A 144,179-nucleotide genomic window follows, 5' to 3' on the forward strand; every position below is an offset into this window, starting at 1 on the left:
ACACTTTTAGTTAGATATTGGCCTAAAAAATGATGCATGCAGACTAATACAATTATAGCTACTGTCTGGAATCACGTCTGCCCAAGACATGACAGCTTCTAAAGGAAAACAATCTTGAATAGGGCCTATGCAGAAAATCAATTGGGAACTTCTGTGCAGTAGGCCTACAGGAAAATATGGAAGTAGCTATAAAAAGACCAGGCCTTCATAGAATGAGTTAGTTAGTAGGCAATTGCTATGAGAAACTTTCTCAAAACGAAGAATCTCAAAATAATTAGAATCCTCAAAATAATGAGTTTATCTCAAAAATAAAATAGTGAGTCATCTCATTATTTTGAGATAGGCCTACTATCTCATTATTTTGAGAAGTCATTATTAGATATACTAGTGCACCGGAAAGAGCAGAGAATAATAAACAGTTGTTAGGTGGTAGTAAATGTACGTGTGGTTAATTTTGTCAATTTTTAAATTTGTTTGATATATGCTGAAACAGCTCGTGAAGACCAACATTTGAGGCTGTGGTTCATAATTGCCATATGGGCTGAAACCTAGCTAAGTCTCATTAATTACATAACACTTTAGATGAGTAATAAACAATAACTTGTTGAAAATAGCATACATTAAAAGGTCCTCGGTTATTTCTGTCAAATTAAATGTATCTTTACCATGTCATGTGATTATGCTACTTCAGTACACAACAAACAAATATAACTGTGACCATATGGATGAACATTTAATATCTATATCACAGACGCCACCGCTGACTATCCCTGTAAAAATGTGGCCACAAATAAGCACATTGACCATGCACGATCCAGCCATATGGTTCTAGTTTTTCTTCCCATTGGAAATGGGCTTCTTTAGAAAAAATATGTTACAGAATGTAGGAAAGAATTATATGTATTGCTCACTCTTTAACAAAACAGAGGTGCGGGCAGTTTGTAATGCTGGGCAGTGATTTAAATAGGCACACAAGTTTTCTCTTTTTCTTAACTGTAAACTGCGACTGTAAAAGTGCCTTACGTGCGTGTTTGTGCGCGCGTGCGAGAGAGAGAGAGAGAGAGAGAGAGAGAGAGAGAAGGGGGGTTAAGGATTGCATACAGTGAAGAACAGAGAAGTAAAAACTCCTTTGTTTGGACAGTGGAAGTAAACGTAACGTAGACCACGTGACTAAAACCAGGAAGGGAATAGAGTGTCAACAATAAAACGGTGAGGTGAGTTTGCGCTTCTTTCACAAACACTACAGTTGTCGTGGCGTTTCTGTTGGACATTTATATTGATGTTATCAAAGGGGTTGTTCTAAACAAGGCATACTGATAGCCAACCTTTCATTTAGCGAATCGGCATGTTTTGTTTTTAGCAACGGCTAAGCAGCTAACCGAGGTTTGCTAACGTAGCTAGCTAGCTAGCCAACTTGTCATGTCAACCTCCCCAAAAAAGATAAAGATGAAGGTGATAATTGTTATTGTAATGTTATTCGTCTAACGTTTATTTTCTATAGTGTGTGGTAACGCTACTGAACAGAAAATAGAAGTGCCATTCTTTTCTCTAATCTTATCTTGAAATGAAAGCATAGTGACATTATAATATAACATCGTAGCTACTTCTAGGCTAGCCTGTGGCCGTCTAGGCAACACCAATAGCTACTGATCAAGTCTGTAGTTACTGTCCACGCCACCATGTTAAGGTTGTGTTCTGTTTGTGTAAAAGGTAGAGATGGCTTCTTCAGACTGGCACCTGTCTTTGAAGCTGGCGAATCGTCCCAAATCCACCTTCCACTTCCCAGACATGATGCCAGGGGATGTTCCACCTGGAGGATACAGAATCGCTACTTTAAAACAACTTGTTGCAGCACAGACCCCAGATTCCATCCCAGATCCTGAACTAATAGGTGTGTTACACCTGCTGTGGCGGTTGACCACAATGTTAGCTGTGAATGAAATGTTTCTGTTTGTGTGCTGTCAGCTTTTGTTGAATACCTCTTGTTATTTGCCCTAAAATTTTTCTATCTCTGTTCCTGTATCAGAACTGGTCCACTGTGGGCGGAAACTTAAGGACGACCTAACTCTGGATGCCTGTGGGATTCAACCGGGATCCACCTTACACATCCTCAAAAAGACTTGGCCAGAGCCAGGGAGCAGCGCAGGTCTGTCTGTTTGTCATTTTCAGTACGGAAATAAATTATATTTTAGCTGTAGGATACTGTAAGTGAAACTGAAAGTCTTAATCTGTGTGTGTGTGTGTATTTCTTTTCTAGAGCCTGTGAACAGAGCAACTGCAGCCAGGGAGTTCAGGGTGTTTCATGCTGCTCTTCACTCTCTCAACTCTGCCTACAGAGACTCGGTGAGTAGAAAAGGCACGCACGCACGCACGCACGCACGCACGCACGCAGCAGCAGCAAGCACAACACTGCCCATGGTGACACCCCTCTCTGCTCCAAAGAGTTTAAATTTTGTTCCATTTGATCTACTTAGGTTTTTAGTTTTAGAACTGTACTTTGAGAGAATGGATCAAATGTGAATTAATAACCTTTTTTGGACAGTCTTTGATACGATATATCAATATTCTGTTACAACTGGAGGGCATAGGTTTAGGTCTTGTGTAGTTTTGTTTTCTTCTATTCAAATACATTCAGACCTGACTTCACAGTATATCTGAAATGCGCCCTGATTGACCTCTTGTGGTCAGATTTAACTTCTCTTCTAATTTAATTATATATGTAGGGAAAATGGGACTGTTGCCTAATACATATTTGAACATTTAGGCTACATTTACATTGCTGCGTTTTGGTTTTTAAGTGGAGTTTTGAGCCAAAAGCGATTTCTGTGCACACGTTTTTAGCTCCAGTAGAAAAGCTAATCTCTGTTTAAACTAACACACCCAAACCCCATATCTCATCAACATTCTCGTATACTGGGCATAAACAGGAGGCAGCGTATACTCCGCCGGTTGCTGGTAGTAGCTTAGTCTCAGAGAACGAGACATCATGACCGATAAGACCCAGTCAGGTAGTGAAACTTTGGCATCCGTGTCAGTGTTGCCAAAGGTCTCCGTTTGCGGCCGTTGAGAATGCAACACAACCCCTCAGATTCCAAACCAAAACGGGTCAGAAGTGATCTCAAAGGTCTCTGGTTTAGAGGCTCTGAAATGCCAGAGCAGTGGGAATGCTAGTTGTAAATGTAGCAAAAGATATTTGTTTTTAAACCAAAACATAGCAATGTACTTGTAGCCTTACACTTGGTCATAAAGCTGGAGAAGAGGGTAGGTGGGATATTGAGTTCATCCTCTCTGCAATCTAGTCTCTAGTGTGTGAATTTGCAATAGGGTTTGGAAGCTTTCTTATGCCTTACACACAGTAAAAAGTTAATTAGGTTGTCTTTCACTGCCGAATGTAGGAATTTATTGGAGTGTTTGCACTATACTCATTTTTGGACACACGCATCCTTGACCTGGAGACTATTTGGCTTGGGTGTTTGGATTTTTCTCTACAGTCACTTGGGTGCCGTCACACCTGTGTTCACAGCTGTTTATCTCTGATTGAATCACCCTAGATCCATTTCAGTGTACGTGTGTGTGCAGGACCCTGGGCCGCTACGAGCTGGTCAAAGATTATCCTCAACAGGAACAGGTTTAGCTATTAAAGGCTGGCAGCTTTCCATGGTGTAAACCTAGTAGATACAAACAGATGAGAAAGGGATAGTTCAGATGGGAATTGGCATATTTTTCTGACATAAACTGGTACGCACTTATCTTGATATTGATCCATGGATGTTGGTACAGATGTGGAAGGCGATACGTGTCAGCACCAGTTTGGGTCGGTTGAAAAAAAAAACCTTTTTAAATCACAACACAGTAGTCAAACAACATGTTAACCATCCTCAGTGCATCTATAGTGTATTCTGATCTGTAATAGAACGATTTTATTTGCTGAGTGATACAGAAATGATTCTGAAACAAACAATAGAATCAAACATGGGTATACACCATCGATGTAATATGTTGTTGACGGTTAAAACGAGCACTGGCATATCTTTATCCAAAGGATCTGCAGATTAACGCCTATACGTTAGATCAGTATCGCCACCAGTGAATATCTCACGCAACCTAATGTCAAATCTGGAATGCACACTAATCATGTATATGGTTAAATAAGTATTGCTTTAGTGATGTAAATAGTAATCAATTACTGGCCGCTACTATTTCTGCAACTATGTCTACCACCACTAGGTTACTATTAATGCTTTCTACTGATGCTGCTGTATTTAAAAATGGGACCTACTGCCTTTTCCCCTCACATAGGTATATAAAATGCTGACAAATAAAGAGTCCCTGGATCAGATCATCGTGGCTACACCAGGGCTCAGGTCAGACCCAGTCGCCCTAGGTAAGACCTGCTGAGTTTTTTTAAAGGTGCTGTAGGTAGGATTGTGAAGATCCAGGACTTAGGACCCTTTCTGCTAAAGCCCAAAACGGTCTCCTAAGCTCCTCCACCCACAAGGGGTAATGAATGCGTGTGCATGAGCAGTGATTGACACGCAGTCAGACACCCACCCTGGCCCTGATTGGTGAATCTGAACTGGGAGCGGTGGATTTTTGCAAATCGCACTACAGGCTGTAGGTGGAGCCAGAGGAGCCGGATTTTTTTTTTTTTTTTTTTTTTAAATACCAGTTTCATATAGTTCTACTGGAACATAGGGTCAGTTTCAGCAAATATGACAGAAAGTTAGTTAGTTTTATAAGTCTTTCCTACTGCATCTTTAATGCTGTTATGCCATCTCATTGTACCGGGCAAATATGTTAATGGTAACATTTCCCCTCACGTCCTTTTTATCTGTTCAGGGGTGCTCCAAGACAAAGATCTCTTCGTGCAGTTCACAGACCCTAACATGCTGGACGTGTGAGTGTGGCTTTTCTTTTGTTATTGGCTCTGATGTGACACATTAATAATAAGTCCAGCACAGACACACGAGTGGAAGGTCATTTAAATCTGCATCTATACTTTTCTGTCGGTTTCGTAGATTGATCAGTTCACACCCAGCCCTCGTTAACGCCATCATCCTGGTCCTGCACTCTGTGGCAGGCAGCATGCCTGCTCAGTCCAGTGCCAGCTCTTCTCGCAACGTCTCTGCCAGTTCTTACAGTGATATGCCAGGTAGGCAAGGACGATGGCGCAGTAAAAATGAAATCTATGACAAGCAAGAGAGGAACACTTATAGTAATAAAGAATTGTTGTTGACAAACTCCAGATATTAACACAACTGATCTGAGGCAGACAATAGTTCAAAGTGATGGTTAGGAGTAATTTCACCCTAGGGTCCTTTGCACCACGACCTTGTTAAAATTATTATACCTTATTTAAATAACACTTGCCTGCTGGCTTCTGCTCTCTGCTGCCGGTAGTTAGACGAGTGCTTCGACGTCTACAAATTACAACACCGAAAAGAGATGCAACAAAAAATATTTATTAATTTAATGATTAAATAAGGTAGTGTCTCCAAACTTACCTCAATTATTAATTGTCTCCTGCTAGTTGTACTACAGCACTTACTTTTAAATATAAGTTAAATTAATAAATATTTTTGTTGTATCTCTTTTCGGTGTTGTAGTTTGTAGATGTCCCTAAGCACTCGTCTTACTGCCGGTAGCAGCAGAGAGCAGAAGCCAGCAGGCAAGTGTTATTTAAATAAACTCCTGGTGTACTTACAAACTTTCCAATCCATCGTTTTATGAGTGCATAACCTATTTGTACTAGTGTAGACGTTTGGTATCATTTTGGGAATTATTAGTGGGGTAATGTACAAGATACACTCTTGGATCCATTAGCGCCTGTACTAAGCTATTCAGCTGATAACGCTAACTCTCCCAATGTTCGATCCAGGTGAAAAAAGCTTCTGGGGGGGGGGGTGTTTGGCTCGAGGTCGTGGTACAAAGGACCCTAGGGTGAAATTACTCCGAACCATCACTTTAATATTTTGATACAATGCAACAGATAACTACTGGCAGTATAGTAAAGTGTACCTTTTTTTTCTGTATCAGTTTTTGTTGCGTTTTCACTACATATGTACAAATCCTTTTTATCCGGCAGGGGGCTTCATGTTTGAGGGCATGTCTGACGATGAGGAAGATTTCCAGTCCGTGAGTCACTCTGCTTGATACTCAACATCAGATATCATATACAGGAAAACTGATGATGCAAGGCTATCTTTCTGTGTCTGATTGTGTGTAACAGGGGAGCCCAGCAGGTCCCTCCAACCGAGCGGGAGGCTCATCGGGATTGCGACCAGTTTCTCTGAGCCACAGTGGAGCGACGGGCCCTCGGCCGATAACGCAGAGCGAGCTGGCGACAGCTTTGGCCCTCGCCAGCACTCCTGACAGCAGTGCGGTCACTCCAACAACTTCAAGCCAGGTGAGATGTATTTCCATTTAGAAAAAGATACACAGACGCATGTATATTCTTTCCTACTTACTTAATAGATACTGTAGAATTGACGCAAGATTAAAATATGACACGTTAAAGACATTTCTTATGTATTGAAAACATGATCTCTGACACATTAATGCAGGTGAATACATTGATGTTTGGATTTTCTTGTCTGCCTTTGATATAGGCGGACCCCTCCAGTGGCGTAGCCCCTATGCCAGCAGGGACCCCAGTCAGTAACGATCTCTTCAGCCAGGCTCTACAGCAAGCTCTGCAAGCCTCCAACATGTCTGCTCTACAGGTGGGGATGTAAACTCGTAGACTAAATCCCACATATACAATTCATGAAGGAGATGTACTTTGAAATATCAAATAATGTTTAAAGTGCTCATATTGTGCTTTTTGGCTTTTCCCCTTTCCTTTATTGTGTTACATATCTTTTTTTGTGCATGTTATAGGTTTATAAAGTGAAAATGCCCAAAGTCCACCCCAAAGGGACTTACCACCTCCAACAGAAAACACTGTTCACAAACTGCTCCAAACAGCTCTAATGTAGTCCAGCCTTTACTTCCGTGACGAACGTGCGTCACTTTGTGACACGTTATAATGCTCGCCTAGCTGCTAGCGTGGCACGCCCTCATGCTCTGCAACGGACTAGCTAGCAGTACTTGCTGCGCGTGTGCGACTCCCAACAAAGATGGTACAGAAGTGAGATGCCTCACTCTGTAGCTAAAACTGAGAGCTCAACACACAGGGTGAAAAGAGGAGCTGCAGCAATGTGCAGTACAACAAATATATGGTGTTTTCTGAAAATTAAATCATGTAAACTTATTCTGGTACAACCTCTAAATACAATTATGAACCTGAAAATGAGCATAATATGAGCACTTTAAATGGTAACTGGCCTGTATTTTTTGGTGGTATTAGTGTAAGGTATACACTGCAGCTGTAAAGTTGTTTATGCAGAGCTTAAACGAGGCAGGAGTAAAAATGATTGGTGCTTATTCAGTGAATGTGTTTTTGTTTTGCTAGGGCCGCTGGCAGTCCCAGATGCAGCAGCTCAGGGACATGGGGATCCAGGATGAGGAGCTAATGCTGAGGGCGCTGCAGGCCACAGATGGTGACATCCAGGCTGCCCTGGAGCTCATATTTGCTGGAGGCCCAGGACTCTGAGCCCGTACCCCACGGACAAAGCCTTTTCTAGAGGAGAGAAAGCAGAACAAAGCTTGTATTTGTGCTGCCCAGACATAATAAATTATGGCTTTACAGACATAAAATATATAGACTCTTTGAATTATTACACTGTTTACGCCATTTAAATACTGTACAGTATCACATCTGAGTTCCACAAATTTCTTTTTCTTTTTCTTATTGATGTGACTAGACTTGTAATAAATGTAATAATGCTTACCTCATCATCTCCTGAGCCTGTCTTCCTGTTATTTAATAGGTGACATTGACCGTAACATACTGCGTTGGTCTAGTCCGTCTAATTTAAATATTTGTTTGCTTCTTGATTGTATAAACATATAATTATAAAAGTTTTGGGTTGCAGTATTAAAATATGGGCCTCATATAGTGCTCTAAAAGCCATTCTGTATTTACCAAACCTGTGTAGTTCATATATTAGTACACTAGATGGCAATGCAGTAGTTTATTTCTATCCAGACGGGATAGTCATCACAAGTCACCCTAGCAGACTTACTGCTTGTTTATTTGCTCTTTCTTCCTCTCCTAAATTTCAAATCCTGCTTTTGATTTGCCCTCTGTTGAACAGTGTTTCATAAATGGTTGTTTTATTTGAAGTTGTGGGTTTTCATATATTTCTTTGTAAAGGCAATATGCTTATACAGCCAGTAACATAAAAAGGAAGTTGCACAGATAAGGTGATAGCTGTATTAACATCCACTGAGATGTTGCTGTGCTTGTTGGAGCATTGTTAACCATTAGCTGAGCACCCCCTTTCTCCCCCCCCTCCCCCCCCAGCCTTATTACAGAAGGCTACATTTGCTTTGTCTCGCTGTCTCCCATCAGGGTATTTTAAGGGAGGACATATTGCGTGCCCCCCTCTGCTACCTACAGTTTTCCATCTACAGTAATTGCCCTGCTTAGTTTTATTACTGCATCTGTGACTGTGACAGCTCAATCAGTGGATTGCCCTTTCATGAGCACAGCACCCAAACAGCGCTTTGTGTCCGTCTGTCCCCATTACCGTTTTATATGCATGCACACCTGCGGGCAATTTTCCCCTCCAACTGGCTCCAAGGGTATTTTAAAAAACAAAGCATTTCCACTGTGCTGAAGGAACCAGTGTCATAGTTCCAACAAAACAATAGTGAATGAAAGTGTCATTGTCTTTCTAGCAAATAAAAAAAAAGAGACTGCCTGTCTAGATAAACAAGTGGAATTTTAAACCCAGCCGGAGTAATGTGGAATAGTTTTGCATTGATTTCCATTAAGACATGTTTTTCTGTACTTCTGATGCTAGTAAGCTGTGAAGTCAGTCCGTGGAATGTGTTGCACGCACTTTACAGTAGTGTATTGTTTCTGTTTACTGTTATTATGCCAAGCCTTTCATCACAAGCATCATAACTGCAGCTTTCAGGACATTCTAAACGATTTACTGTGGAAAATCATGTGAAATTGTCATGGAGACACTCCATGGTGTGCGAAATGCCGCCACATATGATATAAAAAGCAATTATTGCCCACCATATTTAGGTCCCTTTTGTTAGTCAGCTGTGAGAGTAGTATTGACAATATGTAATCTCTTGTCTGATATTAAATCCTATATATCCACCCTTATGTCAAAAAAGAACAGAAATTGCAATACACTTGAACTGAAAAGTATTGTTTGCACCTGTCGACTCTTTCAAAACCTCTTCATCATTGTAAGAACTGGCTAAAAATCTATGTATTCTGCTAAAATTATAGGAATAAAGATGACAGGGTAGCAAAATATTTTTGGAAAATCCAACACTTCTTTTTTTTTTATGGCAGCTGTATTGCACCTGCTGGTGGCACACTCCGTCACAAGTGAACCACCAACTTTGAAGATCTCAGAGGGAGCAGAATTAATTAAAAAACACACTGTTATTTCTCAGCCCCTGGCTGAGCGCCGCTACTTTGGAGTTTACCCCGGTGGACGAGAGGGTCGCCTCACTACGCTTGCGGGTTGTAGGGGCATGGGGCTCCAGTGGGGGACTCCATTGTTCTGCTGAGGGACTTCAACGTGCACGTGGGCAATGATGGAGACACATGGAGAGGCGTGATTGGGAGGAGCGGCCTCCCTGATCTAAACCAGAGTGGCTATTTGTTGTTGGACTTCTGTGCTAGTCATGGATTGTCTATAACAAATACCATGTTCGAACATAGGAATGCTCTTAAGTGTATTTGGTACCAGAGCACCCTAGGCCAAAGGTCAATGATTGATTTTATAATCGTTTCATCTGATCTGAGGCCGCATGTTTTGGACATTCGGGTGAAGAGAGGGGAGGAGCTGTCAACCGATCACCATCTGGTGGTGAGTTGGGTCAGGGGGTGGGGGAAGACTCTGGACAGACCTGGTAAGCCCAAACGGGTAGTGCGGGTAAATTGGGAACGTCTGGAGGAGGCCCCTGTCCGACAGACTTTCAACTCAGGCTGGGGCATTGAACCCGAGTGGACAATGTTCAAAGTTTCCATTGCTGAAGCTGCGGCGAGGAGCTGTGGTCTTAGGGTCTTAGGTGCCTCAAGGGGCGGTAACCCATGAACACCGTGGTGGACACCGGTGGTCAGGGAAGCCGTCCGACTGAAGAAGGAGTCTTTCAGGGATATGTTATCCCAGAGGACTCTGGAGGCAGTTGCAGGGTACCGAAGGGCCCGAAGGGCTGCAGCCTCTGCCGTGAAAGAGGCAAAGCAGCGGGTGTGGGAGAAGTTTGAAGAAGACATGGAGAAAGACTTTCGGTCGGCACCAAGGTGCTTCTGGAAAACTGTTCGTCACCTCAGGAGGGGGAAGCGGGGAACCATCCAAGCTGTGTACAGTAAGGATGGGACACTGTTGACCTCAACTGAGGAGGTAATAGGGTGGTGGAAGGAGCACTTTGACAAACTCCTGAATCCGACTAATATGCCCTCTATGTTAGAGGCAGAGCTGGATGATGATGGGGGATCGTTGTCAATTTCCCTGGTGGAAGTCACTGATGTAGTCAAACAACTCCACAGTGGCAAAGCCCTTGGGATTGATGAGATCCGTCCAGAAATGCTCAAGGCTCTTGGTGTGGAGGGGCTGTCCTGGTTGACACGCCTCTTCAACATTGCATGGAAGTCTGGGACAGTGCCAAAGGAGTGGCAGACCGGGGTGGTGGTTCCCCTTTTTAAAAAGGGGGACCAGAGGGTGTGTGCCAATTACAGGGGTATCACACTTCTCAACCTCCCTGGTAAAGTCTACTCCAAGGGTTCGGCCGATAGTCGAACCTCAGATTGAAGAGGAAACGTCACAGGATTCCGTCCTGATTGTGGAACAACGGACCAGATCTTTACTCTCAAAGGATCCTGGAGGGAGCCTGGGAGTATGCCCATCCGGTCTACGTGTGTTTCGTGGATTTGGAAAAGGCGTATGACCGGGTTCCCCGGGAGATACTGTGGGAGGTGCTGTGGGAGTATGGGGTGAGGGGGTCTCTTCTCAGGGCCATCCAATCTCTGTATGACCAAAGTGAGAGCTGTGTCCGGGTTCTCGGCAGTAAGTCGGACTCGTTTCAGGTGAGGGTTGGCCTCCTCCGTCACCAATCCTGTTTGTAATATTTATGGACAGGATATCAAGACGTAGTCGGGGTGGGGAGGGGTTTCAGTTCGGTGGGCTGGGGATCTCATCGCTGCTCTTTGCAGATGATGTGGTCCTGATGGCATCATTGGCCTGTGACCTTCAGCATTCAATGGATCGGTTCGCAGCCGAGTGTTGGGATGAGGATCAGCACCTCTAAATCTGAGGCCATGGTTCTCAGCAGGAAACCGATGGAGTGCTTACTCCAGGTAGGGAATGAGTCCTTACCCCAAGTGAAGGAGTTCAAGTACCTTGGGGTTTTGTTCGTGAGTGAGGGGACAATGGAGCCGGAGATTGGTCGGAGAATCGGCGCAGCGGGTGCGGTATTACATTCAATTTATCGCAAGGCAAAAGCTCTCAATCTACCGGTCAGTTTTCGTTCCTACCCTCACCTATGGTCATGAAGGCTGGGTCATGACCGAAAGAACTAGATCCAGGGTACAAGCGGCCGAAATGGGTTTCCTCAGGAGGGTGGCTGGCGTCTCCCTTAGAGATAGGGTGAGAAGCTCAGTCATCCGTGAGGAGCTCGGAGTAGAGCCGCTGCTCCGCCGTCGAAAGGAGCCAGTTGAGGTGGTTCGGGCATCTGGTAAGGATGCCCCCTAGGCGCCTCCCTAGGGAGGTGTTCCAGGCACGTCCAGCTGGGAGGAGGCCTCGGGGAAGACCCAGGACTAGGTGGAGGGATTATATCTCCAATCTGGCCTGGGAACGCCTCAGGATCCCCCAGTCGGAGCTGGTTAATGTGGCTCGGGAAAGGGAAGTTTGGGGTCCCCTGCTGGAGCTGCTCCCCACGTGACCCGACACCGGATAAGCGGAAGAAGATGGATGGATGGACTGTTATTTCTCTTTTTCTTTCTATTTCCACCTATAATTTTTTAGATCAATATAGTCCGTCTTCGTTGAGCCTTGCCACAGTTATCACAGAGTGCCTAAGCCACACTTGCCAAGCCAAAAAGGTTTTGAATAGCTGTGCGACTGTGTTATTTCCATTTTCAAGTGTTACCAAATGACACTGCGGTGGATGCATATCTGTGAGAAAATAAAAGCCCTCTTCTGAGCAGGAAAATGGCTTAAACAACTGGAAATATGACTTCCTAATGAATCAAGCCTGGAGCTTTGAAGCTGGCACAAATCTGCCCAATTACTCCCACGGTGACCTGGGATTCAGGTAATGAGCAAGGTTCTGCAGCGTGCCATTATAGGCAATATGTTAAACCAGTAGAAATCATCAATGCCAGAGCTTTGGAAATGATGTAAAAGCTCCTCTAATCAAGCCTTCACAGACAAGCAGAACAATACGCTCACTATTCTCTCCAGATGAAATCCTCTGACCTGGCAGAGGAGGTGGGAAGGAAAGAGTTGGTATAATGCCCTCCGTCCGCTTTTGTCTTTCTGAAAGGAGGCAACTCATGTGTTATTAACATAAGGTCTGTTACCTGAGATTGCTTTCTGTCTGGCGTGACTGAGCGGAATATGAAATGAGCTTCTGATGGACACAAGGCCATTATATCCCCTTGTGGGCCATTCATTGCTTTCAAGCCATGCTTTTATTCTTCCCCTTCTTCTTCAGCACTCTTTTTGTCCACAAAAGCGTCTTTGATGCAATTTATCCCAGGTGCTTTAACCCTTGATGGAGCTTCTATAGAGGAAAATAGAGCTGCTACAGAGGAAGAGGCAAAGATCAGCATAAACCACTGGGAGAAACTTTAAATAGCAACTGTTTTGTCTGAAGGCGTGGATTTGAAAAAAAACAACTACTGAACCTGAAATGACATTTGAAATTGAAATTTGCTGATTCATTTGGTGCATAAGCATGTGTGTAGACAGTGCTGGGTATTGAAAAATGTCTTATCATTTTTTTTTTATAGATTATTTTTTGGGCTTCTCTGCCTTTAATGGATAGGACAGCTAGACAAGAAAGGGGAGAGAGAGGGGGAAGACATGCAGGAAATTGTCACAGGTCGGACTCGAACCCTGGACCTCTGCGTCGAGGTACAAACCCCTATGTCCATGTGCTCCTGCTCTACCCACTGAGCAAACCCCGGCCACTATCTTATAATTTTTAATGTAGAAATGTGCATGGCCATTTCACAAGAACAGTGGCCAAATAGCTAATAAAATGCAATAATGTGTATTGTATTATAAAAATGTCCACTATTACAAACAGACGAATGTTGCTGCAAACTGTTTCACAGTCAGAGCCACATAGAGAAGTCCTTGACTTGAGGTGGCTGTGAATGTTCAGTTTCCTTTCATCAACTCCCTGCCTTTGCTCTGCCAGATGTTTTGTTGCCAAAATGTGCTGTGTAAAAAAGTTTTTTGCTGTCACAATGCAACTGTTCTGAAAGGGATTTTAGGGTAAGGGATTAGAAATTACCTTCAACAGAAATGACTGCTGGACTCTGAGCAATTTGATTTACATGTAGCAGTATCACCTCAGTGGGTGTGATAGCTTCTAAGTGTCGTAGTCATGTGTCTAGCTGAAAAGTATCCACAATCACAGAAAAGAATGCAGTGCAAAAAGTACAATTTATGCATGGATAATATGATAGAAGCAAATAAAAAAATCACACCATTGTTGTTGTTGTAGTAGTAGCAAAGCATCCATAAAACATGGATTTGCTGGTATTTATAGAGTTATGTAATTCGGAACTAATCATAGGGAAAATAGAGACATTGTTCAGTTGATAGTTAAAATATTTGCTAACATAGCCTAGGCAGTCTTTTTGTCAGTGCTCAGAAGGTCATCTGAATACGCAACCATATAACCATATCTATAGGCAAGCATACAATTCAACAAATATAGAGAATTAAGTTTTCAACAATTAATTAAAATGAAATTAATATTACTTGGCTTTAAATTGGACCTTTTTTAAAATTATTTATTTTACACCTTTTCTATAATTAATGCCCAACCAGAGGGTTCTTCCAGGAAATTCTTAGAAAATGATGGTCCTCTAAATCTGTTACTAACTTGAGGCAAAGACTTTCTTCAAATGCCAAGAATCATATAGGATTTACACTTCATTAAATTGACAATATGCAAAGGTGTGATTGCTGGAAGCAGGAAAATATGGATAGGAAATATGGACTAGCAAGCTTTGGACCGATACACATCAAGCAAATGCTTCTGGAATGAACAACGGAGTGAAAAAATAATATTACAGGACTGTGCTACAAAGTGGATCAATAGAGGACAACAAGTGCTGGATTACTGGCTTGATAATCGCTCCAGCTTTCTGTCCTTGACTCAAACAATGGTAGCTCTCTTATTTGTCATAGGACTTCACCATGGTAACTGGTGCTGTCGAAGATACAGGAAGGGGCTAGATTTCCTTTGCTAAATAATTATGTGTTTGAAAAAAAAAAAAAAAAAAAAGATCACTGAAACATTATATCACACTTTAACTCATAAACCCAATTTTATTTATTTTTGAACCTTGATGCCTCTATGTCCCCATACAATACATTCAGTATATACATTTGGCCATGAGGGACTGTACAGAGATAGGTTATAGTAGTGCATACATACGTGGCACGAAAATGTACACAAAGGAAACTCATACATGCCACTTTACCTCAGTAAAGTGATCCACACGAGGCAAGTCAATGGCTGATGGTTGCTTACACACACACACACACACACACATACACACACACACACACATTAAGACACTTCTGAGGGAAGAGAAGGGCTCTTTCAGGTTCTCATAATAGAAATATACGAATGTGTGTCTGCTGATTGCAGCAAATCCCTCCCCGTCAGAACACCTTCTCCTCTGTCTCCCCCTTATTCTCATTTTCCCTTTTTTTTTCTTCCAAAGCTAAGGCCTCTCTCTAGGCAGTGTGGCCGTCGTATGCAGGCTCTTTCCTATAGTGGACTAATACTCATCAGCAGCAGTAACTAAATAAAGAGCCTCACTGTCAACATTTCATCACTTAGACAGGGAACATTTAGAACATAAAGGATACATCACACATATAGTTTATTTCATTTGCATTTCTTCTTAGGATATATTCTCTCAAGGAAATACATAGGTCCAAATCGACAACATGCTATTTCTTAATAAAGCTGCAGAGGTTGTCTTATCACACGAACAGACACCCTCATATGGCATACTTAATCTGAGGACAGCAACATCTGTCTGCTAACTTACTGCACCAACAAAATAAACATCTGTTATACATCCCACTTTCTGCAATCTATTATCTTTAACTAATCAGGTCATTTTGCTGATTACATCTCTTCCTGGTGGACATTTTGTACCATCATATTGGTCATAAACATTTGGTGGAGGCACACACTCCAATCATTTTTCCTTCAATGACTGCAGTTCAGAGTTGCATAGCACACAGAGCGTAGATATAGCCAAAGCCAAAATGTATTTGACTTAGTATATAAAGTGGTCATGCTCGCTTAAGTCAGTTTATAATTCCTTAGTGTCAGTCATTTTCAGCTTGGACCAAAGCCCCCCTCCCCAAATTTCCATTTTTACTTGGATTTGCTCATTTAACCACAACATTTTGCAACTCATAAGACTGACAAAGGTTTCCTCTGAAGAGGCAGTTTGTCACAAATCATTAGACTCCGCTTCTTGTAACTGGTCAGCGATATTTAATGCTGCTGTGGGCTGAAATATTATTGGTTCTGTTACAATAAACTACAGAGAGCAGACCACAAGACAGACATGACATTTCTAGGAGTTGCTGAAATAAAATGTGGTTAATGAGAAAATACAAGAAGAAATTTAAATGTCATGGGGCTGAATTCTAGTTTCTTGAGTTCAGGGGAGAAAAAAAAAAAAAGGTACTGACAACCAAAGAGGTTCAAGCAAGGGCTGCCAGTTTGTACCAGCAGGGTCAAAAACACACCGGAACTCAGAAAGTCTGTGCACAAATTCTCGTGTGCATACATATACCGTACACATGTTGGACACAAGCATGCTCACTCACATTTGCACATGAATAAACATCTGGTAGTGAAGGGTAGATGATAGAGAGATTTTAATGCCAAGTGGAAGCATGACAGAATGAAGGTAAGTGTTTTTTCTGGTTCGGACAGGCTGCGCTGCGATTGGTCCGAGGGAGAATATGTGATCGTCTCTCACGCGATGCTTGACAACCCCGTTGGTCAGGAGACGCCATGACTCACGTCTCAGAGTCAGGACACCGAGGCAAACGTGCATTTAGCGGAACTTGAAACAACAAAAATGCAAAGCACCACAGTAAAAGAGGCTGGAGTAGTCCCAAAAAACACGATCACATCGGCACAGAACAATGAGGGCGAGGGGGCCGACGGGCCATCACAAAGGAGTAACACATCAGTAATAATTACCCCAGAATAAATTACAGTCACAGAACAATCGTTAAAAGCAGAACTGGAAATCAGCTGATCTAGCGGACTGATTTGACCCATGCATTATAAGGCATTAACCAAACATTTGTTACTGACATCACACAGTATCATATTAGTGACTATACATACAATTGCTGATCTGGAAAATCTGCTTGTGTTTTCATAAAAAAAAAAAACTTGGATTAACTTTATTCAAAAAATCATATTACTAAAACCGATGAAGCAATTTTAAGGGAATTGGGAATGTTGAAGGGAGAGCAGATCGATGTCTGCAATCCCATTGTACCTATTGATCTGCAGATGGGCGAATGAAATTGATTTTCTGAGGTAGACAATGCAGACATATTTCATTCTCCCGATGCAAAGCCATTTTAAGGAGGGGTAGCGGGGCTAATTTGGTCCATTTGGACAGTCTCTGGTCTCTAGCCTCAGCCAATTGTACTGTGTCAGATGGGTTGACCCATCCATCATGATCTCCTGCCTGTCTCACCACTATGGTACTTACACTGTCATTGGTGTGAGACACCCACTCAGTGATGGATAGCAGACAGCATGCACTATGACAAGATAGAGAGATCAGTCTGCACTGCTCACAGGCCTGCTATTCCCATGCAGCTGGGGACACACCATTCATACAAGGCCAGTTTATTCAATATCCCGACCACTGTATGGGGCCCATGAGGACAATTTACCTCAACATGCCTCATAAATGTCTCTTCCCTTACACAGCTCCTACAATCTTCAAGTCCCCTTACGAACAATTACAGTATCAACAGAGCCTAACCAAATGAGCAAAGTCAAACAAACTTGTCCATACCTAATTTTTCATGATGTGCACTCTTTTCAGAAAAAGGTACAACATATTATAATTAAAGGTACACCCCAGTGACAAATGTTTAATTGTTGTACCTTTCTTTTTCTTTGAGTGTTAAGTGCTAAGGGAAATCAGCTCAAGAATCAATGAAATGATGTTCAACAGATAGTCAGTCTGTGATGTAATGAAGTTGGTGTTTGTCATAAATACAATAAAATAAAATAATAAAGACTTCTGCAACACTGAGTCTGTATGTGTAAGATAGTATGCAGTAGGCCTTCAAAAACAGGTCTGGAATCTGTTGGCCAGTGAGGTGAGTCAGGATCAGCAGTTTTGGGATGCCACTGTTCATCTTCCCATGAGCTTAATGGGCTCTGTCCAGAGGGACAGGAAGCTTGGAGCCATAGGGTGGCCCAGTGGGTGCTGCAGGGGCCGACGCCTGCAGGGGACCCAGAGCACTATAGTGTCCTGATGGCTACAGGGTAGAGCAGGGACATGTGTTCGGCACCCTTGATGGGCAGCTTGCGGCTGGAGTAGAAATGGATTATCTCAGGCACGCTGTCAAAAGGGCAGCTGTTCTGGCCCAGGATGTACTTGTTCTCCTTCGTCCGTGACAGCTTCATGTGCATGAAGCCCTGGCTGCTTCTGGGGACAGAAGAAGACAAAAGAGAGAGAGGCCGAAAAGATTTTGTTAGTTAACATAAAAACAAGACCAGGAGTCTGCATTTGACATCATATATTCTGAAGTGTCAATTTCCATCTTGAATAGCATGGAAATAAATTGTTTGTGTAAAACAAGGTGAAACAAGAGGCAATAGCGACACTAACGGTTCTGACCTAATGCTAATGTCAGCATCATGGATATATTAAAGCTATAGTGCGTAGTTTCTGTCGCCCCCATGAGGAATTCTAAGTAATGACAACAAAACTGTCGGCGCGTCCACATGATACAGGCCTTCCGTGATCGCGCACAGCCCCCACCCCTTCTTCACGCAGTTGCTAGTAGCCAAGGAGGACACGGAGGATTAAAAAAAACATTATCTTCACTTGAATTCTGCGCGGGAAAGTCACCAGACGACACAATCTTCTGAACACAGCCATACTGAGAAATACACAGAGAGTTGTGTGGCGCTGATAGTCTTAATTAGCTTTGTAGCAACTCATTTGGTAATGGCTTGAAAGTAATGGACGTTCATTAATATCAAAAAGTTACGCAGTAAAGCTTTAAGAGAGCTGGATACGGCACTGCCACTAAACCTCACTGCCAACTTGTCCCAGTGGCCATGAAAAAAAGTCCCCGGTGACCCACATACAGCTTAATAAAAGACAGTTCTGTAAAACTTTTGACAGGACACCCTGACTGGCAACGAAGATCAAGTATTAGTCTTTGCATTAGTAACTTTTAAAACATGCATGTTTTAAATTTGTAAAACTTTCCCAGAACTTTAAAAAGTTACTTTCATGTGTGTGATTTCATACCAGTGTAAAGTCTAAGCGCCATGCAGGGCCGCACAGGTGGTGCCAGTGGAAGAAACACTAATGCACATGTGCAGTGGGCCACACAATGTGGAACCAAACCCAGAAAACTTGCTTCTTTTTTGTCAATGTCACCATCTTATTTCCTATAGTGCTAAACACAAAGTAGAGCTGAGGCTGATGGGAATGTAATTTGTTTTGCAGATTTTCATAAACTAAAGTATTGGGAACATTTCATTTTTTACCTGATGGTGGCACTAGAGGAAAGGACCCATCATATGGGAACCATGACTGCCTCAACCAACTTTTGTGCTAATCCATCATGTAGATGTTGAGATATTTCACTGGATAAGTAAAAACTTTGACCTGCTGGTGGCGAAAATGACAAGTACTGTAAGAGTATCACAAAAGTCAATGGGATTCATCCTGGGGGAACCATGGACATGTGTACTGAATTTCATCGCAATCCATCGAATAGTTGTTGAGCTATTTCAGTCTTGACTAAAGTGGTGGACCAACCGACCGTCACTGCTGTGCCTGGAGCCATGTTGATTGCATGGCTAAAAACCAATTTAAAGAGAAAAGTATGTCAGAAGCCTGAATATATGGGGAACTCAAGAGATCAGCCCTCCTTGACAGCTCCTTTCTCATTTACTCCTGCAGTACTTGCTCCCTACAGTACGTGACAATGTTCTGAAAGCCGGATTACCCTTTGATAACTTTGACGCTGTCTGGGGAGGAGACTAAAAGGCAGGTTGCTTAAGGTGGGTTTCACATGCAGAGCATAATGATGAGGCTAATGAACCCCCAGGATAAATCACTTAAGCTACAGCAATAAAAGCACAGCAAATTAAAAGCTCCCTGTGTGTTTCTTGGGGCTTTCGATCAATACATTTTACAGCTTGCCAGTAATCTTCCGCTTTAAAATAGAAAATTACTTTTTTGGAGTTAAGTGATGCAAACAATAAGCTTTAGTAAGGGACTGATACAAAACTAATGACCCCTATATCCTGCTGTAAATATACCGTTTTGATCATTTGTCTTTACAAAAATGCATTAGCATAATAGTTTTTTCAATCAGCAGCTAATGCTTCTTGCAAGTTATGATTGCTGTAGGCTCAAATAAGATGCACTCATATTGCTGCAAGTGGGCATTATGACCTGTCATCCACATAATGTGCAGCAGTTCATTCCAGCTCACTAAACTCCCACATACTCTACTTTATATCGGTTACTTCCCTAATCTGAAATGTAACCCCTGTTGCTGAAATGCAAATAATGAAAAACATGGCAAAAAGAAGCATAATAACAGAAGTTTTCCATTACACTGGAGGAAAAAGAGGGGAAACCCCCCAGGGATTACCATTTCTCACTAACCCTGGCTGTGGCAAGCAGTCAAACACACCAGGTAAGCTTGAGAGCTCCGGCCCAATTGACTCATGGAGCCAGTAAGTGTTATCTGCAATATGCATTCTGTTTGTGTCACAGATGGTGTAGAATAGGACTCTCGTGAGGACTGTACACAAGCAGGATAAGTCTGTGCAAGGTGTTAAGTAGAAGATATATTATTTATTCTCATTACCAACAAAACTAGGATGTGGCAACATCATTGTGACAGACAGACATAAGCATGAATCTCTGTTTTGATAAGATACAGTGAAAACAGGGTGGTCAAGAGTGTTGATGACTGAGCCATGCTCCTCTTTTCCATGTACATTTGGTTTTTTTACTGACTATTATATGGGTTTGTGAAAAGTCAGGCAGACAAATGAAGCAACTAAAATCAACAAAAGCCATATTTTTGAGGTCACTGAATATATGCCCACTATAAATGAATGCCCACTGTAAATGTACGCCCATTATGTGTGATGAACAGAAGCAAGAAGTTGGCTTTAGGCACCTTATATGTAAGGCAAGTCCATTCTTTACTTATCTCGTAATTGCATATGTAAAGCCTGCAGATGTGTTCTCTCCCTGATGCGCAGAGAGAAACCGGCACAGAGATAGTGGAACAGCTTAGAATGTACAGGCTTCAATATAGGGGCATCCATCAAGAATAAGAATAAACTGATATAGTGATTCCTTCCTGTGAGGTTATGTTTTATGTCAACAGATGAGACCAATCCTTTTCTTTATATTAGTGTGATTATTATTGTTATTACAGAAAATGAGAATCCTTTGCAGCGTATATGGCAGATGATGGAGAATATTTCAAACATTAAACATACTTTTTTATAGGTGAGCTGAGGTAGAAAGCTGCAGGCTTGCTGGTCTATAAAACTGAAGTAAACACAATTATCAGACCATCACCTCTATTGCCTCTAGATTTATCAGTGTCATTAACAAGTTCATCATGATTTGAGGAGAGCTGGACAAATGTCTCTCACCAGTCACCACAGGTCTACAGTTCTACCATTCTGCAAGTGGTGCCAGGAGAGCTCATTTTAAAATAAATCTTCCCTGCAAAGTGCATTTGATAAGTCTTCATGTGGAGACTGGCGTTAGGTTACACAGAGCCACACTTAAAAGGCAAACACATCAATAGCATCATTTTTAGATTCCCAACTGATTTTCCAGTCAGTGTTCATGGCTGCTTATCACGTTACAGTCCTGCAGAGACAGAAACCAGGACAACAGAGCTATATGGCAGGGATGTTGATAAAATTAATATGGGGCTATTTTTGAGAAGACAGGCCTTTGTGGTGTTATCATATGCATGCGTTTGAAGGTTTCTATTGTCTAATCTGGATGAATCTCACAAGGGAGGTCTGCCATTCTTGTTAATTGAGGTTTATGACTTTGATTTGAACCCTGTAGTCATCAGAGCAGGAACAGCCTGACAGCAATCACAGCTTATCTCCACCTTCAGCATATTGGATTGCTCCATGAATGATGCTGTCAGTGTTATGAATCTGTGGCACCAGAAAAGGAAAATCCATCCGCCAAAAGCTAATAATCCTTGGCAGAAGTGATGACCTTTTTAAGCATTACTGGGCATCAGATATCCTGTTTATATCATATGAGCACAAATTGAATGAGTCTACCTGGGATGAGCCAAACCATTCGGCAATACACAATTGATGAAAAAAAGGATGTAGTTAGTGGTGTGAAGCAGGCCAAGAAGTTTAAGAAACAATATTTGCCATCTATATCCAATGTGGTTAATGGACCAAAGATCACTGAAAAACGTGGCTTTGATTGGTTAAAATAAGCAGCAAAGTCAGATTAATATTGCTTTTGTGTTCTACACAGGTCATTTGTCTCGTCTGCGCCACATAAAGGATATCTGATTCTTTTTCTGTCTAAACAAAATAAATAAAAAAGACACCATAAAACCACGATGTGTCTTTGGAAGAGGAGTTAAATTGCAGATGCAAAGACATTTTGGTTGCTTTTTCAATTGGCTATTTAGTTTCCCCTCGTCTGTGTTGTGGCATCAAACAGGTTCTGTTAGATAATATTTTCTCCTTTCACTAACAATGTCTCTTCTCAGCCAGTGGAAACACGCTGTGCAGAGCTCTCTCTCTCTCTCTCGAGGTGAGAAACAGGATGATACTGTGCTCTGACAGACTTGTGAAGGGTTTAATATGTTTCAAACACCTTGAAGGGTTTCTCGTCACAGAGAGAAAAAAAGAAGGGTGGAGGGGTAGCGGGAGAGGGGCAGGTGAACAGAAGAAAGAGGTTAGGAGGGCAAAACAGAGTGAAAATGCTTTCTGTCAGGCCAGAGGACTCTTGAGGCTGGAGGTCTTAGCGACGTCTGTCTTTATCAATAATGCATTACACATACGTGCCACCTCATGCCCTTATACATTTTTCAGCAACCTCAGACATGGAGGATCCTCACCTTGGGTTTCTACTCATTTTCAGTGGCAGCAGGGGAGACGGGCTCGTGTGAGCAGGCTAAACTCAGAGAAACCTCTACCTGCAGTGTGGTGGCACCTGTCATTCCCACCAATCAGCCTGCTGGCTGTTTTCTAGGCTTAATCTGATTGATGCCAAAGGCAAAACATATAACATTCTGTGACAGCCAGGAGCTGATTTACACAAGCAAAAAGCTGCAAGAAACATTCTCTATGTGAATGTTGTTACCATCTTTCTCCTGCTGCAGGAGCTTTCCTGCCAGCTATTTAGCTAGCAAATGCTACAGTTGGCTACATTATTACAACAATACATCTTACCACTCCAAGACAAAGAACACAAATTCTTTCTAATCTTTTCACGTATGACACAGACCAAGAACAGACTGAGGTCCAACATGACAGTCACCTCTGTGATGTACATTGAATCTCCACTACAAGACCGGGCAGCAATTATTCAGTCCACATCCCAGCATCACTGTTCCCATTAGAAATAATACTTACTGGTGAGTGCAATTTAATAGTGATACAATCATCTTGCTACAGATTCAATTGTACAACACAAAGTGCTTAAAACTCATTACGATCTCTTAAACTAAAAAGCTCATGGCCGAGGACTATATGCATTTTTCCCCATGTGGCCACTGGCATGAAAGGTTTGAGTTTACTGAACGAGAAGTTTTCACCACACACTAAATCAAACAAAACTTTTACTTTAGAAACACTATCTTATTACTGCCTGTTTGACTTTAATATGTTAACAAAATATTCAGCCATACAGGTTTCAGCACTTTGCCAGTGCCTTCTGGTCTTCCTCGCCAAAAACTTTCATTCAATATAAAGCCCCCAGCATTAAGTAAGCACATTTCCACCATAATACAGATATGGATGGATTAATTCTCTCTAGCCTTAAAAAAAAATATATAATAATAGGTTCATGCTCCAAAATTGAACTGGTTTATTAGAAGTTTACTAATCAAATTCACTCCCTGAATTATCACTCCTTATATCATCATCCGCCAATAGCAAAAAACGTTTTGTTCTATCTACATTGGAGATATGGATCTCTGTGGTGAATATAAGGTGTGTGTGTGTGTGTGTGTGTGTGTGTGTGTGTGTGTGTGTGTGTGTGTGGTTCTGAACAATATATTCTGGTTTGCACTTTACAGCTATTGATTATGTATCCTCTGTTGGCTGCCTTGGATGTCCCTTTTGGCCATAGCTTTTTTGAGTACTAAATAATGTATTCCTACTCAGTGCCATCTAAAGTGATATTATTACATTTTTGTCCCTTTTATCTCCAAGGAAAATTCAATTGGCCTGAAAATCTTTCTCAGTAAATTTACATTCCGGATAATTAAAAGACTAAGGCTTCTTAAAAAATAATAATACAGTGTATAGAACTCAACCAGTCATACATGCATTTGGTCTTTTTAAATTGTCTGTCAGAATGTCAGTGTAGCAGGTCTGTAACTCTGCAGTTAGTAAGTTTTTTTTTTAAATGAGTAAGGCAGAAAAAGACATGCAGTCACACAAGCATAAGCAGATGATCAGTAACTGAGACAGGACATTAGACAGATAGTCACCTATACTAACATGAAGATAATTATAGCAGGGAAATGCATTATGTTTCCCTGCCAAGACATATAAGCCTCCAGCAAAATGACCAATAACAAAGGCTAAACGTTTCTTAGCATATTATAGTTTTATCTAACCTGAGGTCGCCTTGGAGCTATGGAGATTTCTCTAAATGTCATATGGTTGAGCCTGCCTTGAAATGTAAAATGGACTGTATATAGGGTAAATGTGAATAGACCATTTGTCAGCAAAGATACTAGGTTTTTAAAGCTGATGGCTCAAGCTAAATTACCAAAGTTGACTTTGGCAAGTTTTCAAAGGGCTACACATTTCTGTTTATGATTCTGACACCTGGTACTTGCACCTGGCAGTGAAAATCATTCACTGCCAAAACCCATCGAAGGCGCACATTACCGTCAAAAGAATGTGATGTGACTTCACCGCAGGCCTTCAAGCAGAAGTAACCTCTACCAAATGTCAGACTAGCCTAAACCAATCAGATTGGCTCGTTTGAACCCTGTGTTGGATGCGGCAGGGATCAGGGGGCGCTGATGAAGGGCAACATTAACTGTGTTGTGGGCACATCAGCAAATGAAGGAGCCGACCTGTCAGAGGGGTTACAGGGGGGAGGTGGAGGACAAGGGACGGGCAGGATGCAGGTGGAAGATAGAGGTCTGAAAGGTGAAAATTATTACCATATTGAAAAGGCCAAGTCAGCAGACTATTGGGGCACAGGTATACAAGGACCTTTGTAAGCAAGACGTTAGATTGGTCCACAATGTGTACTCCACCGGAAAGCATGTGTAGCTGCTACACTTCTGTGGCTCCACGAGTCTCTGGTGTGTGTTTTGACACAGGCAGTCGGAATGTGTGTATCTGATAACACTGTTTGTGGCTTGTTATTTAGGAAAAGAAAGCGTTGTCCTTACTTAAGGGAGAGGGAGTAGTCGTTCTTGCAGGTCTCGCTGTTTCTCACCAGGTAGCTGGCCTCCTTACACAGCCGGAGCAGAGACTCTGCATCTGTTCGGCTGATTGCTCCATGGTACCAGCTACAGTGAACAATAGGAAAATAGTGATGAGAGAGAAGAGGAACAAAGGAAGGGTTATAATGAGCAGAAAACTGAACAAAGGAAAAGAAACCGCTAATGTCAAATCTGCTCATGAAGGGCCAAAGTGGTGTATTTTAAATAAATTGCAGTCATAACAAAGCAACCCCGAGATCTGACTCACAACTGGCTTTCCAGGGGCATGGTGGGGTCAATTCGCTCCCCGAGAGAGGAACTGCAGTGGTCTAGTGAAGTCATTTTGGTGTTGACCAGACAGCCACTGGAGTGTCGCTGCAGCGGGCGGGTTTTCCCCTCCTTGGTAGGCGACATTCGAGACTTCTCCACGCCATCAAACTGGACTGTAATAAAGGAAAATGCAACAGCTGAAACATTTTATTCGGGAAGACTACAATGGGTATTTTTTAAAAAGTGAGACCCTTCACAGCTATGATAATAATACAACATAGTCCTGTCCGTATACTTCAGTTAGACTTCAGGTTAAGGTCACTTGGAAAAGCTAGTGTGCTTAACAGGAAGTAGACATTTTGAAATATATCTACTAAACTAGAACAGAGCAATGAGGTGTGTGTGGGAACAGAAATTCTCTCTCACATCGCACGCACGCACGCCCGCTACAGCATAACACACACACACACACACACACACACACGCACACGCACACACACACGCAGTGTCACTTTGTGTAACTCATCCAACTGAAGGACATGTACATACAGTGGAAGAGGCATAGATCAATCCTTCCACACTGTGCACACATCCCAGTAACACAAAGTACACACACATGCCTACATCCTCCAAACAACTCAAACAACCACAAATCTGTAAATACATCCACATATATTACAGTATGTGTGAACATGTATATTCTTTAACTACACACAAACATATGTGCAGAGTCATGCAAACAAGCCCACTTGGAAAAGTCATATGCAAAAATACGCACCCCCGCACACAAACCCACTCACAGGTTCTGCAAGTTAAACATTAAACTGGCTTTTCAAAACTCTCACGGTCAACATGGACATGATAAGCTGTCTTGGCAACTTCACAGGGAAGTGTTTGATGGTATGTGTGGGCTGGAGGTGACCTGTACTCATGACGTGACTGGTGGAGGTCACTGAGCAGCTTCACAGCCAATCAGGACACGGGAAAATATTTACCTTTATCCACAAAAGCTAACATGAGAACAGAAGAGAACTAATTTCCACAAGGCCGAATGAAAGTGAATTCTGAGTAATGGAGGCCAAAATAATGAAACATTGGACGGTGGAGGTTGGAGTCACACTGTGGTTATCTCTCTGTGTGTGTACATGTGTGTTTTAGCCATTTTCCCTCTGTCATCCATCGCTATAATTGATGTCATAGCACCCTTGGCTCTGGAAAGACCCATTTAGAGCCACTGATACGCCTCTCAAGCAATAACAGCAACAAGTATATGACATGCTTTAGCTGGAGATGGCTGCTTAGAGGGCTTAGGATCAACACATCAAAGCTGAGACTTTCAAGGAAGGAGTTAATGTAGTATGAAGCTCACAGCCAGTGCCTCTGATCGTTGCATCTGTCTTTGCAGCTCTCGGTAATGGCCATTCTCGCATCTAGTGTTTAATTACCTGGGCTGAACATGGTAGGCACTTTACAGACAGACAGGCACTGTGATCTTGACGTGTCGATGGAGATGGGTCTGTCTAGACTTTGTATTCCAGTCAGACGATTCCATTACACTTACAGTTTGTGAGCTCGCCAAGTGTTCCTGTTCCAGACTGAGCGGGAGGGCTGACAGTATCAATCAATCAATTTAGGCGAAACGAGACAACATCATGTCAACAAATTTCATTAAGCTTGTGGTCACCTCAAAGTGGGGCAAAACAGGTAATATAGGACCTTCTGTAGATACTGTAAACGTAACAATACACATCGTAAAGCTTACAAAATGTAATACATAGTTATAGATTAACCCAGTGGTTCTAAGTTTGTTTGGCTTGTGACCGCTTACTAAAAAAAGTGTCTGGTTACAAATTTGTGTAACAGAACTTTCCTACCCCATCAATCATCTCACGGCCCCTCAGATTTATCTTATGACCCTCTGGCAGGGGTGCCACCCCTAGGTTGGGAACTACAAGATTCAACAACCGAATTGTACATTAAGTAGTTAAAACTAGCTCCATGTCACATGCTACAACAGTAAAATGCTGCTTACACATTGATGGATTTTTTTTTTTTGCAAATCAAATATTTTTTTAATTGTTTTTGTATTTTTCCTTAAGTAACGGATCTGACTACTTCTTCCACCACTGACTGTGATGGAATATGATCCAACAGGTAAGGGTAGTGAGACAGAGTGCTGCTGTTTCAGCTCTGACCACCAGGGGTTCCCCCTCATCTCCACTCAGCTGCAGGTTGAACTTGCTGGCCTTGAGCTCACTGATGCATTTCCCTAAACATAAACTCATGGAAATGATTATTCCAAATGACTCCGCCTACTGTTGTTATCTTGGCCTCTGCACTTTTGTTCGTTATAGGGCTATGGCCGAGTCTTAAAATGACAGCCAAATTGTAATGCTGCATGACGGCTGGGTAAACTGTGGCTCTAACCTCAGACCTGTGGAAGACTATGAGCTGTAGCTGAACTTCCACAGGGTATGATGCTTGGACCGCTGGCAGTCAAATGATGTGCCTGTGTTGCATGTAAGTCCATATAACAGACATCATTAGTTCTCTACTTTTTCAGTCCATTCGAACCACATGCTGACTGGGAATACAGTGCGAGTAGGATGAACATACAGTATATGTGTAAGGGTGAGAAATAGCGTTTCCATGGAAACTGACCAAGGGAATGAGGGAGATGCATGTTTGCCCGGGCTCATCCCTGTCAACGCTGACAGATGACAAGATGAAGACGCGGCCAATTGCTCTCTCTCCCTCCTTCGCTTTCAATTTCTCTCTTCCTGTTTGCACATGTCCGCTTTTTCTCCCCCTCACCTTTTCTTTTGATCTTTCTATCTCAAACACTTCAGTCCTGTCTCTCTATGTCTCTGGGTCTTTTCCTCTGTGTTTTTGTTTGTCAAGGACAGAAAAAGATAGTGGGAAATGGACTGTGGAGGAATGTCTGCTTGTCTAATAGGAAAAAAAGAGAGAAAGAGCAGTAGAAGCTTTGATCTGTTATCTCCACTGTTTCTGATGGTCCTAATGCAGGGCTATCAGTCACTGATTATGTCTGATCCTGCATCAAAATTGTTTAACTTTATCTCTGTACAGTATATGTCCATATACAAGTTGGATGACATATGCACTTTGAACATAACATGGCTGCAAAAGCTATCTGCTAGTGTTGCATAAGGATGAATGTTGCGGTCTTGGTTTTCCCACACAGTCCATCTCTCAGTCTATCTACAGCCCACTCAGCCATCCGCCTGACCTTAGCTTTTCACATTTTCTCCATTCTTCTAGCGCACCCACTAATTCCTATACTTCCCCAGATTCAACACAATCAGTGCTTTATTTGACCTTGATTAAACCCTTTTTTCACTCCACCTCCTAGCAAAGGTTGAGTGGCTATTCTCAGAGGAGCTCACCCCATCAACCTTCCCCGTCAGAGCTGAGTCTTTTCTACGGGCAGAGTGCATCGTTCTACAAAAAGAGTATTACCCTAAAGGGAGAGCCTCCAAACTAAACAAAAGCCATCATTTTATTTGCTCAAAAGCAAATGAACCCATGTCTGCTTTGATTGCGAGCCATCTCACTAACACTACAGCTTCAAATTGTTGTGGAATTATGTTTTAAGGCTGAATATCAATGGAAGAGAGCTAAACCCATTCCCCTTTCATTCTCTGGTGAACACCGACGAGAGGGTGAACACACACACACACACACACACACACACACACACACACACACACACACACACACACACACACACACACACACACACACACACACACACACACACACACACACGCCTTCCCATACACGCACAAAGACACATAAGTAAATGTGCAGGGGCATCTGTGTGTGTTATCAGTATTGTTGCTTGTAAAGCACAGCAAATGGAATCTGTGTATCAGATTGAACTGTCAGTCAGATGGTGACTGATGGCTGAATGGCCTGCCCCCCTCAAACACACAGCTTCCTTTAGAGAGCTCTCTAAAACCCAGAGGAGGGAGTGTGTGAGAGGGTACTGATTGGCACAGACACAGATAAACAGAGGTCAAAATGACATTTCCATGATTACACTGCAATGTAATTCAGAACAGCACAGCACAATACACTAGACAAAATAATACCATGAGATCATGAAAAGAGAGACTTAATAGTGGCCATCAAATGCCACAGAACTAAACTTGTCAATGACCACAATATTCCAAACAAATAAAGTAAGAGAAACACCAAAGATGTAGTTACAATAACGTCCATGAGGCTTCTGAACAACCTGACTACACCCCCCTCTCCTCTGCACACATTCCTGAGCAAATTTCTCTAATTAAGCTGGCTAATAAATTCTCATTTACTAACAGTACTCCTATCAAAAAGGATGACTAGTCTGAGGGGTGAAGTGTGCCATCAACTGCCGTATTGTGAGGTGAAAATTAAGTCTTCCAGCCAGGATGTATGAAATGATTAACAGGTCTGCATCTCATTAGAATGCACTGCACACTGAAAATAGTGTTTAGCGTGGTATGGCACCCCAGTAACTGGCAGCTTTAAAAATCACTCACTTTTATGTTGATATCAATTATGTGCATCAGGAACTCAAATAATGCTTTTTTGGACAGCTTTTAATAATATATTTTTAGTGCATTGCTGCTACAATCTAGAAGTTAATCTCTGATGATTCCACCATCTAGAAATATGCTTTCTTCTTTTACATTTCAAGAAAAGGAGTGACCCTTCAAAGCTAAATATGGAAATATTTAAATTACTTTGTTGTTTTTTTTAAAGTCTTTTAAGATTAGATGAAGGAGAAGGTAAAAGAAATGCTTTAGTGTGTATACTTAATGCATGTCAAAAAACAAAAGCGAAAAGCTCTTCATTATAGAAAAGTATACAGAGAAAAGTGCCCTCAATTTATATGTAGATGTAATATCTGCCGTGTCAAGCCACACCGAAATTTTGATAATGAGGGCTGGACGGTTAAGGCAGATATCCTTGAACTGTAATGGATATTGTTTATTCTTGATCCATATTAGAGCAAGCCACAATGGCCTTCACATACATATACATACATAGACTCTTAGCTATTTACCCTAGGCGAGCCAATCTGGAGCATGTAAACAGTCCTGTGTATAATGGATGACTATTGTGTTACTGTGGGTCTGCCTGTACGCCGAGGTCAAGAAGAGAGTATTGTAACTGTATTCACAGGGGTCCCGGAGGCCACCCCCCCTCTGTCTGCCACAGTGGCCTTTGACCCCAACGATGTAGAGTGGGGCCATACTGGCTCAGACAGAGAGAGGATCACTTTACAGCTGGATGCCAATCTTAAACCCACTGACATCACAGAGGGAACCAGAACCTTTCCCATGGATTTATGGATATAAATCAACTCCTTGCCCTGTCCTCGCCTATAGCACACAGCGGTGTCCTCTTACATGGTCTCACTCTAAGTCTTCCCACTCTGCCAGGGGAAATCCCATTCCTGGCATTAGTTCTGCTACATGTCCTTCTTCCCCTCGGGTAATTACAGCAGTCAGGAGTTTGAGTATGTAGAAGGGCTTCAAAAATCACCTAATGGCTTGATCGGTTGAAAATATGCGATTACTCGTCCATTGTGTTTTGATAAAATGGTAAATATGGCTAAACCTGAGGTGAAGACACTCAAGTCAAGAAGTGAAACTGCCTCAAATTAGTTTGATTTCTCAATTCATGTAGAACTGTGGAGAACAGTGGGCCAAAGGGACATCTGGGACAGTTATGAGTATGTTGACAAGAGGAAATGGGGGTCACAGCAAATGGCAATTACACATGCAGAAAACAGTTTAGCACAATTAAAACTAATGAGCCTTCAGCCCTAAAACCTGCACAAGAATTAGTGATTTTCCGCCACATGTAATCCAGATGGAAAAGTGCAGTGCAGTCATTACTGGGCTCCTACCTAAATACACACACACACACACACACACACACACACACACACACACACACACACACACACACACACACACACACACACACACACACACACACACACACACACACACACACACACACACACACACACACACACACACACACACACACAGTACAGGCCAAAAGTGTATATATACAGTACAGGCCAAAAGTTTGGACACACCTTCTCATTCAATGCGTTTCCTTTTTATTTTCATGACTATTGACATTGTAGATTCTCACTGAAGGCATCAAAACTATGAATGAACACATATGGAATTATGTACTTAACAAAAAAGTGTGAAATAACTGAAAACATGTCTTATATTTTAGATTCTTCAAAGTAGCCACCCTTTGCTTTTTTATGAATAAGGGAAATAATTCCACTAATTAACCCTGACAAGGCACACCTGTGAAGTGAAAACCATTTCAGGTGACTACCTCATGAAGCTCATTGAGAGAACACCAAGGGTTTACAGAGTTATCAAAAAAAGCAAAGGGTGGCTACTTTGAGGAATCTAAAATATAAGGCATGTTTTCAGTTATTACACACTTTTTTGTTAAGTACATAATTCCATATGTGTTCATTCATAGTTTTGATGCCTTCAGTGAGAATCTACAATGTAAATAGTCATGAAAATAAAGAAACAGATTGAATGAGAAGGTGTGTCCAAACTTTTGGCCTGTACTATATATATATATATTACAGTGCCTTGCGAAAGTATTCGCCCCCTTGAACTTTTTGACCTTTTGCCACATTTAAGGCCTCAAACATAAAGATATAAAACTGTAATTTTTTGTGAAGAATCAACAACAAGTGGGACACAATCATGAAGTGGAACGAAATATATTGGATATTTCAAACCTTTTAAACAAATAAAAACTGAAATATTGGGCGTGCAAAATTATTCAGCCCCCTTAAGTTAATACTTTGTAGCGCCACCTTTTGCTGCGATTACAGCTGTAAGTCGCTTGGGGTATGTCTCTATCAGTTTTGCAACACGAGACTGACATTTTTGCCCATTCCTCCTTGCAAAACAGCTCGAGCTCAGTGAGGTTGGATGGAGAGAGTTTGTGAACAGCAGTTTTCAGTTCTTTCCACAGATTCTCGATTGGATTCAGGTCTGGACTTTGACTTGGCCATTCTAAAACCTGGATATGTTTATTTGTGAACCATTCCATTGTAGATTTTGCTTTAGGTTTTTGGATCATTGTCTTGTTGGAAGACAAATCTCCGTCCCAGTCTCAGGTCTTTTGCAGACTCCATCAGGTTTTCTTCCAGAATGGTCCTGTATTTGGCTCCATCCATCTTCCCATCAATTTTAACCATCTTCCCTGTCCCTGCTGAAGAAAAGCAGGCCCAAACCATGATGCTGCCACCACCATGTTTGACAGTGGGGATGGTGTGTTCAGGGTGATGAGCTGTGTTGCTTTTACGCCAAACATAACGTTTTGCATTGTTGCCAAAAGTTCGATTTTGGTTTCATCTGACCACAGCACCTTCTTCCACATGTTTGGTGTGTCTCCCAGGTGGCTTTTGGCAAACTTTAAACAACACTTTTTATGGATATCTTTAAGAAATGGCTTTCTTCTTGCCACTCTTCCATAAAGGCCAGATTTGTGCAGTATACGACTGATTGTTGTCCTATGGACAGAGTCTCCCACCTCAGCTGTAGATCTCTGCAGTTCATCCAGAGTGATCATGGGCCTCTTGGCTGCATCTCTGATCAGTCTTCTCATTGTATGAGCTGAAAGTTTAGAGGGACGGCCGGGTCTTCGTAGATTTGTAGTGGTCTGATACTCCTTCCATTTCAATATTATCGCTTGCCCCAGTGCTCCTTGGGATGTTTAAAGCTTGGGAAATCTTTTGTATCCCAATCCGGCTTTAAACTTCTCCACAACAGTATCTCGGACCTGCCTGGTGTGTTCCTTGTTCTATGATGCTCTCTTTTTAGCTTACGGACCTCTGAGACTATCACAGAGCAGGTGCATTTATACGGAGACTTGATTACACACAGCTGGATTCTATTTATCATCATTAGTCATTTAGGTCAACATTGGATCATTCAGAGATCCTCACTGAACTTCTGGAGAGAGTTTGCTGCACTGAAAGTAAAGGGGCTGAATAATTTTGCACGCCCACTTTTTCAGTTTTTTATTTGTTAAAAAAGTTTGAAATAGCCAATGAATTTCGTTCCACTTCATAATTGGGACCCACTTGTTGTTGATTCTTCACAAAAAATTACAGTTTTATATCTTTATGTTTGAGGCCTGAAATGTGGCAAAAGGTCGAAACGTTCAAAAGGGCCGAATACTTGCCAAGGCACTGTATATATATATATAAAACACATTATAGGGAGTGGATGGATGGAAGGATGATGGATTAATGGACTGACAGATGGAAAGGGGGGATGATGGGGGGAACTGATGGGAAAGATGCTGGACAATGTGAACACCAACACCCACCATGGTGGTGCTGGTCACAGCTTGTCTGTCCTGGTGAGGGCTGAGCTGTCTGGGAGGGAGACTCCAGCTCCTCCACCAGGGGAGGGCTGGTGTTGAGCTGCCCGACAGGAGGGGGCCAGGGTAGGTCCTTGATCACTTTAATCTCTACTGCAAGTGTCGCCCAAGTCACCAGAGGAGAGATGGAGGGAAGGAGAGGACAGCAACGAGAAGCATAAATGGACAACGACAAAGGGAGTGAGGAAAGGGAAGTAATGACAGGAAACGGGAAGGAAAACAGAGAAAAGGAAGAAGGGGTAAGTGAAAAATAGATAAGAGAAGAAGCCAGCTTTGTGATTCAGGAATCAGCAGTAGCTAACAGGACTGAAAAAGAAGCAGAGTTAGTTCACCAGTAAGTAGGGTTGGGTTCTGATAGCAGGTGCCATATTGGATTTGGTTCCAGGTTGGTTAAAATACCTGGATTTCTAACTATGGGCTAATGGTCAAAGGTTACTTACAAATTTTAAATCTCAACTTCAATAAGGGATTTGGGAGGACTCAATAACTAAATTGCATAGCAGATATGAATTCTATAAAATGCTATTAAACCCCAACCCTACCTGAAAAGTTGGGCCCTTTGGCCTCTCTTCCCCTCTTCATTGGCTCTCACTCAACAATCCTCACACTCCAGACTGAAAAATAGAGTGACTAATTTAAGTCTCAGCAGATATAGTGTCAATGCAAAGTTCTCAATCCTTACTTTTACAAGAAGTATGACATGATGTGTGACGTTATTTAAGAGACAGGCCCAAAAAATACACCTTGTAATGTTGCACCTTGAAGGTTGTAGACTATAAAATATAAAGCTGCCTTGAGATCAGGTACAGATAGTCACTGATTCAGTAGATCAGCATACACTCTGCTGTTACTCACAGTGCTGAGTTTGAAAAAAAGACTTTAGGCCTCTATATTAAGATAAACAACAATGTAGACTATATCCTTCCCTGGGATGTACAGTCAGAGCAATCCATTCTGGCAGTGGACACTCCCCAGGCTTTGCCCCTTAAATAATGTATGCCTTATATCCAGCCGGGGTATTACCAGGGTAAATTGAGTGCCCTTGCAAAAGCATATATGTCACTGGGCAAGGGCCACTTCTTAAATTGCTGACTATAATTAATAAATGGGAGGGAGAGAGGACTTTTTTCATAATCTTTGAAAAAGCTAGCATTAGAAACCAAGGCTATTAAAGAAGCATAGTCCAGCAATAGTCGAAAAGCTGGAAGTCAAAAGTGTTATGTGTAATTCGATAACTCTTTTTTACATAAATCTTCAAACAGATCTTCCAGTGAGGAAACCGACATTGCTATTAAGAACATTTTAATGTCACTGTCCATGGTGCTGGAGATGTTACTGCTTTATATGAAAGTAAATAAAAGTGGAAAAAAAGGAAATAAAATGAGTGACTGTGATTTTAATAATCCGGGTTGCTACTTATAGTAGACAATGCCCTTAAACACGAATTAAGAAGCTTCAACAACAGCGGAAGTTCTTATAAGCTTCTTAAAGGTGCAGAAAAAAACAAATAATTGCTCCTCTAATTAGCCCAGGAATAAATGAAGCAAAAACAAACAGAAACAAAAGTACATACAAATACAAGAACAAAATAGAAAAAGATGTTAAAACTCACAATACAATTCCAATTAAAGTGTCGAGGTGGGCTTCAGCCCGATTTAACTTTAAAAAAAGTGAAGGCCAAAAACTCACATTCTTTATTAAATGACATTGCCTGCTGATGATAAAGATTGAAATGAAAACATGGGATAACATTGGCAAACCTTCAGTGGTATAGCCTAAACTTCTATTCATGACAGTGCTCTGATTTCATCAATGTGACAGCTATACTGCACATCAGTCACATTAGTCATGTAAGGGCGATGGCGGCCTTGTTTGACTTAGGAGGATGTGGGGTTAAATTGAGGAGAGAAGCAACAGATTGGCAGTAAAGTAAATCAGCCAGCAGATATTGAATACAAGATCACTTTGGGACACATCAATAAGTTGTCTCCACAACCTGGGTTATATTTCTGTAGTTTTGGTCATCACTGCATTGCTTATAGTAACATTTGCTCTACAATAATTACCTACAGTAGAACATGTTAATAACTTTTAATTAAAGGCTCAAGATTGCTAGTAAGTCAGTATTTACCACTTTGTTTTACTTAAATGACGGCAATTATTTCGTCAGAGAGAATTAGAGGCACATTCTGATTCAGAGTAACACCTCTTTAAAGAGAGTTGACTTAGTGCTATTTCAGCTAAGAGGAAAAGAATGCAGCTGTCTTCAAAATCATTAGCGCGTCACTGTGTTGTATTGGCCGGTATACAGCCTTGTTTTCAGTGGGAGGATGAGCATAATCTTATGGATTTGTTTGTCTTCCATCCTGCAAGGAATTGCAGTGGTGGTGGTACAGGACATGCTAATGAGAAGCAATATCTGCAGGCCAGATGAAGGGGGAAACTGGAGAATATTCAATCCGACAAGCAATTAAATAGCTGGGCCTGCGGTGTCAGGGGGCTAATCTAGAGAAAGGTGGCTGGAAGGAGGAGCTGCTTGCTGTCTACCCTGATGGGAGAGATGTGGGGTGGTGGACTGGCGGGGCTGGAGGGTGGGGAATGGAGACAGAAGGTCAGAAACTCTGGAAGATAATATAACTTCCACTACTTTGGGGTGAAGTAGGGGACTCTCTTCCTATGAGATTTAAAGCCTAATACTCATTTCACATTGCAGATTAGTGTGTAATTGTTTGGGGAGCAGAAGGCTGCCTACACACTGCAGCCTCACTGTGAGACGATTTGGGCGAGTGTGGCTCAGATTTGCTTGGATGCACAGCTGAATAATAGCATTTAGAACTGTTAAAATTAAGGCAGGCTGATTCACGAGCCAGGTGTTTTTTATACTCTCGGTGAGTGGAATCTCCCTCTTGTTGTAACATATTTAAATTTACTGCAAGCCCCAAGGCCTTGAATAATCATTGACTCTATTTGCCATCACCACGCATGGATGAGTGAATCTTTACACCTGAGGACTAATGCCAGGGACACAGTCCACAAAACGCTGCTTCACTTTGCGGCATTTCATGGCGCCTCCACGGCCAGTGTGTTGCTGGCGTAAGATAACAACAGCAGCACACTAGAGCTGATTTACACATCAACCCTAAAGGCTCACCAAATTACAGCTATATTAGCTGATGTAGATTTCGATTGATTATCAATTCTGTGGATGGTACATGTGTGACAGGATAAGTGTTAGAGACTGGAGGTGAATATCAGGTTGAACATGTAAATTACATTCAATATGATGTCTAAGTCATGTGGCTTTCCTTTGGTTATTATTTAAGTTGGTAAGTTTGTTCATTGTAAAGCACTTCAAGCTTAGCCTGTGTAGCAGAACACAGAAGGTCGCTGTCCAAATATTAAATACAATTAGGCTTTGATTATTGTAATTATTGGCAGCAGTGTTTGTTTTTCATTTTCTTGAATGAAAAGACACAGACACCACATAGAGCCAAATGTATGAGGACTAATTCTGAGGGAATATGTAAATACATCCAAAGATTACTAAATCTTTGTCATCGCATCTGACTGCATTTGGATCAATATGTCATCTCTCATTTGCATAATCATTAATCCATATACATACACAACACCTACTGTTGACAGAAGAATACAAGCTTTTATCGATTCAAAATCGACAAAGGACATGCCAATCAAGTTAACTGCACATAGTGGCCATGTTGGGACTTTGAATTGGGACCTTTTAAAACAGTGGGGGTCGTCCATCGCATGTCCTGCTTGCTTTGGAAATGTGTGATGGATGTCACGTGGACTGAACACTGCCAGGTTGAGCACCAGTCTGTAAACTTAAGTGCTGTAAACGCTGCAGCTGATTATTTCTTTCAAAACCTGTATGTTGATTACAGTTCATCAAAATAACAGAGCATACTTGAACAATGGACAAAGGTTCCTTTTTATCTGTTTACCTTCCCTTTGTTCTTCCAGGAGCAGGTATTTGTTTACCCAGGCTTTTCATTAGCCCATGGCACTTCATCAAATCACCAGCTATGCTTGTTTCCACCAATGCCATTTAATTTAGTTCTGCTTAATTTGGTTGGCTAATTGCATGCATATTCAAAACAAGCTGGAAGATTGCGATGTTTATGCTGCACATTATGAGCACAAGAGCTTGGAAAACAAAACCAGCCTCTTCTGAAGACGTGTTTGTTCCATCGGCACCCAAATCATTACAGATAACAACTGTGTAATGCTCCGGGGGAACTAAAATGCCACCTTGTAATTCTCCGCATACTGTATCCGTCACATTATACGGTTCGGCTCTCTTTCAAAGCACAGATCTGTTTTGAAAGACTGCGTGTTTGCATTAAAAATGAAAGTGGCGAGGCCTTTTCCCTGCTCTTCTATCAGGAAAGAGAAGGAAGAGATGCGTTAGTGACGGCCGGCCAGCAGGAGCTTCCAGGGAGGCTTGCTGGAGGAGCGTTGGGTTTACAGTGCTGTTGTGTGTGGCCAATGTGTGTGAGTGAAGATAAGACCTGTGGCAGCGCTCAGTGAAAAGAGGGAAGGACGCATTTGAGGCTCATGGAAGAGGGCTGTCAGTAAGGTTATCAGCAGGGTGTTGCTGCAGAGGCCAGGGGTACGAGACAGAGCTGAGGAGTGACGGACAGCGTGGGGGAAACCTGATCAGCCAAGCAGAGAGAAACCGAGCCATGGCACCCACAAAACAGCTGGCTTTAACCCAGGTGCAAATAACCAGCGCAGGACTGTAACTGAATCAATTATTTATTTTAGGACATTAGACTTAAGCCTCAGGTTTCTGGGTCGTTAAGCCCATGAAGATTCATTAAAAAACCATAAAGCTCCCCAAGACCTGAGGGAGCAAGCGACAGTGCTTTCTCTTATCTCCCGTGCTAAATGCATGGTACCCCGCTGGCCGGGAGCCAAGTGAAAGGAGTTAGTAGCAGGTAACAGAGGGCAAGGAGATTAAGTGACAATGGCTCTTGATCCCACTCTTGCTGTGACGAGGCTCAGATTTCCAATGACGACGTGTCCATGTCTGGGTGTGAATGAGCGCGCCATATGACGGCCACGCAAGCACACTTTCTCTTGCCCTCACATGCAGGCTTCTTTATATGGTCAAATTCTAATGTGTCTTCCTCACTCTTCACCTCAAGGCTCATCCATCACCTACTCAGCAGCCAGGAGGGAGGTAGGAAAGAGGCTGTGGTGAGTGTGGGTTCAGTATAGAGAGTGTGGGTGAGGGTGTGGGGTGGTGGTGGGGGGGGGGGAGCGAGGATGAGTGATTAACCAAACCGCAAGTACACAGCCCCCCCAACACTCTAACAAGGCAGGGAATTTACATTCCATTGCATACCTGTCAGGAGATAGCCCAACAGTGAATAATAACACCAGACCAAGTGTTGTGAAGAGGCGAGCGAGAGAGCATGCAGGCAGCGATAGGGACAGCCGAGGAAAAAGGGCTGTAGCAGGGAGCATTAACTCTCCCTGCCCTATCATTAATGAAGACAAATAGTCTTTTATGCAGATAGTATTACCATGTTCTACCATGGTGCAGGGCATAGGCAGCACTTGGTACTTATTTAATCCCTCCCCACCCTCTTTTTTTTAATGTGCAAACACTCCATGGCTTAGTAAGGCTGTGCATCTTTTTTCATTATCTGTTAATACTTTGTTTGCAGACACTTTCATTTCCCACATAATTGTTGGAATATAAACTGTGAAGGTTTTGATTAGCGCAGAAAAGTGCCCCTGAAATCCTAACGGTAAGCAGTATCATTAGTCATTGATATTGCACTGCCACAAAGTGCTTTAGAAACCAAACTGAGGAAAACTGCTTTCTTGCTTGAATCAGGCCTGAAATAGTGACCTGAAAACATTGTTATAAACGTAATTGCTGACATCTGGGGACATGGCAGCATCACCACAATGTAGCTCAGAAGGGCAGTCAGACAATACTGTGTTAATATCCATCATAAATAGATGGTTGATGTCATATGTCTACATCTTTTTTGATCATCTGAGTATGAAAATTAAACCCAGGTTGTTTTTTTTTATTCATTCTGTTGTTACATATTCGTACATTGTGTTGATTTGTTTTCAATTTGCGCCCTTGGTGTGTAGCTTAAAAATTACCCTCACATCAAGCTTTTTTCCAAATACTGTACTAATATAATGACTACTTTTCCGAAAGAAGGCTCCAACAACAACAAAAAGTTCAGGAAATGCACCTCTGATAATGCTGTTACCACCAAACCCACACGGCCCTGGTTTGAGAGCAAAAATATCTAGTTACAGGTTCGACTAAAGAAAGTAAAGTGTAAAACTCTTAATCAACCATGAAATCCAATCCAACCTGGATTACACAACTAAACGTAAGCAACCAGACCAGATGTCTCAAGCTCTAACTTACAGTAAAGCCCATGACCTCATGACTCCAGTCTAAAGTTTCATAAACCCCAAGTAACCCTGCCTTGAGTATGGATAAGACAATTCAGTACTAAGACGGTGAAAAATGTGATACCAAAGATTTAAAGTTTGTATGGCATTCAATCAATTAAATTAAAAATTCATCAACATGAGGTTTGTGAAACAGCTGTTCCACTTGCCCGATTGCACCCAATTGTCAATATAGATGTTTGATATGGGGAACTCCAGGATAAGACAAGGGTAACCTGGCAAAATCTAAGACAGTAGTGCCAGGATGGATGAGACAGAGATGACTGGTAAAGTGGCATTGTCACAGTCCTAAAGCACTGGCTCACAAGTTAACTTAAATACTGAAGCGGTGTATAATTTGACATTGGAGGTAAGCTGGTTGCAAAGATCAGAGCCTTGTGTGCAGGCACAAACGCTCAAGCCTTGAAAGGTGGGAAACTTTCTCTAAGCCCCTTGATGTCTACACTGACACCTGCAAGAGAAACAAGCCTGTGTTGACAAGGCTTGTCCCAAAGCCGTCTTTCTCATCATTCTTCACTTTTCGGTCTTCAAAATAGTGGGGAATTACTTCTGCCTGAACAAAACACAATTCAGAATGAAGACATGCAATAAATCAAAGGACTTTTTAGACTGCAGCTTTCATCTTTGAAAGACAACTTAAAGACTTGTCTCTCCAATTCCCTGCTAAGACTTTGACATCCAATGGAAATTAAATTAATCATCTTCAAAAGAGGGACGCTGTCTGTAAAAGGGGGAGTTGAAAGAATGTGTTAGTAAATAGCGCCCTACACAAACTCTTCTGGGTGCTGCTTGACAGAAAAATAATGAGGGAGAGGAGGAAAGTGATTAAGAATGCAGCATCCCTTATTTAACTAATCACAGGCAGAGGCAGAACGGTGTGACTCTTATGAAGACCTCAGTGCCTAGAATACACAGAAGTAGACAGGAAACAGAAATGAAGCGACATACAGTAAACACAGACAGATGATGAAGGAATAGACAGACCTATGATATGCATTTACATAAGAGAGTTTGAGCCTGCTCTGCCAGAACTGTGTCCATCTGAACATGTGATTGATTATATTACTGAGTTTCAAAGGCTTCAAAACAAGGCAAAGATGAGTTTTGAGTAGTGATACTATCTTTAAGTACGGAGTTACATTAGAATAGTACGGAGTGCGCGCTCATCACCTGCAGGTATGCACTAAATACTCTCTCAAGCCTCTTTTTCTTCTTCCTCAAATGAGATTAATGAGCTTCCTACCATGTAATACCACATAAAAGACTTTACACACACTTAAACATATTATATACTACATTGAAATCCAGTTCAGCACCATATCTGTATCTGTCTCCACTCTACTACTCCTGCTGTCACTATGGCTCACCTGACCTGTAAGCTGCCTTTTATTATTTTAGGCTTTAGGCGTTTTCTTCTAACTTTGTGAATGTCACTTCATTGTCAATCATTCTGTCACAGAAAAAGAACAGTTGTAGAAATCATTAAAATCCTCAAACCGCCTCGAAATAAATGATCTCTCACCGAGTCCAGAGTGAGTCCATCTTTAACTACCCATCAACAGCAAAACCCCATTGGGGATTAATCTCTCTCGCATCCTCTACTTCTAATAAATTTTGCTTTATTGAAATGCCATAAATGCAATTCACTGTTCCCAAAGCAAACAGAAGGGAAATTAAAAGAGAAATACAATAGAGGAATACATGGAAATAAAAAAGAAAAGTATGAAAAAGAGAGTAGAATATGATTAAATTATAATGAAGAAAATGCCCATTATTTTTATATTGCGTGTTGCTCTGTGAGATTACATTTACACTTCTACAAAACTCAATCATTCTTCCAAGTGTAGAAAACTAATCACAAACTTGGCAAATTATTTTCCCAACTGTATTCCACAATGAGCCTGCATATTATTAATGGCATCTTTCATTCAGCTAAAGAAGAAAAGGTTCATTTACCCTATCGTGTGGAATACCTAGCACTGACTTAGGCATGAGTCAGGTTTGTGTGCAGAACATCCCCACAGAAGTAAATACAGTATTTTAGTGTTTTTTAAACTGCAGTGTTAATTTTCACAGCACCCTTAGAGGTGGAGGAGTCAACATAGATTTACTCATGCCCCCATCACCCCATCCCTCCTACCTCTGAGCACCAAGAAGTGTTACTGCACTTGATACACTGATGTGTGCACTGAAAGGCTGATTTTCTTTAGTCCACTTCAAGCACTAGGCAATCACACTAGTAGCATCCTGATGATGTCATTCTAATCAAGATGATTTGCATTTAAAGTGGGTGACCTTTTCTCAACATACTGCTAGATTTGATTTTTAGGGCTCACATGACAATTTTGGAAGTGTAAAATACGCTTATGACACCAATTCTTGAGAACATTTTAACCTGTGTGCTGAGGATTTAAGTAAGAAATGAATCTCAAACAGCAATATTCAATGCAACCTAAAAAGGTTCAGGCATCAAAGTCTAAGATGAATATACAGACAGAAAAGAGACACTCCCCAGCCCCGTCTCCAATGGTACCTGTGAGGGATTTAGAGGTGCAGTCCTTTCCGCCGTGGGGACCTGATCCAGTGCCACTTACAGAACCCTCGTAGCTAATGCAGTCATAACAAAGCAGAGCTGTTCAAGGATAAAAAAGAAAAATATAAAGCGAAAAGGGGCGATGAAAAATAGAGTCATGGGTTGCTGATTTCCTTTATTATATCAGTTAAAAGGCTTGGCATAAATTTGGGGTGCACTTTTTATATCCCAAAGCCGTATTCTTTCCAGGAACAGCCCTGTTTGATGTTATGGCTGTGTTAGCCGTGCTGAAGCTCTCAAACCACAGCGACTACCTGCACCTACATGCACCTGCACAACCAATCATGCCCCCTGAGCAGCATAGGTATCATCTTAGCTTAAACAGGCAGCAGTGGGATCAAAACAGCAAACAGTAGACTGGACACCTGCAAGTCAACTTAGCGGGTGCTTTAACAGAGGAGGAAAGAAAGAAGCGTTAGCAGAGAGTTTAAAGCAGCAGCAGCAGCAGAACCCTCACAACCTGACAGAAGCCAAAATCTGATTTGTTAGAGCTTGAAAAGCAGATACCTGGGTTAGTAAAGCAGAAGAGAAACAGTTTTAGAGTTCATTGTGTTAAAAGCTTGAAATTTACATAAATCAGACAACCCTTACAGAAATGCAGTCATCACTAAATTGGAGAAGTTTACATAATGAGATTCACTGTCTGAGCTTTTGACATCAGAACTAACAGTATGTAACAGAAAGAGCTGAAGGACTTTGCAAGCAATTTTCTTTAAGTTAAAATGTTGTTGGATTAGGATGAACTGATCTTGTTTTTCTGCCTATTTCAAGAACAAATGTACTCCTAAAATGATTCTGCAAGAAACAGCAAAGTTTTGGAGGTTCCATTTCTCCACAAAATTCTGTTTATTCTATGCAGTAGAAGGATACTGATTTGTTTTGTTTTTTTGTAGCTACTTCTCCTTGTGTCATATATAATGTTGGTGGTTATTTGTGCATCGTACCTGCAAAGGCTTTGGAAATCCTTTCTTTCTTCCACTCCCATGGCTGGTCATACTCCTCAGGGGGTCGCTCATCATCCTGGGGCAGGCGGCTCTCTCTGGGGCATCGCGAGCGCTCAGGGTCAGAGTCTCCGCCGTTCTCAGCTGGCTCATACGGCGTGTCGTACAGAGGCAGCTGTCTCCCCGGTCCTTCCTTAGGTCCTCGCCCACCAGATCGTATTTCTACAAACAAGGAGAAAGACTGGTCGTTAATGCTGGGTTTCAGTAATAAAACTTTATAGTTGAAAACGCCTCTGCGGGGCAAAACACCGTCAGCATATGAGAAATGAGGATTTATGACAGTAGATGCACTTACAAAACACTAAAGCAACACATTTTTGTAAAGCCTGACTTGCACATTTCTTGTATAGCATATGACGAATGTGTGGTGATATTTCAAATGATTTGACTGGGAGACAAAATAGCATTCTTGCTGTTATATGGCTGAATTCACAGCCAATGACAGTTTAAAAGGCTAAAGTGCACTAATAGAATTGCCTATCAGGTTAAAGAGTTTATTTACTTTGCTCTATCTTAAAATGAGGAAGCAGCTGAAAGCCCAGCAACCCTGTCAGTTGTTATGGCTGGTAATGAACAATTCCTGGGCATGGTGGAGTAATCTGACAATGGGTAAAAAGGAGACACAAGGTTAAAAAACTTAAATTGCTAAATTACAGTACGTTGGTAAGTTCTTGTGCTGAGGAAACCAACGGTACACTGACGGCCAAAAGTTGCCTCAACGAAAAAGTGAACGTGACTTGGGACCTCATGTTTGCTTCTTATAAGGAAGCTGGATGTATCACAGTCAAACTGTAGCCTAAACGCATACTAACAAAAGTTAGCAAGGCATTGCAAGACTTATATCAAAATATGGCTACAGATGCTACAGGTACTGAGTGCACAGGTTCACAGGCCTCTCAGTAACATGCATGGGTGCTGGTCATCTCTCATCCTCAATTTATATCTCAAGTGTAAATCCCTTACCGGCAATGGTCAGGATAAAAAGAAATCTGCATGTTGATAGGATGCGCGAGTGGTATATAAGGGGCTTCCTACATGTAGTGAATGATGGTGACAGTTTACTGTTGCTGAACTGATGACAGAATGGGGAAGCAGAAGAGAGTGTTGAAATGAGGGGTGAAGAAGGGGGCCTGGGGGGCTGAGCACCTGCAAAAGCACACAGTGTAACCTCTCTGAGTACAGCAAAATCACACAACAGTTATGAACAGCCTTGCCCCGGGCTGCACATGCCTGCTCTGTCAGAACAGAGGTGAAGAGAAAGCATCAATTTCCTTTCTCACCTCATTCCCTTTATGTCCCCCCCCCAAAAAAAGAACCATGAACATCGCACTCAATATTTATTGTCTCTTCAACCAATAGCTGTCATGTTAGTAATATTATTATTTTCTTAAAATCAAGATACACTCCCTTATTTTGTTATAGCACTAAATCCCCAGATTTCCTCTTAACTCAGTGTTAAAATTCTGGCTAGTGAACTATGATACATTGCGAAACATTAAAAGTGAACACTGAGTATCATTAGGCTTGATGATATTTATTAAAATCAATGTTTTTTTTTCTCCCAAACAATAAAAAACTGCTAGCAGTCCCTAATGGCTACAATGTTCATTACAACCCAAATTCCTAAAGTGTTAGGAAAACCAGACAATATACTGGTGACTTTGCCTTTCTTAGAGCCTTAGCTAAAAATGTTTGCCCTGAGGGTGCTGTTAGAAAAAGGCCCTTCCTCCTGGCAATCTGTGAAATTGTTGCCAACACATGCTCTGGACTAAATTGTTGTGTGAGCTGACAGATAGACCAACTGACTGACTACCAACAAGCATCAGCATACTGAAGCCCTGTCAAATTCCTCAAGATGGACAATTTTCATATAACTTTTCAAACCTGTGATGGAGGTAGGAGAGACAATCTACTCAACAGCTTGAAGTACAATCTCTCGAAAGCAGCTTCTTTGTAGCGTGTGCCACTCAACCAAAGATGGACTGCGAGGAAGGACTCACAGTGCCAGAAAAGAAATCGTTGGACCAAAAAGCTACTCGTCTGTCAACGTAGCGGGGATTTTATCTACCATAGTTGTTCAGGCAAAAACAAATGAGGGCATAATGGCATTACACTGTGGACACTTCACACAATGCAGAAAGGCTCCTCAGTACATGCACCAGTAAACACTTCTTGGAACATCTCTGGCTTGTCTGTAGTTGGATTTTTGAAGTGCCCACACTTTCTACTGCATACATACCGTATATTCATGAATAAGACAGACACTGCCTCAAAGGATGCCTGGTCGTAGTAGGAGATATTTAATCTCATACTGCGGCCAAGCTTATCTCAAATATTTCAAAAGGCTGGGAAAATCCCATTTTAACATATCAAACTGTTGACTGAATAGGACTTCTCCATATACATTTTGCACATACGTTGTGTGAATATATTAATGTTTTTGTTTTTCCATTTATGCTATAAATCTATTTAACATCACCTGACCTAAACTAGGATGCATGCAAACCCTTTTTAATCATCCATGTAAGGAGGTAACACAGACCTAACTCCTAATGAAGCATTGTGTCCTTGAGAACTCTGCTCTCCTCTCTTTACCTCCGCCTCTTCCTCCTCCGCCTCCCCTCTCCAATCTCCCTCTACTCATATGAAGTTGTTAGCAGCCTGCACCCTTCCTCCTGGGCCACATGAAGCTGTTAGTGGCCAGCACCTCCATAGAGTAATGCAATGTGAAGAGAATGAAATATTATGCCATACTACTGCATAATTGCCTCTTAGCCCAAGGGAGCTCTTGCGGAAAAATGAGCAATGCGTTGAGCCTAATGGAGCTACACGCTGGTGGTGGTGGGAGCGGAGGGGTGGAGTGGGTTGAGGCTGCCAGGTCCCGTATCTCAGCGTAATCCTGCATTAGGCAAACTCACACTCTTTGATCTAGCAGTTAAAAGACTTGGTATTACGAGATCCTGGCATGATTATGTCCTACCTCCCCTGCAGAAGAACAAATAGCTCTGGAAGAGGGTGAAATAAGCAAAGGGAGGCTGCCAGAGGAGGTAACATGAGAGTGTGATGAGAGGAGGGTATTAATGGTGGGGTGGTGAGTAAATCTTGTGGGAAGAACCCTTTAATTGGAGGCACGTTGCATTCAATAAACTGCTGCAGTGGATTGAGACTCTCTGCTCGCTCCTAGGAATGAGGCCTGGTGTGTCCAGTTAGGAGGCCTGCTGACCTTCCCACTGTCTTTTTTTAATTTCTTTCTTTCTTCCTTCCAACCTCCCGTCCTTTCTTCCTTGTTTCCTTGCACCATTTACTCTTTTCTTTCTCTTTGTCAGCTCCTGTTAAGGCATGCTTGGTAAGCTGGGTGGGGACACATCTGTCTAGGCAAATTACAGTGATTGGCATGACAGTGGGGTTGCATGTTGCAACACAGCTGCACTCTATCTTCTGTCCTGACCTCTACCCTCTGTTTAGGGTCACAGGTCAGCCACCACACCCTCCCTTGATAATGTACGTCCCCCTCCCCGGATGTCAGAGTTCCTGTCCAGATGCTGCACTTCCTCTCTAATGCTTTTTGCCCCTTGCCTACTTGGCCTTTACAACCCCTACATTCATCCCCCCAAAAAGCTTGCAGTATTTTATAAGGTGAAGAACAGGAGATATTTCAAGACCATTTCTGCAGCTTGAAAGAATGCGCTCCAAATTGTTAATGCTACAAGTATTTTAACAATTATACATCTAGAAAGTGTGCCACACTCCACAGGGTTTCAACAGTCATGTAGCAGCAGCAGCAGCACTGACTGCAACCATCTGTTTAGTGCCACTAAAAAAGATTTGAAACAAGTGACAGATCCAGTCTTTGTTATCATCCTTTTCTTTAGTTCATGAACTATAGAGAATAATCCTTTGGGAGAGAGAGGAACATGTTCCTTGCAATAGATCTAGGGGGGCTCCTGTTCCACTTACAAAAGGAGCCATCTGGGCATATTATAAAGGCAGTGCACGGACAGGCAGAGAGCACTGGATTAAATCAAAAAACATTAACAGCAATCAACTTAGCAGCCGCATCCTGCTGCACATAAAGGACTGACCAAGCCATCTAGCCCTCATCGTCCAGACCACTCCTGTCTTACTCATCCTCCCTTTCTATTATTGCAAACCAGTAAAATTGATTGCATTTGCAAAAAAAGCAGCAAACAACTGCATAAATGTGCTTTTATTGCAAGGCTAAAGCTTCAAATATGTAAAGGGAAAACACATTTATCTGCCTCTCTGGTTGACTGCCACCCGCCCACTCCTACTGAGCTAGAGAGAAGTGCTGTTGTGAAGCTCTTGCAGAGGCACAGTGAATATCTGGATTTGATTGAGGGGATCTCTTGTGCACTAGTGAAGGATTACATTTGATTGACTTTACACCCCAGGAAAACAATGGCCAGAAAATACCCAGGCTTCAAGGATTTTCTCTGCCTGCTCCCCGAGCTAAGTCACTCTTAAAGAAAACCTGAACCTGTGCAGCTATTGTCACTTCAGAGAGCCTGCGGAGAGCCTCCAGTTGAAGAGTATGACAAAACATCCATGAGGGAAATGGGTAAATGAGTACATATTATAACAAAATACTCTGCACTGTTCAATGTTTTAACAGATAAATGTGGTAGCAGGCGCTTTCTGATTCACACACTTTAATTACTAAACGTAGGCCTTCGTGCTGACCTGCTCATTAATGCTAATGCTAAGATGTATTTTTAGTAAACTTGGCCCAGCCAGGCTTGTTACATGACAAAGACACTTTTAAAAAGGCTAGGAGATGACTAACAAAGCCGCTGCCGCAGGGCTCATATGTAGCAGTGAGACTTTTCTGTAGCTTTGATTTCATTCTGTTTGATTGCCAAGGTCTGTGAAGAGCGAACAGGGTTGATCTCACGGTGGCAGTCAGAGATTTAAGCTATATCGGGGGCCACCCACAGGTATTGTGTGTCAGTCGGAGAGCTGGCTGACAAGTGAAGGTGTTTGCTCCTTGACCCGTGGCAGCCTGCTGTTGAGTGTCATTCCGCTTATTGAGTGGAGCTGAGAGGAGGCTCTCGCCGCACACTGATCCCCAAAGACCTCTGGGAGAATAGTTACGATAAGCAAAGACAAAACAACCTGTCTTCTTTGTGCTCACATCTCGCCCTAATTTTGATTTCTATGTCATGTCTCATAGTGTTTCAAGGAACAAAAGCAGCAAAGACAAAAGGAATAAATTAGCACGCGTGCTTTTGTCATACAAGTTGTTTTACAGCCTGCACAATTTCAACATTTTATTTGATATTTAGAGACAATTTGTAAAGTCTCTGCATTTAATAACCTTTGATTTTTAGTCATGCTGCTGTCTTTCTGTAAACCAGACAGGTTTTTCCATCTGCAAGGGTGTGTGTGTCTGTGCTTGTCTGTCTATGTACTGCTGCGTCTCCATCAGCCTCCTGCAGACGGAACAAAAGCAGCCATGCCGTTTGTTCTCTGAGTCTCCATCTTCCTCCTTGTTCACACTGTGCCAAGCTTGTGGTGGTTACTCTCCGAGGCCTCTGCCCGCCTGCTACATACATACATATACTTTTGGAAAGCCTGGAAGCCAAAGCTCAGACAATCTATCCATGCTTGGGCCCAGAGAGGAAAGTATTTTGGGTATCTCAGTAATACTTTTGGGTTTGTTCTTTCGTATAAATGTTTCAGCTGGAAGCCTATATTTTGACTGACAAATGACACATGGTGAAAGGCACTTGTAGGCAGACCCACAGAGCTGGGTCACCTCTGTGAATTAATGTTAGGAACTCTATCTAAACAATATTTCAAACAAGCCAAACATTTGTATTTATTTGTTAATGGACAGAATATAAAAACAGAAACATTAAAAAGAGTTAAAGATTGTGCAGCCAGTCGCATGTAATATCCGAGTGAAGGCATGCCTGTGTGGGTGTGTGCACTCGTGTATGAGTAAATGTGCTGTTCCCCCAGATGGCCGGAGGGAATAGAAGCTGAAGAGTGTCTTCCACAACACGCTGACATGTATATGGATTCATTCCCTTACTGCAGCAAGAGTAAGCCTAAAGAGACAAAATAAACAAAGCAGAAAACAAGAGGGAGGCGGGAGGTGACGGAAGTAAGTCAGACAAAGTAACAGAGACAGAGAGAGGGAGAGAGAGAGAGAGAGAGAGGGGAAGAGAGGAGAGCGTCGGAAGGAGACTGTGGGGATGTATGAAAAAAGGAGACAAAGAGCGACAGCGAGTGAATAGAAAAAGGGAGGGGAAAAATTGAAAATTAGAGACAGGCAGGTGATGCAAGTTTGTCACAGAGGGAGAAATAAACAAAGAGACTGCGACAGGAAGTAGGGTAGAGTGATGGGAAGAGAGAGTGGGAGACACAGAAACAAGAAGAGAGTGGCAAGACTAATATATACGCACAGCAGTGATGGGCTCTCCATATGCAGCAGATAATGAACACGCCTGACTTGAAAGCTCACTACTGATGAAAATAACTGTTAGGTGACTTATGTGGAGCAGTACTAACAGACCACTGCTTCTATGTGCTGTAAACTTTATAACATTAGAAGGATGCTTTCCAAATCATTTTCATGTGGCAACACTTCAATGTAGCTTTCTTGGTTCTCGGTGTAATCAATGTTGCTCGTGTCTCTGACTTTCAGCAAGAGGAAAGCCATACTAAACATATATACACATTACATTAAGGCTGGTATAAGCAGGTATAATGTTTAACACCTTAGTTTAGCATGTTGGCATGCTGTCAATAGCAAATGGGAATATCATTAGTTGCGCAGGTATTTGGGAAGAAACCAAAGTTTTGGACAAACATACATTCAACATACATTCAGGGAAATTTCAATAAAAAACAAAAATCTCAACCTGTCAAAACAAAACTTTTAGCCAATATATTAAGTAGATGTGTCACAGGACAAGTGAAATCCTTGACCTGCTTTAAAAGATTTTGGAGGATCACCAAAATCTTTTAAATTCATCCTCTAAGGAAGTTGAATATCCTCGAGCAAATTTGATGGTGATCCATCTCACCGGCAATTTCCACTGGATGCGGAACGTCTGCGGAACGTCTCCGGAACGTCGACGGAGTCATTAGGTTTCCATTAAAGTCAATCTGTGTATTTCCACAGACTGCGGAACGTCTGCGTCCCGACTCCCTCCCAGTTCCGTCAGTCCGCAGCCCTCTGCAGCAGATACGCAGAGCTTCTATTTTTGACGGACGACGGAGAGCTCCGCAGCAATTCAGCACACGGCAGATAGTGCGGGACAGGAAGTCGAGCACAGAAACAAAATAAATATCCGGTTAATTTTCAAAATAAAATACGTGCTCACGGCGGATCATATTTCCCTGAACTACACCTTGAAAACACAGCTCAGAGTCGTTTCCCCTCTACTCCTCTGGATGGAAACAAACTGTTTTGTGGTTCTATTCTACCTGAATTCGCGAGAACTTGTGGGTCCTCGTGACTACAGCTGTCAGTTATGGCCGCAGCCGTTCCGCAACAAATCCGGACCCGGTGGGTATTGACGGACGGCGGAGCACGCAGCAGACACGCTGCGGAGCCGGTCCGCAGCTGTTACGCATCCAGTGGAAATCCCCGGTCATAGTTCATATTTCACACGTCGACCAGGAGATCAACCCTACCGACAGACCGACATTTCCATCCCCTAAAAACAAGTTGAATTCCGCCTTTAAAGTGCTCATATTATACTAATTTTCAGGTTCATAATTGTATTTAGAGGTTGTACAAGAATAGGTTTACATGGTTTAATAAAAAACAAAACAAACACCTTATTTTTGTTGTACTACACATTGCTGCAGCTCCTCTTTTCACACTGTGTGTTGAGCTCTCTGTTTTAGCTACAGAGTGAGACATCACACTTCTGTTCCTATCTTTGTTGGGAGTCGCACATGCACAGTAGCTAGGTAAGGACTGCTAGCTTGTCAGTTGCAGAGTATGAGGTCGTGCCACTAGCAGCTAGGCGAGCATTAGAATGTGTGTTACAAAGTGACGCACGTTTGTCACTGAAGTAAAGGCTGGACTACAATTAAGTTTGTAAACAGTATTTTCTCTGGAAGATGGTAAGTGCCTTTGGGGTGGACTTTAAAGTGCTCATATTATGCTCATTTTCAGGTTTATAATTGTATTTAGAGGTTGTACCAGAATAGGTTTACATGGTTTAATTTTCAAAAAACACCATATTTTTGTTGTACTGCACATTGCTGCAGCTCCTCTTTTCACCCTGTGTGTTGAGCTCTCTTTTTTAGCTACAGAGTGAGACATCACACTTCTGTTCCTTCTTTGTTTGGAGTCGCACATGCACAGTAGCTAGGTAAGGATCACATGCATGGAATACCTGCAGAACAGGGACATGTTAAGTAGTTCTTTTGTAGATTATGGTGATCTTGTGTGTGTCATAGCAGTGTTTTGCCATCGAGAACGAGGGGGCTAACTACTAGCATGCTAGTGTTTCGTCTAGAAAAAGAAAAAGTGATTTTTTCATGATATGGGCTTTTTCACTTTGTAAACCTATAACATGCACAAAAAGATATATTACACAATAACGGAAAGGGAAAAAGCCAAAAAGCATAATATGAGCACTTTAAGAAACAGCATGAGGTCAACTCCTTAGGACAGACGAGGTCAAGATAAAATTGAGAAACATTGAAAGGATGGCTAATTAACAAAGGCAGGCATCCAGCAATGAGTAATTAACTGGCTTGGGGCATGGGGATGATGTAACTGTTGCGGGGGCATCTCTATGATTTGATAATGCCTTGTTGTGTAAGAATGGCAATGCCTTACCTATGTAACTGCCTTTCCACTGCAGGGCCACTGCACGGACGCTGGCATTGATCCTATGCGGGGCACAATCGCATTACAGCTCGTTAGGACTGAGGTGAACGCTCATTAATAGGAGATAAATAGGGACAGCGGCTTGGAAAGGTGCCCGTCTACCTACATGAATCACAGAATAGCCCTCACAGCTAACTCACGCAGCTCCGCAGTGAACAAACAAAAAGACAAGCAGTAGATCAGCATAATGACAAGGCGACACAAGTACAGATGCAATTAGTCATTCGCTGCCGTTGATTGCACTGCAGTAATGGAAATTCCATTTGGACTACAGTCAAACACACAGACGCAGGAATCTTTTTCTTGACAAGCAGCGAGTAGGACTTATTGTGAAGCAGTGACATGCTGCTTGGCTGATGCTGTTTGATGCAGAGGGTCCCAGAGCCTTGTGGGAGTGGAGCTATTTTTCTGCAGGCTGTGGTTCTGAGCTCTGCTTGCTCTGTGGCTATTGTTCCTGAGCTGAGATAAGACTGTTGGTGGATTAGCAAAGAGTGCACCCAGAGTTCAGGTTGTGTATAGCTGCTGGAGGGAGAATACAGCATGGGAATGGGATTGGTTCTGGGAAGGGAACTGGGAAGAGGAGAGGAGAAAAACAGAGGCGCTGAGAAAGGAAAGGAAAGGCGAGCCAGCAGAGAGTGCCTCTTGTCATGATGCCTAAATCTGCCTGTGTGGTCACAGAGGAGGGGGACAGGGGAGTCTGATGACACGTGGATGTGGCTATGATGAATAGTCACTTCATGCCCCCACCCCATAGGGGGCATTTGCCCATTAATGGTGATAGGCCTCCGGCAAAGACCCACTTGAACCCCCACCACTTTGCTGCTTCAACCTTCAACTGGCTCACATTCCCCCCGGGGATGTCAAGACTGCTCATCTACTCTTCTCTGTGGGACAGAGAATAGAATTGAGAAAGAGATGACATTGTGCCAATTTGTGACACAGGGGGAGCACTGTAGCAAAAGCTTTAGTATTATACAGACATGGGTCGGACAGAGGTCATGTATGTAAGAACAGCGACCACAGACATTTGCGTTTTAGCAAGTGCTGTCAGTTATACGCACTATTAACAGCGTTAACGCAAACCCTTTTTAACAGCGTCAATTTTTTTAACTCGAGTTAACGTTCTTTTTGGCCTAGCAAACTTTGTAGTTTTTTTTCACATGCTGTTGCAACAACTAGTAACGTTAGAAAAACTACAACACTTTAATGAATTGAATTTGGGATCTTTCAGCACAACATCATCCTGGTGCTTTGATTTCCAACGATTTTTCCTAAACAGCCATCTGCAAAGCTCAGATAAACAAAGCCACCACACAGCTGTACACTTAAATAGGCGCCTTGCTGCTAGAAGGTAGAATCTCATACTTTTACTTGATCCCCCCTTTTTTGGGTGTTTTTCCTTATTGTGTGATAATCTGATAATCTCTCCCTGCAGCACAACGATGCAGACAGAAGCCGCAGCCGAGAAATCTGTGTTCTATCCACGCTGAGTGGAGCAGACAGTCACTGTGCTCTCCTTGGGCTGTCTCTCATTAGCGGAGATGGATGCGTGCTGAAACGCTGACATATTTTACGTACAAACTGGGTTACAAACAGAGGACAGTGGCAAATCTTTTATGGTGGCAACATTACACAACCTGAACTACGTATGACCTCAGTTTTACTATTTGTAATACGCCAGCAAGCCTAAACTCTAGAGCCTCTTATAAATACACCCCACAAGCACTTAAAAAATAAAGAATAATGCCACTCATACTATTCCTGAACTTCAAAGTCAAGGCTCATTATCAAGCATAAAATGAGGATGAAACTGCAGCAAATAAAAAATAAATTGTGTAACTAGTTCAATACAGAAGCATAAATATTCATTATGTCAAAAAAAGAAAAGAAAAAACAGTTGCATCTTCGGGCTAAAAGGGAAGCAGATAGGGAGACGCTGGAATGCTTGGTATTGATTTGTTCCCTTTATCCAAGAAGGCTACTTTTGCTGTAGCAGCATTGTGACCTGTTTACCAATCCTTCCAGTCCACAGGACGTGCATGTCCTCATGCATTAGTGGGGCTCAGGCAATGTAAATATTTACACAGCAGTGACCTCGCTCTCGTTCTACATGTGTGCTGTTTTGACCTTCCGATGAGTTCAGCCTCTTGGTAGGCGCTCCCTACATGACTATAGGCGGAGAGGGTAAATACAGTACGGGTGGATTACCACGTTAAGCTGTTAACAGTGTTTACACGACTGTGTGTGACCTAAACCTCGTCACCTGGCGTAGAAAACACAACATGACCGCAAACAGATTAAACAATGGGAAACACGGGCTGCCACACATCTGAATTAAAATGCAAACATCAGCCTTCCATCATTTTATTAAAGTCCACTTTTGCTAAATATGGTATTCAACTTTTGAAATGTTAAAAAGGCAATGTGTGTTCTTGGCTCACAAAAAGGTTTAACTTCTATAGACTGGATCCTCTTTATGTGAATATAAATATAATGAACACAGCGTTTTGAGAATCAGGCATTTCACTGCCGTTGAATGACATCTGCCATGACACACCATGTACCTTAATTCAGACTTTTATTCAGCTTGTGCCTCTATAAAAAAAATATAGAATACCGTATGCAGCCAGACAAGTGGCTCCAACTCCATATTGTAAAACTGGGTAATGTTCCTTTGTGTTTCATGTTTTATGTCCCTAACATAATGCATGCAAGGCAGTTCTACATTGCTCAAGGTCTGACATCCACTGTGCCCAGTCCGGATATGAACACTGCAATTAGCCACAGTCTAATTAAAACCTATTGTACAAGTGTTTGGCTACAGCCTGAGGCTGTATTGTTGTTTACTCCAGTTTAGCTTCATGTGCACAACATGCAAGCTTACTTAGGCATAATGATGAATATGATACACGTCACCCAACTTCTGCTCTGTCTAAACAGTGCCTGTCCACTCTGGTTCCTGTCTCTGTGTATCTGTACTGCACCCAGTGAGCTGCACAGGACTAAAAGTCTGAAGTGCTGGGGTGTGTGTGTGTGTGTGTGTGTGTGTGTGTGTGTGTGTGTGTGTGCGTGCGTGCGTGCGTGCGTGCGTGCGTGTTAGTGTATATGCTATCTGTCCTCTTCAGCCTCCATTAGATCAGACATCCGACAGCCCAGAGAGAAACTTCTGGAGTCCAGTCAGACCTCTCAGCTCTGTCCAACCTGATTCCCTCTGACAGGGCAGACGGAGCAGTGCAGGCACGTGACATATCATCTACAGTAAATGTAACGTCGCGACAACCTTAGATAATATGAAGGCCATTACATACTCAGATAGGTGCAAGCAATTTTTGCTTTTGTCTTCGCAACCAAACCACATTAATCTAAACAAAAACAAGGCATCAGGCAGAGATGCTACTTTCATGTGTCTGTGTCTGCCAGTGAAACAGAGAAAATAAAAGGTCGTCATACTCATTTCCATGTGTCTCACCCACATGCCAACCAGTTGGCACAAATATGCTAACCAAGCTCCATGCAGATGCAGTTGAGTGCAGACCTGTCGTTATACAGTACACACTGGAAGAACGAACACAGAATAGCAGATGGTCATTTGCATTATCTTCTTCTGCACCACTGTGGCTTTGAGGACATGAGAGATATGCAGGGTATTGAGTTGTTGCGCAACTTTACCCACTTCCAAGGTGCATGGAGAGGGGAAATAGTCTGAAGGGATCATCCTGATGACAATGATGAAAGGGCACAAGCCAAAACATGTTGGTCTCACAATAGAATCTTTATACTACAAGTGTTGCTGCAGTATGGCAGCTATGATAATCTGGATGAGCGGGATTTTGGAAGCTTGTTTTTATATAGTTTTTTGTCCAAAAAAAATCAACATGTAACGAAAAATCGTTACAAAAGCTTAGCAAAAAACAAGATTCAGCATATTGGTTTTCTAGAAAAAGCCTTCCCATGCTGGTAATTATCTCTCATTTGTTCACTATAAACCTGACCATAAATATTGCAGAAGGCATATGACAGGCATGTATTGATTTTTTGTTTTTATTAAACCCTTCCTGTTGTCATTCATATTATTTTATTACATTGTCCTACACTGACATTTTGTGGCTCTTTTAAACTACGGTACTTGATTGATTTGTCATACAGCATACAATCTCAAAATCTAAATTCTAGATCCCTTGTTGGCATTTAAGTCAATATTTGACAACACTGCATGGGATGATGCATAATTTATTTTTTTTACAAGGGATGCGTTTCGGAAATTTCATTAGCTAGTCACATGGATCTCTGTTAATCAAAGGTCTTTCAAATAAATGGGGAGGGTTTAAATATCAATACTACTGAGCACCTGTCCCTGAGGAGTAAACAAGACACAAGAGCAAGCAAGAAGAAAAGATGTAATTTTGATTGAAATGACAGGAACACTCTTACAGTGATGTGTACTTACGGTGACATAAAACTGAAAAGAAACTAAAACAAAACGCAAATCCTGCTGGGAATGTTGGTGACAGTTTGTAACAAAAATCAAACATCAGTTCAGTCTCACTCCAAATGAACTTCCTAATTCAAATCTTCTTCAAATTTGCTTTATTCACAGTGTACAAAAAGCTGTCCCAGGCAAGCTTATTTTCCTTAATGAGTCAACCACACAACTAAATCTCCAGAAGACTGAACAACGAATGCAAATCACCCCTAACGGCGCACTGTAAAAAATGAGCTCTTGTAAACAAAACTGATTACTGAGGAAAAAACAAGCTAGAATGTAAACCTTGACTAAGCTAGTTCTATTACTGGCTAATGAGCAAATCCTTTAACACCTCCTGCTGTACTGACATTCTTACACAGGATATTACATACAGTAGTTTATACACTGCAGGAGTGGGGCTGGTTTAGAGGCGGCTGATTGATGGTGTGTGGGAATTAGTGTTAAAGATTTTTGGCTTATTCCATAGTGACCTCAGGTTAAAAGCAATGCTATGCCAATATAAGCTCGTAATGGGAAAGTCATTGTCACATTTGCATATTTAATTTTGAAGGCCGGATCTCTGTGATTGCTTCTGGAAATGTGATGTGTCTACAGCAGAAGTCGGATTTCTGTCTTCTCTTTTCTTCAATGCTGCTTATTTGCAAAATCGTAATCATAAAAAGGTACATTTTAAAAATAAACATTTTAAAAAGTTGTAAAAAAAAAGAAAAAGGTATCGGATAAGATCAAGTAAAGACAAACACAGCTGCCTTCATTAGTGCCCATAGCTGAACAAGGATTACATAGTAATAATAATACTATGTCAGTGTCTGCTGTGCAAGGCCGCATACCTGACTTTTATGACGCCTCTCTGTTGGCTGGGCCCCAGACATGTGGCTGCAGCGTGCCACGTGGGCTTCTCCGCTAACCTCGCCAGCAGCAACAGCAGCACCGCTAGTCGCTCTGGAACCTCTGCCAAAACATCCGACAGCGTGCCACTGACTTTTATAGCCTAAGTCCAAAAAAAAACACTGCTAATGAAACTACGGCTTAAAGAGGGATCTCTGGCAGTGTCACTGTTGGAGAATAGTCATTAACATCTGACTGCAATTGGGCTTGGGAGTTGCATGGCAATGTCCCATAGAGTATCTTTGTTCCCTGCATTTAAAAGTCACTGCCAATAAAAACGGATGATGCTGAGTGAGTAATCTTTGCCTCATCCCCTTCCCGGATCCAATAACTTGCTACTGCTATTGTGGGGAAGAAAAAAAAATAAAAAATCGCAGCAGAAGGTTGATAAGAATGCCAAGCTATGGATCACACCACTGACATATTAGCAGAAGTGGAGGTGACACTAAGTCAAGAGAGTCAAGAGAACTGCTTGCTTGACTGTGTCATTAACTTATGGCCATGAAGTTGCAATGTGGAGAAAATGCATGTATTTGTTAGAAAATCAGTTCTTTGATGACTTTTAAAAACTAATTTAGAAAGGAAAGATGAGTAAGGTGATCGAAACAATTCTAGCAGACACAATTAACATTTTTTTTATTATGATTAAAAGTAGGTGAGGGTGAGGGAACTAGTGTAGGCGGTAAACATGCAGTACTGATGTGCCCAACTCGTTCTCCCACAGCATCCGCGGTTTCCTTCAGGAGTGTAATCAGCCTCCATGCGGTCTGGCTGCCTCCTTCAACCCCAGCAGGAATGCGTTCTTCATTGCCAAAATCCCTTTGACAAAATGTGGATGCAAGCAAAACACAAAGCGCCTGACCGTTGAGCAGGATGAATCTCATTCTGTCACTAGGGCAGGGAGCGTGTTATCACAGGGTTATGAGCAGCTGTCGAGCATGTTTCCTAAAGGAATGCTAATGTTGATTTAAGCCATCTCCCTCTATACGTCATGCTATTTGAAACAAACACCACACCGCCCATTTTCTACCATAATTATTCACACACACACACACACACACACACACACACGAAACTCCACCTTGTAGAGTAAAACCATCCATTACGGAGGTCTAAAATACCACGTCAGGGCCTCGCAAGGCTGCATATCTGCTGTTACCCTGGTATTCAGCGGGTGAGAGAACCAGCAAATGGAAGGTTTCTGGATTCGTCTTCCAGCTGTGTGGGCGACTACACTCATACAAATCTATGTTTAAAAAAAGGTCAACTGGCTCAAACACGATTATGAGGCCTGTAGTTACATGTACACATTTGAGGGCACACGTGACTGGCACAAATGTCAGTGCAATACACAGGTTGCATACCAGGGACAGACAACCGTTCACACACCCATGGACGTACGTCACACCACCACAGTAATACCCCCCCTAGTGTGCCAAGGGTGGCTGACAAGACCCATCCCGCTCAGAGCTGCGAACACATTCTTGCACCTGCTGCCTCCCTCCCGACTGCTGCTCCTCCGCTCTCTTCAAGGAGCTCGCACACACACACACACACACACACACACACACACACACACACACACACACACACACACACACACACACACACACACACACACACACACACACACACACACACACACACACACACACACACACACACACACACACACACACACACACACACACACACACAGGATTCCACACTGGTGAGGTGGCTGAATGTCAAACAGTCATAATCTCTCTGCTACGTGCAGTTATGCTGTTAACCTCTGACAAGTGTAATTCTAACTTGGGTTCTCAGTTTTCTCCAATGAATAAAACATATTTTAGCTGTGAAGGAATCTCTAAGGGACTGGCAGGAAATTAGGCAGATGAAGAAATGTTAGCCAAGTGTGTCTCTTACACTTTGCCAAGTGTAATAGAGTTTTGATTTATGCTGAGGGGGGGTTGGGAGTCTATACTGTGTGTCTGTTTGTCTGTCTGTGTGTCTGTGTGTGTGTGTGTGTGTGTGTGTGTGTGTGTGTGTGCGCGTGCGTGCGTGCGTGTGTGTGTGTGTGTGAACTGTGAGCCAGACACAGGCAGAGAGACAAACTGACAAGCATGAAGGCGGAATATTCGAGCAGTGTATGAGACGGCCTACTAAACATATGGAGGAGACGGAGTCTCCAGTCCTGTGGGTGTGGAGATGAAAGACTGAGAAGTCTGACTTCTTGCACTTCCTGCTGAGACAAGGTGGAAGCTACCAGAATCCTGTCAGGAACAGGAGGGGCCAATTTATTCTGGCTCAGATTCTCCAGAACTTGTGAGTCTCTCCTTCACACACTAGAGCTTAAAAAAAATAAATAAAAGGTTTCTAGAGTGACATTATTGCCTGTTTCTGTGCATACACAGTGTGATCATTCCAGAAGAGAACAGCATGATTCATCACTCGCTACGCTTGTTTGCTGCCTAATTCCTCTAAATCAGAGGTAGACAAGAATAATGTCGTAAGCGTCTTATCACCATGCTCTCTATGTACTGACATTTTCTACTGCTGTTGTGTAAATTCTTGTGGACACGCTGTGGAGGATGTGGCACCGGCAAACTCATTCTCCGCTGGCTAAATGATGGCTGACCTTTCCACTGGCAGTCTGGGAAACAGGGAGCCCAGCTCACGAGTGAGTCCTGATAGGACACAAGGAGTGGAGTGGCAGATGCAGCTGAAGAATATTGACGACTCCAAGAACTCATGAATAAAAACATAACGGATGTAAAAGATGGTGTGGTTGTTGTGGATGAGGGGGGTTATTCCAGCTGTCTGTCTGCTTGCATTAGCAGGCTTCATTAATAACATTCATTGGCCATTCAGGGTATATTTAAACAGAGCACTGAGAATATTTAGCCTCCCCTGGCTCCTGTCCTGATACACTTACATGGGCTGTGTAATGCCTGCAGGACAATTCAATTAGGAAAGGGGCATTGGATCACTATTAAGACTTAAGACTCACATCCTAAAAGCATAATTTATCACCATCAAGGTCTATTGTATGACAATGGTAGATTAGGTGTCCTGGACATTTTCTGGTAGGTGACATATGGCTTCCAAGAACGGTTAGGGGTAAATGAGATTAGCTTTGTATGTGTCTCTCCTAAAATGGAGCCCAGCAGAATTAATGGCACAGACTAGCTCCTTCTTATTGTTTTTCCTACAATAGATTCTGGTTGAACACAGGCCATTTGTTGGCTCTCTCATCATAATTGCACTGCTTCCTGTAGGGAGCAACAGAGGGAGATGAAATCAATCAAAATAAGCCCGTCTGCAAACTTCATTTTAAATCATCCTCAAATCAGGTCCATGAACAATCTCCACATAACAAAATAGTAGAATTGTGTTGAAAGTAAACCTCTCCAAGATCTGTTTGTGCTGACTGAGTCTTTGCCAAGCAGAAGGGGACCGAGTAAGAGTTGACAGTGAAAAACGGAAAAAAGAAAAACTTAGGGAAGATAAAGATGCCAGAAAGTGAGACAGGGCAGTGTGTGAGTGGCCCCCGGTGCCAGCTGACCCACTGTTGGCAGGTCTGGCTGCTGGGCCCACTGCTGCTATCAACAGTGTCCAGGCACAGAGGGGAATCCTAGGTAATTTGTCCGCTTGTTTGGATAATCCACCATCTGCCATGCTGCAAAGGCCTCAGGCCCATCCACAAGCCTCCACGTTGGACCCAAATGCTAAACATATGGGGGCAAGTAAAAATGGAGTCCAAGTTCCTCTGAGGGCACACAGACTGCGGAACAAGACTCAATCAGAAAGCTATAGTTAGAAGGAATATGAATCACCAAAAATGTCTTTACTGTACAAACAGAGATGCCTTAGGCTTAGGGTGTGCATTTTTGATTATTCCTGTAACATTTTAGATCTTATACATGGTCGGTATAGGATTCTAATTAATAGTGCAAAATATAGCGGCCATTTTAGCAGCACTGGTATATTTTGTAATGACTGAAAAGAGCAGATTTTTCTTTTTATATTTACAAAAAAATACTTTTTACTTGAGGCAAGTGCGATAGGATCCGCCTGCTGTCTGAAAATTGGTGTTTGAAAACATTATGCCTACACAAATGTTGATTGGCATGCAATAAACCAAGCATTAGCAGAGTGTATTAGATGTCTCCATCTGTACCAAAGATCACCGTTGAAGTGTAAAAGGTAAACTCCACTGGTAAAAAAAAAAATACAGACACAATTCAGTTGTCTGCAAAAAATATCAATACTGTGCATCAAAAACTTGTGCTGTCTTGCGTTGCCTTGATTGAGCACAATTTTCAACATAAATTGCAGTTTCTCCAACATTGGACAAAAAGTCTATCCTGATCCTCTGATGTTGTAAAACAGCCCCATGCTTTGCTTTCTCTGATGAGCAATAGAGTGCACCCGAGATTGAATGAATCATATTCAAATACAGATTGTAAAACAAGTCTGCACCACCCACATAAGCATATTATAAATGATATTTGCAGAAGTGAAAAGAAGCGACAGCAAAGGATACTCAAATGTCGTGGAAAACCCATCTCAGACAGGTTTGCCATCCTGTCAGGAACTATTACTTTCAATTTCCTGGTTGTTTACGGGGACAGGAAACCGAGACAATTGTGAAGCTTTATCTTATACATGACTGGGTTCTCAAATGACCTTTAAGAAATAGGAAAATGACTTTTCAGATCCTTTCAGGGTGATAGCACTGCATGGTCGGTATGGTGATACTCCAAGCAATTGTTGGATGCCAGGACGGGCAACACATATATAACATGGTTTAAAAAAACAGAAATATGCCAATCTGCCTATTGTGGTTGAGTCGATATGTGTTATCAATACTAAAGGAGCTCCTTCAGAATAGGAAGGATAAAGGAAGGAAACTAGACAAGACCTTTTGAACAATAAGTTAGACTTTCAGGCTTTAACCATCTTCATCTTAATACCGCTCAGTTATTGTACCTCAGAAAAGCAAAATAAATTGACCAGGTGAAATGATAGGGGAGGAATGGAGCAATGAGTGAGACTTGGCAGAGAAAAATTCAGAGAATGACTCACTTTCTTGTACGACTAACATTGCACTTCAAACTATTCTTCTATTGTATTCCCTTTGACAACAGTGTATTGTGGCACAATGCTTTGAAGTGCCATGAAATGATGTATTGAGTCACCGACCAGTGGTGTGACAGTGGGCCTAAAGATGATTACTGAGGCTGTGAGGTGAAGGGCTGCTGCTTTTTGGTCCTTAGCCTGGCAGCAAGGCTGAACACTACAAAGGTGTGCCACTATTTTAATCTAACCGACTGTGATTCATGGTCACTTGAAACAAATGACTATCATGGTAATCAGCATTACCTGGAGGACAGATTACTGTGTATCTGTTTAATCATTTGGTAATCAATTAAAGTCTACCATTAGTTAGACGATCAAATAAATACTGCATGGTGCGCTCAGAAAATCAAGTCAAGTAGAACGACTTTCTCAGGAGGAACAACTGCGGTGTGTGCTCTGGAGATTTTCTGCTCCACAATATTTGTGAACTGAAGGTCAAATGACTACCCATAGAGTATTTTATGCAGAGATGAGAAACACTTCAGAAACGCATGTATTTCAAAAGGAAGGGCAGTAGTCTGAGCACTAAAACACTGTGATTTGGCTGCGAGAATATAAGTTTAAAAATGCTGAAAACAGTTCAACTTTTGAGGAGACGTATTGCAAATGACCGGTCTAGTCTATCTATCTGATGGATAGATGGACTTTTTTGATCCCAAACTGTGACATGTCTTTGTTACCGCAGCAGGTATTAGACACCGAGCATCCATACAGAATTACAAGAAATTAATAATAATAAATAAAAAATAATAAAAAAAATAAAAATACCAGAACTCCTACTCAAAAGATATACTCAGGAGGAATGAAAAGAATGTACCACATACAGTATATACAAGAAAGTGACAAGGGCCAGGAAAAAAAAAAACAATCTGCAGCTAATTTTCTTTGCAGCTTTTTGCACATCATTGCTCTGTGGCCCTCTTGTGACATACCGAACACATTCAGTGCTTGTTTCAGGGCAGAAAAGACACGTGTGTATATCGGAGTATGTGTCAGAGACGATGATTCACACCGGTTGCCTAAATATGTAATCTGACAAACACATTACGTAAAGTTCCCAGTGTCGTCTGAATTACTGTTGTGTTGTGAAGAGTGGGACTAGTTCATTTCCTCAGCGCTTACCGGTGCAACTTGAGCATCTGCATGCTCTCCCAGAATGCTGAATGTGTGCAAATTGCTGTAATGAAGCTATTTCATTAAGAGGATGAGCAGTGCTGAATAAACAGGAACAACAAGGCAGAGTGCTTCATTGAGCCATCTGTGAAAGTACTTTGGCAAGGAGTGTTGCTGTGTTTACAACACTGATGGCTGGCAGGAGGACAGAGATGACTTCTAGCTAAGTGGAACAACAGTAATCTCCAACTTCCAGTGATCTACAAACAAAACTAATGAACAGCAGGGGAGTCTGATGAAAGCTGGAAAGAGGGACTCCATACCATAGGTCATTAAGATTAAACTAAAGCATTGTTGGGGTCATCTTGTTCATCACTGATTTTGTAAAGCATCAGCATCAATATGCGCTTGCTCAGCTTAATCAGGTAATCAAACCGTATCCACCAACTCTCCATAGGACTCAAATTATGGAATTATGAATTATTACAGAGAGAGAAGGAAATACAGAGTGGAAAATACAGCAACTGCAGTTTGAATGTGCATTATCCACTTTATACGCATTTATAAAAAGGCACCTTTACTGTTCTGCAGTCATGTGCAAGCATACAGAAAAAAAAAAAGAGTTCATGTTCGCAGCAGTCAAACCTGTGGCCTTCTGCTTAAAAACTGACCTATCTATTAATTACCATCCTACTCTGCTACAACAAAGACTGTGTAAATCAGCTAATTGTCATCCACAAGACGTGCTCCACAGATGGGTACATGCTAAAGACGAATACCTCCCCATCACATAAATCGCTATTCTCACTAATGCGCCAGTCTGGATCGGCTCATTTTAATGCCAGAGTCACATTCTCCAGACATGTCATAATTACTTGTCTCCTGACATTTATTAAGTAACATGCTGATTTCCCTCCTTCCTTCAATTGAGCTTAATTGACCGCTTTTAAAAGCCAAGCCGGTTCTTCTATTAGAACAAAGACCAGACAGCTAAATGTGTCAGAGACTGAAAGGTGCGTGTGTGAGGACATCCCTGCACCGTCCCAGCACTGTTGATTGCTGTAATGGGCTGGGGCAGCTGGTCTCAGTTTTCCTGTCATCCTCATCACAGTGGCGGAGCCTTGATAGTCAGCCAAAGAGCAGCGTGTTGCTCGCCAATCAGCCCTGTGTCTTATCCTCTGGCTGCACTACTAATGAACATCATCGTTAAACGAGCTGCACGTCATAGGGAGGTTCAACGATAATCCAGAATTACCCAGTAGTAGGAAGTTAGATTAATATCTTTACAACCTTCAATGAAGCTGCACACAAAACTCCAGCAATTAGTATACGTGCATCTCATTTCATACCCTCCGATATGTGAATGACTCTCATGACATAAACATAGTCACTTAATAGCACTATGTTTTTCTAAGAAAATGTACAAAATGCATCAGCTCTAATGGTTGGAAATATCCAAGCGGCTCAGAGGAAAGCAGAGCCCCTGCAGTAGGCAGTTTCTACGAGAGTTTGTTAGTCTACTTTGCACCTGACGTGCTTTTTGCCATGCTATGACGAGCAAAATGAAGCAAACATTAAATATTCCTCTTAATAGCCCTTTTAATGGAGGGAACCAGATGGGTTTAATCCACAACGCATCCATCTCAGGTCTGAACAGTTATCAGATTAACACAATCAGCAGTAACCGAGCTTGCCCAATCTCTCATTTTCCTGCCATTTAAACACAGTTTACCGTCAGATTGCTGACCATGTGCCATGTCTCAATTACACCTGCTCTCACCCAGATGATGTTAATGCGCTTAATTCTTCATAATGCTATTAGATGTCACGCCCAATCCTACCATCACACATGAATTGAAGTTCAAGAAAGCAGAACAATCTCATTGCAGCTTCTTCCATTTGTTTAGCATTGTATTAGTAGTAGTGCCATCACATTAAAATATCTGTTCACTGGGGACATTTTAATTAAATGTGCCTTGACTGAAAATGTTTGTGCTGTTCGAATCTAAAGTGACAATCAGCGCTTCAGTGTCTGTCAGTTGGCATAATTGCAGCATAACTGAACCGGGGATGGTGCCGGCAGGAGGTGGACAAAGGAGGTGGAGAGAACGGCCGGTAATTGACAGGTGGCTGGTTGGATTATTAGCAGCAACAGGATGGTGGGTTCCTGCTGTAAGCTGGTAAGTGGAGGGTGCCACTAAACCTCAAACTGCACCTGGGATGCTGCACTGTAGGTGGGTCATGTGGGAAAAGAAACAAGTGCAATAAGGAGAGATACTGTACAGTACGTGGGCTCTTTCTCCACATGTGGAAGTGTTTAGCAGTGATGCTAATGTAGTGTAATTTCCAAAGTCAAGGAGCAATCAGTTTTTTTTTGTGATCCAATTTTTATTTATTTTTTATAACAAACAAGAGACAGTTTGTGCAGTCCAGATGGAGTATAGAAGACAAAAAAAGTGGCCGGTTAGCTCAGTTGGTAGAGCGGGCGCACATGTGCAGAGGTTTATTCCTCGATGTAGAAGGTCCAGGGTTCGAATCTGACCTGGGACGGTTTTCCTGCATGTCTTCCCCCCTCTCTCTCCCCTTTCAAATCTCAGCTTTCCTATCCAATAAAGGCAGAAATGCCCCAAAAAAAACTAAAAAGATAAATAAATAGAAAGGATATGCTAATATACTGTAAGAAAAGATGCAGACAACATACAACAATATCAAAAAAATATATATATATATACATTTACGCATAAGGACGAAACAATACACGTGCCCTTCCCACACTCACACAATGACACTGAATGGTATCACCGACAGCATGGGACTGTATGTATACAATGTTTTCTGCATGTTAAAATAAGATTCATCAGGCAACAAACTACTCTTTCCTAGTCCAAACAAAGATGGTATCTCCAGGAAATGACAAATCTCTGTGCAATAATTTGTGAAATGTGAACCCAAATAATGCAGTGCTCGTCATTGGATTTGAGGAAGTTGACACAAAAGGGCATAGGACTTATGCTGCGTTCATGCCACCTGGGAATAACCGGGAACGCCCCCGTGGTTACGTTGTTTTTCTGACTGGCAGCGTTCACATGGTCGGGATGCGTGTTCTTCTTCTTCTGTTATATTGCCGTTTGGCATAACAACTTGTTGCATGACTGCCATCAACGGTTGGCCATAGACTAGAGCATCAGGTGTGTGAAAACATGGAGGCCACAATAACAAAAGATTTGCTGCTGTTTTCTTATACAAGCATCCAAACAGCACATCGCCAGGTGTTTGTTTGTATTATCTGCAGGACAACCAACGGGAAAGGACATGGATAAGGTGTTTTTTTTATACATAGGCCTATTTATGAATAATTTGAAACATGTTATGTCTGTGTATGTTTCTTGGCAGAGGCATTTGTCCACAACAAACTGTTTATTGTCATTGAAATATGTTCAGTGAACCAAAGTCGCCTACATCAAACGTGCCGTGAATGGTGATGTTTTCACTCGGAAAAATGTTTTTCCGATGTCTATGAACAGTCAATTGAAATTCTTTTTTGTAGATTGGCAATAAAGCTATCCACAAGTTCACAAATATTTATCTCTACTGATTTAAATGTGTCAACTCTGGCTTATAGTGTATGTGTATGTTTAATTTTGGGTTAACAGGTAAAAAAATCAGTAGGTCTGGAGGCTGATTTTCACCCCGCCTGACTTCAGGAATGTTTCCTTATCATATGACCTAGTCAGGCAGAACCGCTAGTGTCCTGTGGTCTATCTTGTTTATTTTACAAGCACTTGCAGAATGCAAGAGCAATGCAGAACTAGTATAGACAAACTTTGCAAGAAACGGAAACACTGCTCCTAGTTCCCCTGAGTATGACATTTCATATTAGGAAGGAGAGGCGCTCTCATTCCTGCATTTTCACAGACTAATTCTCATGTAGTGTCTTCAATGTAGCTGAAACAGTATCTCAATCTCTAAACCCCCTGACAGAGTCCAGTCAGATGTCAAATCCAAAATGTTTGCATGGCTCCTAAATGCGAAGTCTGATTCATGGGATACAGAGATCTTTTACTCAGGAAATGGCAGGTTTCACTTCATCATGAATGATATTAAAGTGGCCGTGCACCAGCGGGATTGCCTAGTTGTTTGCCTTGACCTGGGAGGTCACAGTCTTTATCCTTACAACTGATGTGTTTCCACAGTCTTGTCTGTGTCCGTCAGCAACACACTGAACTGCACCTGATAACAGCACACATGATCTCAACCTGCCTGTACTGGGCTGGTTGCATTACATCATTTGGTTGAAACGGAACGTTAATTTTTTGTAAATAAACGGTGATGCTATAGCAAGTGTGCAGGATTTTTTTTCCTTTGTTCAAAGTTGATATTTTTCAACGCACCTGCACTACATTTTTTTGGGATGTGCGAGTTGTTTCTTCAAAAAAGTTTAAATGAGTAAGAAAATTACATTCTCACCAGTTTACTTTTAACTGGGCGGAGCTCAGATAAGGTTTGGGCTCAGTATTTACTGGCTGCTGTGTTTCTATTAAATTAATTTTCTTGAGTAATAGGAATTAAGTAGGTCTGTCATTATTAAGCTGCATATAAACACAGTGCAGTACAGAGTTAGGGGAATAATTAGCATGAGAAAGAACACACCACCAATGTGCATTATTTACAACATCTGCAGTGCTTATTCTTTATTAATATGATTGCTACACCGATGTCCATGTGGGAGCACTGTCCTAACTGCGTTTAAAAAGCGCAGAGATCAGCAGGCTGCTGCCCTACTATAACAGGGACGCAGACGGTTTTTCAAACATGAAAATGTAAGGTCGGGTCAGGGCCGTGCAGGACGAACTCTATGAATATGAAGGAGAGCTGCCAATTCAGGAGCAGAGATTTTGCTGTTACACACTAAGCCAGATGGGACAGGCCATACACCAACTCAATGTGCCAGAAGTGTCTAATAATAGCCTGACAGCACTACTCCCTGCACTACTGACCTCTGGTTTTAGGTCATCAGACAAGGACAGAAATTGACACACAGAATAAGCATTTTCCCAATAATTCAAACTTTTTCCCATTTTCTAAACAAGATATGGTCACATTTTTTTTTTTTAGAGAAAATAACTCATCTTTGTGGGACTGAATCTTCTACAGTGTATTATTTTCTGGCCAATGTTATCAACACAATGTTCACCATTTGCCTGTCCATGTCCCCTTTCTTGACAACATTGCTCATTCAAATTGTCCATTATCCACTCAAGTTACATTGACCAAAATGGAGACATGAGCAAATCACAGGGGGTGCAATTACATTTTTAGCAATACATGGCAGTAAATTATAGAAATTCAGTATTTGTGTTAGCTTATGTGTGAGTGCTACATCCCCTCAGGCTAGTACCAGTGCATCCATTACCACAGGTGCAAATTAAGCCTCAACTGCAAGCCACTGTTCTGGCTCTGTATATAATAATACATCTCAACATGTCTGTGATGTTTGCCATGAGGTATAATGAGTATGATGATTCAAGAGGACACTTAATCATCCTTTATTAAAAAGAAAGCAGACTTAGGTGTGGATGGTTTAAACAGAGCCAATGTTAAATTAGCATTTTACATTTTAAAACATGCATTTGTTTCGGGAATTAACTTCCAAAAATGCATATTTTCTAGACTTTTTTTGGGGGGGAGGGGTTTACATATTAATCCATTTGAAAATGTGTATTTTTTTCATGTTGCGGCAAATACAAAAATATATACAGAAGATCAACCTTTTTATTGCGCAAATAGTGAGTGATTTGAGCATGTGAACTTGAGAGTGAAATAAAATACAAATATTTAAGAGACAATCAAATGGCTATAGATGTATTGGAGTAAATAATGATAACACAAGAATGACAGAAGATCAAAAATCAGTTAACCAATAGTGGAATGCATATGGCAGTGTAGCTTAGTGGAGTAAGTAATAATCGGAATAGTAAGTAATAAGTGTTTATTCTATTCATTTTGGTTCATTATATAATGTTTTTAAAAAGGACCTGAATCTAAGAATACACAGGGAAAGACAAACTATGGCAAAGTACCTAAAGATGTTCTACAAGGTGACTGATTTCTTGCTATAACACATTCATTTTGCATTTTGCCTAAATGAAAAACAGATTGGGTGGCCCAAGAATAACAGGACTACTGCTGCTGCAACAACAACATTGTGGCTGTGTGTGCAGATAGTCCAACTGATAAGTATTTACAATAGTATTTATTGTGTACCTGCATCACATACAGCAAATATTGGCTTTATTTAGAGAACCTCAAGCTGTTTTCTTTGCTGTCTTATGTCGGGTGTGGTCAATAAACCGTTTTTAAGTGCTGTTCAGTTAGAGTTACAGTTTGCAATTCTGGCAGTAGACCTACAGTAACAATAGCTCTCTACTGGCTGGAGAGTTGCTTTATCAACAGGACAACATATATGATGCATAACACAGCTTTTAATATGAACACATCTGACAGGTCTATGTATGATGCTGACTCAGACGCTGGTGAATCCACTCAAGTTAACGAGCTTCTACACAGTAACAATCAACACTAAGAAAATGTTTCTAGAAAAAAAAAATCTATTGTACATGCAACAAAAAAAAAAAACATGTAAAAATGCTTAATGTGCAGCCTACACAGTCATTATTTTTTTACCATATTTTTTTTAATAAACAGATATGAGCAGAGTCTTTAATTTTATAGAGGCCATTTACAATTCAAGTAGTGCAATCCTGTCCTGATGAACAGACCTGACTACGTAAAATATGCCAACATTTTCTTCATTTAATCTATTGTAATAGAATGGTTTTTGATCTACGGTTTGAAATCTCTTTTCTCACATCACCAATTCTGTGAATGCTCTGTTGTAATCTACTTTGAGTCCAAAAAGAAGCGTCTAGGGAACAATTTAAGGAACTCTGTAATTCCCAGTTCTCTATCTAACACATCTTTTCTGGCCTATCACAGCACAGTTCGGAGGCATATTGTTGTTCAGAGAGTGACGTTGCCAAATGGACTCTCTGTCCCACATCCGAAGGGCCAGTCTGAACTTCAGAACATGCCTGAAGCCTGTTCTGAAATGAGGATAACTCAATGTGACGGCCCATATGTTCAGGAAAGTGAATACACATGGTAACACCAGCAGCACTAGAGTCGGAGTTATCTTAAAATAGCTTAAAGACAGCAGGACATCTACTGTCTGTCAAATAGGGAGCACTATTCTTAAAGACAAAGTTAATTTTATGAATAAGGAACTTTATTCATCTCAACTCTCCTAATATACTGCATTTCAGCAAGACAAGCATTCAGATCCTGCATCCCCATCTCTCTGATTCAACACTTTCCAGGGTCGCCTTAGCTCGCTTAGGCTATTTTAATTATGCATCAACTACTGATCAAAGGCAATTAATAGGCAGAGAAGCCTTTTGACTCTGTGGCTCTTAACCTTGTGAGGCCTTCAGTTTTGTTGAATAAATTATCAGCCAAGGGGATCTTGTGTTTGCATAGTGTTGTTTGTAGATTGAAAGGTCTGCTGTGTGGATAGCAGTGCACACTTATTGTTTTAGACCTACTCAGGTCTTTTGGGTACATCTGTGAGATTTAGTGCATCTGCAGCCTTGGCAATGTCTCACTTTGTAGAAAACAATGATAACCATCAGCTGATCCAGTCCCACATCCATCAGTGGACAACCAATCCCATTAGTAAACATCATCAGTATGCTGACGGAAGTATAAGGATCAGGGCAGTATGGCTCAACAATAGGGAGCGTGATTTAGGCTCAAGGAGCCCAGACAAACAGGTTACTAATCTCAAAGGAGAGACAGCTTGAGAAACAGATGCTTTGTTTTTTTGTGCAATTAAGCACACATGCCCATTGTCAGTGCAACCTTATTTTACATTTGCATACACATCTGACCTGCCCGGTCCAGCCTGTATTTTACTGCTAGATAAAGAGCAGCTCCACTGAGGTAAGTGGAAGTTCAACATGTCAAACTGTGGGCCACTTAACAACAGTCAGTCTTATCAGGGATTAAAATCAATCTATATTATTAAAAAGGGAGTTTCTCTAAAGCTAATAATGTACAACTTTGATGCAGTTTCAAACATTGTACAACAGCTACTTCGTCTGTCATCTCCAATTGTACTGCAGGGACAAACAGTTACATATACAACATAAAACCAGCAGATACCCATCTAAGACTTGCTAAAGGTGTACATAAACTCGATACAAAAACATAATTCACAGCCTACATCCCATAAGGTTTCCTGCAATATTATTTTATTACAAAAAATAATGGTTCACTACCTCTTTTATATTATTCTGTACACAAGGGACCAACTGTTTTGTTGCACTTTATTGCAGAAACTGCCTACCTTTTCTCTGGACAGAAAAGTAGGCTGCATGTGACCAGTTTGTTAGACTCAACTGGGAGGAAAAAAATAATCCAAGATCATTATAGGTAGTGCAGAGACAGGCGGGATGTCAGACTCCCTCTCTTTCATTTTGTTTTAAGAACATGACCCATTTCTTTCACTGACTACCCTGTACATTTCGTCTTCTTTCCCCTGGTGCATTTCCGTGCTTTCACAGAACAGAGGCCTGAAAAGGAATGGGAGTTTTCATTCCGGATCTCCTTTTCAATTAAAATGCCTCGCTTGCCAAGAGGAAAAGCAGTCCAGCTCTTATGCAATCTTCCTCCAAACACTGAAGCTAAGTGGCAGAGGGAAGAGAGAGACAGAGAGTGAAAAGAGGGAAGAGAGACAGGGATGAATGAAAGGAGAGCAGGAGGGGCGATCCTCACAAGTGTCTGGCACTGTCTGACCCAATGAGTGGCTTTCCTTTGTCAGGATATGAAGAGTGTGGGTGGGAGGGAAGCGGGGTGCTTCCGTCTCCATTCACACGCTTACTTCACAGACATGGCCACTATGTCGCCACACGCCTCCACACAGCTCTTGTAATTGTGCCAGGCAGCAGGTAAACACGCAGTCAGCCCATCTCACGTCACAAGCCACAGCCTCTCACCATGTCCCCAACAGATCCATTACAGAGGTTTCCAGCAGTTTCCACCGAGAGGGCTGCGGAGCTGGCAGAGATGGAAAAAGAAAGGGGGCCTGGCTGGAACTGCAGAGAAACTTTGATAAATATAGGGGGTGATAACAAAACTCTCCAGGGAGCAGCAGAGAGGCTAGAATGAGAAATGGAGAACAAAGGCAAGCCGCAAGGTTTCCGAAAAGTAAAAGTGCTGCGGTGGCTGTGCATAAACCCCCTCCTCTTCTGCCAAACCCCTCAGCGGCCCCTGTTTGCAACCTCAGAGTGCACAGACGCTGCTGGAAATACTAGGTCAGGTGTGTCCAAGAAAGGCTGCGGAATGCTTATGCTGGGATTTTCTGCATGCCACTTGACTGCTCCAAGATAGCCCGTCTAATTACTGAAGATGAAACTGCAATTATGCAGCAGTATGCTGATCAGCATTATAGGAAAAATGCCCACTGTTAAGTGACATCAAAATCTGATTTATGTGTAAAAAGTTCAAGCTTTCCTGTAATGGTTTATTTATGAACAAACCAACATCATAGAACTTGTGTTTCATGTAAGGAGACATGACTAACCGTTTTTTTACTTAGTCTTTTACAGATGTAAACATGCCAATTTCACAAGGCACTTTGGCAGGCTATTCACTCTGTTCACACACCTACAGAAGTGCATACGCAGATTTCCTTTACCGTTTACCTGCAGTTGCCTGCATAATCACTAGCTGAATGCATACATGTAACATTCACAGCTAACAATCGCCATGGACCTTTAGTTAAAGATGGGGAGATGTTCCAAGGAGGAGAGGCCTCGAAACATTCAATGCATCTTTCAAGTAATGAGGAAAAGCCTGCTAAATTTTGCCTGGGGATGTATGCGAATGGGGCGGAGTAGCGCTGCTGCAGGAAAACAAGGAACAAAAGGCATTCCATATGCCTTCTCCTTTCTAGCATGCACAACTATAGCATGAAAAACTGAGTACTGGAGGAACTTGTATTAAAAAAAAAAAAAAAAGAGTCATGAAATTGAAAATGTATGGTATACATCCATTTATCCATCCATCAATCCAGGCATGGATGGTAGCAGTCTAAGCAAAGGAACCACATACACTCCTCTCCCTAGCTACTTCATCCTTTTTTCGGGGCGGCCCCGTTGTTTGGTCATGTGGGATATATAATGATTGCCCCACAGCGTGTCAGAGGCCACAGGTCGACGGAGCCATTTTTTTAATACTAAAATAGGGCTGGGCGATATGGAGAAAATCAAATATCACGCTATTTTTGACCAAAAACCTCAATATCAATACCGCAACGATATTGTATATTGTGTTGGCTATTGGTGCTTTCACAAAATATTAACACAATGAGATGTTTGATAAATAATCATCAGTAATGTGTATATAATGACTAAGTGGGTAAAGGCAAATAATAGAACAGCTAGAACAGTCTGGTAAGTTCAGAAAATGACATCACTTTACTGTAATGCAGCCTTTAAAACCAGGAAAAGACAACACTTATGCCATATTACGATATCCAAAATCTAAGACAATATCTAGTCTCATATCACGATATCGATATAATATCGATATACTGCCCAGCTCTATACTAAAATTAGTTTAGAATAACTTAAGCAAGCAACTCAGTCATTTGAGTTTAAGGCTACTACCATTCATGTTCGATTAAAAAACCTCTCCACTTAGCCTCCACATTATCATCTCACCATTTTCTAAAAAGCAGTCAGAATCTCTGAAATCAAATCTCTCTTGGTGTTTACTCCCCTCAACACCGCTGGCCAGCACTATCATGTTTATTTGATAGCCCTTCAAAATGCCTTTGGTATTGAAATCACTTGCAGTATGCTCTGGGTGAAAGACTAATACAGGATGAGAAGAGCCCATTGTTATGCTGATGGTCGTATAGACTCCACACTCTGCCTTTCTCTGGTCAGGAAATGGCCCACCTGGTGCAATCCAAGTATAGAGGCTTTACTGCTCAAGTGTTTTGTTGTGCTCTAAGCAGAGGCTGAAGAGGGTAAGGGTCTCTTCAGATAACCCCTGAGGAGTAGTGGTAGGTTTCCTTTCTGGGAAATTCATCACAGCATTATACATCAATGCACCGGCGCAGCTGTGACAGCATATGAGGGTACTCCGGTACAGTAAAAACCTGTCCAAGGGTAAACAAAAAAGGAAAATGAGAGCAGGAAATAGTAGTGAATACACCACACAGTATATGCATGCGTATCCTGAACACTCGCATGAGTACACATAACCTGAGGGAAAGCAGTATTGGCTAGAAGTCAGACTGCCTTGGCCAAAGGCTTTGTGTTTCCAAGAACCACATGAGAAACAGTTTGCTGTCAGTCTTTCTTCTAGTTTGATCAGTGTAATCACATTAGCCTGCTTCATTCTTTCACTCCGAGAATCTGAGCTAACACACTGCCTGACTAATTAAAAACAACACATACAAGAAGCACGGTCCACAACTTCACCCTCTTATTTAGTGACCATGCCCATAGGCGAAAATAACACACACAGTAAAATGTTAGTAGGTACTTGCACTTGAATGAAAATTATTAGAGTATGCAGCACATAGTTTTTGGTGTTGATAACTGTGGAGAATTGTTTTGACCGAAGTTATTCACTTCAGTCTGCTTTATCCGTACCGTTTATGTTTACCAAATCCAAACCAAGGAGGCAGCCAGGGGACACAACCGCAGCAGAAAAGAGGGGAGAGAGAAGAGGAAGACACGAGCCAAGTCTCCTCTGTGTGTTTGTGGGTGCTGATGAGCTTGGCTGAGAGGATATGGAGAAGGTTTCCTGCGGGGCAGCAGTCTGCTCTGAATGGGCCAGCTGTTCATTCTGGTGTCCCAGTGCCCGCCGAGCAGCTAGGCTCTGCCAAAAAAGGACAGACAGAGCCTCACTACATTGCACACAGTGACAATGCCTGCTTTTACGAGGGGTTCCATTCAGAGGTGACCAACAGGCTCCAGGATAACTGGGGAGAGCATATGCTCTAATCAGGGCAGAGCTTCTGCTTCTTCATCAGTCTTTCTCCTCGAGACACAGTCCACCTCCATTCAACCCCCACAATTGGCCCGCCCTCCCCCGGCACGGCTACCCTGCGGGTGACCTCGGGGCCTCCATGGAAGTGTTGATGGGCTTGGTGTCCCAGCCTGGATGCCCTGCGAGCAGCCTGCTGACAGGGACATGTGGGCCTGCTGACGGAGCACCTAGGGGGAGCCGAGAGGAGCACGGTGAAGCAATGTAGCCAGGCATCTGTGGACTTGCATGGGGTGGGGGACCGAGGGTCAACCCCAAAGCAGAGAGGTGGAGAGTAATGGATGCCTCTACTTGGTTTGTCAGAGAGTGCAAAGCCAGGTGCATAAGGACAGTGCATGAGGACATAATGGAGCCATTGAGTGCAGTCAGTCAATCATTCACTTCTGCAACTACTCTCCATTTCTGAGAGTGGCAGACATTGAATGTTTTCACTCTGCTGGGAATTAATCCACCCTTGCAGAATACAAAAAAAATCAGTAGGTTGAAAGTAAAGCATCGCCTTTAGAGGCCCTGAAGGAAAGCTTAATAGTTTTCAAATTAACCTTGGTTGCTTATCTCATTGAAATGATGAGTGTGATAAAAAGCATATATGCTCTGATCACTGAGATACTCTGGTATCATCATGAATAATAACCTGGTCCCAATCACCCCACACAATCAGTGCAAGAAGCAAAATAGGCAATGGAATTGTCCTGAGTAAACATGGTGATTGATTATATTCACAAGGCAATAATCATTGGATGTCATGATGTAATTACTCTTTAATCTAACTTCTAATGAACTCCATTGCAGAATCCATTTTTCATCAGAAAGAAATTACACACTGCTTATGCCATTGTATAAGATGTACTTGAGTGGCTTTACTAAACCTTTTTTTTTGTTGCACATATTCCAACATTGGCCAGACTACATATTACAATGTGTGCATAACACAGTATTTTCATTTTGGCATTGATGGCACTCTGATACCAGATACTTTAAAGCACCCTTATTTTGATAATATTATTTAATTTGTTAATGTTACCATTAGTCCTTAACAGAGCGGAGTACAAAAAGGCATTACGTTTGAGTTTACGAGCGGCACCTGAATGGACCATGAAGTACTGTCGGAGCCCACACGCTTTGATTTTCGTTTTTGTTTACATAACTCCCAGAGAAGGCAAAATGTTGCCACACTGGTGACTTCAGGGAAGCATAAGGATTTTTTTTTTTTTTGCAGGCTACTGGTAGCGTTACCCTGTGTCTTAAGCGGCATGCTACCTGCCAGTAACCTATGCTGTGTCATCTGTGTTGTTTTTTTGAATGCACGCAAGTTGACGGGAATGCAGAGAAAAAAAAAAAATATGAACATAGAATGAAATAGATCGGCTTCATTGTCACCGATACCCAAACCAGCTATTTGGGTCAGTATATGTGCCCGATATCCACATATCAGTATCAGATTGGTGCATCCCTACTTACCATAGTTTAATTTACCACACACAACAAAGCAACACTACATCACCTTCACAAAATGCTACAAGACAATTACACCAGCTACCACCTAAGCAACAATCGCTTTGTCTGCCACACCTGTATTCACCTGCTGCTTTTTAATTAGTTCTGAGGCCTGATAATGATATTACTGCCTGCAGAAAACAGCACAGAGAAGAGGTTTCTTTCCTCTGTGTGTATAGGGGACAAGCCAAAAACAGACTAGTTCATATGCTGTCAGTAGTCATTACCGAGACTGCAACAATGATGTGCCTGCATATGTGAAAAAAAGACAATATGTATATGGACATGTAGACATGTTGTCTGCAGTCATTACCAAAAATACACTGACGTGTTTAAGCACACATGTTGCTGCACTTGATGTGTCACTTTGGTTCCAGATGACCAGTGAGGTGACGGGCCAACTGTAAATCTGCTATTAACAGGATGGAACACTTCCTGTGCCTGTCAGTGAGGCCTGAAAAGCGGAAATATCACCAGTTGAGATTTTAAGATATTTATTGACAGTCTCCTCACTTGTATGCTCGTCAGGGCAGCCGTTGTCCGAGTCACACACAAGACCAAATATAATACAGCCTGACAGTGCTCATTACAAATGTGCTTTGACGTTAATGCAGGACATGACATAGCAATCCATGTTTGATATCTTGTGTACGTCTGTGGGTGGTGTTTCAGAGAGGCCAAATATGTGCCTGTCAAAAGATTGTTTATTATCAAAATGTTTTTCTTTTTTGGCAAACCAGACTGCTTCATTTTAAAGTAAAATTTTTTAGACATGTATTATTCAATGGTGCATAACTACATCTACATTAGCATGTGTGTCAGTATGCTTGCTACATCTATCTAATGTTGGATTTGCCCTAGTTCAGATAAGCCCATTTTAGGTAACAGCAGATTGGAATGTTGTATTCTGATGCTTAATTTTGTTAGAAACTTTCCAACTTTTGTCTGAGCTTCCTAGTGTTAAGCTGTGATTACAAAGCAAGAAGCCAACAATAACAGTGTGTGTGTGTGTGTGTGTGTGTGTGTGTGTGTGTGTATCTGAATACTGTTAGTGTCATTATGTCACAGCAAGTGATGCCAAGAAGGTTAAACTAAAAGTTGGGAATTAATGTGTGTGTGTGTGTGTGTGTGTGTGTTTGTGTTGAGCCTTGCTTACTCAGCGGCTAGCCTACAGTAAAGTGACAGGGTGCCATGTTTCTTCAGAGGATGAGTCAGACCACAGATGACATGTCTGGCTGGTTAAACAAGGACACATGCCTTTCGAATGTCAGACTGATGTCATTTACATCCAAACCGCAAATTACACAAACTCACAGTGGAAGGCAGTTTGGCTGTTGAATCTCATGTTTGTTTGAGACACATTTATAATCTGGGTGAGGAAGATACATGAGAAATGGCCATCTTTAAAAGCTTTGGTTGAAGTTCTAACTCCTAACTGGTCATTGGCGCTTGGCACTGAGGATTTTGCAATTGTAATGAACTCCCAGAGCTTTGTGATGTGGACTAGAGAAACCGTATGAATGTCAGGTAAAGTTTCTTGTCTGTTTGATATAAATCAGCAGATGCCTTGGACCAGAGAATCTGGATGTAGACAAATAATTAAAGTTACAACAGTTTTTCTGATATTTAGAGTCACTGCTGTTGCCAAGTGTGGCCTCAGTTCTTGATCTAAGTCGTATTTTCCTTTTAGAAGGTTTATGGTTTTTATGGAGAAGCTGAGAGTTTCAAAAATAGTGCGCATTAGCAGCTGACAAACAGCTGAGTGGTTCCAATGTCAAGAATAAACTTTGTTGACACATTTTTGTTGATGTATTTTTTTGTCTCTTGCCATCTCCCTCTGTGCTTTAAGTTCAGACCATTGACCATGTAATTCCAGTCATGATTAATCCTGCACTGGGTCTGACAGTAGGAAGATGGATAGAGAAAGAAAAAGGCAGAGAGAGGTGCAATTTAATCAGACCCTCTTTTGTGTTATTCACATAGCACATGTTAATAGAAATTCACTGATTCATGTTTTGTTTTGTCCATGTTTGAGAGATTTGTGTAAAACGTATTGCACATTTGGACGCCAACATACCCTCTCTTTTTGTATCTACATCCACTGGGAAACAAGTGTGTTTTAAGTACTGTAGACAATCATCCTTTCACAGCTTAATTGAAGACACACAATGAATGGGAACAAGCCTGAAATGGCCAATGAAGAGGAGGTCTTATGACTTGCCAGAAGGAAATCAATCAAGTAGCAAAAAAAATTGTGGGGAGAAATATTTCAAACTTAAGAGATGTGTTGTTTTTCAAAATCAGCCAATTATTTCTGAAGCCTGGATTTCCTGTAAAAGCTGCATACAAACAGAAAGTGTGAGAGAAAGACAGAGCAAAACAGCAATAGAGGCAAAAGGAAGGAACAGAGAAGCAGAAAAAGCACCAGTTGAGCCAGCCTTTAAGTAGCTCTGAGCATCCACTGTTCCACATCAATACGGCGATCAGTCTTTCCAGATCACTGAGCTGGGGGTTAACCACCACACTGTGCTTTGGACAAAGGTCACCCAGGATAAGCTTGCTGTGAGGTCCAGTGACCCACCCCGAGGAGCCAGACTCTGGGCTCCAGACTGGCCCGGGCTACCTTAATCACCATGACCAGAAAGTCAATACTGCGCACGAGTGAATTACCCAGGGAGGAGAACTCATGGCGCCACGTGATCCAGGAGTTTCCCTTACCCAGGCAACCAATCTTTCTGACTGCCAAATCATAGGCAACTTATTGGATTCGGTGGAGAAGGAGATCTTTACATTAATAATTCACTCTGTCCATGGCTGCATCTCATCTCCCTCAGTGCTACCGTGAGTGAGACCACATCGATGCACACAGCGGGCGAGAAAATGCAAAGCTCGAATGGAAATGAACCTCTCTCGCTAAACTATCTCATTCTCTGCTTCTTTGCTCCCTCTGTCCTCTTATTTGTTTCCCCGCTTTTTTTTTCTCCCCATCTCCACCTCTGTCTCCTCATTCATTCTGGTCCACTGGTGATAGCATTCCTGTGCCGTTTCTATCGCCGTTTCGCTGGCACAAATTCTCAATCTCCCACACTCACTTTCTTCCCGGCGACGCAGTCGAAAAATAAAAACAGCGGAAAAATGACAGCTTTGGCTATACTTTCTGGCTTTCATATCAAAAATATGTATGCCAATTTCAATTGCTAAGTAAACTATTCTGGAAAAAAAAATACAAATTACACACTACGAAAAAAAGGTAATGTGCTTATTTCTGGTCTACTTGTCTATAGTATCCTGATGCTCTCTTCCTCTCTGTTCTCTTTCCCTTCTCCGCTCAACCATGCTGCTCTGATGCTGACAGAGCTGTAGTCTGTTCTCCTTCATTGTCATCCTCTCTCCAAATGATCTGTCTTTTTCCATCTCCTTCCTCTCCCCTTGCCTCCATCCCATTTTGCTCTTGCCAGTGGTATCCTGGTGGTGATGGAAAGCCTAGTATCCCTTTGTAAGCTGTTGTCCCTAATGAGGCTCCTCAGCCACACACCGTATCAAATTAACAGGCTGCACCAACTTATTACAATCCCAACCCACCAGCCGGGCCCCAGGCAGGCCCAGAGCCTCACCTCATTGCATCGGCGATCGCACTTGTGATTGATAAGATGTGGTGTAAACAAACACAGAAGGGCTGGAGACAGAAGGGGAAATAGAGAGATAGAAACAGAAGTAGACGCATTTAAGATATACACATCTCTATTTTTCCTGCAAAGAAAAATATCAGCCTTTCCAATGAGTAATTATCCTCTTGATGGAATAAGTAATGAGAGGGAAAGGTCACAGATTGCCTGAGTAAAGAATATCCATTTTATATTTGTCGAAGCAACAGCAATTATTGCCAAAGATTCTCAGGGCCTCTCTGAAATGGAACTGTTAGACTAATTATACACACTGGTCATTTGCAAACTTGTTTCTATTTTCTTTAAATGCCTGCTGCAAATCTATTCATTTTAATGATTTTACATGAGTATTTTGGCAGGAGAAACATCCAAAAATGTCTTTATTGGTTCACCATCAGGCATGAAATACTCTTCTTGGAAGGGAATGTATGCACGGGAGAGTGCGTTATGCTGTAACCATCCATCTGGCTAATTGGATCTTGAATCTTGGAACACACACTTGACATGCTCTGATAAGGTTATAATCTCCCTTGTGCCTTTATGGTGCTGGTTCACTATTTTAATTAATTAGTCGCCTCAAGTTTAAGCATAGCATTACTTTATAACTGTGAAGAGAGAGGAATGTCAGACAGCGTGTCCTCGTGAGCAAGCAGATGCACTGGAGAGAAAATGACAGTTGGGTGATACAGCATTAATTGAAAGAGTACACGTGTGTCCATTGTAGCACTGAGATGTAAACAGAAGTAAAAAAATAAATAAAAGGGAACAGGTAAATGTTTAAATCAAGCTACAATAATGGTTGGATTACCCTGCGAGGAGAGATAACGCTGTGTGTTTCTGGAAGACAAACCCAGAGAAGGTCATTCCTGAATAAATGTCACCAATAAATTGGTTCCCAGAGAGAGAAAGAAAAAAAACACTCCAGGGTTATTTTACAAGACAACAAGGCTCCTATAAAAGAGCTTAGTCCATAGTCTATCACTGTGAAAACAGGAATGTCCCAGAGTATTGCGTCCAGGCTAGACTGATAGAGAGGACCAGAAACCCTGTGAGAGAAAGACAGATGCAGGCAGAGGGAGAAAAGAAGATTCGAAATAGATGGAGAGGGCATAAAAAAAAAAAAAAAAAAAATGGTGAATGAAGATATGATAAAGACAAAGAAAAGGAATGGAAGAGACAGAACAAAACACAAAGTTAAGAGGCTACATACAAGAGAAAAAATACAGACAATCTCCGTTGAGAGATGCAGTGCTGGTTTAAGATGACGGCTTCATCACTGTGTGCTGGTTCTTCAAGCCTCCCTCATTCAACCCTGTTGTCAACAGGCTTCCCCAGCTACATTACTCACACTGCAATAGTAGTTACAGGCTGCTCTCCTCGGACCGCTCACAGACTTAGACATAACCCACTTCCATTTACCTACCAGATGAGGTTTCCGCTACATATCAATTGTGAAGCATGGCAAACGGATATTGCGACATATTTTGCCTGCTAACGTTACCATTTCATTTTGTTCCTGACATTTTCAATGCGTTATCAGTTAACATCTGTCTGTCTGTAATATTGAGGATCTTTTGTTGAAATTTGCTGAATCATTTCACAACTCTTAATCTGCACACTGATCTCATTAAGTGGCGTATGTATGACACGCCAATTCGTATGCCTTTTTGGCGCATTATCAAGGCGCATAATCGCTTTTTAGTGCGTTTATCGACGCCGTTTGGCCTCCACTGACCTACATTACTTGTGAATTATCGCCGTAGCGAGTAGTATGAAAGGACGGAATTCCGCGGAGAGTGATTGTTTGGGGTGGCGGATGGGTAAAACACAGGACTTTCACCCAGGAGATCCGGGACTGAGTCCTGCATGTGCCGTTTTTTTGCCGACGCCACGTGGTGTGTATGTTTACATCTGCTGTATGCAGCGTAGACATACACGTGGAAAGCTCAAAATGCGTACAGATAACACGCCATTTGGCTTGAGGAAAGTGGCATGTATGTTTACGCAAAGTCATGATGCCATGTTGTAATCTGGGATACCATAATTTAGCAACAATCGTGTGCACCTCAAGTCCCTTTTACAAACGCACACACAGAAACAGATGTGATGTGGGGTCAGGAAAAAATGTGATTACTGATCTGCTACAGCTGCATGTATACACACATTTACAATACCAGCAAGTGCATATAACTGAGTGTCTTCCTCACCTCTCTTTCTATCACTTAATTTGTCTTTCTCACACACACACACACACACACACACACACACACACACACACACACACACACACACACACACACACACACACACACACAAAAAACACACACACACACACACACACACACACACACACACACACACAGTGTGAGAGGATATCAATCCTGGGTTATGATTGAAAGGCCTCATCAAACAACACAAGGACAAGGTGAATCCAGAAGTATTGATCTTGAAGCACTTAGACTGCAGATGAGCATGTCCCAAAACGGAAGGTTAGAGAAGAGGTCTACTCCAACACTGGCGCTGAGCCTGGACTTCTATCCTATTAAGACAGTTTGTACAGCATTTACTCAGAAGCGTACAGTGGATACGATTTTTATTTGTTTTTGTTTTTTTTGCTTTGATTGATATTTTTTGAAAAGTACAGTTTAATGGTGTACAGCCTCAAAACTCCTGCCATTGGATCTGCATATAAACATTGCCTGGACAACTTAAACTAATTTAATGAAGCATGTTTGTGATAGGGCTGCTCCCTCATAGTCGATTAGTCGACTAATCAGTCGTTTTGGTCTTAGTCAACTTAGATTTCTTTAGTCGATTAGTCCATACCTGTCAAGTTTTGGATTTGAAAATAAGGGAAATTTTCCGGCACCCACCGCAAGCAGTCCCACCACCCCAACCAAGCTCCAGTATCCCTTACATTTTAAGACAGGTGTACAAGAAAGCTAAAATCACCACTTGATGCAGAATGCTGAAAACATTTACAATTTATAACATTGCTTGTCTTTACATTTTACATTTTATTTTCATTCCACACATTCTTTTCATTTCATATTGCTTTTCTTTTACAGTTTTTCTTTTCATTTCACATAACTTTTCTTTACTCTTTTAGTGAGTTATTGTACAAATTAGTTGCAGACTTTGCATTCTTTAAGACTGTTTTGGAAGGAGTGTATTTGTGGGCTGGGCCAGAGAGGTTAATTTTACATGAGAGTAGAGCGCAGACAGTTCTGTTGTCTAACGTCATTCTCTGTAACAATATTTCGTACCATGCTAAACACCCTTTCTGAACTTGCATTGCTATGGGGAATGCATAGTAAAGCCTTCATAAGTTTTGGCAGCGCACCGTCTCTGTCGTAGCGTCCATCATACATCTCTGTTTTTTTTTCTTTTTTTCTCATCATCTGACCTCACACACTAACCTCGCGACAACTGCCACCTACAGTACCTGTAGTAGGCTACTGCCTACTGCAGGTGGCAGTTATCGCGAGGCTAGTGACAGAGCTCAGATTGGGAATGCTTTTTGTTTTTACTCCGCTCGGGCCCGGGCTATTATTATTATTTTTTTTAATAATGCAGGTTAAAATACGGGAGATTTACGGGAAAATACTAATACGGGAGGGCGGCGGGAAAGAAGGGTAAAATACGGGACTTTCCCGGCCAAAACGGGATACTTGTTCATGCTGAATGACTTAAATCCAAGAAACGTACGAGCACATCTCTGGTAAACACAAGAATTCAAGTGGTGCTTTTGCATGACTCTTTGCGGAGAAACTTAGATTTACAGATCTGTCGATTAAATCAACTAATCGATTAGTCGATACAATTGAATGAGTGTTAGTCGACTAAGAATTTCTTCAATTGAGCACAGCCCTAATTTGTGACATACTCACTACCACGCAGCCCAGCACACACTGATATATGCTTTGTACTGGTTTCAGTGGACTTTGCATTTGTGTCCCTGTGAGTGTTTATCTGGTGTTTCTGTGTCGGTCTTTTTTTTTTTTTTTGGTGCTCATCTGTTCCTGTCATGTCCTTCAACAGCTGCTGAGTGCTAGCCGCCCACTCGCCCACACTCACACCTAAAAGCTCTCTGTCGCACCAGTGTCAACAGGCCAGATTTCCTCTCCTGTTTGACTGTAGCCTGCAATCAGATTGGTGCCAGCCATGTCCCTGTCTATTACTAATTCACTAAGACTGTCATCCTATCTCTCTCTCTCTCTCTCTCTCTCTGTCTCTCTCTCTCTCCCCATCAAGTAACTGCCTGCAACAAAGATACAAGATACAGCCTTAAATTCCATCACCACTTTAGGCCAAATGGATAGTTGAAATATCAAATGAACCCAAAGTGTGTCTGTGTGCACAAGTGTGTATATGAATGTGCGTATTAACAGACCTCATGTGTGTGTGCAGCAGACTCTGAGTAGCCAACAGCGGGTACGAATTCTGCCCTGTCCTCCTCTGCAGTGGCCCAGACATGGATTAATGGTGTCATTAATCTTACCTTTAAAATGAATGACTTCAGCACCTCCAACCTGCGCCAGAGTGGCTGCCCAGTCCATCCCCCCTCGTGCTCCAAACCCCTCCTTACCCATTCAGCTGTAACGGATGGATAGTGGGTCTGCCATCCTATCCATCCTTGGCTTGGCACAGCATGGCACAGCGGGATATCAGAGGCCAGCAGCAATGCTCTTGCCAGTACACACCACTTCCTCAGCCAGTCTTGCTTCTTGTTCGGTGTCTGAGTGTCCATGTGTGTGTCTATGTGCAATGCAAAGTGAAAATATCCGGACTATAGAGAGAACAGTGCAGGTTGCCTAAGTGCGAACAAATATGTTATTATGAGCAAATGTAAGTATTCTCACTGACTAAATTAGTAACTTGAGTAACTTTAAGGCTATACAGTACGTGCCAAATGTGTGAACCCTGTGGTGATGCAGTTGATGCTGTAGTCGCCCTTTGCAAACCCTCAGTCAAGATAGCCTTAAAGAAAAATCACTGAGCAAATCATAAGAACCTAGCGGGTAGAACGACAAAAGCTTGTGCACTTCCAGTTCTGGGTTCCTTCAAGATACATGCAATTTTACAAAACCTAAACAGCACATGTAATGCTGTGCTCCAACCAGTACTGCATGTGTCAATATTTAGTGGAAATGTGAGGTAAGCCATGCATTGTGTGAGTAGTCTGAGCTACAGTGCTGGGCAACATTCATCACTAAGTGAGGGGGAGGGAGGTTATCAGGCTGGAGCTGGAGATTTCTCATTTCATCAATAAGTCGTCAGTCTTCCTGCTCTTCCCTTCTCCTCCCACCTCCTATGCCTTCCACTCTTCAGCTTCGCCAAATGACCCTCCACGCCAGAGGCCGCGGTCCTTTATCCAGTAGGCCAGTCACACAAACACACACAGCCATAACCCTTTGCACTGTATGTCAGTGTCAAAATCGTGGAAACACACAAAACTATTATTAAACAATTAGTTTAGCCAGGATATGTTTTTCAGCCAGATACAGTTCAGTACAACCTTATTCTCTTGTTCTGGCCACTAATAATCACATTACACAAATTACAGCTGTTATTTGAAGTGGATAGTGGTGCTACAAAGTACAGCAATTACACAGTCTCCACATGTTTCTTTGAAACGTCTTTTTCAGTTCCTCCCACAGAAACAATTAGTTAAATGTGCAGCTGAGTCACTGGTTTCAACCAAGGAAAACAGAAAAACCATGCTTTTTTACAAAGGGAATGGTATTTAGCAGAGATATTGCTTTGCTAGAGCTTTTCTGTCTTGTTTCCTCCTGTTTTTTCCAGGCTCAACAGAAGAGTCACACCAAGTTGGTGGAGAGAGCAGAGGAACTATGAACGTTTGACTAATCTACAGAAAAAAACTAGAGGGGAATCTATAATTGCAAGTTTGCATATTTTCATTGTATCATGAAACTGAGTATCTTTGGTTTATCACTTGGCAAGCTTAGTTTTATCGGTTTTGAATAGGACTAACAGCAAGATTGTCATCAGACTACACCTGCCTGCCACAATGAACAGTGTATAGTGAAAAACCATCACATCTAATATCTTGATATGAATTAATATTTGCTAACAAGAGTTTTCTAACAAACCAGCTGAATGAAAACTGCAATTCCACTCCAGAAGTTGCAGTTCACTCCAGAGAGATCTTGTTACTGTTCTGTTCTCCAGCTTTGCTCTCATTACACTGTGCAATTTGTTGACAAGACCATTTTTTAAACATTAAAATAATACGACTCCAACAATAGCACCAAGCCAAAAAAAAAAGACCACCTGACACCAGCTCTGGCACGGTGGAGCATTGGTTTTGCATCACTCAGTAGCACCCTGTCAGATCAGCGTGTAATAACTGTCAGTCACTTCTCATGGGATCGTGTAGATGTGACAAGCGGGTAGCTTGCTTCTGACAAAATCTGGCAAACACTGAATGGGGCGTAGTAATAACTAGTCAGGGAGCAGGGTGGGACAGTGGACGGTTTTCTGTTCATTTCAATTTTCAATAAAATTTAATTTCAAGTGCAATATCACCGTAAGACATGGTCTCAAAACACTGTACAACAGGGAATTCAATAAAAGTTAGGATTAAAAATACATTAAAATCATTGCGGGTATATATTGAAATAAAAAGTGGTACAAGGGTAAAAACAAAAGATAGAGGAAGTCATAATGATGGTCCATAATGTTTGGAAAAAATAAATGTTTTGAGTTTTGATTTAAAAGTGGTGATAGAGCTGGCTTCTCTGACATACAACGGAAGGTTATTCCAGAGGTATGATGCTCGGTAAGAAAAGGCACGGTGGCCTGCCGATATCTTTTTGACCCTAAGAATTTGTAAAAGATTGGTACCCGGGGAGCGGAGTGGTCGTGCTGGGGTATAGGGGTTAATCAGTTCGGCTAGGTATGATGGTGCAAGGCCGTTCAGCGATTTGTAGGTTAAAAGGAGGATTTTAAAATCTGCTCTTGCCTGTATGGGTAGCCAGTGGAGTGAGGTTAAGACAGGAGTTATGTGGTCATATCTCCTGTTAAATAAGTGAACACCCTGTAGTGAATATAACATCTTAAAAAACGAGATCATTGTAGCTATGTAACTAGTTGTGAACTCAGGGCCATGTTTTTACCTAAAAGGAGGCAAAGGAGGAGGCTGTGTTTCAGGGTGTCTTACTCTTAGGTCATTGTTTAGACAAGTATTGCTGCACCTTTGTGGCCCTAACCTCTAGCCCAACAGCAGAACAAAAATGTATTTCTTTTGGGGCCCTGTCAACAAAAGTCATCATCACTCACAAAGCATATATTGACACATCATACAGCCCAAACACATAAGGTAAATAGAAATCCTAACGTGAGGCTTACTTGTGTAGCTTTCTTGATAATTTCAGCATAATAATCAGCTCAACCTCTCCACTATTTGTCTTCAAGCTAATATATGACATGCTATGTTTCATGGTTTTATTTATTGTAGATGCAATTCAAGTTTGGGATGCCTGGTCAAGTGTGTTAGTTTGGAGGATGCTGTGAACTCAGCCATTCAAATGCTCTGTGAGTCAGTGCCCTAATGACTAAAACACACTTCCTGCTAAACACAGTGGCTCACATGGAAACTTCTCCCACATTGGGATTGTTTTATTGCATTCTACTGATTTTCTTACATTCATCATAATTATGTAATGTGAAAAGGGAAAGCTTATGGACATGTTTTAACTACAATATCAATTTTATACAGTAATGGGTTTTTTCCTGAATTTATTATATTTTCTGTAGATAGTTAATGACAACAAAAAGGTGGTGAAATTCTTAGTAAAGATTAGTGTTGAATCATTTGTGGTGGTAAAAAAGAGCAGTGTCAGTTGATTGCAAATACCTTTAAACAGTAGTTGTTGTGAGGCGCGGAGAAGGAGGAGGGTGTTAATTATTCACTTCCCCGTCCAGTTTGCAGCTACTGGCCTTGCAGTCCATGTTTATTTATAGCTGCCTATAATCAGCTAGAGTAATGCATAAATGTGTTGCTGAGGTAATTTTTAAGCAATCCTTCAACTGCACCACGGCAGATGTGATGGAAAAGAAAACCAAACCAGAGATTAGTGGATAAGTGCAGGATTATTGTATGCTATACTGACAACACACTTAACCAAATTCTCCATACTAATGGTGCAAACTTCCAGAATTGCTTAAAAAAAATAAATAAATAAAAAAAAATAATCACCTTTGAGAAGTGCCAGTGTCGGTGCATGCTCCGGATATGCCTCAAGTCACAGCTCTGGGCAATAAAAGCAGGGTTACAGGCCAAGAAATGTGCTGCCGCATGTACCTGCAGTCGCCTGGGGTTAGTTTTCACTCTTGTGAGTGAGTGAGGAGGAGATGGAAAGCATTCAGCACACCGTGCCTCCATTCTTTTTTCTTAAATTGTCCCCATAAACTAACCCACTGGTGCTGTAACATGAATTTGTTCCCACTATCTCTGCCTCCAGGTCTCTCTCCAGTCACTATCTTTGCCTTTCTGTTTTTGTCTCAGCCAGTCTCTCATGGTTCTCTTTTCCACTCTCTTTTGGTCTTATGTGACTACTTTCCCTTTCCCTTTACTATCATCCCTCTTTCAGTGTCCCCACCTCTGAACGTGTTCTCTCACCCACTCAGGCCATTGCCAAACGTTCCTGGCATTTAAACTTCGGAGCCATCAGGGGGCTTAGCACCACACTATCATGAGTAATTGAAATAATCAACTCCACTGCTAATGACTCATCTCCTTGGCACTGGATGCTATTCTCCACATCATTGGGAGTGTGGTGCAGGAGGTGCCAGTGCCTGGAGACATTTCCCAGAACATTTCTCAGAAAAAGAGAGAGAGAGAGAGAGAGAGAGAGAGAGAGAGAGAGAGAGAGAGAGAGAGAGAGAGAGAGAGAGAGAGAGAGAGAGAGAGAGAGAGAAAAAAAAAAAAAGCAAACAACCATCTACTGTGAGTCAAACATTATGGAAAACATGAAGGTTTTTCCCTCCAGGCATTCTGGCCCTGTTGCACAACTCCTTCCGCTAAATGACTGAGCATGACCTGAAAGATTGGATGTGGACAAATTGAGGTTACAACTTTGAAAATGTGTATAATAAATTGACCACTGGCATAAAATATTTCACACTGGAGGGGTTATTTCTGTCTGATACCCCCACACACATTCACACACCTCAGCACACACTTTAGGTGTGGTGGTGTGGCTATGGCTTGAGGACTGGCAAGTGGACTGGACAGCAGTGTGTTTTTACGGGAGAGGTCAATCACGCAAGCTAGCCTCCTCTGCACTGTGGGAAAACTCTCACATGGCCGTTTGCCTGCCTGACTGAATGGGGAGTATGACGATGAAAGTGTGTTCAATGAGAAATGCCTTGACGCAGACTGCCCTGCAGTATTAGCCCAGCCCCTTGTCAGTGTAACAAGTCTCAACAGCTACAACAATGTATGAGTGAACAAAGTCAAGTGGAGCAGATAAAGTAACACAGCTAAAGTTGATATTTTCTTCTGACAGCTCCTCTTGTGATTAGGTGCTGTTGCTTGTGTTGAGGTATGCAGGGAATGGCCATGCTGACAGCTGAGGTGTGTGTGTGTGTGTGTGTGTGTGTGTGTGTGTGTGTGTGTGTGTGTGTGTGTGTGTGTGTGTAGGGGTTGTTGTGAACATATCTGCATGTATTAATATGTGTGAAAGACAACAAGACAAGATACAGAAAGATTATGTGTGAGTGTGAAATCTGCTGCAACCTTGCACATATTCGAAATACATACACCCACATACAAGATATACACCTTCAATACCATTACTCAACATGCCAGAAGACCAGCTGACAATGGAGGGGGGATAAAAATGTCCTCTCTCTCTCTCTCAGGCTCTCCAGACTGATCTCATGAAGTGGCATATTAATGACACGCCAATTCAAGACGCATACTCGCTTTTTAGCGTGTTTATCAACGCTGTTTGGCCTCTATTGACTTACATTATCTTGCGATTGCGTGTGAATTGACGCCATAGCAAGGAGTATGAAAGGGCGAAAATCCGCGTAGGGGGATTGTTCGGGGTGGAGGATGGGTAAAATACAGGACTTTCACCCAGGAGAGCGGGGATCGTGTCCTGCGTGTGATGTTTCTTTCGTGTCCCGCGTGTGATATTTCATTTCCACGTTTGTTCTTTTCCTAAACCCAACCCTGTTCCTCTTATCCTAATCCCAACCGGGATGTTTATGTTATGTTATGTTTACGCTGTGACGTTGCAGACCGCCGTCCACTGTATACAGCGTAGACATACACGTGGATAGCTCAAAATGCGAACAGATAACACGCCACTTGGCTTTAGGAAAGTGGCGTGTATGTTTATGTGAAGTCATGATGTCATGTTAGGCTCACAAACACACATACACACAGACTTGACATGGATACAAAGATAGCACATGTACCACATGCTGACACGTGTAGACATGACAAACATTCGAGGCACTCTGGAAACACACACTCAGGAAACGACAGAAGACAGAGTGGCTGTGCACATGTCTTCACATAACTGCAGGTGGAGCCCTGGCCGGCAGCCTGTGTGGAGCAGTTTGCGCGGGGGTGGTGGTAGCTTTTCAGGTTAAGGAAGTCATGACATGCCCCTCCAGCAGGCCCATAAATCAGTCGGCTCAACCTCACTAAGGATAGCTCCTGGGAGAGAGAGATATTGAGCACACACACAGGCCCGAGCACCAGCCCGTTCAGCACACACACACAAAGTCACGTACACATGCACGATGGCCTGCGTGCCAACACACACACACACACACACACACACACACACACACACACACACACACACACACTTTTATGTAAACGGCTGTAGCCTCAGGCCTTACATGCCACACCTTCCACTATGTGGTCGAGTGTATGTGTTTGTGCGTTTAAGGTTTGAATGTTGTGTTATCAAGGAATTATAATTGTATATTCAAAACAGCACATCCGGGTTATACCTTGAAATACTGTAAGGAGCTTCTTGCATACACACATCACACTTCAGTGAGTGGAATCACATAAGCAGCAAAAATAGGACACACAGACATCTGATTAGTCGTTTATGGCCAGTGGATGTTTTTGTGCAACAAGCTTTTTGTTCTCTATAATAAGAAAATGAATTGCTTTCCTGTAAGCTGGTAGATAACATTGCTTCATTGCTACATGGTAAACCATAATAATCAATCAGGTTGTTTAACTCATGAGCCTGCAATGGCTTATAAATGCAAGGGAGAGAGTGGAGGAATGTGAACAGCTTTTTATAATCATCATATGAGTACACAATGACCTGATACTTGTACAGAAAGCACCTGCGCCAACTGCTGTACAAATTGTACAAATTGGAGGTAGTTAACCTTTAGATTTGGAAGAAAGTTTTTTGCATTCAAAAGATTTCTAGTAACCTACATCAGCAGTATCATGCAAAACAACAGAGGCTCTAAACCATATACACTCCATCATTATGACTTTCTGAATTAAACTTTGGAAGCAAAATCCCCAAAATGTCTCTGGATAATTGCCATACAGTAGTAGCTCATGTAACTGAGAGCTTTATGGAGACTTCTCATTCCATGGAATCATTTATGGAACATCTTAGTCACACTATTGCTTTGCAGAGTACCTACAGTCAGATCATCCCCTAATCTCTGCTAAGTGCAATGCAAAACCACAAGTGATGACTCAACACCAAATATACTAATCTGAGGTGTCCAGTTCCAAGAGGTTACGACATGCACATGCTTCTGCACGTGTCAGAAAACATGGAATATGGAGCTACAAACAGGAATTTCCCATGTCGATATGCTTGATATCCAGGCCTCTTATGTAGGAAATGATGAATATCTGTTAGTAGTAGTAGTAGTAGTAGTAGTAGTAGTAGTAGTAGTACTATTAAATTACTGAGATTGATCTGGAAATTATAAACAACTTAATTGCCACAGCAGTGCGTGTGAGTGAGTGAGTGTGTCTATGCCTTCCTGTCAAGTGAGATTAAAGCTGACAGCAGCTCAAAGTAAATCTTGTATTGAACTTGAAACTTAAAGGTTGTCTGTGAAGACAAACTAAAGATGTCAGGCAGTCTGATTTATTTTCAGTCTACTTCTAAGAATTAATTGAAAACACTTTTTATGAGAACCTATTTGTTACACACCCTTGAATTTTACAAGTTGAGACAGCTAAAGCCCATTTTACAGTATGAGGAGGTAGACTAACCGTTTTATAGATAATATGAATCTGGCTGGTGGTAAATTAAAAACTTGCTCTGACAACCATAAATGGAAGAGTTTCTGTTGTTTAGGCATGTTTGGGGTTTTGTGTCCATCTGCACCTATCTGTAAAAGCAAGTGGCGAAAAGAAAAGAAGAGGGAGGCTGTTAGAGCTACGGCTAACTAATTTTAATTTACCTTGGTTATACCTTGGATGGGGCATCATATATATACATATATACATATATATATATATATATATATATATATATATATATATATATATATATATATATATATATATATATATATATATATATATATATATATATATAGTGCTGTCAAACGATTAAAATATTTAATCGCGATTAATGCCATAGTTAAATCGCAATTAATCGCACATTTTTATCTATTCTAAATTTGCCTTGATTTCTTTTTGTCCCATTATTTTTTGTCATTTTAATACTCTTATCAACATGGAAAAGTGGATCGGCTTGCTTTGTGCAAATGTTTTTTTATTGAAAACAACATTGGCATATACTGTAGTGTTCAATTTCACACTAACATTCTCACTTGGACTCATTTAGCTATAAAATTTATGCGGTTTAAATGGGTTTGCGTTAACGCCATTAATAACGCGTTTAACTGACAGCACTAATATATTATTATGCACTATTATATTATCTACAGCCAACAGTCTGAGAGCTGAAGAAAACTTGAGTATTGCTAACAGTGCAGGTTGTCATCAAGTACAAAAACCCTGTCTTGCCTGTGAAGTGAAAGAGAAAAGAGTTGAGAGAGAGCAATAAAGACAGAATGACACAGAGAGCAAACCTCTTGCATCAGTAGGCAGCAGCCCATGCAATGGTTCCTCTCTCTCCTTTTTAGCCAACTAAATTCTGAGTGTGTAGTTCTGCCTGACCAATATACTGTCAGAATTATAAATGCAGCAATTACTCTATATCCACGGTCAGTACACTGATGTATTGGGGCATCCGGCCTTGCACAGTGAGAAAACGTGAAAGAGCAGCGCCTGACCCTCATTACATCATTGAGGTGCCCTTGGGACATGCACTTAACCCCCATCTGCACCAGTGGGATGAATTGGGCAGCATCTAAGTGTGAATGTGTGCACATTTGGAGGAAGATGTGGCTTGAAAAGATTATTCATGCTCTGTGTTTCTGGCCTGGATACATAAATACATAAAAAGAAAATCAGCAACACTACATATGCTACCAATAATGAACCAGTGAAACCTAACATTTGGGTTTTTGGTGCAGTTACCCATGATTATACTTTTAGATTTTCCACAATCATTATTGTACTGTAATGTATTAAAGGTAAAGGTACAGTACTTTATTGTCACATACACATACATGTAGCGAAATTCATTCTCTGCATTTAACCCATCCCTCATGGGAGCAGTGTGCAGCCAATCACAGCACCCATTATGGATGCTAGGAGTGTGCAAAAAAAAAAAAAATCGATTCACATTCGTATCGTGATTCAAGCTCTACGGATTCAAAATCGATTCATAAAATTCCAAAAATCGATTCATTTTTATTTCATTTATTTTTTAAATTGTAGGTCTACTGCAATCACATGGGAAAAGTAACTACATTTACATACTTTAATCCTTTTTTGTTTTTTTTAAGATTATGTTTTTGGACATACATTTTCAGCCTTTATCTGGATAGGACAGCAGAAGACATGAAAGGGAAGACATGCAGCAAAGGGTCAAACCCGGGCCCGCTGCTTCGAGGAGTAAACCTCTATATATGGGCGCTGGCTCTACCAACTGAGCTATCCGGGCACCCGTGAATCGTATTTTTGAATCGAAAATCCATTTTGAATCAAATCTTGAGCCTAAAAATCGATATTGAATCAAATCGTGACATTTTCTGAATTGTGCACCCCTAATGGATGCTATAAGCATGATTAATATAACATTTTAACCCATATTTATCAATGTGGCATGTCTGAGCTACCTTTTAGACATTTGATGGAACTATACTGTAGACATTTCACATCGTTGTCCTGTTCACAGTTGAATGTATCAAATAATGTTAAATGTACCCTCTTCTAATAATGCCATTCCTAACTATATTATTTAGTGATTGTGAAACCACCAATCCATGTATTAAATCCATGGATCATTTTGAATATTAAAGGATGACAGCAGAGCCAAAGAAATCCACTAACAGCTCTATTTAAAACAACTCCCTGTCAACTCAGTCAAAACAGCAGACAAAAAATAAATAAATCAATAGATATGATTGATGATAGCAAGGAGGCTGAAAACAAACAACACCACTTCAGGTTTCCAGGACAGGAGCAACCAGAAACAACAAAAACTAAACTGAAGACTTCATCAGATCAAACAGACAATAGCTGCCACCATCGTTTAGTTTGTTGACACAGCCAAATGCAGAACTGTGTCGGGATGAATTTAAAAAGCACAGAAAAACCTGGAGTCAGTTCAAGATTCAAGTGATACCACAAAAGCCTTGCTCAGATTTTTTTTTTTGTTTACAACCTCCTCCACCTGAGGGAGGCGATAAATCTTGAGTTTCTGTACTCAGTTGAGGCAATGAGGGAGCCAGAGGTCAAACCAGTAAGACCGATGAAAACAAGAGATTGTCTAGAGGCCCATTAAAAGAAAATTGCTGAGGAGGGACAGAGACATCCATGTCCTGCCTTTGTGGGAGCAATGGAAGCGAGTGTGAGTGTGTGTGTGTGTGTGTGTGTGTGTGTGTGTGTGTGTGTGTGTGTGTGTGTGTGTGTGTGTGTGTGTGTGTGTGTGTGTTTATAAGAGTGCAATATGTGCGGGAGGTTTAGAGGTAACCGTGAATTGCAGATGATATGACTGGGTCAGTATATCAAGGTATACATACTCATATCTGGTAGTCATCCAAGTTCGAGAAACATCCATTTGAGGTCTGACAGTCATACAAAATTTTTTGGGTAAAATTCCGTTCTCTGGTAAGAAGGTCTGCGAGGAGAGGAAAACAGTTGCCACATGTTTTGCTCTCTCCACATTTTTCACCATTTCTCCTCTCTTTCTGCACATTCTTTGTTCTTTGTCACTTAGCCACAGAATGAATGTGCGCAGTTAGAAAGTCGTGTGGAGAATGTGGTTCAGCTGAATTCTTATGTTAGCACACAGCTATTGTTGTCCCTTCCTGGAAATCCCAGCAAGTGGCTGTCTCAACATGCACACATTTGAGCGGAAAGAAAACATTTAAAAATCACCTCTCTCTTTATTGGACATCTAAGGTGTGTTTTTAAGTCACTTATGGGCTTGTATAATTTGTGGGGGGCAAAGTCACTTCTATTGGAAATGTTAAGCAGTCTTTCGTGTCATACAGGTCATTTTTGCTCTGCTGCACCTGTCATGTGAAGCGACATTAGGCCATCTGAGCCTCTTCATCAATTCCCAGCTTGGAAACATATGGCCAAATCAAACAGCATACTAATGAATGGTCCATTGGGACATGCAATATGAAATCATAGCAAAATACACCAAATCAATTACTTGTCACTTAACCTGCAATTACTGAAGGTGTGAAGGTATAGAGAGGTTGCTGGGTGACACAAAATAGAGATATTAGAAAACTGAAAACCTGCCATCTACCTGCCATCATCTTCTGGGCCTCATATGGCTCCATGTAGCCATCATTCTCTGTCGTCACTTTTTCCGTGCTGGTCTGAGTGCCACCAGCCTGCTCAGCATCGAAAGGGTCTGCGTAGTCTTCAAGGATAATGAGCTGCGGAAGAAATGAAAAACAAGGAAAGGTGAGATAGAGGGAGGGGAAAAAAGCAAGAGGGGAATTCATTTTGCTGCTCTGTTGAACAATACAACATGGGTAGGTGTCAGGAGAGTTGCATTACAGATACTGCTGCCCAGGACGGGACCAAGTGATATCCACTGAGGCAGGCCGAGAGATAAAGGGAGAAACACATACATAAATAACACCCCACCTCTGTATGCCTCAGCACGCCACCACAATGCGTCAGCTTTTAGCCTTACAGCACGCTCTTTGCTACCGCTGGTCTGCCTAATTACATGATAGTCCAGTGACAGGCCTACATTTCAAAAGTAGAGGAAAGAAGACCACAACTGCTCAACTTTCTTAAGAGAAACAATTTGGCTGATTTATGCCGAACTGGCAGTGAGCCACGGCTAATTGCAGTCTTTCTCTTTTGCTGAGCATTTTGTGCAGTAGATGGCAATTAGGTGGACGTCCCAAGACCCAGAAATACAGCTCAAACCTTCAGGGAGCAGAGCAACAGCCCGCATCTATAGTGCCTTGGGGGGATATCTGTTTCCTTGAAATGTTTGCTTCATCTACCAGGACGCCGCTTCAAAAGTAAAGATCTACCCTTTGAAAGGAAATAGCAAGTAAGCCATCCATCCTCTTGGACACTGGATCTAATGAGGGGGTGTGACTGCAGGGGTTTGGGCCTGCTGTTAGAGAGTCTAGTCCTGCCAATCACTTGGGACGAGGAGAATGTTCTGTGATTTAATTTTTTTTCAATTCTATTTTATATATAGTATCAAATCATAACAAGAGTTATCTCAAGACACTTTACAGATAGAGTAGGTCTAGACCACACTCTATAATTTACAAAGCCCCAACAATTTCCCACGGGCAAGCAACTTGGAAATATTTTAGTTAAGGATTTCAAACAAATAAGGAAATGCTTATGCGTACACCTAAGCAAGCATGTAAACACGTACATGACTGGCACTACACCCTATGAGTCATGTGTGAGAGGAAGGGATTTAGTTTCATAATAAACAAGCTCATCACTCATCTGGTGGACGGGGCCGGCTGGAGGTGGACAGAGCCTCGTGCACGCCGTGCTGTGCCTCCACCTAGCCAGCTTTCCTGAGACCAACCACTTTCCATCTTTGCCACAGAGGGAGCACACTTCCCAGAAGCACACCCCATATGCAGGCCACCCGTGAGAAGGCCATAGAGACACACACACACACACACACACACACACGCACGCACACACACACACACACACACACACACACACACACACACACACACACACACACACACACACACACACACACACACACACACACACACACACACACACAAAGCCTCAGGGAAGCAAGTAAAATGTACAAGTGTATTGAAAATATGGGATTTATGTTCGGCTGGGAAAGCACCAATATTTTTACAGTACTGATCGAGGTCAAGTGTCATTTAACACACTTTTTTCTTTTTTCCTTTTTTTTTTTTTTACTTCTTGGACAATTTCAAGTGTTAAATGCTTAAACGTTCACTAGGGATAATTTGTAAGCCGCTTAGTGACAGAGAAATGCTGGCAGGTATATTCCTGTACAGATCATCTCCACTATACATGGATTAGGCAATAATAGCGAGGAAAGTAAGTACCACGGATGTGTTTCATAGCAGCTACTGTGTGTTAAATCCACCTTCTTCAATATTCCCTTTCCATTTGTTTTGGGGAAAATAACTAGGACTTTTTTCTGCCACGGCATAATTATGGGTTACTCGAATGTTTTGCTTCTGTGAATTCAAGCAGAGGGAAAAATCCAATACAAACATTGTCCTAGTTTTTTTTTTTTCTGGCACAGAAATATACATAATTCACCCAAGTTTTATTAAAATTCAGCCATTCAGATAAGCAGCATCTTTGCGGCCCCAGAGATCACAAAACTTTGCATATGTTGTATTACAGCCACGGTGTCATTACCATCTCACACCTTGTTGCATAGAAACTCAGCCATCAGTAATCAGCATGTGCCAAACCAACCTCAGATAGAGTCACTGCAAACACAGCCCAAACCTAAGAATAAGTTACCCTCACTAAAAAAAACACATGAATCACCTAAATAGGAGGGATGAAGGCCAGTGCACATTGTGACTGCGGTCCACATACTGTAGCAGAGTGGCTCGAGGTTTGAGACCATAGCCCACAAATGTGATAAAACACTCCAAATGCTGCATCTTACATTCTCTCCAGCAGCTTCAGATGACAGAGGTAGTTTAGATATTTGCCCACAATGAGGTTTTTAGCAACGCTCACACCTTAAAACTTCCAACAACCACGTCATGCACCTTCATGAGCCAAAGGATGTTTGGGCATGTTTCAGGAAATAACGGCAGTCACTTATTGAGTTATGTGTGGAGCCACTCCAAAAGCATGACATCATCTTTTTTCTTTCCTGTTGACATAATGTAGGACCAAAAAGGGCAGGGTATGTGATGAAAAATTCTGATATTAATTTGGGATTAAATTCAATCATGGATACAAACCACAGCTTTGGATTCCAGACTCAACAATACATTTTTTGTTGGGTCCTGATATGCAAGAGCTTTGCTTTTGGTTAATATTGTGGTTAATATTTGTGGCTTGGAAATGTTGGATTGGTAATGTCAATATTAGCATGGCACTAGAAGGCAAATATGGTAAAGATAAAGTAAGTATGTGCCTTTTTGCTGTCCCAAACAATCAAAATCAGGCTAAATCAAAATAAAATAGGCATGCTAGCACTCTGGAAGGAAAACAGGAATTGGCAATCAGCCACAAGTGGCTCTTGGTTGTTTTGCTGTCAAAAAAGACCGGGGGAAAGGGGGGGGGAATATTTTATAAAAAATTTTAAGGTTAAAAAAAAAAAAAAAAAAAAATAATTAACAAATTGGGAATTTAATTTTAAAAAAAGAATTTAATTTTTTCTTTCACCCACACTTCAGATTTTCTTTTCGGTATTTTCTTTTTTTTCAACCTGGTTTACAACCCCATTTATCTATCTATTGGTCTTTGTGTCTAAGTGACTAATGGGAACATCAATCTGTCACATTGGTCCAGTATTAAGCAAGATCGTCATGGAAAGGATTCCTACGTGTGCGACCTTTCTGTTAAAGAGTAAGAAAGTAATACTTTTTTTAAAACATAAAAACAATACCTGAAAAGTATTGTTTATTTCTTCTTTCTACTTCTTTGAAAAGATTTTACTCTTTTAAAAAAAGGTCTATTTCCGTAGGGATCCTTTCCATAATGTTCTCAGACACTTATAATAACAATCTGAGCCCGACAGTGGCAAAAACAGCACTTTTAGAGGACAAAATTGACGATGCACATTTGCCCTATAGGATTACATTGCAGCCCGGTTCGCGGCTGCCGGCCACAGCGTTTTTGCTTAATACTGAACAAATTTCAAAGATTTTTGTTCCCATCAGTCACTTACACCCCAAAACATAGGATAATAAGGTCCAGGTTAAAAAAAAATAAAAAATGAAGTTACCCTTTATTAAATCCCTGCCGCAAAGAGGCTCCTCCATCGGTCACATTTTTATTTACAGCATTATATGTAGATATTTATACCATAAAAGGCTGCATATTAACTTATTGGGAGAAAATTAAACTTGGGAGTTCTATGTAAAAATCAGACACTGAGCATGGGTTCCCATATAGCCAAAATGGCATGATCCTCGTTTCGTAACGCCTCTGCGAAGATTCTACTGTGAGATAGGCAGTCGAATCAGGCTCCTTCCAACCAAGCATCGAATATTCGACTATTCGGGGTCACCCCTAGTATCAACAATCAATATTTCTCACTTCAAATTCTGTTGGTCGGATTTAAGGAATACATCTACAGCTGCTAACAATGTGAACATCTTAATTATGGCCCCGGTGTCCACATATACTTAAATAAGGTTGCAAAGGCTTGTCATCCAAAAGCTAAGACTACAAAAAAGGATTTACATTGTTCACGCATGTGTATATTTAGCTCAGAGTTGAGCATTTAAAGCTCTTTTCAGCACCTGGCTCATGTTCTTGTTTCAGTCAGCAGGGACGGACACGTTTTCTTTTCCCATAAAATGCTAAGTTTAAGCTGATGACAAACTGACTACCGTTGAATAAAAATGAAACAGAAAGAAGTTGGTCTTGCTATCTCACTTTCATTTAGAATGATTGAGCAAATGTGTTACAAAATGTGTCAACATAGGTAGAAATGTTGATGACTAACAGGAGTTGTTTGAGAGTTTTTATTAAGGGGGAATTGCTCAGCCACATGGTCATTATCAGCTCCACCCTGTGTCACATTCATACCTTTACAATCCAGTACTGCGTACAACTACAGTGTTCTATTGTAGCCCATTAGCAGGCCGCAATGTTATTAATTTGAGCCTACACAGATCCTTGCTGGGCATCTTGAGATTTTGAACCATCGACTATTTCGATCAACAGACCCAGCCCCTGCAGCCTAGTTCATGTTTGAGGGGAGGAGGTGGTAATATTTCCAAATTGTTCCAATGTGTACTTCCTGTCCCACTGCACTAATGACTATTCGACAGTGGGAGGAACGTGGGGGTTGTAAGGAGAGGGGATGCTAGAGAGCGGCAGCGTCGCCTGGGGACACACCATCTGCCTTGTGGCATGCCAGGGTGTGTCACTACTGCAGCCAAGCCACCCTTGTCATGAAAGCAAAATTCCCCCTCAGCACAAGACTGCAGTTCCTTAATATATCAGGTCTTTGCTAAGTCGCGCTGTAAGCCTATATGAATCTCACAAAGCCACCACACAGGCTTAGGCCATGTCAACCTGGTAGCTTGGTCCTTTATTTGTCTGCAGCATAGAGAGAGAACTCACTCAATTACTTTCATTCCACAGCTTAGATCCCAGGTTGGCCATGTCTTACACCTGCCAGAGGTCTGGCAGCTCGCAACAAAGAGAGCAACAGACTTCTTGAAATGCACTGCAGCTCTCAGGCGATGAAGCTGACTTCAAATCAGTCGGAACAGAGGGGCAACATTAGCAAAGAAGGGAGACTATAAAAAGGCACCTGCCACTTTGGCTCAATGCTAGATCTTGACAATGATGGGGCTTGTAGGATTACAATCCAACTGGGCCCCAGTCTTCCATTTGAAGTGAGAAAATATGGGCTACAATTCTCCTCCTGCACTCTTCATTGGGAGAGAATAGGTTTGGGCTGGAGCCTCAGATAATCAGGAGCAAAAGAAGGTAAAAAAAAAAAAAAAAAAGAAATCAGAAACTCCATTAGTTGAAATTTGAGGATGGCTGGAAATTTGGTTATAATAATAATAATTTGACAAAAGGCTGCTAAAATTCTCTTTGTCTGACGTGAGCAATCTACATGACCGGAGTTGGCATTTTAAAACCGTTAACAACAAGAAGCAAATGCAATATAACAGCAGACTGATGATTTTACCAGGCGATAACCAGATAAACACCTTTTTTAAAGACTGATCTCACTCTCGCTGATTGAGTGCAGTAGGAATATGATATTAATTTCCTGACTGGTCCAGGAAGGATTGAATGCGTCACAGGCTAGTCAAGGTTGAAGCCCCCCTGAGACTGCCAGGAAAGTCAGCAGGCTGTAGAGTGAGGGAGGAGGGAAAGAAAAGAAAGAGAGAGGACTGACGTGTGTGATTTATGTCTCACGCCACGAGGGATTTCAGCCACTGATAACCTAATACAACTCAGTGCTTAGCAGCTCAATTGCATTAAAGCATTTCAAAAGGCTTTTTGTTGCTGCCATTGCTCTTTTGTTCTTCAGTGTAACGAAAAAGAAAGCATGTCACCATTGTAAGGACAGAAAGCCACTCTAAAGAAGAGAGGAAGGGAGAAAAGAGAAAGAACACAGAAAGAAAAGATGAGGGGGCATTATTAAAAAAAATGTATGCTGCCATGCATAAAGTATGTTTACTCCTGTTGGATGGAAAACTGCAAGCTGAGCCTCATTGCAGCGACTCTGCTGATAGCTCCTCCACCTTATCTTTGTCTGTAAACATAGGATGAATGCTGTGTGTGTTAGTGCGCAGTCATCCTAAGATAACTTGACCACAATTTTTTAGAAAGAATGTACTGGAAAGAAACACTCCCTCAAGGCAATTTATTTAAGCAAAGATGATCACAGCTTCTCTGTTGACATAATGCAGTTACTATCAATAAGATATGTTCATGTTTCTAAGAAGCAAACACAAATCTGGTTACAATTCACTGAAGGCCCCTTGTGAAGACTGAGTCCTGCTGGGTGTTATATCTACCAAACCGATTAGAAGGATGGGATATTGTTTGCCTCAAGGAGAGACCGTGCAGAAGTGCATTTCCCATCATACATGCCTGACATTAATTATACTTTATTGAAATGTTTCCAAAGAAACACGGTTGCTGCTTGAGCTCCGTGAGCTTGGAAGAGTGATGTGCCTTCTCTAAAGGCCTACTTAGGAGTCTGCAGAGGCAGCTAATCAAATTACTATATTTGCTATAAAGACACCTTTTCACAATCAGTCACAAGCTTCTGCAGTCCGCGCATCAATGAAGAGCACTTCACTTGCGATAAACAAAAAATCTGTTTATTTCCAGGTATATTCATTTTCTTTGCTTTTAATCTAATTGGAGAATCATTCAAGAGCAGCTTTAGTAAGCATGACTTCACGGACAACAAGATAGAACATCCTTTCTATATTCCTTTACTACCACTCAGCCTAAAAAAAGTGAATTTTCTTCTGACCATAACAGCTACCATTAGCAAGATCAGGATTTAGAGAGTTTATGTGTGACATACTGTATACTTTGCTGTATATTTTTTAAGGATTAGATTTTGCATTCCCTGTGCACATCAATGTGCTCTGCCATAAGTTTCACATGTGTCTCCCTCAGCGACATCTGTGCTGTTCAAAGAAACAGCTCACTTCTGGCTGCCGACTTATTTATCACACACCATCCCCTTTAAGATTCAGACCACATTAAATGTTGGTTCTTCAGATCTCTGCACTCTTAACCATGTGGGGTGGATTTTGCACAGCAGTCAGGGTGAAGCTGGTTCTTTTGGCACAACTGATTTAGCCTGCTGTTGATCATGGTTTGCATAGGAATGCTTCCAGATGCAGCAACAGCGACACTGATAACATGGACCACACTTCTGGGAAAAACATCAGAACAGCATTTAATGGTAAGCAGTGTTAAAACACATTGTGTACACCTGGAGAGTCCCCACTTCACCACTGCAAGTATGGGTTACCGTGCATTATGAGGCTTTTATAGCACCTATAGACCAGTATGCTGTGGGTCGTAACACGGCACATATGCATTCACACATCAAGTATGTGTGTGCATAAGACGCACAAATACAAACACACACATGGGAAAAGGAGTGGACTAGGTCTCAATCAGGGCTGAAGTGGTATGTCTAGAGTTCATCATCAGTGCTCATTCAAATCAGACTTCCAAAGACATTCAGTCTGTACAAATTATTATTCAACAGGTCCCAGGCAATCACGAAGAACTCCTAGAAATTTCACGTCAGAGTTTAAAAATATCCATAGATCTGTAAAAAGTTACATATCATTTTCTGTCATTTTACCTTGAAAGACAACATGACTTTCTTATTGGAAAACTAATGTATACCGTCAAATCTCTTGTCGCTTACAATAACCAGTAAAAATTGATTAAATCATCAGTCATAAAGTCATGACAGCATCACGTTAAAAGGACTAAAAGCTACTAGGGGTGGGAATCACCAGAGGCCTCACAATACGATATCATCACGATACTTATGTCCCAATATGATATTATTGCGATTTTAAACATATTGCAATATTCTGCGATATATTGCAATTTATTACCTTTTTTCCAGCTTCAAATTTTTCCCAATTTCAAATGATGTCCCTAAAAGGACACTTTGTCAACATCTGTTTCATCTATAAAAAAAAAATAAATACATTTCTCTGTTTGTCCATCTCACTTCAATGTATTGCTGCAAAAGCAGACAAACTGACCAACACATATAATAAAAGATCAATACTTGGCGTCCGTATATCGCAATACTATGCTGTATCAATTTTTTTTCCCCACCCCTAAAAGCTACTAAGGATAAAGAATTTCCTAGAAGAAAACTACCTGTGTCTACAACCATATCTTTAACATCCCTGAGCAGTATTCTGTCCCGAGACAACTGGATTCACTAACATCTTTTGCCGCTCTCATCCCTTTGGTATCCTTTGGTAACCATCAATATGCCGTTTAACAGAATCCCCCAGCATAGTTTTGGGAGTTATCTGCATTCGTAGTGAAGAGGCCTTATGTGAATGTTATTATCTGCCCCAAAGCATCTTAAAAAGCCATTAAGAGTACATTGTAGTATCCCAGAACACCCCAATACCCAATTTCAGCCCTCAAGACACAGAATGCAAACATTTGAAACACTCTAACACTAATTGGTTTTAAAACTGTTAATAGGCATTTAGGTGTCTTCTCTGTAATGTTTCAACAAAATTGACTTGTTGAATTGCTGTTGCAAAAGCTTGTTTTAATAATATCTCAACTCCAATTAATAGCAATCAAGGGTGTCCACTGAAAAAAATAATTGTGCAGAGCACTTTTCTGTCAGGATTTGTTATGCTGAAATTTGACCTGAAAAGATGATTGTAAACGATACAGCGTCATTGGGATCCCTCAAACAAACTAAACTAAAGGCTAAACTGCACTTGGAGAAAACGTTATGTCCCGCATCCCCCATCCATTCCTTTCCATACTTGAACAAATCGCCTAGCTGCTTTCACAATTATAAGTAGCTAAATAACCTTACTTTTCAATAAATTCCTACGCTAGCTGCCCTCCTCTCCTGATTAATGAATGTATCTTCCTTTAGCACTCGAGGCAGCGAAGCACAAAAAGCACCCCAACTTGTCCCTAAGGACCTTCTTCATTGGAACACACTCCACACAGCCATTTAAGACCTCCAGTGGAGAAAGGGGCGGAGGCCGTGGGTTGCACCCTGAATGTGCTCTTAATATGCAACAGATATTCAAGATTAAGTACTTCACGACACGCTTGACAAAATCCAATTTCCTTCCTCTGCCCCTATCCCTCTGTGATAGAGTTTTTAGCAGTGTTTCTGCTACATACAGCAGCACAATAGTCTATAATAATTCAGGTGCTACAATGGAATGTTGGTATTTTATAAAATATGATAATCCCCCATGCCCCTGTGACTGAGCGATTTGTCCTCAACATGGGCTACAATAATTTCCCTCATCACTACAGTTACAATTATTATGCACTAATTTGTTTTTTTTATTTGAGGATGAGGTAAAAGGCTGAAAAGAGGAATAATAAAGTTGATTCCCCATCAAACTAGGGCTGCATCTAACAATTATGAAGAAGAAGAAGAAGAAGAAGAAGAAGAAGAAGAAGAAGAAGAAGAAGAAGAAGAAGAAGAAGAAGAAGAAGAAATACTTTATTGATCCCCCAAGCGGAAATTCAATTGTTTCACTCTGATGTTTTTTGTTTTATTTTAACATTGCACACATGCCAGAGATACACACACATGCGCAAACCTACACACACATGAATGGAGAGATGTCGAAGGAGGGGGCTGCTAATGCACATGGGGTTTGGTGTCTTGCTCAAGAGCACCTCAGCAGTTGTGGTGAACTGGCACCTCCCCAGCTACCAGTCCACACCTCTGGATTTGGTCTGTAAGGGGACTTGAACCGGCGACACTCCGGCCACACAGACTGAGCTACTGCCACCCGTTTGTCGATTAATCTGTCAATTTCTTTCTCGATTAATTGATTAGTTGTTTGGTCTATAAATGTCAGAAAATGGTGTAAAACGATGATCAGCGTTTGCCAAAGCCCAAGATGATGTTCTTAAATATCTTGTTTTGTCCATAACTCAAAACTATTCAGTTTACTGTAAAGGAGAAGTGAAGAAACTAGAAAATGTTCACATTTAAAAAAACTGGAATCAGAGAATTTTGACTTAAAAAAAAAAAAAGAAATTACTCACAGATTCATAGATTATCAAAATAGTTAACGATGAATGTAATGGTTGACAACTAATGGATTAATCTTTGCAGCTCTACATCAAACACACATATGCTGATACCGTGGACAATGCAATTCACTCTCATGTGATGCTGTTACCACACAGACAATCAAAAACACTATTCTTTATCACGGCTCCTATAAATTAGAAACTGACACAATTAGGAAAGTAGGGCTTCATGAAACAACATGAGGAGATCCACTGGGACGGGGCTTTAATTTTGGGAGAGTGATTTATAGAGCAGGGAGGAAAACAAGCTGCAGTCGGGCCGTAAACAAAAGCTACAGATTTTGATGCGAGGATGTCTTGATTGAGGCTGGAAGCTCTGTGGCCTCAGATAGCCTTTGTGTTGCGAGGATGAACGGAGATCCCTGCACGTCGCCTACGCTGACAATAGAGTGAGCGCACAGGTTGGACTCCTGTACCACTGCCATTGCTACGTGGCTTCCCACCTCCCAGAGCTGGATAGCAAGAGGCTAGAGAGGCTACATTAGGAGGGGTGAGGGACAACCACCAGTCTGTTGCCACAAAGAGCCCTCAGTGGAGCAGACAACAGCTATGTGCAGTCACCATTTGTCACTATTTCCCGACATCTAGATTGCTCATGTCGAAACAGCTGAGAACATTAACCCTGGTTTTATTTTAGCAAGCAAGCAGCAGCCAGAATACCCAGCCTACACACAGGGGCGAGCACAAACTTGTCAAGTTAAAAAGGGAATGTCACCAAGTTGTAAACACTTCCTGACAGGAAGGGAGGACTTCCTTAATCCTGGAGCAACCAAGCCATTCCTTATTTTCCACCAAACAATTGCAGATAGTGGCTCTCTTTCTCGACTCATGTTCCTATCACAATAACAGCTCATTTTTACTGTGACACATAAAAACAGTCAAATGTGACCTCTTGTGAGTAAATCAGAGATCTAAGCAGCATTGCAACAGACTCAAAATAGTTTAGTGGACTTGTTTCAAATTCACAGAATGAGATGAAATGAAAGTCTGGAATCCCACTTAGAAAAATGGAAGTGTTCAGCTTCCTGGTGGGCAATCAGATCACAGGGCAGCTCTGTTTGCTAGACGGAAGTCTGGCTGCCTCCTGCAGTGTGACACAAAACAACAGCCTGCACTCACACGCACGAGATAATAAAAGGCAAATCGCATCTGCGTGACCTCTACAATATACTGTATTTTGATGCAAAAATAAGTATTTGGTAACAGCTTAAATTTGCATAGTTTGGAGGGCAGAGCCACTGATTTTGTAAAACAGTACAAAAAAAAGTCAATGCTTCATGCAAATTCTCAGTTTGTTCCTCAGATGGCACACACGCACACGCACACGCACACGCACACACACACGCACACACACAGTCATTAAACAAAACAGAGCCATGTGTCATACAACTCCCCAGCGACCAGAGCTGCAGCACCAGTCTGAGAGCTAATTGTGACCTGCTGGAATCACGTGACTGATGTTCCGGTGCAAAACCAGAAAAAGCAAATCGAGCAACAAACACAACAGACTCCGCTGGGACTCTTTAAAGTGGAAAGAAGGCTCCCAGATGGAGGAGAAGAAGAAAATAAGCAAACAATGGCTAAAGGCCATCCTTTTCAAGACCTATAACTTTCAAGCAGATGTGGTGGGATGGTTGCATACGAAACCTAACCATGACTAGTTATTACACTCAGTGATGCTGGACTACAGTACCATCAAGTAAATGTAATAGGATTTGTGGATTCCCCAAAATGATATCTTGATGAAAAGCCGAACCTTTCGGTGCTAAATTGAATTACCATTACATTATAGCTTCCAGCATCCTCCGCTTCAGGATGACTTCATCCTGCTCCACAGAGGCGGAGCTTAAACATGCACGCTGTGAGGCTCTGTGCTCTTTCCTACTACTCAAAGTGCCCTTCCAGGATTCTCGTTCAGGTCGCAGGAATCCATTGTGGTGCTCTTTTGTCATTGACAATAAAGACACATAAAATAAAACTGAGTAGAAATATGCTTGGCATATTGTATTCTGAGCATTGGATAACTAAAACCGAATATCTTGTAATTTTGCAATAACCGGAGTGACTTTGAGAAAATGCCTTAGATGCTTAATCGTTCAGGATTACGCATGGCATTGTTTGAAAGCTCAATGGGTCAAACTGGAAACAAAAATCTCACAATCATACAGTATATGCTACAGTGCCTTGCGAAAGTATTCGCCCCTTGAACGTTTCGACCTTTTGCCACATTTCAGGCCTCAAACATAAAGATATAAAACTGTAATTTTTGTGAAGAATCAACAACAAGTGGGTCCCAATTATGAAGTGGAACGAAATTCATTGGCTATTTCAAACTTTTTTAACAAATAAAAACTGAAAAAGTGGTGCGCAAAATTATTCAGCCCCTTTACTTTCAGTGCAGCAAACTCCTCCAGAAGTTCAGTGAGGATCTCTGAATGATCCAATGTTGACCTAAATGACTAATGATGATAAATAGAATCCAGCTGTGTGTAATCAAGTCTCCTGATAAATGCACTTGCTCTGTGATAGTCTCAGAGGTCCGTGTAAAGCGCAGAGAGCATCATGAAGAACAAGGAACACACCAGGCAGGTCCGGAGATACTGTTGTGGAGAAGTTTAAAGCCGGATTTGGATACAAAAAGATTTCCCAAGCTTTAAACATCCCAAGGAGCACTGTGCAAGCGATAATATTGAAATGGAAGGAGTATCAGACCACTACAAATCTACGAAGACCCGGCTGTCCCTCTAAACTTTCAGCTCATACAATGAGAAGACTGATCAGAGATGCAGCCAAGAGGCCCATGATCACTCTGGATGAACTGCAGAGATCTACAGCTGAGGTGGGAGACTCTGTCCATAGGACAACAATCAGTCGTATACTGCACAAATCTGGCCTTTATGGAAGAGTGGCAAGAAGAAAGCCATTTCTTAAAGATATCCATTAAAAGTGTTGTTTAAAGTTTGCCAAAAGCCACCTGGGAGACACACCAAACATGTGGAAGAAGGTGCTGTGGTCAGATGAAACCAAAATCGAACTTTTGGCAACAATGCAAAACGTTATGTTTGGCGTAAAAGCAACACAGCTCATCACCCTGAACACACCATCCCCACTGTCAAACATGGTGGTGGCAGCATCATGGTTTGGGCCTGCTTTTCTTCAGCAGGGACAGGGAAGATGGTTAAAATTGATGGGAAGATGGATGGAGCCAAATACAGGACCATTCTGGAAGAAAACCTGATGGAGTCTGCAAAAGACCTGAGACTGGGACGGAGATTTGTCTTCCAACAAGACAATGATCCAAAACATAAAGCAAAATCTACAATGGAATGGTTCACAAATAAACATATCCAGGTGTTAGAATGGCCAAGTCAAAGTGCAGACCTGAATCCAATCGAGAATCTGTGGAAAGAACTGAAAACTGCTGTTCACAAACGCGTCTCCATCCAACCTCACTGAGCTCGAGCTGTTTTGCAAGGAGGAATGGGCAAAAATGTCAGTCTCTCGATGTGCAAAACTGATAGAGACATACCCCAAGCGACTTACAGCTGTAATCGCAGCAAAAGGTGGCGCTACAAAGTATTAACTTAAGGGGGCTGAATAATTTTGCACGCCCAATATTTCAGTTTTTTATTTGTTTAAAAGGTTTGAAATATCCAATAAATTTCGTTCCACTTCATGATTGTGTCCCACTTGTTGTTGATTCTTCACAAAAAATTACAGTTTTATATCTTTATGTTTGAGGCCTGAAATGTGGCAAAAGTTCGAAAAGTTCAATGGGGCCGAATACTTTCGCAAGGCACTGTACTTCATGCCAACAATATCACACTCTAGACTTTACTGTAGCAGTATGAGTCAGAGTAGCTATAGCAACACATTGTCTTAGTTATTTTACACAATTGATTATATTTATTTATCAAAATAATTATCTACTCTGCCCGCCACTGACAGTAATACATTTGTCACGACTAAGCACAATTAAGAAAAACAACAGCTGCAAAATCCAAGAGATGTATAACACAGCATTCACACCAATCTGTAGATTATTTCAACCTGGGTATCACATCGTCACAGCAGTGGACAATTACATAAAATCATACTTTTCAAGGCTATGTATTATTTCCATTATGTATTCATTCTGCTTGTCGGTCCATGTGTGTACAATACTCTTCATTTTAAATTATCTGAGTAAGAAAATATCCCATTATGTCCAACGATATGACTTTTACTCGGCCAATGAGCACAAATACAGGTTGCACCGCACTGACATCTGGGCCTGCTATAAACCTAACCAGCCTCCATCTGATACAGAAAGGTAGAGAACTGCACTTGAAAGGGGTGCTATAACAAAACATGATGGGCTCTGATGTTTTCGTCCATTGTCTGGCACCCCGACGAAAACCACTCTCACAGACACAGGTGCTATTGACGTTTGAGCTCGACATTTCTCCTATCACTGGCAGAGAGTGTAAAAGGCCGGTGGGATACATTTATAAAACTCCCCTGATGTCTGGAGTGCCAGGGTGAAAGACTCAGCGAAGATATTTAGGTTGTGGGGAAATGAAGCAGAGCTGAGTTCAGCCATGTTCCCCAGGCATTGTAATATGCCAGTCAAACCAACCTGATCTACCCACGCTAGAAGACTGTGGCTTGGAAGGTGTGTGTGGTGGTCAGCTCTTTCGCATGCTGCAGTGCACCATCTCAAGTTCAATCTGCTCATTACACATCCAAATGGACTCAAAGGATAAAACAAGGGATGCCGACAACTTTTCCACAATAAATTAAGCCAGACTCAGCCTGTAGTGGACAGTCTTTGCATTTGTATGGACTGCTATTTATTGTATTTGACATATTGTATTTACTATGAAATACAATGCCTGATCTTTACCCCAGGACTGGCAACTACTTCTGACTACTACTTTGAGGTTGTTAAATCAATCATGTTTTAAATGATAGGATTATTTTAATCCACATGTAGAGGGTTGAATATATTGAAGTTGATGGGTGTATGTTTAAATCAGAGTTTACATTCACCAACTTCAATATACACAGTCTCCCCCCCAACTCACTGTGCCAGGCCAAGAGATGGTCTAGCACATTAAAGCCTATGAAACCACAATTTGTAATTTGTACATGTATTTTTTAAATGGATTTGGCTTTTAGGACTAAGTTTATGAGTCATGAGATCAAATAAAATGTGCTTTCGAAATGGCCCCATCAGTTGCTCTTTGACCTACTGTAAGGCCTACCTTTCCCCCAAATTTCACTGAAATCTGTTGACTCAATATTAAAATATCTTTCTAGCAAAAAAACACACATCCATACAGGATCAAAAACATAACCTTCTTGTATGGGATACCAATGGTTTTCCACTTCCAGCATACTCTTTTGAAATGCTGAGCCAGGTCTTGTAAAAAGGCGAATGGAAGGGATGTAGCAAAATAAGCACAGAGGAAATCTGTCGATCCAGATGCCTCTCTTGGCTGTACTACAACTGTCTTGGCTCCTGATCCAAAATTCTATAGATAGATATGCAAGCTGGCACATAGGATCACTGAGTTATAGGGACCCCAAGCCATGAAGGCAGCCAAAGTTAGATTGGAACGGCAGTTTCCAAGGTGCACAGACAGAAACTGATGATTACGGGCTGCACTTCATAAGGATGCACCGCAGCCTGTCAGCTCCGCGCTACTGCTTTTTGTTTACAGATTTCCGAGTGGAACCCGTCATCACTTTTGCGTGTCCTTGAGAGAAGTTAGGTTAGTGCTGAGAAGAGCGATGAGCTGGGAGATGAGGGCTTTAATTATCTCCAAGCAGGGATGATAATTGATCATCTCCCTCAACTCATTCTACCATGAAGGGCATGCCACCATAAAAAAAAAAACATCACAATGCCTTGAAAACTCAAAACCACAAGTAACAATCGCTGCATCAAAATAAAGCTCCATATAAAGTGCAACTCCAAACGCAGACAAATATCTACTGAATAAAGTGACACCACTTAGATGATGATTGGCACAAAAAACAACACAGGATTGGAACACTGTGAGATAAAATAGGACACCTGTGAAAATGTAGCAGCACATATTGAAATACATCATTGCATAGTAAAACTTACAGTATGTATCTTGCTTCCCCCCCCCCATGAAACCCTGATGAATGGAAATGGACTGGGGAAAATTCACTTGATGCCGCTATTGGCATTTCAGGCATTAGGTAAGCAATGAAATAATTAGCATTCATGAGTCAAGTAATTAAAACATCAATGTAAGCAAGCAGTGCTGTTAAGACACTTGTGTGCTCTTTGCTCAGTCTCCAACAGTCAGCGTTTAGTCTGCGCAGTCAGAAAGACGACAGTTTCTGTGAAGCCACTGACTCCATTAACAATGGCACTGACGTGCATGTACTCTGGGAGTGTGTGTCTACGTGTGAGCTACAGAGTAGGCCTACACTTTTTTTTTTGTCATCACTGTCCACATGTGAGAACACATATTGCGAATTCAGAGTACTTTCAAACGTTCAACTCTAGTCTGAAGGGCGGGCGTGAAACAAACTACAAACAGTAGACTGTTTCCCCCACTGAAATAAGTGTCTTTATAATGGGAAAATCCTCACCTGGGGAGTCCTTCAAAGCAGGATTTACAAACAATTATCACGGCCAACCACACAAACCGTAATCCTCACAAAGGTTTGAACACCAAGCCTCCCAACACTCTTTGAAGCAACTGTGTTACTAGCATGGTGACTTATTTGGAGTTTTGTTCACTGCAAATGATTCATTCAATATTCAAAAAAAGTATATACATAAATGAGACCTACTGTTGTACATGTTCTCATATTTGACATTTGGAAAATATGAGAATATTGAGACAAAATAAATGGAACAAAGAATGCAAGGTGACATGTTTTTTGGAAGGCATTTCTGCTGTAAACTTCCCTTTCCTCCTGAGGGTATCAGGTGACTGACTTTTACAAAACCAAATTAAGGCTTACTGATTATTATGATGCATTATACAGAACAGACAATTTCCAAGTCTGTGGAAGGTTTTTTAATAGTCTACAAAATAGATGGTAAATAAACTCTAAAAAGGTGGCAAAAAACTAGATACCTCCAGTTTGCTGACAGTGTACAGACACCACTGGGGACAGTGTGAAAAGACAAAACAAAAACACCAATATTAATCGGTTTTCCATCACACTTCCCTCTCCACTACTATACCATTTTATTTAACCTTCAGTAGTTGACAAGAAACCCTTAAACCCTTCTCACGACATATTGCTTAAGCCTACCAGCTGCCAGTACTGATTTAGCTCGTCCATAACATCAATCATACTGGTAGGTGTGAGGTATTTAAACCTAACTTTACAATCATCTGCCTGTCTGTTAAAGCCATATGTGCACATGGAGGATGGGCAGAAACAACTGTAATCCTGACTGGGGGAAATCCAAATAAGCTTCAATTAACATGAGACAACTATAATCTGTTTAACCAGCTTGAACAGCTGCAGTGGCTGGGTAAAAATGACAAATTTTGGTTTCCTGCTTGTTTTACTGATAACACATAGCTGTATGATTATTAACTGCATACTAAGTTCACGAGGGCTGCTGGCTGACGATTTGGGAAAACAAACACCGGCAAAGAAGATTTACATGGTTCCTGATGTCTGTGTTGATGGCATGTGGGAAATATAGGGGACAGTAACAGTTGTTTTGTGCGATCAAAACTGGGGCCCCCTAAAAGCACAGTCTTCGTTCACGCAGCACTCTTGTGACAGGTTGCAGATACTGTGGAATATAAATAAAAGTGCTGAACAAAAACCAAATGTGAACTCGCCACAAGTCACAAGACAGGTGCGAAAGCGAACACGAGAGCAGGAGGAAGTAACGTGAAGGTGAAATCAAGACGGGCACAAACGTGTCAGTGATTGAGACGTGATCTGAGGAGGAACAGTGGTGCACAGTGTGTATTTTCACAGGGCTGTTCTTTCTCCTCTGTACATGAGCTATGCAGCCATTGAAACATTCCTCAGCGGGATCACACTCATCATACGGTATGTCCTGTCCTTAACCTCACTGACACTGAACATCCCAGGTTTCTCCAAATGAACCCGGTGTGTATGAATTCCTGAGAGGCCTGACATGACAGTGTGCTCCAAGGCACAGCCTGCGTGCATTCTGCCTGCTTGTCTCCACATTAATTTTGTGCTGATGAGTGAGCAACCAACTTCCTGCATAAGGCACAACCTCAAAAGGTAAAAAAGTAAATATAATCAAATAGGCGAAAGGCTTGTGCTGTTATATTCTGAACTCTGTAAGAGAGAGAGAGAGGATCAAATTAGAGCCATCTATCCATAAACCCAACACTAATTCCCCCCCAAGGCAACAGGCATTACAGCAAGAAGATCATTCACAAAATTGATCTGTCTAGTTAAATAAGATTAGATCCAAGTTAAGTTACAGCCATAGTGAATAAGTCTGGATCCCACTGTTGCTTGGGAATTAGCTGAAGATATAAAGGGGCACAGCACACACAGTTCACATTTTACAGCAAGTCAATGGTCACAAAGTAAGCAAAAGATCATAATAATACAAAGCAAGTCTGCTCTGATATTGAGATGTGTGTCATCTCTTCACAGCACTCCCTGTAGTGGAGGTTAGTTATTAGACAGAGGTGGATGTTGATGTCGCAACTCGTGTGGACATCCGTTGTGCGGTTGTGATAACAAGTTCTGCCGGTTGTAACGATTCATTTCATACTACAGGAGTAGGTCAAGTGCTTCATGAACAGACCATGTTATATCTGAGGAGGAGGGGGGGGGGGGTATCTAAGAGAGAGAACTGTAATTATGTGCTTTCAAAAGGAAATAGGCTTAAAGATAGGCTAGATGTTAAGCAAGATTCATTAACGGGGAAAAACCAAAAGGCTTTGTGTGTCTTCAGGGTTGTAACAAGTAACATTCCAGACAAGTTATGGGTTGAATTGTTGCCCTACTTGACACAGATGACTAATGTTTGGACTAAACTTCACCCACCTTCTCCTTGTTCTCGTGGTCCGGGGGAGGTGAAGTCGGTGATTTAACACTCCCTACAGCAACAGCTTGGGTGACTGTGACACCGCCGCCTGGAGCTGGGCTGCTCTTTTCGATTGTTTCCACCTTGATAAGTCGGTGTTTTGGTGACACATACTTGATATCCGGCGACCCCACAGCGTTCAGGCTCGAGCCAAATGAAATATTTCCACCTGGAGTGTACGGGTCCTCGAAGTCCAGTTCCTTCTGTAGTTTGTAAGCAGCGAGGATGTCCGGTTGAGCGGGGCTCGGGAAGGTGGCCCCGGAGCTTGTTTGTTGGTAGCCAGGCGCAACGGGCACACCGGTGTGACAATGTCTGTAGTCCGGTTTCGGAAGCGCCGGAGGGGTTGCTTTGGTAGTTTTGAATCCTAAGTGCTCCTTGAACCACTTGGCCATGCTGCCAGTGCATCGCTCTCAAGTCAATGAATGTAGTTTAGTTCCACCTTTCCTGTCAGCGGAGCCCGAGTCTGTTCGTCAAAAGTGGGTTTCTCGGGTCACCCGCGGCCAGCCGACCGGTGTCGGAGCAAGTCGCACGAGGCTGTCGGTCCGGAGAGGAGTGCGCGAGCGGGGGAAGCGCGGCCACAGGCACTTTGTGATCTGCCCTGCCGCAACTCTGTCACTCACCGCTCGGCTGCTCTCCACGTCAGGTTTCCAGACTAGCCTACGCAACATGGGAGCGCTTGTGCAAGTAGAACACACGCCCCCCACAACCTGCCCTCCCTACCTGAGAACATTCACTGCCACCTACCGGACTTCTAACCCCGCTGACAATACCTTCACCGCTCCATGAATGTGTCTCTCATGTCTGTTTTTTTTAAATCCAAGCTCCGAGCCCCATCTGATAAGGGCTTCATGGTGTTAAATGCAAAACGATGTAATAGGCTATATTTATTGGCTGCTAGATGTGAGGTGATGGCAATAGTGGAAGAATTAAAATGATTACAAGTTTTGCTCTAACATCCTGTCATTTTGCATGTTTCGTATACGGTCCCTAACTGCACTTTGTGAATGAGTAGCCTACAGGGGAACTTAAATCATCGGGTATAGATCATTGTATTGTTATGTTGCATTCAAATACTAGTAAAATTATTCCTTAAAAAGGATTGGGATAAATGAAAAGAAATCTGTTATGTCTTATTTCTCTCCAGTGTACTCTGTAACTCTACAATATGTTTACAGAAATTTACTCAGAAAAAGTAATAAACCTGTTTGCCTAAAAGCTCCTCAGGTCAACATTTTTTTCCACCAGTGGGTCTCAAGGGTAAAGTGTCCTATGCTCATTGTGCTCTCATGTCCAGATGGCAAGTGCAGACTGTTTTAATTGCAAATTACATTGCAAATGACCAGTGGAAAAAGATGCTGGAGCCATATTAACTCTGGGCAATGTACAAGATAAGTTCATTACACCAATCCATGAGTAGCTGAGGTGAATTGTTCAAAGCAACAACACAAGTAAACAGTTCTCTCCAAGGTGTCTTTCAATCTCTTTGACGCAGAGGGTCATAGGTTCACATACTTTACACTAATTGCTTTTCCAATCAAAGGACAGATGAAAAAAAAATCCCATTTCCCTTCCCAGAGACACACTTCAGCAACAGTCTGCATTAACAGGAGTCATGGCTGCAGCACAGCAGCTTTTTATGAAGCAATATTTCTTTTTAATAACACCACACACACACACACACAGTTTCGAGCAAGTAACAGTGTACAGATCAGAGTTTAACCCTGGCAGGGCCCTGGGAGAGACAACTCCATGCTCCAGAGATCAAAACAAAATCTATTATTTCTGTCCTGAAATCCTGCCATTGCTGCACTTTGGGTGTGCAGAGAGAAATTTGGCCAGTGTAAATTTCCTGCACTTTATAGGAATAATTTCACCCTACAGCCAGGACATTAATCCATTTAACTAGTGCATTATACATAAAAGCTTTAAAAGAAAAGAAAAAACAAGCAAAACGGATTCAGATGGTCCTCAGTTTATTGCAGCACTGGTCGTTTTTGTTGCCAGCTCTGGGAAAAACAATCTCTCAGTACAAAAAGAGAAAGGCTTGTTCCAGTTTCCAGCTCACAATATACACACTGTAGGTGTAACCCCAGTGCTGCATTTACACATAGTATGTGATATAAATATTGCCAGTGCTGGCGAGTAATAGCCTGTCTCATGTCGTAGGTATTAAAGGATCTGTGGTGGCAGTAGCAGGTGTGTCATTTAGGTTGCCGAGCTTGACTCACATCACAGATCTGTTATTGCATTGCTACAATTGCTTTCACTAATTTCCTCCAGCTGCTGTCACTGACACCCTTTAAAATGCAAATCCTGTAATCCAGCACCTCATATAGTCTTTTAAATAGCCTACGCAGACAGATTGCTTGCCAGGAGGAATTCATTTAGAAATGTATAGGATTCTGCTTAAGTTATCATAGCCTACTTAAAATGATGCGAGGGCTGGTAGTGTTGAGATAAAAGACACTGAAAAACATGTAGCAATTAATTGATAATTGATACGGGATTGCCAGGTACACCAGCAGAAAGTGTTTCATGAATACCAAAATGTGTAGATGTCCCCCTTTCTACTCTAATACTCTACTCTTTCTAATTTAATGTAGAAAGTCATCAGTTATTGCAGCAGCCATTTGACACTATGAACATGACTGTGAATTTGTCACATGCAACCTGTTACCTGCTCTGGCTCCCAGCTGCATGGCTTAGTAAACTATAAACAACTAGTAGGTTGCAGATCCTGGACAAACCTTTCCATATGTTTGTCAGTGATAGGGATGCTGGCATGTATATTGTAATGTCATGTGTAAAAAAGCATACCATTTTTTTTATTCAAGATGACAGCTTACGTTTGCTATAGGCGGATGTTAATGTCTTCAACAGTTGCTGCACAGCTCAAACGTTTGGCATGGTGTGCAAGACATGTGACAAGTTTATTTTGCTCTTAAAGTCTGTTGGCTCCGGAGTTTGTCAGGTGCTGCTGAAAAGGAAAGGATTCCACAGCAGAACCAGGTAGTGCCGCGAGGGCTAAGACATCAGAGAAACAATGTATCCGAATATAACAACCCTATACAGTATGTTAGGGCTACTTTAGTAACATAAATGTCTTCTTTCTAAGACTACTTTTTGGGCATTTTTAGGCCTTTATTGACAGGACCGCTGAAGAAATGAAAGTGGAGCGAGAGGGGGGAATGGCACGCAGCAAAGGGCCGCAGGTCGGAGTCGAGCCCAGGCCCACTGCGTCGAGAAGTAAACCTCTATATAGGGGCGCCTGCTCTACCAACTGAGCTATCTGGGCACCCAACATAAACGTCTTCTAACCAGAATTTGACCTACATTTCTCTCTTCAGTCCTCCTCTAAAGATCTATTTCTATTTTGACCCTCTATTTTGTTATATTACTATTGGTCAGTTATTGCATGCTCTAAGCTCCCACATTCTTTATTATTGTAATACCTTGTTCTCTTGCCTCAGCAATTCAGCGATGACTGCACACCTCTTTGTGCAGAATGTATCTGATTGTCAAAGTACTTCAGCAAAACAGTGTTCACATGCTGTATTATTGCATTGCTACTGTGCCAGGCTAGGGTAGAAGTCCCAACTGGAGTAAATGACAGCTTTCTTTGTAACATTAAGGTTTTTTGTTCTTGAAAACAGACGGATGGACCCTCACACTGCTGATTGCTTAAATGCTATAACTGTGTCAAAGGAAGCAGCTGAAAATAAAAATTACTGTTTGTGAAAAAATGATGTGCAAGCAGCTAAAGCTCTTTGTACAAATGGGTATGTTTATGTTTCTTTCCGAGAGTATCCAACAAAGCCCTAGATTGTAAAGCAATGATCAACTGTGAAGGAAACGCTTTCAAATGGAACTTAGAAATACATTTAGTTGAAAAGTGTCTCAAATTACTTCTTTTAACAAAGTCTTGTAGGTCTTCAAAATGTGGTTTCAAACTGTGCTCTTTCTTACACATAAATTATTTATCCAAACATTTATACTTTGTCTGGTAAACATACAGTATTGTGTATATTCTAGTGGTCTCCATGGAAACATGCTTAAGTGATTTAAGCAGCTGCTGGACATTTCTCCCAACTGGAACATCTGTGAAGGTGTAACCGTCTCCTGTCTGTCAACAATTGTATCACCAAGGTCCTTAAGCAAGGAAATCAATATCTAATTGCTCAAGTAGACAGCAGATGACTCCGGTTGCTTTGTGACGTTCCCACTGTGAATGTACTGTGGGGAATAGTATGAACATAAGGTGAGAGAGCAGTGCTGATAAACAGGAAGCACACTTAACAAAACTTCCCGAATGAATGAAGGCTAAATGGAGAATCATTTCCCATCCATTTCTCTCATGCTCCTTTAAATCATTATTAAATCAGTCAGGCCAATGTATAAAAGAAGGAACATTTCTAAATACCTTTCAGCAGCCAGTTATCTTACCTGTTATGTGGCACATATTGATCATTACAAAGATGTCTGTAAATACCACGTTAATTACACTCCAGGTAAAAGAAACTGCAGGGTCACTAACCTTACGGTAGCTTTTTATAATCAAGCATGCACACATCCAGTCTAATGTCTGAGGACTTAAAAAAACCCTCATTAACCTGTCTTCTATTTGTTATGTACACCTCCAACTTGTGACTAAGAGGGTAGTTAAAAAGAATTAATGGATTTTTTAGCATTTACTTTGATCAGCCAGTTACTCTATTTCATTAAAGGTGTGTGCATGACTGATCAGACACAAAGTGTACACTTGCATTACACGAGCAAACAGAGGAAGTGGATATAAAATTGATCTGCATGGTATCAACACAACACAGACACAGTAACGGTTAGATCACTATGTAATATTATTCCTCCCTAACAAAGTCATGTTACCCTGTGGTGCTCCATCTTTTGAGTTTGAGCCTGTGTGTGGATCAACCCTCACCATTTCTTCAGTCTGACTGTGCAGCTTTGTTTGCTCTCAAATGCCTTTCAATCAAAGTGCAGACGGGGATCTTAAAAAGCTAGCTCCTTTAGCTTCTCATCCAGCAACTATGTGGCTGTCACCTTTGCTTGTTCCAGAAAGCTTCGCCACTGCAGAGATGAAATGAAGTATTAATGGGCGCCTCTGCTGTGAAGGAGGACAAGGACAGATTACTAATCTGATTTATGTGTGTGGTCTCCCCATCTGCCCGGATGCAGGTGTGCATAGATATGAGCTAAACATACATTCGCTGTTTTATTACAGACTTTGATGGCGACAGTGGAAACAGGTGCAGTATATTGCAGTGTAGTGAAGCTTGACCTCTGTCTCGTGGAGCTCTGTATGTGTCTTCTCCCTTAAGTGGTAGTTCTATTTGGTCAAGGAATTCATTAAAACAACCATACTTGAATAACTTATGCCTCAGTCAGTGGAGGAAGAAGTACAATAGCATCATAATAGTATAATATAATTCATCATTATATTATATAATAGCAAGTATTAGCTGTAAAATGTACGTAAGTATCAAAGGTATGTCCACTTTCAAAGTGTTATGAAATTACTGGAAGAAGTAAGTTTGTTACTTTATTTGGGAGTCAATCCTATTGATACTAGTATTCTGAGAACAATAGTTAGTATCAATAGTAGTATAGCATAGCTACTAGCTGTGCTTGTCCCCAGCAGAGGAGGAAACATTTTGTACTTTCATTGGTTAGATGGCTTCAGCACTAATTTACGTGTGGAAAGAGACATTTCATTATGTATTCCTAGGATCATACCATTCTTGTTCATAGTGTCCAATCATACTCTGCCCTTCTTGTCCTAACAAGCATTACTGTATGCAGCTCAGTTGATAATGTATATATTGAAACTCTGCAGGTTGTGGTAATTAATAATATTACAGTGCTTGTCTGAACTTTCATGTGTATAGCCCGAAAAGGTCCTTTATACATGACATCAATAACTTTGTGAGATTTTTCTGCTGCTGGTTTGCATACTCAGTATGAGTATGAGCCGCTGCAACCCCAAATCACTTGGATAGTTACTTTTTGATTTATGTCAGACCTATAGCATAGATCCAGGCTAAGATGACCTACTTTTTAATGGAATAATTCAAGGAATTTCTCTGGTCCTCCTAAAAGATCGTCCCTCACACTCTTGCACAAATCATGAAATTCTGCTATTGCAGGGTAAACAGAGTATCTGCAGACTGGCTCAGTGAGGGAAATAGATGTAATCTCAGGTGTTTGATGTTGGCTGAGTGTGACCCTTTCTCAGAGGCAGCTTCTCTCCCTTTTGGGAGCCCAGCCTCCGGGCCGTCCTCTGATCCAATCCTGTCTCACTGGACTCTCCCTCTTGTATGCTTTTTGCAGATCTAACAGCATGTAACAGTACAACTTGTAGATTTGTCAATTATTTAGGGGATGCATCTCTGAATCCTCCTAAGTATTTTCTGCTGTTCTTAGTTTAATGATTCTTCTGTCCCTCTCTAGTGGAAGCCTTAGCATTTGTTGGCATCAGAAGCACTCCAGTCGACATCTTACCTTTTGAACCCAGCTAAGTATGTCACCCAGTTTGATAAAATCCACACTGTCAAACCGTGCAAAATAAGGATTTACTGCCTATTAACTGGGAGCCGGAGTGTGTAGTTTGAATGCTTAAGATGCTGCGAACCCTTGCTGAACATGAAATGATATGGCACACATGAAATGCTAATGTGAAATTTCTAAAGATGGCCTAACAATATGCACAAAATAAATTAGTAACATATTAGAAACAGTTCTACAGATGAAGTGAAGGACTCTTCAACTTTTGCTTTCTGTGTTGAAGTTGTATTCTTGAACAAGCCTCTTTGTGGGTATAATTGTATTCTGTGTGACTGTGATGGATCAGAGCAGCATGTTTCACAAGCCTGCCTCTTCACTCAGTGTGTCACAGTCAATGGCCTCTGACGAATGAAAATGTATTGATAGCACTCTCTCCTCCCTGTCCCTTTATAATGCACTGAAGGTATGCAATGCCATATTTAGACACCATATGGGTTGTCAATGGATAATGCTACTGTGAGGTGAAAACCTTGCCAGTCCAATTTTCCAAAAATGTAATTGTCATTATAGGGTCATTTAGTCTTTTTAAAATGCATCATATATAGTTTCAAAATGTTATGCTTTATACTGAGGTTGTTTTTTGTTTGTTTATATAAAGTGTAATATTTCTAAAATGCAAAAGTTTCACCCAGTATGGATAATCATCTACATATCTTGTTTTTTTCCCCTCACTCTCCCTCATCAACAAAATGATAATAATGTCGTCAAGCTTCACCTTGAATACGATTTCATTATTCCAAAGCACAATCACCCAAGTGAGAATTGCCAACAGTTTTAAACTCATATTGATTGCCTTGCTGGAGGGTACAGTGATTGGATGCACCCCCCGCCATCGCACCTATCCTCATTTTCTTTTTCATTTTAATTTTAATTTCTAATGTATTTCTCGGACGAGGAAAGTCTCCAGCTGTGCAGGTAAACTGTGGCTGGTGTACGATAAGGTGAATTTGGCAATCTTAAAAGCTGGTCTCATAGCAATCTATTAGTGGCAGTCTCATGGCTGATAGTGAAACAGGCTGCCAGGCTCTGGGTATATATACTGTAGAGGCGGGAATTAGCTTAACAGCAGAGCTGCAGAGAACTGTAAAGAGCCGTAGAGAGTCTCTGGGGTATTTCTCACTGAAATACTCAGTGCTGCAATTTTGGGGGGCTGTAAAAGATGAGAGATGTTATCCTGCTGCTTTTTGCGTTACTGCTATTGTCATGCTAATGCCCCAGCAATGACTTGCTGTGAATGTGTCATAACCAACCAACAGGCAGATTGGGGTTTCCATGCCATGTCAGAGCCAAAATGAATGATGAGTGTGTGCTCAAGCCTTGACTGACATCTTTTCACCCTAATGGCTGCCTATTTTATTTGTTCCCCTGTGTGGTCAGTGAACAGCTCTTAACAGAGCATTCAACAGTGAAGGCAATATGTACCCTTTCCCTGCTCTCCACAAACAGATGTAGGCTGCCAGGAAACAACTGAAGACAAAGAACATTGATGGGCCTGCTTGGTAATTAATTGTCAAACTGATACTCAGTGCTGTGTTTCAGCGTGTGTGGTTAAGTACTACACCAGGAGCTATTTCCATAATGAAAATATCAAGGCTGCAGTTGGCCATATCGTCCTCAATAGCTAACATTTTGTGTAATAATAGATATCTTTCACGCATCAGTTTCCAAATACATTTACAAAGTAATTTTTACCATTATATAATACTATTTTTTATAATGTGTGCAACAGATGACACCTAACACCTCCTGAATTATAAAGTTTGGTAAATTAGGATAGTAGATAATGATACGTATTACTAGCTTCTTTGATATAAGTTAACTTCATATGTGATTGTCTCAGTGGCCACTGTGATTGGATTAATTATATATTGATCTGTGACTTGTGTTGTTTTAATGTGGTGGTTGGCTTGCTCCCCTGAATCTTTAGTATATCAATAACTTGTTTGTCTTGTAATTGCATATTGATTCAGCAAATTCAATGTGGCTGTTAGTGTAACTTTTGTTGTTGTTGGTAAATTCCCTTTAAGACAGAACAAATCCCTGCAGCCTGATACAATCTCCATGTTCTTTTTAGAGGTGTATGAAAACATTTATTCACCATCCAGGTGCATAATTACTATCATTAGCATATCTTTGGAATTTGTCGAGCACTGGGAGACACGGGCAGTATACCGTTTACACGCAAAAACACTGCCTGAGTTGTGGAGATGCAGCTGCTGAAAGAGTCTGCTGCGAGATTTCACATGCCACTAAACATGAACACCCAGCATTCTTGAGTACCTCTCTAACACCTTCCCAGACAAATTAGACACAGCTCAGTAGCACTCAATGGGCTTCACCCCTGGGAAATTATTACAAGACAATGGGCTTCTCATCTTCGTTTTACGTTCTGAGGGAGAATATGGGTAGAGTGAGAAAAAAAAAGAGTTTTGAGACTTCCCCTTTAAAAAAACAGTAGAGACTGTCAGTATTCGACAATCCCAGAGCTGTGAATGATAAGTAATTTCCTCACGGGTTTGTCAATGCACAGGAGCCGATTCCTGAGACTCCATAGAAGTGGTGTTTTCAGAGGGATGATTACATCCTGAAGATGATGGATGTGTGCTGGGGTAATGTGGGAGACAAGAGGATGTCCAGGCTGCTTAATGGCTGATGACTTGCCACTGGCAGCCATAACCACAGCTTCATTACACACATAGCACGAGCTAAACCCTTTATCCTATGGAATGAACAGTAGATAGGTGATCTCAGTAGTCTTGCTCAATTAAGCAGAAGGATTCACACACCTGTCCTTTTAAATGGGAGTCTGTTAAAGACTTCCAAACTATAAATGTGGATATCACAAAAAGAAGTGCCTAGAATCAATTGCGAAGGCTGCAGCTAACCTCGCTCTCTGAGGTGCATGGGCAGAGAAGATGAATTTCCCTCTTGGGAAACATCAAAATGATGTAATGATATTCAACACATCCAAAAGTGAGACTCATCTTACTTTACGGGATATTTTCCTGCAGCTCATCCTTGGTGTGAGCTTGCAAAGGTCTTATTTGCATATGATTTTTGGACAGAGCAGGCAGGCAACGTCAATCCCTGTTATCCAGATGCACTGACATGTTTCAAGCTGTTGTTGACCCGAACAATCCAGAGAACATTTCCTCAGCTACTACAGTTCAGTGAGTGGCTGAAGAAGAAGACAGTTTGAGTACCGAGTCAGAGAAAGCCTGTAATAATAAAACTGTTAAATGTTACTGTTAAACAGACAGGAAAATAATTAAACTGACGCTTCTTTAACCTTTAGGTCACCACTGCCATGCTAGTGGCTCTGTGAGGCTGTATACAGTGGTGCTTTGAGCTAAATGCTGACATGATCATGCTAACATGCTCACAGTGACAATGCTAACTTGCTGATGTTTAGCTGATATACTACTACTATTTCACTAGCAAGGCCCATGCCAAAACAATATGTAATTTAAAGATTTGATGAATGCTTGATATATGTATTGAAGGTTCAGAGATTAGGAATAGATTTGGATGAGTGAGTGAGATTGAAAAGAGATGTCATCTGATTGGTTGGTCCGAGAGGATGAACTGGAGACCGGGTGGAGTGAGACTCAGTGTGGGGGTTCCATCTAAGATGCTTTCACCCGAGCTGATTTCAAGGAGTCGTCATCCAAGGAGCTATGCTGCTTGCATGGATACAAATTGAAATACAAAATCTGCACAATATGCAGTAATGTGGGGCATCCAGACCCCTCGGGGTACTTGTATAGTTAAATTCATCCTTACTGGCAGGGTTCTGGCTTTGTTTCTCTCTCGGGGGTCTTATTCTAAATGTAGACTCTGAGATACTGTTATCTGTTTGGAAAAAATGTATATGTATTGCATCCAGTATGCACACTGTCCACTGATTAAATCAGTGAGTCTGTTTACCTGATGGCAAAGCACACACCAGACAATACAATTGTATATTTCCCAATGAAAGACCCAGATGTGTTTTCTCTGGGAAACAGCCACCTTGGCAATAACCAGCAGTAGTTTATTAGATGTATCTTTATGTGCTGTGAAAGCTGGGATAGCTCCAGGTAGTTGTTTTACCCTTCCCTCTCTCTCTCTCTCTCTCTCTCTCTCTCTCTCTCTCTCACATATTTAACTCTGAGCAATGTGGAAGGAGAGTACAATTTCACCAGTGTACTTCTCACAGGTGTAGTGATCAGTGATGATGGTCTTATACAGTACATTACATCCTTGCAGTAAAATGTTATGTTATTTTAACCCCTTGATCCCCGATGTTGCCCATACATTTTCTGCGTTGTTTGCCACACTATTCAACATTATCATATGACTACTTTGTTTCATGGCTTCATTGAAGATACATATTGTGTCAAGAACTCAAACCCAAGATTCCATTTTTAGGTCCAAAACATGATATTCTTTCAGAAACATTTCTGTGGAATTCAGCATGACCATGACGTTTATTTGTTATCTTCTTGGAATAGACTAGAATTTAAAATGAGTTTCTGTGGATTTGAACAAAGCTTGGCCATGCAACATGTCTTTGGAAAAGGTTAAGCAATACACAGTTGAAACATTCATTATGATATTGATGCAACCAACCCTCATGTGCTCTCGCAAGAGTTTGGTAAAATTGCCACATTTTATATTGAATACGTGGAAAAGCTGAAAAGCAAAATCTCATTTTGAATACCTGAAGGATAGATGTACAGAATAGACTTGGCGTTTATGATTTGCACCACTCCTCTCCTCAATGCAAACAATACAGTCTATATAGTGTCCAGATAATGACATTTGAGAAGTTGTTTTCTGTGCAGGAATAACTTGAAACGTTTTTGCACAACCGGGCCCAACTGTTCACATACAGCATGGCACATGACTGCACACCACTCTCAGATTGGGGCTTTAATCAGATTCAGTTGGGCGGTAATAGGCTCATGGTAAGACAATTGAGTTTGTGACTTGTACCAAAAACTGACTGGTAAAGTAAATGAGTTATCCATCCATCCATCTTCGTGCTCCAGCAGGGGACCCCAAACTTCCCTTTCTCGAGCCACATTAACCAGCTCCGACTGGGGGATCCCGAGGCGTTCCCAGGCCAGGTTGGAGATATAATCCCTCCACCTAGTCCTGGGTCTTCCCCAAGGCCTCCTTCCAGCTGGACGTGCCTGGAACACCTCCCTGGGGAGGCGCCCAGGGGGCATCCTTACCAGATGCCCGAACCACCTCAACTGGCTCCTTTCGACGCAAAGGAGCAGCGGCTCTACTCCGAGCTCCTCACGGATGACTGAGCTTCTCACCCTATCTCTAAGGGAGACGCCAGCCACCCTCCTGAGGAAACCCATTTCGACCGCTTGTACCCTGGATCTAGTTCTTTCGGTCATGACCCAGCCTTCATGCCATTCATAAATGAGTTATGCTCACTGAAAAATAATAATAATGCCAAGGACAAAACAACAGTCCTAGGGCCCTATCTTGCACTCAGCTCAATTGCCTTTGTACACCGACGCATGTATCATTCCTATTTTGCACCCGACGCACAGCAGACTTTTCCCTCCACAGACGCACTTCGGTAAATAAGGGAATGTTTTTGCGCTCTGGGGGGCGGTTCAGCGAAAAGAGGAGGCGTGTTCCCGCGCAAACATTCCCTGGTGCTATTTTGCAGTTTCAGAAAACAATTCCACCACAGACGAGGAAAAACCTAGTCCAAAGTCAGTGGCGCTAGTTTAAAGTCAGTGGCACATTATTCAGATGCTATTTTAGGGGTGCATGCTTGGCCACAACACGCATACACTTTGCTTCTCTCATCTATACGGACGCAGCAGTTCCCATTTTTGCAAACCATACTTACAAGGAAAAATATGACTGAAAATGCGCTTCAGGTGTTTGGATAGGTCTGGAGGCACTTTACAGTACAGTCCTCAAAAAGTCGCAGTATTCTTTGTGGCTTGTTGTGATTTACACAACATTTCCATGAATCTTGGATGTGTGATGACATAAATGAGGAAATATTAGAGGACTTAAGGAGACGTGATGTTGAACTACGGTGGGATTGGACACTCCGGCGGGATCTGGTCCGGGAGTGGCAATGCGCGATGCACTCCTGGTGGAGCGGGTGGAAGGAGATGGAGTGGGGGGAGGAGGAACGGGCACAACAGGAGCAGGTGGTGCGTTTGGAGGCCCACGCTCCATGGCTGCAGCAATCCTCTCCAGACTTGAGGAGACGCGCCCGAGAGGCTTCAGCAACATCGCTACCTGGCCAAGACGGGCATTTATTACTTTGCCGCATCCCGGACAGCTCCTGGATGCGGCAGGCAAATCCGCCGTCATATAAGCAATCCGCCATGGAACAAGCGCGCCTGCTCTTAAAGGGAATGTGAGATGATGCTCTGATTGGTTTATTGCACTTTACGCCCAAACCAAACCTAGCTACTTCAGACCAACCCATTTTAGATTTGCGTCGGCCGCAAGAGTCATTTATCCAGCCGGTATAATAGCAACAGCGCCCGAGATCCGCCCACAAAGCTACTTGCATTTTGCGTTTCATACTTGCGTTTCAGATCGTTAAAATAAGGCCCCTACAGTTGTTTTAGTGTGAGGCCTTTTTTGATAGAAAAACAAAAACAATGATCTAGGTATTAAATATATTAAAGCTTTTTGTTAAAAACGAAAAATATCCCAGACGTGTATAACCTCTGACAGTTGCTGTAAAACAACTTGCAGTGATATAAGAGATAACATTATCCCACTGAAAAAAAACCTCTAGGATGAAATTAGGAAATAATTTAACCTAGCAGTGCTAAGTACGCACAAAAGAAAGGTACATGTTTTGTCATGTGTGCGCACTAGCTTTAGCATGACAGATATTGAGTTCTAAATGGAGCACACCTTTTTTGTTTCCCTCAGGATACAATCCCTGTGACAGCTCCTCCCCTGAGAGAACAGTCTGTATCTTCACTGTAAGAAAGTTCTGGGAATAACAGAGGGACAGACAGTGAGAAATAGAGAGATAGAGACAGATTCTTTTTTTTTTTTCTGTACTAAGAATATCCATATGCACCAAGGTAATGCACTATGGCACGAGGGCTGTGACTTCTGTAGTTTATTTTGTGGCTTAAACTAAAACTGTAGCAGAAACTTGCATCCCTGTTAAGAAAACCAAAACCGAACGTACAGTATATAATAACATATTTATTTGTAGAGGGAGGTATTAATTGTACAGGGAAATGTTTAATGGAAATGGCTCATTTATTCTTTTGTTCTTTCATACATAATTAAGTTGTAAATCAATGGCACATTTTGCCAAATGAGATTTAGTGCCACTACTGCAATTAGTGCTGCAGACAAACATGTGACTGGACATCAACCTATAGTACGAGACTGGAGCAATCTAATGACCAATCCATACATTAGGCCTTACATGAACCAGCCTATTCTTCCCATACAAAGCGCCATTTTTATCATTCCCTCGGATGGATGCAAGCCATGTCCCATCTGAGTGAGCATAATTAACACACGGTGATAAAACCAAGTCCCGGGGGAGCTGTCCACTCACAATATATTTAATTGAAGTAAATGATATAAAAGGATAAATTGTGAGTTATATTGAGCTGCCTTGACCAAAGGGTTCAACTATAAAGTATTATACAAGGCACAGTCATTTTCTTTGGAGAATTCATTAAATAAAATGGTTCCAGGCGAAACCAGGCGAGGATTCGCACAGTGGTGCTCACTCATTCACACTATCCTACTTAGGCTCTTTTTCTAACAATAATGTGTGTGTGTGTATGAGTGTGTGGATATGCACTCTTGTGTCTGACTGTGTGTGTATTTGTGTCTGTGACTGTACAGTATTTTTTCATGCTAATAAGCCACTTCTGACAGTCTTTACTCACCTTTCTCCCTCTGAAAAAGCACCACAGAGGTCAGGCCTTCTTCAGACAGGCTGCTAGGTTTCTGATCCACTGACTTCATCAGCATGCACATACAGTATGCATACAAATGCATGCAAATTCAAGCGAACAATTTCTACACATACGCAGAGCCACACATAAAAGAAGAAACTAAAGTTGATTGACGTATACAAACCTACATTCACCAAACAAAGGCACGCACGCACGCACGCACACACACACACACACACACACACACCTTCATGTGTCTTGACTGCCTCAGTTCAATGTCTCAGAATAATCTGCAGATCACAATTGAGACAGGGAAGGTTATATGCAGCACTATACTCTGTCTGAAAGAGAATGAAACCTTTTAAGATTTTTAAGATAAGCAGACACCAAATGACTCGTTCATGGCAACAGGGAAAATGTATTGGTTAATTTCAGTAAGTAATAAATGAAACTTGTGAATGAGAAGAGCAGAGTGACTGGGACACTACTGGTATATTTATGAATGAAGAGTGACAGTCATTAGTAAAAGAGGAAAATGTGAAAGAAAAAAAATCATCCATAAAAGCTGTATTAATAAAAGAATATTATCTGTGACTCATTTTAATTCACAGTGGGATTTCATTATAACATGCAATTCAGCTTGTGCAGTTATCAAGAATGACATACAAAGAGTGTGCAGGTAAAGGGCCAATGGTGTGTTAAATGCCACTTTGACACGTGGCTCCAATCTTTCACCACTGACCTTTTGATGACAGTAAAGCCTGTCTACGTTTGGAGCTCCCCTCCTGCCTAGAAAAGAGCTAAAGTAGTCTGCACAGCTAGTCTTCAACATTACCTGCTCCTGCTTTACAATGATATCCTCACAGGGCATACCAGCAGGTTTCTTTACTGTAAACACAACCATGTTACTAGGGCTGCAACTTATATTAATTTCCATTGAATTAGCACCACCATTAGGATGACATTTTTGGTTTTTAGTAGTATACTGTATATAGTTTGAATTTATTGATGGATTAGCATGACATTTTGTACAGACATCCACATTCCCCACAGGATGAGTTGTAATGACTTTGGTGATCCTCTGACTTTTCATCTACTGCTCTCAGTTTGTCCAGTACTTTGATTTACCTGCAGAACCAATGGCTTTCCCTTCAGCCCCAGCTGTACTACTTGTGCCAATTAGCAAATGTTTGCGTCAGTAACAAACGCCAAAGGCACCTGACCAAGTGTCGTTTTTTCACGTGCTGGGGGTGAGAATGTGTTGAAACATTATACCCGCTCAAGCATGTTAGCATTGTCATTGTGAGCATGTTAGCTTTTTGCCCAAAGCACCACTGTGCTACAGCCTTGCACAGCTGCTATTGTGGCACAAAACCTTTAGTCTAGTTAATTTACTCTATAAATTGTAAAAAAGAAAAAAAGAAAAAAAGAAAAAAAAGAATGGCAAACACCCACCACAATTATAAAAGACTAAAGTGAAGTCTTTACTCCACAAAGGAATTGGATAGGAATTATTAAATCCAATTTAAGAAGTGATTCCTCAACTATAAAAATTGGCATCATTTGATTTTCTGTCATTTGACTAATTGATTAATTTTCTAATCGTAACATCCATAAATGCTATAGAGTTACAGACATCATCTTTCATCATGGTACTAGTTCCTCCTCAGCTAATAAATTCTACAGTGACGCATGATCAGAAGAGTTGACTCTGTTCATACATATTTGTGTATTTTTGCATCAGTGTGCGTGCCATGTGTCTGTGCATGAGGTCATGAACTCATGTTGATGAAGAATGAGCATGTATGAAGAAAAGTGCACACTCAGGAAAAGCCATTATGTTTACTAATGGTAAAATGATGTCAGAGAGGCTTTTTGAGCCACTTAGCTCTGCAACCAGATCAATAGTGTAGCTTTGGGTCTATTTACACCATCCGCATCTCAATTTAGGGTTACGTCTTGTTCATCACTCACAGACAAATGTATGTTTCTGTAGCAAGCAGCTGAATAGAGCAGTTGTTTGGGTCAAGCAACCATTTTGATCAACCTGATTAGGTAAAGTGGGTGTCTATTAGAGCATTGATTTTTGAGTCATTCTGGTTGAGATCATCAGCTAAGTGGGGTGACACTTAGAACTGAACAAAGACCTGAATCTGCGGGGACTTTATTGACAATTGGAGTGAATGAGAAGTGCATGTTCACATTTAGAGCACAGCTCTGTTAGATCTTGCTGAGGTCAATATGGGTTATTTACACTGATCACATTTCCTTGAAAAAAATCCAAAGGAAACAGCAAACTCACACATGCATTCTTAGATTGTTAAAGATGCCAAACGTAAGGCGGCAGAGGGAAAATTTGGAAAAGCGATGTAGCTGAATGCAGGTCAAATATGAGTGCATGATGGTAAAGTAATGTGCTGCTTTGTTGTGAGTTATTGATTTCTTTTCATACAGCTTCAACAGGCAGGGTTACAAATAAGACAGCAGAGAGATGTGATTAACATTGTGCCAAAACAAGACAGATATAAACATCCAATGTTTGGTAGATATTTGGTTCACCAGCAATCTAAAAATACCAGCTTTACAAAGCAATGTGAGAAGGATCAAGCTCTCCAGTGTGTGTTTACTGCTCCTTACTTTTCAATACTCTTCTGTTTGATCCTGACGTCCCATAGTTTATTTCAGTATCTCTTTCCAAGCCCGCACAGGCCAAGCAGTGAGAAGAGATGGTAAGATCTTGTAACATTGCATCTTTGATTCCTGAACCTCTGCCACAGTCCTGCCAAAGCCCCCGCTGTGCTTTGCTCCTGTGTCTCCCCACCTTTCCCACCCCGTCACAGATGAGAGAGGAATACAAATGCCTGCGGTCCCCTGAAGCCCAGTCCCCTCCCCTTCCTCCTCCTCCTTCCACTGCTATATCCCTTCTCCTTCATCTACACCACCCCCTACCCGCCTCCCTCCATCCCTGACTGCTCCCCTCCAAGGACAGCCAAAGACATTCTCCTGAGTGAGATAAGAGTGATTTCAGCCGACACATGGCAACATGGCAGCGCACGCACGGCCGTCTGTGGCGGCCACCTGCGGGTGTTGCTGGTGGAGCCACACTGAGATTGAGACTTAGAATGCATATGTTTGACTTGCTGTCGCAACACCAGTGATGTGTGACACTGGAAAACCATCTATATTTGTCTTTCTTCATCTGTGACAGCAGCTTCTGAGGAACACAGCGTTTCAAAGCATGAGACGCTTGTCATGTTTCAGATACACTTAACGTGACCCAGGTTCAGATGGCAAGGCCCTGCAGCATGGATGATGAATGAATGCGACATATTACTGCAATGTCTGCAAAGATACCGGATGATGCATGTTGTGTCCTCTCTTTTTTTGCTTTTCACCCCATAACATCAATGTTTAGTCTTTCACGTGGTTTATCACTTGATGCTTATTGTGTGCAGAAGGTCTCTATGCTGTGTTTTCATTTTATTCATCGAAAACCAATCAATTATGTTTTTGATTCACATGCTGCTCAAGGTATTAGTAAATACTTTATGCCTGCCTGCTAAAACAATTAATGGATACAACAGTACAAATAAATCCTAGCTTCTCGCTGTTTAACTTGCTAAATCAAATCCCTTCTTCTAAGTATTTAATTAATCAGTATTCTGCGTGATAAAAAAAAGACTTTTAAACGCTTTGCCTCTGAGAGGTAGAAACATGGTAAAAGATGCAGCAGGTGACATGTGAACTCCAAGACCATGAATTTCTATTTGGGCCTGCATGCAGTTCTTGACAGGGAATATATGGGTTTTATGACCATCATCTATGAAGTTATTTGGCTCCAGAAGGACAAAGCAGAAAGAGGTGATTAAAAAGCAGAATGGAATGTCACACCTAATAGATAAAGAGCCAGTCAGAGGAAATAGAAAAGGAGAGCAGGGGGAGGAAGTAACAGCAAAGGTGTATACTGTGTGTGTGTCCACATGAAGGGCCTGTAGAGAAATTGGAGAGTGTGACTAGAGGTGTTCTTGGCTCCCCCAATTTCAGGTGTAATTACCCAGGCAGAAAATGAGACTTAAGTGGTCTAGACAGAGCCTCCTTGAGTCCCCTTTTCTTAGATACAGCCCCCTCCCTCTTCCTCTGTACAATACCAGGAGGAAAACAGTTACAGCCACAAAAGGTACAGTATAAGCCACCTTGGCTTGCAGGATTTAGTAAACTTGCTAGCATCACCAACATGTCTTTTAAAACATACAAAGGTTACAATGTTGTAATCCCATCCTTCTTTGTGGCAATAGAGGCAGTTTATATGTTAAATGACAGGTCGGCCTATTGTAAAATACATTTAACAATTTATTAGATGAACTCACCTGCAACAAAAAAAAAAAAAACACATTTGAAGTTTGAATACAGCAACAAAGTCTGTTATCAGCAAAGTCCTATAATTGTTTAGAGTAATGGTAACCTTGCGCAGTATCTTCGTCAGTTTATTGTGCAATGACATTCGTTTCATTTTGCCTTCATCAAAGTTCACTGCTTTCCCGTTGCCTTCTGACCTAGTAAAGATAGTTTTTTACAATGCCCGTTCTGCTTTTGGGCACCAGATCTGTGATCTAATGCTAAACCTATTTTCTGGATGACAGGTTGCCAAGGAAGTGCTGCGACTGGAAGCTGCCCAGTCCCCGCTACTCTCTTCCACAGTTGGCTGCTGAGATTTTAACTGAAGCAGTTCCAGGTTAAGGAAGTGTGTGATCAAGGAACATTGGATATACAATGTGTACCCCTGACTCTACATATTCTTTATAGGGTAATTGTTTTGGCAGTTGTAGATGTTGCTTGGTTGTGCATGTTGGTGCCAAGAAAGGTCCAGTGATAGTGGAAAACTGGCAGTCAGTATGACCTACTGCACTATTATCTGTTTTTAGTCACTTACCATATACATATCTCAGATATCTCAGGATCATGCAATTATTACTGTAATTAAAAGTTTGCATTTACACATAACATTTGCTATGCCATTTTGCTATATCCATGTGTGCTGAATGTGTTAAAGTAATAATCAAAGATTTTCATTTAAATAAATGTCCGTCACAGTAAGTCACTATCTATCGCTGAATGGTAAGTGAACCTATGGCCCACTGATGAAAGCCCTTGCATTTGCAGTATTACAAACTGGGTGTCTGTGGCGACATTCCCGGGAACAATCACAAGCGGCGCACAGTTAGTGATGTATTTTCCATCACCCAGCAGTGTTTGGTCTGCCAGAGAAGGTAGATGGAGCTAATGCCAACTGACTGACGTCACACATGCAACACTGTTTGGATCTCTGGGAACCCAAAAACACACCTGCAATTACTGCTTATTGCCATAGGTGCAGCCAAAGAGAACAAAACGGAGATCTTTAAGATTGTAACTTTAAGATACAGATTTAAGCCAAAAGTGGAAAGTGAAGGTAGAGTTGACATAAAGGTGTAGTACCTTTCTTACTGTACCTACCTTCCGGAACTTAACTGGAGAATTACTGGATTCTGTAGAATACCTGTTGTTCTACTCCATCCACTACATTTGTTTTTGACTGGCATAGTTACTAGATAGAGTGCAGATTATGGTTTTTAAATAGATTACATTTTAATAGCAATAATAGTTACTTCATACTACTTAACAGCAATGTAAGACTAAGAAAGGGGCTAGTGCTTTTCATGGATACTTCTGTATATGTTGCGGCTTACAGCTAGCCTGGTTCCATCACTACCAACAATGCCTCTTAAACTCTTATTTCTTCCATTGTTCTGTAAAACATTTATAAAATAGTTGATCTTTAAACCACACCGCAGCTTTTGTGTTGACTGAAATTGGCTAACATAAATAAGCCTACAGTGTCAAGCTGAATAAATAAAGTGAAACAAAATGGCAATTGAACCTGATTGTCAGGCTAGCTTATAGTTACAGTTTATGTAAAAAAGCTTTGGCAGCCAGACTTGAGTGTCTTTGTATTGTTCTGTGGAGTAAACTCATGACTATCCCACTGGGACTCTCATATTGGTCTGGCCTTTTTCCATAGGCTATTTCTTTTTTCACTTAGGTGCCTGATCAAAAACATGTCATACAGAACTGGGAAGCAAACATTGCTATTAGTTTTGCCTCAATGTTGTTGTGTAGGCAACACCATTTCACATCTAATTCCTGCAGAAATAATCATCAAAGGACACAAAGAAAAACCTCATGCCAGGCTGCCCTGTCCCTTTTTCGCCTCTTTGAAGCTCTGTTGCCGGCACCTGCACATGTATTAAAGCTTCAATTGAAAATGACTGATGTCCTGCCGCATCCTTTGTCTCTCTGTATGTGTGACCACATGGTGCTTCCAAATAATGTATTTTGTGGGCTGAGTGCTCAAACACATTTGCTGAAAACGTTGAACTCTGATAAGGTATTAGTTTTAGGCCTATTTGCTTGAGACATCATCACTGAAAGGTGCATGCCAGCTCATTCTCTCTTTGTAAAAGCTAACCCAAGGCTGGGTGGAAGGATGGCCCGGGCCCCCTGTCAAATTGTTAAAATTGTTAAGCTATGATATTCAGATCTGCAGCATTTGTGCAGCATTGAGGTCTAAATGCAAGGAGACATCTATTATAGTGTGACCTTCTCAACAGACACCCCCCCCCCTCTCTCCTCCTGCTGTCTCTCTCCCTCCTTCTGCATTCCCACTCTGTCCTTGCTTGTAACATTTACCCACCTGGCTCTATTGGGGGGGAGGGGGTTGTTTATATGAGATTTATTTGAGCGCCCTTGCTTTCTCCAACTGAAGAAGACAGTGTCCACTGAGTAATACAGAAACACCAACCAGACAAGACAAACACATAATGGATCTCACATGTGAAAAGACACATTTTTAGGAAAAAAACGATTTCAAGTTTGGATGAAGAAAATATCAAATACAGATTTCCTCTGTCATCACTGTCTATCTAAAGACAAACAAAATCCTTATCAAGAGAGTCACAGACCAAGATTCACCCTTGGGCAAGGTGATGGAACTGGCAGGTGGTGTACACAGGGAAGGCGGGTAAAATAGGAAACAGGATAATTGACTCTAAAATGTGTACTGGGGAAAGCACTTTAGAGGGACAATACAACTCTACTCAGTGGATGTAAATATTACAAATATCCAGTTAAACACCCATGTGCTTACCTGTTGTGTGTGCATGTGTGTCTGTTATACGTGCACGAGACTGTGATAGGAGTCTGCATCATTATGGCCTGTGCAGGAGTAAGTATTTTGCATGTGTGCAAACATTCAACTGATTTCACACACACACACACACACACACACACACACACACACACACACACACACACACACACACACACACACACACACACACACACCCTGGCTTACTTGTAAACACCAGGGATATAACCAAATGCAGACACATTCTTTAGATTTGGACCGCATGCACACAAAAACATCAGCCTAAATAGGGCAGTGAATGTTTGTTTTTTGATTAAATTTTGTTACAATGTTTTCACATATTTAATGACTACAAGCAGAAAAATCCATACATTGAAGATACAATGAAGACCTTTTATCATATAAGCTCTTCACAGGGCTTGTAGTCTGAAAAAGAGTTTTTCCTGCTTCCACCTGAATACAGACTTTTCTTTACACCCCAACAATCAGCAGTGATATTGCTCTAAACTATGGGCTAGTATCAGCATCAATTAAAAAACAATCAAAATCTCCATATTTTCCATTTCTGGTTTTATACTTACAGACTGGATGGCTGGGAAAGTCTAAGAACTGAATGAAAAACACGTTCCCCTCCTGCAGAAAGTGACTGCTGGATAAAGAAAGCCGAACCTCAAACTGAGGAAAGGATCAATGGTGCACGTTAGTCTTGTTGCTGCGATTGCAATAGCTTTACTGTAGCATGTTAACTAGGAACTTCCCCCAAGCTTTGAGCGGATGTAATGTCTTGCACAGGGTCAAACACTGTGCATGTTTGGAGAACAATTTTGATATTCATACGAGTTAAAAAAAAAAGGCAACTGTGTTTATCCTTTAGGTGCTTATTGTGCTTCTTTTATTTTCAGTCATCTTACCTTGAGGAAAAATTAAATGAGTGAGTTAAACTATAAAAAATATAAATTTAACTCTTCCTCATCATACTGTAATCACCTTGATATTAGTACAGTGATCACCACACACCTCGTTAAACACACGCTTCTTCTTTATACAAGACAAAATATCTGCAGTTGTACATTGATAAAAAAATGACAGTATAATCTAAGGGCATGTTCACACCAATGACACTTAGCCTACATTTTATTTTAAAATCATTATTTGGAGGGTTTTCCTCTAGCTCACCCAGTAAGAGCGTTCGCCCCGTGTTGGCTGAGTCCTGCAGCGGCGAATCCGATCTACTGCCCTTTGCTGCGTGTCATCCTCCATCTCTCCCCCTTTCATGCCTATCCACTGTCTATGTGTAATAAAGGGAAAAGCCCCAAAAAACTATCTAAAAAAATCATAATTTGGATATGGCAACATACCTCTTACAGTATTTCACTGGCAGAGATCAAAAGCAGCCCTAGTCCATGTATTTACATTATTTAATTACAGCTCTACATTGTAGTTTTCTTTGTCCACCATTCATGTGCGTGATCAGATCTTAGGATCAGATTACTGAAACAATGTGAGTTTGTTAGTCTGCACTTTAAACACAACAGTTGTTGTAGTGCTCAAGGTGTGTTTATTGAATCCCAGTAAAGAATGGCTTGATGCTAGTCCGGTGTTAATGCAATTTCAGTTAAAAATTCCAACTCTCTCACACTCCGTCTAGCTTCCACTCTCTCTTACACACACGCGCACGCACGCACGCACACATGCACGCACGTATGCACGGACATTTAAAGTCACTTATATGTCAGTGTCAGCAGAATGCAGTTTTATAATCAATTTGGAATTTCGGGGTGGAGTGGGTTTATGCTCCTTACAGCAAAGTAAATCCCAAAGTGACTGCTGCTCATATAGCGCAAGCAGGGCAATCAATTTCACCCGTCTGACCACTGGAGAGCTGGGTGCTGTGAAAGATATGAGCTGAGCCAGAGTTCAGGCAGAGAGCGTCAGTTTCCTCATGTTACCTCAGAGTGGAGTACACTTAGTACTCCCTGCCCCCATGCAGATCTCCATTTTGACTTCAATCTGTTTTTCCGCCTCAATGAGGACACATTGTTGAGATAGCTAACAAATCATATGAGTCCGCAATTGCATTTGTTCCAGGACAACGCGGTTGTTGAGAAAATGAATATCCATTGGTGGTACAAAATATGAATATCAGTTCTACTACACTAACTTAAGCTATCTTCTAAAAACGTCTCAGTTGTCTCAAAAATGCCTTACCAATGTGTCCCCTCATAATGCGTTAGATTTGAAAGTGGAATAAATAAAGAATTACAGCTTTTTTGAGATTGAGAATGAATAACGCCCAAAACTTATTTTTTGAACAAAGAAACAAGCAAATTATTCATGTTGTTTTAGAGATGAGGCTGACAGGAAATTACAAATACATCCAGGAAAGAAAAGCACAAAATAAAAGAAACAAGAAAACATAATTTATCTCCTATGCAGTGCTGCATTTTAGAGAAATATCCATCATTTTCAATAAGATGATGTACTTTTACAGGATATGCCAATTTGATGTAGATTCATCAAAGTCATTTGTATTCCTTTGAGGTCTTCTGGTTTTATTGGCAATCTCATTTATGTGATTCTCTGAAATTGTAGCCTGCTTGAACAGTGGGTGCTTTAGGTTTTTAATCTGGCTTGAAAGCCTATTAAAAGCCATGAATCACTTGGCACGATAAGGAACTGTTGAGGACATTGTCGCCTTTCCCCCTTTAAGAACTGTGTAATTACTTCTATCATCTTGTATATAGAATAATGAGAACACAATTTTCTGGGAATCATTGGTGAGCTATGTCTCATGCATAGAGATGAGGACAACTAACGCCTCTGTTGGGTGAAATCTTTGTCTCTCAAAGATCTTGTGACTTAAGAAAGTTATTTTTAGATTGTCTACTGTGTATTGGTTAACTTATTGCAATAGAGGTTTTACAGGTTTCAAGGACCTCACAAAACCTGCAGTGGGCCGCTATGGGCTACGAGTCCCAATTAGGAAACCAAATGGCGTCCAGAAAACTGTCCATCAGCACAGTGGTCTAATGGCTACCTGCTGTCTGCCAATGTTGTTTACCAAAGGGCAAGGTGGGTGCATCTTTTGCTACATTTATGCCTCGCGTCAACACTACTCCGGCGTTTTTAAGCCCCTATAACAGAGACAATTGGAAACACTGCTGACGCTGTTTTAGTTTGAAAACTCCGGAGTTTGCTTTGCAGTCTGGACGGACACAAATAGAGACCTTTTGGAAACGACGATGCACATCAGTCTTATCACTCTGTGATTTTCAACGTCAGAGTAATGTCAGACAATCTGCTTTCTGTTTACACCAAGGTTATTATAGTTTAGCATTTTTCATTAGTTTTTATTTTTATTTCGTTTTTGACTTTTTGTTTTCAAATTCAGTTTAGTTTTAATTAGTTTTTAAAGCGGGTAAATGCTTAGTTTTAGTTTAGTTTTTATTAGTTTTAGTCTTTTTTTGTAATATGGGTTATTTGTCAGGGGCAAGATTCAAAAAGGTCAGAAAAAAGTATTGTGTAATAATAACTCAACAAAAAATGTCATACAATGTATTCAACAATAACACCAGTGCATAAAATGTACATATGATGATGAGCACAAATATGTAAACAGTCTACACAAAATAAGTGCAAAATGTGTAAGTAACTGTGCCAGGAAAAAACCTAAATAGCCAATAGACTAAAGAAGACATAAATCAACAGGTGTTTTGAACTTTTTGAAGTCAATCGACTCACGCAGTTGTGTAGACATCCCAGTATCACTCCACATATTAACCCACGCTTCCTCCGGCTTTTGGTGTTCCTGCGTATTTACTAACCAGCAGCTATCGGGTCGCCGGTGAGAGCACGCCTGTAGTGTTCTCTGTCCTGCTGTTGTCTCCGTCATGCTGCCTGGCCCTGTATTCATACATCCTTGCTCTGTACTGGGGTTAGCTTCTGTTTCAGGGAAAGGGGGCTTTGCATTCTCCTTGCCCTGTCACTGCTTGTTAAGGTAAGCTAGGTTTGCCTCCTTGTGTGCGCTTCTCAAATGTACTTTCAAATTCGTGGGATTTTTCCCTTTAATAAATTGTCCACATATTTTACCACCTTCCACTGCGAGGCACTTGCTTTTATCTGACACAGTCATATCAAATAGGACTCTGCTGCTTTCTTCCGACTTTCGGTACCACCATGATGCCAGGCGAGGGCATGGGCGAGAGGCATGGACATGTTTTGTTCAATTTGTTGTGGAATGTCGGAATTTCTGGGTTCACAGTCGGAAACTATATGTCTACAGCATAGACTGAATAAAACAGGTCTATGGTCAGAAATGATAACTCTGAAAGATATAACGTTATTTGCTCTATGAAAGACATTGACAAAGACGAAAACTAAGGACATTTACTTGATTATTTTAATTTAGTTAGTTTTGCAAACAGACGCGGGGCGGCTGTGGCTCAGTGGTAGAGCGGTCACCGGCCAATCGGAAGATTGGTGGTTCAATCCCTGGCCCTGCAGTCCCATGTCGAAGTGTCCTTGGGCAAGACACTGAACCCAGAGTTGCCCCCGATGCTGTACATCAGAGTGTAAATGTGTGTGAATGTTTATCTGATGAGCAGGTGGCACCTTGTACCGCAGGTAGGTAAGATTGTGAAGATCCAGGACTTTGCCAAAAAAATTTGAACATCGAGAGCTTCTCAGTCCCTCCCCCCTTTCTGCTGCAGCCCAAACCGTCTCCTAAGCCCCTCCCACACAAGGGAGTTTGACACAACTGCCTAGGCATGTCAGAGAACATGTTCAATAACTAAACACTAACTCAATGTTAACTTTACTCACCAACAGTAAAACGATGCTAACTAGCAGGCTACTGTTAGCCATTTCAGCATCATATCTGACCGACCACTGTGCAAACGTTACTCTTATCCTCATCAACCTAGCTTTGTGGACTTTTGACTACTAATAACCAAGTGAAAGATAAATCATTTATGGTAATTATGTTACCTGTCGAGAAGAAATGTGGCTACATCTGCATCGTTCTTCAGATCTTTAAAATCCTGCAGCTCACGCCACCTCTGAAAAGCCACTCCAATGTTCACCGGAGTTTTGGGAAACCTTTCTGCAGCTTGTGCGTGGGGAAGGGGGAGGGGAGAACGCTACAAGGACTACAGTTGAAAATTAGCCGGCTGGCTAACACTGGCACATTTACAGAAATGTTGATTAATGTGTGTTGTCCTTTATAAATAAAGAATAAGAATAAGAATTATATGCGTGTGCGTGCCTGAGCAGTGATTGACACGCAGATAGACACCCCCTGTGGCTCTGATTGGAGAAAATCAACCGGGAAGGGTGGAATTTTGCCAATCGCACTACAGGCTGTAGGTGGTGCCAGAGGAGCTGTTTTTTTTTATTTTACATAATTCATGCAGTTCTACTGGAACATAGGGTCAGTTTCAGCAAATATGACCGAAAGTTAGTTTTATAAGACTTACCTACTGCATCTTTAAGCCTCAATCTCACAACATA

General features: G+C 41.6%; 2 protein-coding genes across 10 annotated transcripts; one reads left to right on the top strand and one right to left on the bottom strand.

Annotated features, from left to right (window-relative positions):
- The first annotated feature begins 1,081 nt into the window (after positions 1-1,081).
- On the top strand, positions 1,082-7,839 carry ubl7b (ubiquitin-like 7b (bone marrow stromal cell-derived)). Of its 5 annotated transcripts, none has more exons than XM_039796107.1 (11): positions 1,082-1,214; positions 1,711-1,891; positions 2,027-2,146; positions 2,258-2,343; positions 4,300-4,384; positions 4,840-4,897; positions 5,019-5,152; positions 6,086-6,135; positions 6,230-6,406; positions 6,609-6,722; positions 7,454-7,839. In XM_039796107.1, exons 2-11 carry the CDS (start codon positions 1,717-1,719, stop codon positions 7,592-7,594), a joined length of 1,140 nt encoding a protein of 379 aa, XP_039652041.1. In that variant the 5' UTR covers positions 1,082-1,214; positions 1,711-1,716; the 3' UTR covers positions 7,595-7,839. The 5 variants fall into 5 exon arrangements, with proteins under 5 accessions (XP_039652041.1, XP_039652042.1, XP_039652043.1 ...); XM_039796108.1 differs by having other exon boundaries at positions 1,082-1,209; XM_039796109.1 differs by having other exon boundaries at positions 1,100-1,209; positions 1,715-1,891.
- A 6,777-nt stretch (positions 7,840-14,616) lies between these two features.
- On the bottom strand, positions 14,617-117,925 carry zgc:158464 (uncharacterized protein LOC791139 homolog). 5 transcript variants are annotated; one of them, XM_039795116.1, is made up of 8 exons: positions 116,957-117,925; positions 97,707-97,839; positions 44,001-44,219; positions 42,997-43,095; positions 33,936-34,082; positions 25,531-25,705; positions 25,230-25,349; positions 14,617-18,034 (listed from the first exon to the last, which is right to left on the bottom strand). In XM_039795116.1, exons 1-8 carry the CDS (start codon positions 117,386-117,388, stop codon positions 17,848-17,850), a joined length of 1,512 nt encoding a protein of 503 aa, XP_039651050.1. In that variant the 5' UTR covers positions 117,389-117,925; the 3' UTR covers positions 14,617-17,847. The 5 variants fall into 5 exon arrangements, with proteins under 5 accessions (XP_039651050.1, XP_039651052.1, XP_039651051.1 ...); XM_039795118.1 differs by lacking the exon at positions 42,997-43,095 and having other exon boundaries at positions 33,936-34,079; positions 116,957-117,924; XM_039795117.1 differs by lacking the exon at positions 42,997-43,095 and having other exon boundaries at positions 116,957-117,923.
- Positions 117,926-144,179: the final 26,254 nt, after the last annotated feature.

The sequence above is a fragment of the Perca fluviatilis genome, chromosome 3 (genome assembly GCF_010015445.1).
Source record: "Perca fluviatilis chromosome 3, GENO_Pfluv_1.0, whole genome shotgun sequence".
NCBI lineage: Eukaryota > Metazoa > Chordata > Actinopteri > Perciformes > Percidae > Perca > Perca fluviatilis.

Excerpts from the sequence above, each read along its gene's own strand:
- zgc:158464 (XM_039795116.1), bottom strand. The coding sequence starts at position 117,388 with ATGGCCAAGTGGTTCAAGGAGCACTTAGGATTCAAAACTACCAAAGCA. Across the intron at positions 25,706-33,935 it reads CTGTGACCAGCACCACCATG|TCCAGTTTGATGGCGTGGAG; the intron begins GTGGGTGTTGGT and ends CCTTTATTACAG. Across the intron at positions 25,350-25,530 it reads ATGCCCCTGGAAAGCCAGTT|CTGGTACCATGGAGCAATCA; the intron begins GTGAGTCAGATC and ends TGTTCACTGTAG.
- ubl7b (XM_039796106.1), top strand. The coding sequence starts at position 1,420 with ATGTCAACCTCCCCAAAAAAGATAAAGATGAAG. Across the intron at positions 1,453-1,710 it reads CAAAAAAGATAAAGATGAAG|GTAGAGATGGCTTCTTCAGA; the intron begins GTGATAATTGTT and ends TTTGTGTAAAAG. Across the intron at positions 6,407-6,608 it reads CTCCAACAACTTCAAGCCAG|GCGGACCCCTCCAGTGGCGT; the intron begins GTGAGATGTATT and ends CCTTTGATATAG.